The sequence below is a fragment of the Pinus tabuliformis genome, chromosome J (assembly GCF_031772625.1).
Source record: "Pinus tabuliformis cultivar Carrire ecotype Pingquan chromosome J, CPIR1, whole genome shotgun sequence".
NCBI lineage: Eukaryota > Viridiplantae > Streptophyta > Pinopsida > Pinales > Pinaceae > Pinus > Pinus tabuliformis.
Window position 1 is genome coordinate 1,365,123,135 of NC_142295.1, and position 144,179 is coordinate 1,365,267,313.

A 144,179-nucleotide genomic window follows, 5' to 3' on the forward strand; every position below is an offset into this window, starting at 1 on the left:
TTTTAATTTCATAATTAATGTATTTATTATTTTATTGAAATATATATGGTTGGTTAAATGGTGTAGGAAGTTATGGTATATGCATTTTTTTAATATTTAATTAATAAATTGAGACTTAAGGGGAGGAGACTTGGGGAGATATTGATTTTGATGTTAAATTGGGAATCAAATTTTCACTTATAGTCCATCCTTCATCCCTATTTAAGATTTTAGGGTGTTTATTAATCTCTACGGCCTCTCTATATTTGTTGTGAAAGTAGTGATCAATTTAGCTAGGATGCTAGTTTTTTCAATGTAAATTTGATGTTTTTTATTATTGGAATGTTCAACTAGTGTAGAAATTTTAGAATGATTATGTTTTATGTCAGCTCAATGTTCTTAGATTTTAGTATGGATAGAATGAACTGTTTCACCAACATATGTAATTCCACAAGAATAAGGAATTAAATAGACACCTTTCTGGCATTTATGGTAAATGGTATCTTTCACTAACTTGAGAGAACTACGAATGGTATTTAAAGGTTTGAAGGTGGTCATAATGTTATTCCTTTTTAGGATGTGGTCAATTTTTTCAATGGTCCCAAGAATGTATGGAAGGTTTACTTTTCCAACAAAGTTATCCATATTTCTATTTCTAGGTCCTTTGTTGGAAGTATGGAGAGATTTGAGAGCTTGATGTTTTTTGTACCCATTTTTTAAGAAAAATGTTATAAGAAGTGTTTTATCCATAGCTAAGTGTTCTATATTTGAGATTGTCACAACTATAGTTGCCAAAGTGTTTAGAATCCCAATTTTTTGGGTAGGATGAGGGTGAGAAGTGGCCTAAAGGTATTGTTCAGTATGGATCTTTTTTCGGTATATCTGGTTTGAAAAAGAACCATCTTGGTTTCTAGTGATGAGGATGTCAAGAAAAGTGACACTGACATTAACCTCTACTTCCATGATCAATTTTCTGGATGAAGAGAGACTATTTATGTTTTTCTTTAAAGTTTCTAATGATTCACGTCGATGATGCGATATTATAAAGGTGTCATCTACAAATATTTTCCATAATTTGGGCTTTAAAGGCGATTATTTTAGGGCTTTAGATTCAAAATATTCCATGAATAAATTTGCAACAATGGGGCATAGACAAAAGCCCATAGATACACCATAGGCTTTTTTCATACAAGTGACCCATGAAATTAGGGAATGTAGATTTGAGGCATATTTGAATTAGTTTAGATGTGTCTGGATCAGTTTTTCTACAAACTACCTCTATGGCTCCTTCAATAGGGATATTGGTGTATAATGAAGTTATGTCTAAACTTACGTGAAGGGATATTCTGCAAGATGTTATGTAGGTCCACCAACAATGTTAACTATAGGTCTAATCGGAATCCCATCTTTGTGTATCTTAGGAGCACCATAAATAGTAGGGCTGTGTTGGTTGCTTTCAATCATCTTCTTTTTTTCACATATATTGTTGGCTTTGATTGAGCTGCACACTTCTTTAGTGATTTTCTTTAAAGGATTATCGTTTAATTTTTTGTAGCATCCACTATTGTTGATATGATCTATCAATTTTTCATTTTAGTCATTTCTATTCATTATGAAGGTAGCTCCTCCTTTGTCTTCTTTTAGTACTATAATTTTAGGGTTGGAGTTTAAAGATTTTAGATCAAGGTAGTCATCCTTGCTAATATTTATTTTGGGGCATTTATATTTCCTAAGAATGATGGAACAATATTGTCTAATTTGTTCTTTAATGTTGTTAGGAATGTCTTTAATTCCATATTATTGCTATGAAGGATGTCTTCAATCAAATTTTTTTTCGCAATAGTTGAAACTTTTTACCCCTTTATTCAAAAGATTGAGGATGTGTTCATTTAATCGGAGGTTGGATAAATAGATAACTAAATAATTTGAAGGGTCAATGTTATTTGAATGGGAGAGTTTATGAATGTTCTTAACAATTTTTGAGGAGGATGGGGATTTGATAATTTTTCTAAAAGATTAGAAGGTGTAATGTGAGTTTTTGAGATTAAGTAAAGGAGCCCGAATTAAATTATGGTTCTTAACCAACTCAAGATAATGAGGAGTCTGGTTATGGTCATTCGAGATGTGATGTTGGTCGATGTTTGTAGTGAGGGATTAGGGAGTTAGATTTATGGTTTGATGGTTGTCTCTTAGAGTGTGAGATTGGGACTTCAAATCAATGGGATGATGATTAATGGGAGAGTGTGTGACTTGGGTATGGAAGGATACTGACAAGATGATAGGAGGCATGACTTTTATAGATGAATTTCCAGAAAAATGCATGGATGATGGAGCAATGTTATGACCGATTTTAGCATTAATGTGATGATGGTTAACATGAGAGTATGTGATGGGATGATGGGAGGATATTGATAGGGAGAAGTTAGGGTTATGTCAGCGGGAGACGTAGCTTAATTTCTAGAAAATTACATAAATGATGGAACTTTATTATGTAAAGTCTTAGTGCTAATGCGGTGATGGTTAATGGGAGAGCACATGATATGGGAATGGGATGACACTAAGAGGGAGAATCTAGGTTTTACGATGTTAGAAGGCATAATTTTTACAATTGAATTTCTAGGAAAAAATGTTGGAGCGATGTCATGGAATAACTAAGCATTCTTATTTGAGTTGAACAAACAACCGATGTTATTAATTGTTGCATGTTCAATGTTTGTGGAATTCAAATTTAATTTTAAGTTAGGAGAATTTTCTAGAATAGTTCCAGGAAGATTAATTTGATTATTCAAGATTAAATTCTCGTTAATAATGGAATTTAAATATGTTATTGAGGAGGAAACAATTTTAGACATGGAAATATTATCATTTCTTAGTGAATTTTGGAGTGCATTTAAAGAGTTCAAAGGGAGGTTAGAGTATTTATCATTGTAAAATAATTTAAAAAAAATATATCTTATTTTTGTAGTTGAATTTTTCATTTCTGAAGGCTTTTAGGGGAGAGGCAACATCATTTTTTTTTTACCATAATAAAGGATAAATTTGGTTTGCTAATGCAGTGTGTAATTTAAATGCATTTAGGGACAACATATCCAATTCAAATCTACTTCTTTTGATTTCATTGTGGAGAAGTGCAATGCTTTCTTTTGTAAAAATATGGTAAATCGTATGATTTTTGAGGGTGTGATTGATTGTAGCAAAGGTAGGGATGATAGAAGAGTCTATGCAGCATTTTAAGAAGGTGAGATCGATTTTCCTTTTAGCTATAAGTGCTCTAAATAATTCTAATTTTCGTACTTCTTTTATTTTGTCCGTTGATGATTTTAGATTTTAGTTTTCTGTGATTGTTATCTTGCAGCAAATTGTTTTCTAAATCCATTGCATTTAAGGAAAATTGTTTATCAACGTTTCAAACCTACAACTGTGGTTCATCTTTAGGATAAAGAAATGTGGAAAACTAAAACCGAGGGTTATAATAAATAGGGGATAGTAAGTAAGAAAATAGCTAACAGTGAAAACATTAAAAGGATGTAGAGAATTTTGATTCACTTGTTGATATGGATGTTTCTTATTATTGTGAACTAAATTTGCCTAGATATTTTGAACCAAATTCCTTCAAAGAAACTACTTCTCACGATGAACAGAAAGAAGTGATGCAGAAAGAATATGATGCTTTGCTAAATAATGACACCTAGAAGTTGGTTGATCCTCCATTGGGAGCCAAACCAATAGGCTGCAAGTGAGTATTCAAAAATAAGTATAAAGAAGATGGCTCACTTGACAAGCATAAATTGAGGCTTGTGGGAAAACATTTTTCAGAGAAGGAAGGGGTCGATTATGAGGATACCTTCTCCCCCACAACAAAATGGGCTACCATCCATACAATCTTTGACTTGTCATCTTAGAACGGTTGGAAAGTCTAGCAAATGGATGTAAAAGCCGCTTTCTTGAATGAAGATCTGAAAGAGAATTTTTTTATGTCCCACCTAGAACGCGTTATTATGAAGGGCCAGGAACACAAATTATGCAAGATTTTAAAATCCTTGTATAGCTTCAAACATGCACTACGAGCCTGGTGTAATAAATTGATTGAGCATATTCTGAAACTCAATTTCAAACATTATGATATTGGTGATGCAACTTTGTTCGTCAAGAAAGTTAGGAAAACAATTGTATATATTGTGGTGTACGTAGATGATATTCTTATGGTAGGGAAATATGAGAACTACATTACATCCATAAATAAATAAGTGAGGAAATTTTTTGAATCACTGATTTGGGCTATGTTCACTACTATCTTGGTATTGAAGTAACCCAACATCGAAGTTTATATTCCTCTCTCAAAATAAGCACATTTGAGATCTTTTGAACAAGTTTGGCATAGATAAGTGTAATCCTTTTACTACTCAAATGGAAAAAAAACTTAAATCTCGCTTCCACTGAAGGAAAATAATTTAAGGATGAAAGAAAGTACATATAGCTCGTAGGAAGTCTCAAATACCTGACTACTACCAGACCATACATTTCATTTTCTATTAGAATCCTCTCCAAGATTACGCAAAAGCCTTGTGAGGGCCATTGGTCTACTACAAAAAATGTTCTAAATTACTTGAAGGGAAATCAAGACTTTGGATTCAAGTATACACAGGTGTGTAAATTCACCTTGATTGGATACTCTTATTCATATTTTGATGGAGATAATGAAACTAGACTATCTACTTCATGTTATGTTATGAGTCTTGGATTAGTAGTTGTCTCCAAGATGTCAGGCAAAGATTCAGTTCTAACAGATTTCAAAATTGAGGCAGAATATGTGGTAGTAGCTGAAGCAAACAAAGAAATTGTGGGGCTCACGAAAATTCTGGAATATTTGTAGGGGAAATAAGTGCATTCAAATCCTCTATTGATTAACAACACTTCTACAATAAATTTGGTAAAGAATCCAAAATTGGATGATCGAACGAATCACATTAATACAAAATACCATCTAATTTGACATCATGTTTAGGCAAAAACAATCCACCTATTGGATTGTTCCACAAATGAGCACATTACATAGATATTGACCAAATCATTTAGAAGGGAAAGGTTTGAAAGTTTCATAATGATGCTTGCACTCCCCAACATACCTTAATATTAGGGGGGGAATTTTGACACCTAATATTTAGGATTGGGAAATCCTATGTAAATATTGTAAATAGAGAAATACATGAAGCTGGAACATTAAGAGACATTGGAAGATGAAATCCAATAGTCTCCCTCTCCTTGTGTATATATATATATATATTCTATCTTAATGTAAATGCAACAATTTATTCGTGAAATTACTCCTAGTTTGACAAAGATGTATTATTTAGAGAAGTCAAAGATGTTATCAAATAGGAAGTCATATCATGGGAGAAAGAACCAAATATTATGGAGCTTGAACTAAAAAATGATTAATGAAAATTTGTAAAAAAATAGGATTAGAAGACGAGGAACTACTACTTTAGTATTGAGGATATTAGTTCAAGAAATAAGGCAACTAGAATGGAATACTCCACCTAATTTTCATTCCAGTTTTGCTTTGTTTATTACTAATGATGGTCATAGGATTATTAGGGAGGAAGTGCAACAATATGACATAAAATTATGGAAAAGGCCATGGTTGAAGAAATGGATTTCTTAGACATAAATGGGGCTTGGGATCTAGCGAATTTTCTAGTTGGAAGAAATGATGTTGGTAGAAAATAGGAATTTAAGAGGAATCTGAATGCAGAAAGTTGAGAGGAGAAATAAAAAGCTCAGTTAGTATAAAAATGTTACTTCTATGTAGAGGGAATTAAATTTAGTGATATTTTTTCTTTTATTTCCAAGTTAAATCCTTTTACATTTGTTTTATCTATTGTTTCTAATTCTTATTTTGAGGTAGAAAAAATGGATATGATGAAAATGTTCCTACAAGGGAATGTGGAAAAAGAAAAGAACATGAAGCATCAAGAAGGTTTTGTTGTTAAAGGAAGGAAAGTGTAACAATCCTCTACATACCATAATAATTTTTATTTTTATTTTTTTTAAACTATACTTATATAAACAAGATTTACACTTCCCTTATAATGTTTGTTCAAAACCTACCATCTATCCCCTTCTTGATTTCTATTTCATGGTTCATTGAATCACTTTCTTAGTTTTTATAGTAATACCTTATGGCCTACCTTGGTTGGTTATATATAATAATGGTGTGGATAATATTTAAGTCATATCACCTATTGTGTGATATCATAAACATGGGTTTAGGAGAGATATAGACTATAGGACATGCCATCTCCTTTATGATGTGAACAATAGGCCCTATTTTCTTATATTGAGTTCTATGACCTTGTCATACAATGTGATATATGAACATTAACATGGGTTCCTATTTTCGAATGATGCTTGAGGTTGTTTTAATCTTGGTATTTTAATTTTGAAACTGCTAGAGCACATGGTCATGGTTAAACTAAGTTTAAAATTTAGTTTTCATTACGTGTGATGGATGTATGACCCAATTTATATGGCTCTTTAATACTTATTAATTTATGTCGTCTACCTAACTAGTTACTGCCACATTTAAATATTGACTTTTTGGCTATAGCGCCTAAATGACCTTGCCCTATTATACCTTTGATTCATCTATAATTTTATTTTCTTGGTATTCTATGTTGGCATTTTGGCACAGGTATGGCACTATGGTACAGGTGTTGTCCTTGATGGCAACTCACTTTGGTGACAGATCTCAGATCAAAGGAAATCGTGTATACACAGGTACACCTTGCGGAAGACGCGTATACACGCGGTTTATACGTTCCGAAGTCGCGTATGCGTATACACACACTTTTATGCACATAAAAGCGCGTACATGATCGGAAACTTATTTTTGGTCCATGGTTGTTAGTCCTTGGAATTTGAACCCATGGTTGTGGACCATTGTATGTTGTCAGAAGTGTTGACCCCAGGTTTTTAGGCCCTTGGTTTTGTTTATTATGGTTTTGGCCCGTGGTATTGTGCAAGGCCTATAACTATAAAAGAGGAAGGAGATCATGTGGCAAGGCATCATCTGAATTATTGAATATCTGATATGGTGCTAGATCTGGAATAGGTGTGATCGGGTTATGGTGCAGATCTAGATCTGAAAAGGAGGAACCTAAGCGCAAGAAGGATAAGGTCTATTGATGGATCAAAATCTCAAGGCTTGAACATTGGTATCTCTGTATGATTTTGATCTGTTATATGTGGCGCACTCTTGATCTATAAATCTGGGCTAACAAATGTCTGAATGCTTAAAAGAATAAATTATCCTTTATAGATCTGTACGCAGGTTCAGTGAATTCAAGGTGCGTATACACGCTTTTTCTGTGAATGAAAGTAGCGTATACGCAGGTTGATTGTGGTACAGAGGCGTATACTCGCAGGTTGATGATCAGTAAAGTAGCGTATATATCTTGATTTGTGTTCTAGCTGCTTCTGTTTTATTGATGCAGTGTTCTGGGTTCAGAATTGGTGTTTGATTACAGTTACTGCGTTCTGGGTACAGTGGTCAGAGAAGTGCTTATTTGTTTCAGCTTTTGATTGGTGAAAAGGAGTTTGGGTTATGCAGAAATTTTTGATGTTTGATTGATGTTACTTGTGGATCCAGTCTGAAAATTAATGAAACGAGGTCCCTAAAAGCAAAGAGAAGGTTGCAGCCTTCTGCAGGTAGGATCTTGCGTACTAGTATCTCAAGCTAGTACAAGAACTAAGGGGGTTGGAGCTCCCTTCCAGGAATGCTGGAAAACGAGAGAGAGTTGTAGCTCTCTGCAGGTTGCAGCCTGCGTACTGGTAAAGTCTGCTCTAGTACAAGACATTGTAAAGAGAAGTTTCTAATTAAAAAGAAGATAGAGACGAATTGCAGCAGGGGGTTTTCACCCACATTGGGTTTCCTCCTTATATCATGTGTTCTTGTGTGTGACTATCTTCTGCTCTGTTTCATTGTTTCTGGTACTGTTTATGTGCATCTGAATCACAGGTTAATAATTGACATCTGAAAGATTATTCAAATTATAAGTCTGATTTATATACGCAGGTTTCTTTATCTGTAGTTGCATATATACGCGGGTTTTATTAACTGAAGTAGCGTATATCATCTGGAATTTAAAAAGGAAATTGTTGGCTTGATAATACTGATTCACCCCCCCTCTCAGTATTATTTCCAACATTCTATCTAAAGGAGGTCATGGTTTCTCATGTCTTACCCTAGGTTTGGGGTGGGTAATTCACTGCATTCATGAAGTTTCCAGTCTTACCTATGCATATCAAGCTCCTATAATACCACTGTGAAAAAAGAGATAAATATAATAGCTAGGGTTTCCTTTTGATTTGTGGTGGTATCCACTAGGATTCTATTGCACCCACGTCACATTAATATAGGTAAGTCGTTTGACCTTCGCTAGCTTTAAGAAATCCCTTCTAATGGACCGATTTGCTCTATGTTGAGATTCTCATTAGAGTTTCTGTTGTCTATGCCTAGACAAGGTACCACATAGAGTTTCTCTTTCAACTTGAATTTTAAGCAGGTTTTTTATGCCTTCATTTCTTATTTTCCTCCCAACGAAGCCCTTAATTTTTAGTTTATCTTCTTGCAATATTTCTTGTAATGATTTTTAAAGTTTCTATTTTTCTTTAGGAAACAAATTAGAATCGATTGTCCTCTTGAGTTTCGACAATTCTGACCCTATTTTCACAATGTAGAGAATCCATGTTACTCCTGGAGAAAGCTTCCTCATATTGGCTCAGCATGACATCACTACTTTGTCTCTGTTTAGTTTATTCAACTAATTTCAGATATGCATTTCTGGGTATTATAGAGTAGTTATCATGAAATAGTAATATTTAATTTTTATGTTTCACCTTCAGATAGGACAAGCGGGTTTTAAGAGAATTCCTTACAGTACGTAGATTAAAATCATTTGGAAGGTTCCATTATCCCACTTAATTTTGTTAGTTTATTTCCCACCCAACAGGATTCTCAGTAATTTTAGTATTTCCCTTTTGCAGGTTACTCCAACACCTGTAGGATTCAGGGGTTTTCCTGTAAATTCTAGCGATGATTAAAATTTTTCCTTCCACTTGATTATCCTCTCTTACTGGTGCCCAGGTCACTTGTCCTGTATCTCTAATTCTCGAAAGAGTGGTTCCTGTATAAAGAATAGTGAGGTTCATTTTTTGTTTGGTGTAATTTCTCCTTTCTTGGGGTCCGTGGAGGTTTCCCCTTTTTTTCTTATGTTCCTTCCATCCCGACCATAGGCTTAGGTGATGAAAACATGTATTTTTATGGAGCTTGGTTTTATATATGCAATGTGGACATGTATTTATGAGGATTTTATTTCTCCAAACAGTACTTGATGTAGGTCTTCCCACTTAAAAGACTTAGTAGATTTATTTTCTTCTACGGTATGTATATTTGGAGTTATTTTCCTCGCAATGGTCACATGGATAATTTCACTAAATCCAAGCATTATGAATTATTTAATTATGTGTAATGTTTATCATGCATTGGAAATTTTTGTTCTTTTATAGTTCTGTTTAAATAATTGATTATAGTAGTGGCTTGTCGATGAAATTCTTGTAGATTTTGAATTCATTCTAGAAATCGTTTGTTTGTTGTTTCTATATTGAAATTTACACTTTTATTCTTATATATGGACATAGGTAATGAATAGTATAACTCACAAACCCCTTTTTCTATACTAAATATTGATTGTGCACAGTCTTGTCCCGAGCCTTTTATAATTGGTCGAGGTGGTATATTTTCTTATTTATGTATCTACTATGGACATTCCCTATCTAAGCAGTTTTTTATCAATTTTTGTTTTCTTTTTCATTTTTTCAGTAATGTCTTACTTTGTTTTGAACCTACATTTCATCCATCTATACCTTCATTTGATATTGTTTCCAACTCTGGTATAGAGATAATCTCTCTACCTAGCGCATACCCATATGGCAATCCTAGAAATTTTATTTCCTAACATTTCATTCAGATTCCTGAGGAAAACACATTTGCACATCAAATCACTTATATCTACCTTATCAAAAAGATAACTCTGTAATCACTATTTCATTTTCCTTTCTAGTCGAATTTTATTCCATGGTTTAGTACTTTTTATGGTAAGCTATTTATTTTTTCAAAATCCCTCTTATTGTACATTCCTAGTTTGTTTTGGTTGAGTATACGAACACCAAAACCATGCTACTAGGACTAACCTACGGAATCTACAAGCCCAAAAATTTCCCAAAATTCCAGAGTCTATTGTCACTCAGTAACGTGAAGTCATAAATCAATTTTTCCCCAGTATCGTTCTTTGTGAGGTTTGTTTTTAACTCCCTTTTGCTGACTCTAGACATTAATTTTATCATTCGGGTACAGGAAAATACCTTCAGAAATACTTAAGTCACAAATGGTAGTTTAACTACATCATTTTATAATCTTGGTTAAAAATTCATCATTAATGAAAATGAAAGATTCTTCCCCTTGTTCAGCATATCCTTATCAGCAATGGAAAATTATGTATATCAAACTATGCAACATTTCGATTTATGCACACATACATATTTAGAAGCCATTTGGATTTATGCACGCAAACGAAGATATGAGATTTCGATACTAGTAAAATGTACTTTTGTACGTTGGTTCATCTACTCCAATTTCATTAGATTAAAAAAAAAACACACTCATATATGCATTCATATGTAAGTAAATTTCCCCTATATTTATACTTCACGAATTCTCTTTCTATTCACATGAAAATTCCACTTAAAGTATACAACCACTTCCCTTTTTACATGCACAGTCATTCCAGTAACGTACATGATATAAAAATAAAGATCTTCTAGAACTGATGATGAATACTACCAACCCTACTACCATGACTATAAAATAAACAACATGCTCAAAATTATTTTTATACAACCAAAATTTAAAAATTCTCCAAACTGTTTCAAACCAGATTTATAAACTGGAACTACACTTGGGCGATCCACTTTACTCCCAACCTTGAACTGAGTCCTCGAGTTCCCCCGAGATGAGATGTGCTTGCCAAAGAATCAACAACATCATGTGATTATAAGTAATGTTTTTTATACATTGCTTCTAGGGCAGAGTTTTCCTTAGAGGTATCTCATTTTTCATGGGTCTATCATCCCATTGTTCTAGGATTTCTTTCTTTTTCTTCTTCCTTTTTCGTAAAAGGTATTTTTTTTTCCTTTTTTCTTTAAAGTCGGCTTTTCTCTCCTATGACACTTTATTCACCTTTACTTAGTGTTTTTCTACAACTAAGGGATTTAATAGATTTTCTCTTGCATCATATCAAATATTGTTAATCAACCCCTAAGGAATTTTAGCACAGATTTAAGGGAAGATTTTCTTGATCTTATCCACCAATATTGGTTTCCATAATTCAGATGATTTTTTCCCAAGTAATTTCTAGTTTTCCTTTTCATTAATAAAGTTTATTTATTACATCATCATACTTTATTGCTCATTTTAAGTCAAGTCCACCAAGGCTTTCTAGCCATCACAACTAAAAATAGTTCAGTCTAAAAACAAAAAGATATTCACATAGTAACAGAGGGGTAATACATCTTCCCCCTCTTTTTAAATTAACATTGTCCTCGATGTTTATTGTTTGTTTGCTTCATTCTTGAACAATGATGTGTACAAGCTTCTCTCATTTTATCCTCCCTCTCCAAATTAGCCTGCTTAGGTGTAATGTGCCTCCACTACACTTTAACTCGAGCGACGAATCAATTTTTGAGAAAGATCTCTTTCCATTCTATGATGCAGAGTGACTCTGGTAAGAAATCTCTTTCAGGTTCCACCGATATCAAATTCCAATAAATCACGTGAGAATTATCATGGACATATTTCTTTAACAAAGACACATGAAATACATTATGAACTTTAATATGGCTGGACAAAGTGAGATGATATGCTACTGGACTAACTCAGTCCAAGGTTTCAAAAGGCCCACTGAATCATTTTTCCAATATTACAGTTATTCTGGTTTTTAAGGTACTCTTCCTTAGTTTTAATCTTAAGTAAACATGGTCTCTAATTTTAAATTCTTGACGACTTCTTTTCTTTTTAGCATAACTTTTCTTCCTATCTTGTGTAATTTTGATGTTCTTTCTAATCTTCCATACCACTTGTTCCATTTCCGATAAAGAATTTGGTCCTGAGATCAATCGATCTTCTGGTTGACTCCAACTAAGTGGTGTATGACATTTTCTGCCATATAAAGCTTAAAAAGACTCATTTTTATTGAATTCTTTTAGCTATTGTTATATGTAAGTTCTACTAAATGTAGAAAAACCTCCCATTTGGTACGCCTATCTATGACGTGCATTCACAACATGCCCTCCAAGATTTGATTTTCCATTTTTGTCTATCCATCTATTTGAGGATGATATGTAGTGCTAAAATTTAATTGAGTTCCCATGCCCCAAAACAAGGATTTCCAAAATTTGGAGGTAAACATAACATCTTTGTCCGACACTACCATATTTGATACCTCATGAAGTCGAAAAATTTCATTCATAAAAATATTGGAAACTTGTGTTGTTCCATAAGTAGAATGAACTATTTAGTGATGTTTTAATCAATCCTAATTGACCGAGACTAGAACATTTAATTATAAACCCAGGTTAGGTCTTGTTGTTACAATGGATTTTGTAGTTTTTTTGCTCATACACTACAACCAAGAATGAAAAATAGAAATAAAATTAAAAGATGTCGCTGAATAAAATTGCAAAAATCAAATCATTCATGTAGAAATAAAAAAACTCCATAGAATTGAAATCACACTTTGCAAGTAGCATAGTAAGGGTGCGCCACATAGTAACTAATGACTACATTAGCTGGTCACTATCACCACAAGAGTTCCTATCTCCCAAGAGAGTTGGAGGAAACACTTACTCCTTATTCCGAGGGATTTCCTTTAAAGAAAGGAATTCGGGGAAAAGGAGGGGGTTGGTGTTTTTTTCCGAAAAATCAAGAATAGAGAAATGGGTTGAGGCTATGTGTTTCCCAAGAGCTAAGTTCCTAATCTGGTAAAGACAAGTGGAAGACTCGAACTCTATGATCAATATGCAAGCTGGGTCAAGGGAGACTCTGATTGCCTTGAGAAAGCTTTAAAGGAAAGCTCTTGATTTCCTTCAGAAAGATTTAAAGGAAGGCTCTTTACTATAACTATTGTCTGGGAATTGGGAGAGCTGGGGGGAGAATTGAGATGAAACAATTCCCATTGGAAGGGAGGTGTGGTCATAGCGAAGGAGTTTTCCTCGTCAAAATGCAGATAAGTATTCTAAATATATAAAGTATTCTAAATATATAATTACAATCTATATATAATTAAATGAAGAAATGAGGAAAAATAAGTTATGTAGAATGCGTTCAAATAATTTCCATTAGAGTTAAGGGGTAAATTAGTTCTAGATTTGCGAGTTTATGGTGGTAGTGATACTTTACTGAGAATAGAATATGAGCAGGTTTATTTACAAACATTGTGGAACCTTTTCGTCCTACGGCTCGTAAAATATTGATTTTATTTCATGAAAACAAAATGAATAAGTAAGAAAATTTCTTTGTTGTAATGACTATATGTAGGGAACTGAATTCATACTCAAAAAGCAACAGATTACTGGTTACAAATTAGATTTTACATAAGAATTACACTAAGAGTAAAAGAGTGACTTTAACTGAAAAAAAAAATGTAAAGGACTCCTACTAATTAATTGCAGTGCTCCTATTGATTTTATGGGAAACGTAAAAGTAATTCACTTCACATATTGTCTATAATAAGGGCGTGTTGTTGTGAGGGACACTCTGAAAATGCATCTTCATGTTGAATATTCTAAAGAAAAAAAAAAACTCAACAAAATTTGCAAAGAAACCTTGCCAACAATACTGGTATACATCAAAATGGAAAGCCTATAAGCTAGAAATTCAACAGCCTAGTCGGCCAGTTTTGTTGTAGACACGGGCATGCCTGCTCAACCAATAATGAATGTGAGACTGAGGAAGCTAGTACATAAATCATTCTATTCAATTTTCGTACAGTAGAAAAATAAACCCCATGATTTTAAATGGGAAGCTTAGTCAAATCATAGATATTTAGTTAATGAAGAGTCATAGCACAAGGCACAATCATAAAAATAATTCTCAATGTAGGAAACTGTAAATTACAAATTAGGGCAACCAATTCCTTCTTCGACAAGCCACTGAGGGTTGGCATATCATTCTCACAGTAATTAAAGAAAGGAGAAACACATCAAAATTACTTGAGCATGTAAACCTTCTATCAACACTAAATGTTAACCAAAATAATATCTTTGTCTTTGAGCAGTTAGGAAGCAGAAAGAAACAGGTAGTCAACAAAAATAGAACCTATCTTTCAATCAGCTTGGAAACCTCTGCCAAAACTATTTTATGTTTGTAGAAGTATGTGATGCCAAGATACATTCACATTAAACCATGAAGGCTTACAAAATAAGTGATTAAGAGAAATGCAAATAGTTTATACAAATAGTAGTTTCATGGATAATGTCGTTTCCAAATGGATTCGGGTAAAACACCTTAAGGGTTTTAAGGCAAACAAAACTCACTAAAAGATCATGCAATCCTTCCTAGTAACTAGAGTAGATTGGCCAACTTGTATAGTAGGGTAAGAACATTGGATGGTATCCCGGGAATTGATTTCCTGAGAGCCACACTAGAACCCTACTCTTCCCTTCCATGATAACCACAAACTCAATTAGGTTTATGAACAAATGAAGCAAATTAGTAAAATAGAATTATGAACACAATTGAAATATCTATACATGAGCCTGCTGCCTTGGAAGGGGGTTCTCTTGTTGGGCCGAAACACTCCAGAAGAATACCATGAAATAGGAGGGCTGACAAGACCCTAAGAACTACCAAATTTGGCAAAGGAGGAGACTTGGTACGAGTGTGAGATTCTTTTGGAAGAAGGAAATAGAAGATGCGACGGCCATTTATAGTTCTACATTAGTGAGACCAGTCTATCAAAAATTGATGTTGCACAGTAGAAGGAATCACCATACACCCACAAATTGTCATGATCTGTGACAATACAAAGAACCCAAGTTACCTAAGGGGGCTTGGCAATGGCCCAGTAAGAACTACGACCAAGGGATGGGAGAAGCTACCTTCTCTACAGAGGTGTCGAACCAAATGAATGCAAACCCTAACTACCCGGTGGGTAGTTACCATTATCCCATGCAAACTAATCTGAACTATCGAATACATCTCCCTCAGATCAACGACGACAATGATCACATGTGGATAGCAGAAATCATGTACAACTCGAGGATGGTTCCTCAGGGTCGAGAACCATCCAAAGCCATAGTGAGGGTTAGAGTAAATATTTAATGAAATATAAATCAATACATTTAATATCCACTACACCTGAATGGTAATCGGAACCAAAAAAATTGATTTGTGTAAATTGTTCATCAATTATATTTATGGCGAATGCAAGGTCATGTACACATGTATTTATGTAAGAAAATTGTATCAAGATATTTTTTTACGACTATTTTGGGTTGTGAGCTGATGTGTTACCAATGGTATCAGAGCCTAGGATTCAACAATGTGGCCTTAAGAAAAATACAGTTAACAAAATATTTTTGTTTCACAAAGTGGAGTAGAGTATATGCAGAGGAGCGTCATCTACACCATCACGAATCGTGGCCACTGGAACAAAATTCACACCACATATGGGAATTAATCTAGAAGTGTGGGTATAGTTGGGAGAAGGCACTCGGAGTAATATAGAGCAATGCTACTAGAAACTGCGAAACAACTCCGAGCTGAGATGAAAAATTTGAGGGAAGATAATGAAATATTAAGACTCGAATAAGAAATAATATTGAAGAGTCTTTTTGACAAACAGAATCAAAGGAATTAAACTCCTAGTTGGGAGGAGGAGAATAGGAACAAGGAAAACCAACAACGAGTGGAAAATTTTAGGTTAGCGAATGAATAAGGGTTAGAAAATGTATCAGGTGGTAAAGGTAACAAGAGGCAAAAGACTGGATTATTGGGAGAATTTAAAAAGATTAAACCCCTGATGTGCGATGGAGAAAAATAAGACAATGTTGAGGCCTAGTTAATCAGCATGAATAAGTACTTTCAGATCTATGAATATGAAGATAATCTAAAGGCCAAAGTCGCCATTTTTAAGGTGCAAGGAAAAGCTACCTTGTGGTGGGAGGAAGTCAAAACAATACAAGGGGTTGATGAACAAGAAGTTACATGGGATAAATTTCAAAAAAAATTTAAGGACAGATACCTCAATGAATGACTTTATGACGAAAAAGCCAAAGAATTCCATGATCTTAGATTGGTGCAACAAACGATGGATGAGTTGGTGACAAAATTCATGTCATTATTAAGGTATGTATCTTATATACGTGAGGCAAAATCTAAGCTGCAGTGATTTGTTAGTAGTTTACCAGCTTTTATGAAGGAGAGAATAAAGCTTGATAGTCCAAAAACCATGGACGAAACTATACGAAAGGCCAGAATCTGCTATCAACAAATGAAGAAAAATGGATGAGGTAGTAAAGGTTGGATAGCTAAAAAAGGATAGAAGAATGCATTCAGTCCTAAAAATGCAAAATTTGGAAATCTCAGAAATATGTTTAGGAAACCACAGAATGGAGTTCTGGGGAAAAATCGGACGAAGCTAATGCAACCAATTGACAGTTGAGGTACAGAAGCCTCTAGGAAACTTAAGGGCAGTCAATAGCAGAAGCCACTGTTGTAATTCTAGGGTTATGGAGAAACCCATTATTGAAAAAATGCCCCCACCATACTACAGTTGGGCAAGTGGAAAATGTTTAGGAAGCTTCTACAGTGGGAGATTTATCCAGATGCATTCCCCGGATAAACGTGATCTTGTAGGACAACCAAGCTGAGTATCAGCTTTCCATGGCAGACTTTGAAGGTAAGACTACTAATCAGCATGTATCCACTCTAATTGACCTAGGAGCAAGTTTTAGCTATGTTAGCCCTAAGATAGTTGAACTATGTCACTCAAATTCTGCCATGTTTAAAATCCCTTGGCTGATATAGCTAGCCAATAGGGCCAAGCGTAGGGTCTCAGCTAAGGTAGAAAATTGCCTATTAGAAATAGTTGGGCAGTGAGTAAGGATAAACTTAAACATGTTACCTTTAGGGCCCTATGAACTGTAAAGATAAGTCTATAAAATACCTATTCAAGGAAGGAGTTAGACAAGAGATTCATGGAATTTGAAAACATTTTTTCCTAGGAAATAACAAGAATATTGCCAGAAAGGGATATCAACTTCACCATAGAATTGATACTAGGGGTTGCATCGGTGTCAAAATCTCCTTATCGTATGAGTATACCTGAGTTAATCGAATTGAAGATGAAACTGCAAGAATTGTTGGATAAGGGGTACATTCACCCAAGCGTGTCACCCTTGAGGGTCCCTCTGTTATTTGTAAGGAAAAAGGACGACACTTTACAACTGTGTATTAATTATCGTCAACACAATAAGTTGACTATCAAAAACAAGTACCCACTGCCAAGGATAGATGCTTTGTTTGACCAAGTTAAAGGAGCCACTATTTTCTCCAAGATAGACCTGTGGTCAGGTTATCATCAAATTAGAGTAAATGCAAAACAACATTTAGAACGTGTTTTTGGAAATAATACTGAGAGGGGAGGGGGTGAATCAGTATTAGAAATTTAACACTTTTTTCATTTCCATAAACAAATTGATATATGCTACTTCTGCATTAATGTCAACCTGCCATAATACTGCCACTGTGTTTAAGAGAAATAAACGAATGTATCATCTTGTAGTTTTAGCTTAATTTAGTTAGCTGATCTTAATTTGTGCATCAGAACCATAAAACAGTAATCAAGTGTAGTAAACAGTACAGGAAATCACACACATGAACACAATATATAAGGTGGAAACCTAATGTGGGTAAAAACCACCTGCTATAATTTGTCTCTATCTTCTTTTAATAAGAAACTTCTTTTCACAATATTTATGTACTGGTGCAGTCTTATACTAGTACGAAGGCTTCTACCTACAGAAGGCTACAACCTTCTCTTTTCTTTCAGGGACCACGTTTCATAAATTTTCAAACTGGATCCATCAATAACATCAATCAAACATCAAATATATCTGCATCAACCAATCTCCTTTACACCAACAAAAAAACTGAATCAAACAATCACTTCTCTGAATGCTGTAACCGGAACATAGTAACAGTAACCAAAAACCAATTGTGAACCCAGAACACTGCATCAATAAGAAGAAGTATCTGAAATATATTTTATGAGACGTATGCTACTTCAATATGTAGAACCTACGTGTATACGCTTCTATATTAAGGCAAACCTATGTATATGTTGTTATGAATTACTGAACCAATGTGTATATGCGTCGTTGCTATGTTGAACCTATGTACAGATCTATAAAAGATAATTTACCCTTTTCAACTACTTAGACATTAGTTATAACCAGATCATCAAATTTACAGATCAAGTCATGCGCCAAATATAAAAGATCAAAATCACACAAAGATACTTCTCTTCAAGCCTTAAGATCTTGACCCATCAATGGAACTTCTTCTGGTGCTCAGGTTCCTCCTTGACTCAGATCAAGCTATGCACCATAACCCAATGACCAGTATTCTAGATCTTCCTCTTCATAAGATATTCAATCCTTGAGTGCCTTTGCCTAATGATCTCCTTTCCCTTCTATAGTCTTAGGCCTTACTCAATACCATGGTCCAAAACCACTTAGAACCAATACCTGGGTCCAAATACATAGGTTCAACACTTTGAACAAGATACCATGGTACAAAACCATAGGTCCAAATACCAAGGGCCAAAAACCAAGTTTTCCAAACTGTACACGATTTTCTGTGCATGAAATTGTTTGTATAGGCATACACGCCTTTTGGTTTGTGAATCCACATGTATAAGCTGCTTGGTCAGCGGGAACTTGCATATACCTCCTTTTCCTTTATTCTGTGAGCCTGAGCTATCATCTGAGTGATTTTCCGAGTGAGTTGCCATTAAGAACAATACATGTGCTATAGTGGCAAGCTTGTATCATAATGCCAACAATCTCCCCCTTTGGACTTGATGACAACTCCAAGTCACTCTCCCCCTTTGTCATCAAGAGCAAAGGGTTATGCTCCCCCTATGTACATGTTAAAATCTCTGCTCTGTTGTGTTTTCCATGCTCCCCTTCACTGTAGGCAAAGTCTGTAAAAAGATGTTCTACAAGAAGAACATGACTCTATACATCATAAATTACCTTCATATTACCACAGACTCATGCATACATCCATCTACCAACTAAATGGGGATATACCATAATGGAATTATTCACCCAACCATGTGCGGATATACCAAAAATTTATACATGATAAGCAAGAATATTACATCATCCATCCCAGGGATAGTAGGGAAATAAAATAGGTCATTACACAACCTTGATAATAAAATAAATACATGACATAGAGACCAATTATCTAAGATAAGACTATGATAGTCATCAACAACTATCATCAACAAAATCTGTCAATCACCATTCGGACCATCAACCATGATCTCCCTCTCCACCTGAATCAAAAACAACTGTGAAGTTGTACCAAGATCTTCTAAGATAATGCCAAAAATGCATTATTACAAGTATATGCTCCCCCTGAACCTATGCTAGATGGTCTCTGCCAGACCCATATCAGACTCTTTTCATCCTAATTCTAGCCCACTGTTTTTCTTCAAACCAACATATACACAACTGTATCCACAGAAACCGGTGTATGTATGTGGATGATTTTCATGAAACTCACGTACAACCACTTTTCTCTGAAATAGATAAGTGTCAATAGTAAGATGATTCATCAACTACTCCCAAATTCTATCTAAGGTATTCAAATGTCTCCCTGGGCAATGGTTTGATGAATATATTAGCAACCTGTTCCTTGGAGGGAACATACTCCAATTTCACCTTTTGTTCAAGCACTTGTTCCCGGAGAAAATGATATTTGATAGGTATGTGCTTGGTATTTGAATGCATGACTGTATTCTTTGAAATATTGATTGTACTTGTATTATCACATAAAATGGAGATAGGTGGAGTACAAGTGATTTGAATTTCTTGCAATGTTTTCATCATCCAAAGAAGTTGTGTGCAGCAAGATGTAGCAGCCACATATTCTGCTTCAACTATAGATAATGCAATTGAACTTTATTTCTTGTTGAACCAAGATACTAATTTGGAACCCATAAAGAATGTACCACCACTAGTGCTTCTTCTGTCATCCACGCTTCCTACCTAATCTGCATCTGTATATACATGAAGTGTGAGATCTATATTTCTAGGATACCATAAGCCATAGTTTTGTGTTCCTTGAAGATATTTGAAAATCCTTTTAATTGCCTGAATGTTTTCTTCTTTTGGATTGGCCTCGAATCTTCCAACTATTCCCACTGCATGTATGATGTTTGGTCAAGTACCTGTCAGATAGAGCAGACTACCAATCATGGATCTATAGGTTGGTTCTTGTACTACTACTGATTCATCATTTGCGTTGAGGCTGCGTCCTGTTACCATAAGGGTACATATTGGTTTCAAATCTTCCATGCCATATTTCTTCAAGATCTACTTGACGTACTTGGTTTGTGATAGAAAGATACCATCTTTGTTTTGTTGGACTTGTAGACCAAGAAAGTATGTGAGCTCACCAAGCAGGGACATTTCAAATTATTTTTGCATCACCAAAGCAAAGTTTTGACTCATTGCTTCTTCATTGCTACCAAAGATGATATCATCAACATACACAACAAGTATTAGCAATTTATCATTGTCAATTTTTATATATAGATTGTTATCTACTGATCCTTTTGAAAAACCTTGTTGATGGAGGTATTTGTCCAGATGATATTACCAATCCCTTAGAGCCGGTTTAAGACCATAGAGAGCCTTTCAAAGTCTGCATACAAGTTTTGGATCATTTCCAAGGATAAATCCATCTAGTTGCTCAATATACACTTCTTGTTCTAAGTCTCCATTTGGAAAGGCAGATTTCACATCCATTCAATATACTTTGAACTTCTGAAAGCTATAAAGAGTAAGGAACATTCTTATGGCTTCAAGTCTAGCAACCGATGCAAAAGTTTCTTCAAAGTCTATACTTTCTTGTTGAGCATACCCTTTACAAACAAGTCTAGCCTTGTTTCTAATAACATCTCCATTTTCATTTAGCCTGTTTTTGAATATCCATTTGGTCCCTATGACATTCTTATCATTAGTTGTAAGAACCAATTCCCAAGTTTTATTCTTTTCAATCTTCTCAAGTTCTTCATTTATGGCCTTGACCCAACATTCATCTTTGCATGCTTCACTTATATTTCGTGGTTTGATGGAGGAGAGCAATGTTAGATAGCTTAAAGCTTCTGTAATAATTCTTCTTATTTGTACACCTGCCTCTTTCTGGCCCAACATTTGAGTCTCTGGATGGTTCTTCTGGACGTGCCTAGATGGAGTCTTTTCTTCTATCCTTATCTGTTCTTTTGGTGCCTCATAAGTTTCTTCTTCAACATTAGTCTGATTTGACGTTGAAGGATAGTCCTCATCATCTTCAAAATCTTCGGTTTTTATCTGCTTTGGATTGTTTCCTGCTTCATCAACCACCACATCAATACTTTCAACAATTTTAATAAGTCTTTTATTGTAACACTTATTTCCTTGACTTCAGGAAGAGTAAACAAGGAGAATGCCTTCATCTGCTCTAGGTTCAAACTTGCCAAGCTTTTCATCAGTCCTTTTGATGTAACATTTGCTTCCAGAAACTTTGAAGTATTTTACAGTAGGAGTCTTACCATACCAAAGTTCATGAGAAGTTTTAGTGCTGTTTATCTCAACGCTATTTTGTTGAGAATAGTAACAATAGAAAATGTAGCTTCACCCCAAAAGGTTCCACGAGTTCCAGACTCATCAAGCATAGCACAAGTGATTTGTTGAACCGTTCTGTTCATCCTTTCTACTACTCCATTTTGCTAAGGAGTCCTTGCAGTAGAGAATTCGCTTCTTATTCCATGTTCTTCAAAAAAGTCGAAAAACTCATCTGAGGTAAATTCCCCTCCTCGATCATACCTGAGGCATTTGATTTTGTGATCTGATTCATCTTCAACCAAGGCTTTGAAAGCTTTCAACTTTTTGAAAGCTTCATCTTTATGCTTCAGAAGTCCTATCCAACACATCCTCGAAAAGTCGTCAATGAACAATATAAAGTATTCTTCTCCATGAGGTGACTTTTTCATTGATGGACCACATAAATCAATATGGAGAAGTTCAAGTGGCTTACTAGCTGATCCTTCCTTCTGAGGAAAATGTTTTCTGGTTTGCTTACCAAATTGACATGATTTGCATATTGTATTGTCTGGAATTTTGATCTTAGGAAGATTGCGAACAGCCTGATATTTGCATGATTTCCTTATCTAAGGGAAGCCTAGAGGCCCCAATCTTTTGTGCCATAGCCAGTGTTCATCATTTTTGCTTAGATAACATTATTGATGTCCTCCCTTAAGTATGTATAAATTATTTGGAGTTCTTATGCCTTTGATCACTATTTCTCCTATGTCAAGCTCACGAACAATACATCCATTTGACCGAAATACTACCTCATTTCCTTGATCACACATTTGACTAACACTCAATAGATTATGCTTTAAGGCATCAACATACATAACATTTCTAGCTTTGACCTTTTGTTTTAAAAGAATAGAGCCTTTACCTTTTATGAGTGCAGGGGTGTCATTTCCAAATGAGACCTTCATTTCCTTTTCTAAGGCACTATATGACTGAAGTTTTTCATTATCACTTGTCATATGTTTTGAGAATCCACTTTCGATGTACCACTGATTTTCCTATCCTTCTGCATATAAGGCTATATCACATCTTTCTATTTGCAGTTTTTTGTTTCTCCATGTTTTGGGACCCAATGAAGCTTGCTCCTTCTGAGATGTTTGCCGAAACTTACTCCTGCATTTAGAATCTTCCTAACCAAAGTTGTCACAAATAGTGCATTCTATTTCATTTTCAAGAGCAGAAAAGTTATTGTAGGTCCTCTTCATGATCCCAGTCACACTCCTTTGATTTCGTGCTTCCCTAGTCATGATGGTCTTGTAGGCAAGACAATGAGCAGCTTTGTGTCCAAAGTTATGACATGAGAAACATTCGCCATTAATGAAATTCCTGCGATTACCAAATCTACTGACCAGGTGATTGTAGTTTCCACTGACGTTCATTCTTGAGGCAAATTGGGAATGATTTACCTGCGGTTGGTTGTAGCCTTTGTTCATCCTTGAAGTAGATTGACCCCAATTGACATAGTGATACGCTTTATGCCTTTGCTGACGATTGTCAACCTATTCACTTCTCCTTGCTGCATCAAGAAAACTTTTCTACGTGGATGGCTTCTATGCTTGAGATGCTTCTTCAATATATCCAAGACTTGTCTTGATTAGAGGAGAATGTGGCACTTTGATAATCTCATCTAAAGTTTCAAATCCTTTAGAAAATCTAAGATTAATAGCTTTTGTTTTCTCAATATCTTTTCTAAGTCCCACAATTTCGCATTCTAACTTTTCATTGTGTTTTTCCCTTTCAGCAAGTTGGAATGTCAGAGTATCTACAATCATACTCTTTTCTTCTAAACAAATTTTAATTTTAGAAATTTCTCCATAGAGACCATCTTCATCTATAGCATCCAAGAAATCATCATTTTCAAAAGCCATCAAAGGTCTATCATCATTACCATGTTCATCTTCATCACTATTTGAAAATCCATCACTGTTTTCATGTGTATAATAGCTCTTCTTACTTACGTTTTGTTTTATGTTCCATTTAACTGGTTCCTTACCTTTATGAAGCTTATCTTTATGAGGACATTTGGCTGCATACTGACTAACTCTTCAACAAGCAAAGCATTTGAAAGGTAGCTTACCTTTGAATCTTCCAAAACCCCATTGAAGGTTCTTGACAAAGTTTGATTCTTCCTCTCCTTTTGATGTATGTCCCGACTCATTGTATTTTCCTTTTCTTGAAGCTTTGAATGTGGCTTCTCTCATGTCTGATGGACCCCCTTTTCTCATTTCGAAAGTAGTTAGGATTTTGTGCAGCTGTGACATGGTAATACTCTAAAGATTTTGCTTTTCTTCTATGGCAGAAACTTTTGATTTAAGCTTAGAAGACAAAGATATTAGAACCTTTTCAACTAAAGTAACTTATTTTATCTCTTCACCCAAGTTTTTCATGTGATTAACAATCTCATGTATATGTAAGAAATAATTAGCCACAATCTCATCATTGTGCATTCTAAGAGTTTCATATTGAATTCTGATAGGTTTTAGTTTTGCACATTTTACCTGATCGTCTCCTTCATAGCTTAGAGTGATCTTCTCCCATATTTCTTTGGCAGTTTTGAGCTGCATAACCTTGACAAATTCTGATTGAGATAGACTCCCCAATAGAGTATTGACAACCTTTGCATTTGTTTCATACTACTTTTTACTAACCATATCTGTAGGAGTTGCTGATGGAAATGTGTATCCTCCTTCCATGATATCCCAAACTTTTGTGCCAAGAGATTGAAGATAGGATGTGGTTCTTACCTTCCAATAGATGAAGTTGCTCCCATCAAAGATTGGTGCCCTGATGGATGCCTCTTTTTCGTAGTTGCTCATGGTGATAGATCTTCCTTTAAGCGATGAAGCTTCTCTTGAAGGACCTGCTTTGATACCAATTTTTGGAAATAATACTGAGAGGGGAGGGCGTGAATCAGTATTAACAATTTAACAATTTTTCATTTTCATAAACAAATTGATATATGCTACTTCTGTTAATTCAACCTGCGTATATATGCAACTGCATTTAGATAAAAACCATGTATATCTTGTAGACTTCTAATTTAGTTAGTTGATCTTAATCGTTGTATCAGAACCATAAAACAGTAATCAAGTGCAGTAAACAGTACAGGCAATCACACACATGAACACGATATATAAGGTGGAAACCCAATGTGGGTGAAAACAACCTACGGCAATTCGTCTCTATCTTCTTTTAATAAGAAACTTCTTTTTACAATATTTATGTACTGGTGCAGTCTTATACCAATACACAGGCTTCTACCTGCAGAAGGCTACAACCTTCTCTTTTCTTCCAGGAACCACATTTCATAAATTTTTAGACTGGATCCATCAATAACATCAATCAAACATCAAATATATCTACATCAACCAATATCCTTTGCACCAACACAAAAACTGAATCAAACAATCACTTCTCTCAATGCTATAACCAAAATACAGTAACAGTAACCAGAAACCAATCCTGAACCCAGAACACTGCATCAATAAGTAGAAGTAGCTAAAACATATTTTATGAGATGTAAACTACTTCAATATGTAGAGCCTACGTGCATACGCTTCTATATTAAGGCAAACCTACGTATACGTTGTTATGAATTACCGAACTAGAGTGTATACGCGCCCTTGCTATGCTGAACCTGCATACAAATCTGTAAAAGATAATTTACCCTTTTCAACTATTCATACATCACTTATACCCAGATCATCAGATTTACAGATCAAGTCATGTGCCAAATATAAAAGATCAAAATCACACAAAGATACTTCTCTTCAAGCCTTAAGATCTCGACCCATCAATAAAACTTCTTATAGTGCTTAGGTTCCTCCTTGATTCAGATCTAGCTATGCACTATAACCTAGTGACCAGTACTCTACATCTTGCTCTTCATAAGATATTCAATCCTTGAGTGCCTGCTCCTAATGATCTCCTTCCCCTTTTATAGTCTTAGGCCTTACTCAATACCATGCTCCAAAACCACTTAGAACGAATACCTAGGTCCAAATATCTAGGTTCAACACTTCGGACAAGATACCATGGTCCAAAACCATAGGTCCAAATACCATGGACCAAAAAACAAGTTTTCCTAACTATACATGCTTTTCTGTGCATGAAAGTGCGTGTATATGCATATGCGCCTTTCAGTCTGTGAATCTGCGTGTATACACGGCTTGGTCAATGGGAACCTGCATATACATCCTTTTCCTTTATTATGTGAGCCTGAACTGTCATCTGAGTGATTTTCCGAGTGAGTTGCCATCAGGGACAATACCTGTGCCATAGTGCCAAGCCTGTGTCATAATGCCAACACGTGTTATGGGCATTACAAATTTATTGTATTGCATTTCAGACTCACCAATGCACCAAAAAAAATTATGAGTCTTATGAATGACATATTCCATCCTTATTTGGATAAATTTGTCTTAATATTTATCAATGATATATTGATTTATTCTAAAAAATTGGAAAAACACCAAGAACACTTTTGTATGGTACTTCAAGTCCTACTGGAAAGCCAGCTTTATGCCAAATACAGCGAATGTGATTTTTATAAAAATAAGATCCAATAATTAGGACACATTATATCCTCAAAGGGCATAGTAGTAGACCTTGAGAAGATGAGGACCATCATGAATTGGACAGTCCCTTAAAATGTAATCGATATCAGATCTTTCATGGTCTTGGCTAGTTACTACTGACGGTTCATAAAGGAGTTTTGAAAAATTGCGTGCCCTATCACTTCTCTACAAAAAAAGGGAGGCTCTTTTCGCTTGACAAAGGAATGCCGACGCAGTTTTGAACTACTGAAATAGTTACTAACCACAACCCATGTACTAGGAATAGGGAATCCAAATAAGGAATTAACTTTATGCACAGATGGTTGTAAAGAAGGGGTTGTGGGTGTGTTAATGCAGGAAGGGAGAGTGATAGGTTATGAATCTCGAAAGCTTAATGATCATGAACAAAGATATTTAGCTTACGACTTAGAACTGACAGTTGTGGTCCAAACCTTGAAAATGTGGTGAAATTACCTGTTGGGAAAGAAATTCCTTCTAATGACATATCACAGTAGTTTGACCAGTTTCGTCAAGAAACCAAACTTAAATGCATGGTAGGCAAGATGGACAACCTTCGTACATGAATCTGATTTTGATATTAAACACTTGGAGGGAAAGGAGAATCGAGCAGTGGATACCTTAAGCAGAAAATTGCATCACATGTATGAAATCTCGTTCAAAAAGGTGGAGAATAAGCTTTTAAGTCAAATTAAAGAAGATGCGATGAAGGACCCTGCATATAAATTTGTTTGGTAACAAGCTAAACAAATAATAGATTTATGAAAAAAAGGTGACTATGGTATAAACTGTGATCAAGTGTTGACCTTCAGAGGAAGAATCTTTGTGACAAATCAAAAAATATATCAAGCAATACATGTTGGATGAATTTCATAGAATTCTATATGTGGCACATCCAGGCTATCAAAAGTTGTTTTTAGAAATAAAAAAGAAATAGTTTTTGCCATGGATGCGAAAAGATATTATAGACTACCTAGCTAAATGCTTCAAGTGTCATAAGGTTAAAGTAGAACACCAACATCCGATTGGTTTACTTCACCCACTTACTATTCCCAAATGGAAATGGGATATAATTACATTGGATTTCATAATTGGACTGCCTAGATCCAAATGGAAAAATGATTCCATTATGGTGGTGGTGGGACAAATTAAGTGAAATAGCTCATTTTATTCCTATTAAATATACTTATAAAACTATTGAAATTACTGACATATTCATGAAATATATTTTTAGATTGCATGGGTTTCCTAAAGTGGTAATATCCAACATAGATTTTAAGTTCACCTCTGCCTCCTGGAGAGATTTGTTTTGAGGTTTGGGAACCCAGATTCTGTTGGCATTTTGGCACAGGTGTGGCGCTATGATACAGGTGTTGTCCTTGATGGCAACTCTCTTTGATGACAGATCTCCGTTCAGATTACAGAATGAAGAAAAATCTCATATACGCAGGTTAATTAAGTCGAAGTTGCGTATACACGCAAGTGATCTGCATACAAAGTCGCGTATACGCAGGAGAGTAATATACTAAGAAGTGTATACACGCTTATGCATGAACAGAAAAGGGCGTATATGTCGGGAAGCTTCCCTTTGGTCCGTGGTAGTTAGTCCTCGGTACTTGAGCCTATGTATTTGGACCAAAGTATCTCGACAGACGTGTTGATCCCTAGTTTCTAAGTTGATGGTATTGGTTTTCCATGGTTTGGCCCTTGGTATTGAGCAAGGCCTAAGGCTATATAAGGAGAAGAAGATCATTAGGCAAATACATCTTTTGGAAAGGCTTGAATATCTGAAAAAGAAAGAGATCTGGTATGCAGGTTCTGGGTTGCTTGATCTAAGCTAAAGAGAGATCACTTCGGTTGATGGAAGACTAGATCTAAGGATAGATCGGGATCTAATGATTTGAAATGCACTATTATGATATGGTTGATTATGCGTATTTCTAGATCTGCATACTGACGCAATGTTATGTTTTGGGTCTAACTGATGTCTGGTACAGCTGCAAGTTGAGAGAATTTATTTTTAGATCTGTACGCAGGTTGGCTTCGGTAAAAGAGCGTGTATACGCGGGTTTCTCTCATTGAAGTAGCGTATATCTTTTGGAGCTTGATTTTTGGGTTACAGTTGGGTCTGACTGTTATTGCAGAGTTCTGTGTCTGCTCTGTGTTCTGGTGACTGTTGTTAACAGGGTTTCAGTGATTCAGAGTTTGATGATTGTTTTGAGCCTCAATGATAGTTATGGGTCCAGTATGAAAATTGGATGAAAAGTGGCCTTTCAGATTATGTGTTGTGCTTCAGTGTATCCAGTGTGAAAATTGATGAAAAGTGGTACCTGAAAGAAAGAAGATTGTAGGCCAGCACCTATGTACTAGTATCTTGGCTAGTACAAGAGCAAAGGGGGTTGGAGCTCCCTTCCAAGGAAGTTTGGAGAACGAGAGAAGGTTGTAGCCTTCTGCAGGTTGTAGCCTGCGTACTGGTATAAGGCTGCACCAGTACAAAAGGATTGTAAACTGAAGTTTCATATTAAAGAAAGATAGAGACGACTTGCAGCAGGTGGTTTTCACCCACATTGGGTTTCCACCTTATATCATGGTGTTCATGTGTGTGGTTTTTGTGTGATCTATTCTACTGCATCTGTTTAATCTTAATATGGTGAATAATGTCCTTATGCACTTAACTGAAGATAAACTGACTGAATTATAAGATTTCTGGTTATACGCTGTTTTCCTTAGACACAGTTGCGTGTACACGCTGGTTCACATAACTAAAGTAGCGTATATGTTTCTGAGCATTGAAAAAGTTTTATAGTTCTGATAATACTGATTCACCCCCCCTCTCAGTATTATTTCCAACAATTGGTATCAGAGCAGGTCCTTCAGAGAAGCTTGACCGCTTGAAGGTAGATCGTTCATCATGAGCAACTACGAGAAAGAAGCATCAATCAGGCCACCGGTTTTTGATGGAACAAACTTCAATTATTGGAAGGTAAGAGTTACTGCATATCTTCAATCTCTTGGTACAGAAGTTTGGAACATCGTAGAGACAGGCTACACTTTTCCTTCAGCTACTCCTACAGATCCAGCCGAGAAAAAGAAATATGAAACAAATGCGAAAGCAGTGAATACTCTATTGGGATGCATCTCTCAATCAGAATTCATGAAGGTAATGCACTATAAATCTGCAAAAGAAATATGGGATAAAATGGTCGCGAGCTATGAAGGAGACGATCAGGTAAAGCGTGCTAAACTTCAAACTCTCAGGATTAAGTATGAGACTCTCAGAATGTATAATGATGAAAGTGTGGCTAACTACTTCCTTAGGGTAGATGAGATTGTCAATTGCATGCAAAACTTGGGTGAAGAAATAAAAGAGGCTATTGTGGTTGAAAAGATTCTAAGATCTTTGTCCCCCAAGTTTGAATCTAAAGTGTCTGCCATAGAAGAAAAGGAAAATTTGCAAATTCTTACTATGTCTCAGCTTCACGGAATTCTAACCGCTTATGAAATGAGAAAGGGAGGTCCATCAGACAGAAGAGAAGCTACCTTCAAGGCTTCAGGCAAAGAAGATTATTATGAAGCAAGTCACCTGCCAGAAGATGAAGAAGAGGAATCAAATTTCGTCAGAAATCTTCAAAGGGGTTCTGGAAGGTTCAGAGGTAAGTTACCTTTTAAATGCTTTGCTTGTGGAAGAGTAGGTCATTATGCTGCCAAATGTCCTCACAAAGATAAGAATGACAAGGGAAAGGAACCTGTTAAATGGAACAAGAAACAATATGAAAAGAAGAAAAGCTACTACACTCATGAAGATAGTGATGGATTTTCAAATAGTGATGAAGATGAACAAGGTAATAGATATAAACTTTTAATGGCTTTTGAAGATGATGACTACATGGATGCTATAGATGTAGAAGGCTTTTATGAAGAAATGAAAGATCTTAAAGTTCGTTTAGAAGAGAAGAGTGCTATTATTGATTCTCTACAATGTCAACTAGCTGAAAAGGAAGAACATCTTGAAAAATTGGAATGTGAGATTGTTTGTCTTAGAAAAGAGATTGAGAAAACCAAAGCAATTAATCTTAAGTTTGTTAAAGGATCTGAAACCTTGGATGAGATTATCAATGTGCAGCGATCTCCTCTGATCAAGACAGGTCTTGGATATAATGGAGAAACATCTCAAGCCTCTACCTCTAAAAGTTATCTTGATGCAGCAAGGAGAAGCGAGCAAAGGCCAAATAAAAGTCATCAGGTGAATCAGGGACAGTTTACCTCAAGAACAAATAAAGACCATCAAGAAATTCGGGGACAAACTGCCTTAAGGACAAACAGAAGCTACAATCAGCCACAGGTAAAATCTTCCCAATTTGCTCCAAGAATGAATAGAAGCTACAATCGGTTGGATGATAGATCTGATTATCGCAGAAGTTTCTTTAATGGCCAATGCTTTTCTTGCCATAACTTCGGTCACAAAGCAGCTCAGTGTGTTGCCTACAAAACAATCATGACTAGAGAAGCTCAAAAGCAAGGGAGAATGACTGGAACCATGAAAAGGACTTATAACAACTTTTCGGTTCTTGAAAATGAAGTTGAATGCTCTATTTGTAATAACTTTGGTCATGAAGACTCTGAATGCAGGAGCAGGTTCCGGAAGACAACTCAGAAGGAACAAACCTCAAATATTAGAACATGGAGAATAAAAGAATCACAACCAGAAAGATGTGGGATAGCCTTTTATGCAGAAGGTCAAGAAAGTCTATGGTACATTGACAGCGGATGTTCGAAGCATATGACAGGGGACAAAGAAAAGCTTGAGTCATATACCGCATTAGAAAAGGGGAAGAAAGTTTCTTTTGGGAACGATATCTCTGCAGCCATAAAAGGAAAAGGTATTGCTCCGTTGAAAGAGGAGGTCAAAGCAGGAAATGTTTTATATGTTGATGGATTGAAGCATAATCTTCTGAGTGTCAGTCAGATGTGCGATCAAGGAACTGAGGTAATATTTAGATCAAATGGATGTTGTGTTCGCGATCTTGATACAGGTAAAACAGTGATCAAAGGAAGAAAGACTCCAAATAATCTATATATCTTTGAGGAAAGACAACAATGCTACTTAAGCAAGGATGATGAACATTGGCTATGGCATCGGAGGTTGGGGCATCTAAGCTTTTCACAAATAAGGAAAGCATGCAAATATCAGGCAGTTCGTGGTCTTCCAGATATCAAAATTCCAGACAATACCATATGCAAATCTTGTCAGTTTGGAAAGCAAACCAGAACTAACTTTCCAGAGAAGGAAGCATCAGCTAGCATGCCTCTCGAGCTAGTCCATACAGATGTATGTGGTCCATTTAGGAAGAGGACACCTCGAGGAGAAGAATATCTGATATTATTCATTGATGATTTCTCCAGATTTGTTTGGTTAGGGCTCATGAAGCACAAAGATGAAGCATTCGAAAAATTCAAATCCTTCAAAGCCTTGGCTGAAAATGAATCAGGACACAAAATTAAGTGCCTCAGATCTGACAGAGGTGGGGAGTTTACCTCAAACGAATTTTTCGATTTCTGTGAAGAACATGGGATAAGAAGAGAATTCTCTACAGCTAGAACTCCTCAGCAAAATGGGGTTGTGGAAAGAATGAACAGAACAATCCAACAAATGGCTCGTGCTATGCTTGATGAATCAGGTACTCCCGCAACCTTCTGGGGTGAAGCTGCACATGCTGCGGTTATTATTCTTAACAAAACAAATGTCCGAGTAAACAACACTCAAACACCTCATGAGCTCTGGAGTGGTAAGACTCCTTCGGTGAAGCACTTCAAAATCTTTGGGAGCAAATGTTATATTAAGAATACTGATGAGCAACTTGGCAAACTTGAACCAAGAGCAGATGAGGGCATTCTTCTTGGTTATTCTCCACATAGCAAAGCATACAAGTGCTACAATAAAAGACTTGGCAAAATTGTTGACAGCATTGATGTAGTGGTTGATGAGAAGGGATATATTCCTAGGCAAGTTCATCATGAAGACATTGAAGAAGATGAAGGCTACCCTCAAAGACGGAATGATGAAGAAGAAGAACCTCAAGAAGAACCAGAGGAGCAGACAAGAATAGAAGAGAAGACTCCATCCAGATATGTTCAAAAGAATCATCCGGAATCTCAAATTGTGGGGCAGAAAGAAGCAGGAGTACAAACAAGAAGGACACTTGCAGAAGCTTCAAGCTATTTGGCATTACTCTCCTCCACTGAACCACAAAATGTGAAAGAGGCATGCAAAGATGAATGTTGGGTCAAAGCAATGGATGAAGAACTTGAGCAGATTGAAAAGAACAACACTTGGGAATTAGTTCCTAGACCAAAAGATAAGAATGTAATAGGAACAAAATGGGTCTTCAAGAATAAATTGAATGAAAATGGAGAAGTAATTAGGAACAAGGCCAGACTTGTTTGTAAAGGGTATGCACAGCAAGAAGGAATAGATTTTGAAGAGACCTTTGCTCCTGTGGCAAGACTTGAGGCTATCCGAATGTTCCTTGCTCTCTCAAGCTTTCAAAACTTCAAGGTATTTCAAATGGATGTGAAATCAGCCTTTCTGAATGGAGACTTAGAAGAAGAAGTATATATTGAGCAGCCAGATGGTTTCATTCTTGGGAATGATCCAAACCTTGTATGCAGATTGAAAAAGGCTCTCTATGGACTCAAACAAGCTCCAAGGGCTTGGTACTATCGGTTGGACAAATATCTTCACCAACAAGGCTTCAAAAGGATCAGCAGATAGCAATCTCTATATAAAAGTTGAAAATAACAAATTGCTAATTCTTGTTGTTTATGTAGATGATATTATCTTTGGCAGCAATGAAGAGACTATGAGTCAAAACTTTGCCTCGGTTATGCAGAAAGAATTCGAAATGTCACTACTTGGAGAATTGACATATTTTCTTGGATTGCAAATCCAACAAAATGAAGGAGGTATCTTCTTGTCTCAAACCAAATACCTCAAGCAGATCTTGAAGAAGTATGGCATGGAAGAGTCAAAGCCAGTATGTACACCCATGGTTACAGGATGCAGCCTCAGTGCAAATGATGAATCAGCAGCAGTTCACCAACCCACTTATAGATCCATGATTGGGAGTTTGCTTTATTTGACAGGCACCCGACCAGATATTACACATGCAGTAGGAATTGTTGGAAGATTTCAAGCCAACCCAAAGGAAACTCATCTTCATGCAGTCAAAAGAATCTTCAAGTATCTTCAAGGGACCCAAAACTATGGCTTATGGTATCCTAGAAATACAGATCTCACTCTTCATGCTTACACAGATGCAGATTGGGCTGGAAGTGTGGATGATAAGAAAAGCACAAGTGGTGGTGCTTTCTTCATGGGTTCCAGATTAGTATCTTGGTTCAGCAAGAAACAGAGTTCGATTGCCTTATCTACAGCTGAAGCAGAATATGTGGCTGCGGCATCTTGTTGCACACAACTTCTTTGGATGATGCAGACCTTGCAGGACTTTCAAATCACTTGCACTCCACCAGTCTCTATCTTATGTGATAATACAAGTGCAATCAGCATTTCAAAGAATCCAGTCATGCACTCAAAGACCAAGCACATACCAATCAAGTACCATTTTCTTCGGGAACAAGTGCTTGAGCAGAAGGTCAAGTTGGAGTATGTTCCTTCTAAGGAACAAGTTGCTGATATTCTCACAAAACCACTGCCCAGGGAAACTTTTGAATATCTCAGACAAAAGCTGGGAGTATTTGATGCTTCATCCTGCTGTTAAAGCTTGTCTGTTCTACAGAAAAGTTGGTATACGCAAGTTACGTAAGGGATATCCGCGTATATACGCTGATATGTGCGGGGTAAGTCGCGTGTATGTTGTACGCATGTTGCAGAAAGTATATCCGCGTACATACGCAGGTTTATGCAGGATAAATCGCGTATATGGTGTTCTGAACAGCAAGGACAAGCTCTGGTTTGAAAAGGTCTGATATGGGTATGTCAGAATTCATCAGACTCAGTTTCAGGAGGTGCAGCAGGCACAGGTTCAGGGGGAGCAGCTTAAAAGTCTCATAAAGCATTGTTGGCATTTAGATGTTTTGGTTGTTGGTTTCAGGAGAAGGAGCTCAGAAAGAAATCGTGGTTGCTAATCTAAAAGATGTTTATCAGATGCTGCTGGTGACTTTCATAAGTCTTGGTCTAGATCTGTTATCTCTCTATCATGTATCTCTTTTATGATATCTCTTTTATAGTGTCAAGGTCATGTAACGGCCTATGTTGGTTTCCCCACTATGCCTGGGATGAATGATGTAATATAATTGGTTGTTTCTGATGTATCCCCTCTTGGTAGGGAGTATGGATGTATGTATTAAGTCTTTTGGTGATAGGAAGGTCCCTTATGGTGTATAAGTCTTGGTTCTTGTTGAAGAACATCTTTTGCAGATCTGGCCTACAGTCAGGGGGAGCATGATTCAGCACAGCCAAGTAGAGGTATCAGCATGTACTCAGGGGGAGCACAACCCTTTGCCCTTGATGACAAAGGGGGAGAATGATTCTAAGGATCTTGAGGTTGCCATCAAGTCCAAAGGGGGAGATTGTTGGCATTTTGGCACAGGTGTGGCGCTATGATACAGGTGTTGTCCTTGATGGCAACTCTCTTTGATGACAGATCTCCGTTCAGATTACAGAATGAAGAAAAATCTCATATACGCAGATTAATTAAGTCGAAGTTGCGTATACACGCAAGTGATCTGCATACAAAGTCGCGTATACGCAGGAGAGTAATATACTAAGAAGCGTATACACGCTTATGCATGAACAGAAAAGGGCGTATATGTCGGGAAGCTTCCCTTTGGTCCGTGGTAGTTAGTCCTCAGTACTTAAGCCTATGTATTTGGACCAAAGTATCTCGATAGACGTGTTGATCCCTAGTTTCTAAGTTGATGGTATTGGTTTTCTATGGTTTGGCCCTTGGTATTGAGCAAGGCCTAAGGCTATATAAGGAGAAGAAGATCATTAGGCAAATACATCTTTTGGAAAGGCTTGAATATCTGAAAAAGAAAGAGATATGGTATGCAGGTTTTGGGTTGCTTGATCTAAGCTAAGGAGAGATCACTTCGGTTGATGGAAGACTAGATCTAAGGATAGATCGGGATCTAATGATTTGAAATGCACTATTATGATATGGTTGATTATGCGTATTTCTAGATCTGCATACTGACGCAATGTTATGTTCTGGGTCTAACTGATGTCTGGTACAGCTGCAAGTTGAGAGAATTTATTTTTAGATCTGTACGCAGGTTGGCTTCGGCAAAAGAGCGTGTATACGCGGGTTTCTCTCATTGAAGTAGCGTATATCTTTTGGAGCTTGATTTTTGGGTTACAGTTGGGTCTGACTGTTATTGCAGAGTTCTGTGTCTGCTCTGTGTTCTGGTGACTGTTGTTAACAGGGTTTCAGTGATTCAGAGTTTGATGATTGTTTTGAGCCTCAATGATAGTTATGGGTCCAGTATGAAAATTGGATGAAAAGTGGCCTTTCAGATTATGTGTTGTGCTTCAGTGTATCCAGTCTGAAAATTGATGAAAAGTGGTACCTGAAAGAAAGAAGATTGTAGGCCAGCACCTACGTACTAGTATCTTGGCTAGTAAAAGAGCAAAGGGGGTTGGAGCTCCCTTCCAAGGAAGTTTGGAGAACGAGAGAAGGTTGTAGCCTTCTGCAGGTTGTAGCCTGCGTACTGGTATAAGGTTGCACCAGTACAAAAGGATTGTAAACTGAAGTTTCATATTAAAGAAAGATAGAGACGACTTGCAGCAGGTGGTTTTCACCCACATTGGGTTTCCACCTTATATCATGGTGTTCATGTGTGTGGATTTTTTGTGATCTATTCTACTGCATCTGTTTACTCTTAATATGGTGAATAATGTCCTTATGCACTTAACTGAAGATAAACTGACTGAATTATAAGATTTCTGGTTATACGTTGTTTTCCTTAGACACAGTTGCGTGTACACGCTGGTTCACTTAACTAAAGTAGCGTATATATTTCTGAGCATTGAAAAAGTTTTATAGTTCTGATAATACTGATTCACCCCCCCTCTCAGTATTATTTCCAACAGATTCCGTTCAATACTTCCTAGCATCCACAGACATATGGGTATACTGAATGAATGAATCCATAAAAATGAGTCCCTTTGAAAGATTGCATGGGAAGAGTTGTGGAACACCAAAAAACTGGAGTAGTCCTGGAGATAAATTAATTTTAGGACCTGACATGATGATAGAAATGGAATAGACAGTCAAGAAGGTGCATCAAAATTTAAAAACTGCCCAAGATAGGTAGACAGCTTGCGCTAACAGAAGGAGAACCTATAGGGATTTTGGAGTGGGTGATCATGTATAGGTAAGAATAAAGCCTAGGAAAAGTTCTTTTAAATTGGGGGGATGTGCGAAGCTAGCCCCTCACTAATGTGGATCTTTCAATATTTTGGAAAGGGTTTGGCATGTAGCTTACCAGCTTGCTCTGCCGGGCTACCTATGAATTCATAATGTGTTTCATGTATCAATACTTTATATATATACAAACATATATATATATATATATATATATATATATATATATATATGACCCCAGGCATGTCATTAATTGGTAGGACGTGCAAGTAAAGGAAGAAATGACAATATTTTTTTATTTTTTTATTTTTTATTCTCCTCTCTTTCATCTTACTATTATTATTACTCCTCCAACTATTGTAGTTAAATTATTAGTAATAAATTTATGATGAATGCTGGTAAAACCAGACGAAGAATTCCTAGTCGAACCCTTGCGTATTTTAGAACATAGAGAAATAATTCTCCAGAAGTGAGCTATCATCCAAGCTAAAGTGAAATGGAAGCACTATAGCCCAGATGGAGCTAGTTGGGAACATTAAGGCTTTATGCCACATGATTATCCTTCTTTGCTTCAATATTGGGAGAACACCAAGGATGGTGTGGTACTGTTAGGCCCCTATACTACTAGTGTAACCCCTTATTGTTATTAGTACAACCCACTTACAATATTGATGTACCCATGTAGTGCCCATATTGTTAGTATTGTGCCCCATAGAAGCCCACTATTGTTATTATTGCACCCTTACATTATTATTGTTATGTCGACTCTTATTATGTTATGACCCCTTAGACTCCTATCTATAGAAAGGAGGTCTTTTCATTTGTATCATCCAAGAATTGTTCATTTGTGTAATGTAAAGGGGGTTGCCCTCTCGAAGAGGCTGAATTTTAAGGTGTTGATATATCTTTTCTATCTTTTCTTGAGCTGGTTTCATAACATTTGGTATCAGAACTTTGGATTCTAGGGGTTCGCTGCTCCAAATAGGTCATCGTGGAATTTTTGCTATAACATTTTTTCTGTGATGTTTCGGAAGCTTAAAAAAAAACCCATTTGAGAAGAAATCACGCTGAACCTCGGGTCTGAATTTCAGAACTTTTCGCACTATATTTGTAGAGATATGATATGAGGAAGTTGGTCTTTTTGTAGACTCCTGAATTACATTCTAAACAGGTGACCTGGGGAAAATCATCATAACTTTCTATCTAAGCATCGGATTGAAGTTTTGTAATAAGGTACAGAAAGAGGACGGACTGTAGTTTCTTGTAGATATTTTTCAGTGCCATTGGTTGAAACAATGACATGTGGCATTTCATAGAAGTTCAATCTTCTAGAGAGGTCTATAATTAGGTCACTGTGGGAGATTTGGCATAACTCTTCCTTGGAGAATCCAATTTGGATCAGACTAGTGGCATTGGAAAGAGGACACAGAGGGCTATTGTAGGTCGTAATTTCAAAACCTAAAGATCTGAAAGTACAGAGTTACAGTCATTTCAAGATCGAGATCCTACTATCAAGAAAAAGCAAGATGAGGAAGTTTGATGGCAATGATCCGGTAAATTGGATACTTCAGATGGAACAATATTTTGATCTACATGGTGTACCACTATTACAAAAGGTATGTATTGCATCTTCATATTTAGAACCGAATCAATTTTTATGGTATGAAGGGCTTTTTTCTCGTAAGCAACTTATTACGTGGTCAATTTTCACGGAGGAAATGATAGCACATTATGAGGATACAAAGAGCGACACCTTCTTTAGAGCAACACCACAACAATTGGAAAGAGTAAAAAGGCTTTGTGACGTAGTGGAAAGAAAAATTATGGAAACCAGGAAGCATACCCCTCACAACTATAAAGATGGAAGTGTTGTTTCTCCCAGCCTTCCACAACCTACAAGGGTTACACCACAACAATTGGAAGGAAAAAGAGAAAAAGGGCTTTGTTACAATTGTGATAGCAAATGCACTAAAGGTCATAAGTGTGCTGAGAAGAAATTATTTTACATAGAATATGAAGAGGAGGAAGAAAAGGATCAAGAAATATCAAAAGAAGAGGATATACGCCAGGACCTCACCCCAGAGAAAGAATAAATGAATCAAACCATATCTTGTAAAGCATTGGCAAGAATTACCACTCCTCAAACTATCAAGATAGAAGGACATATCAAGAAGAAAAATGTTCAAGAAGTGAAAGATCACATCGAGCATCAAGAAATGAATCCGACCATATCTTGTAAAGGATTGGAAGAAATTACCACTTCTCAAACTCTAGAGATAGAAGGACATATCAAGAAGAAAAAGGTTCAAGCAGAGAGAGATCACATCGATCATCAACAACAAGTTCTCCAACTTTTAAAGGATAACGCCACTTCGGTGCAAAATCAAACGAAACAACAGGTAGATCAACATCATAGTGAAAAATGTTTTGATGTAGGTGATTGGGTATTTTTACTGCTACATCTCAAGCAAGCTATTTATGAGAGGGAAATGTTGGCAATACTACATGCACTTAAAAAATGGTGACCTTACCAAATGGGAAGACTCTTCAAGGATGAGGATGTGGAAGCATTGTTTTGTGCTATTTCTATTATCCAACCAGATTGGATAAACAAAGCAAGGGATGAATGGAAGAAGAACGAAGAAGTATGGCCACTTATTCAAAAGTTGCAAAAGATCCCAATTCAAACAATATTGCCAGAAATTGAAGAGGAAGGAAAAATCATATTGGAACCTGGAGCAGTCACAGAAGCAAGAACCCGACAGCTACGAAATCGATCAATTTCAGAGTATCTCATCAAGTGGAAGAACTTACCCGCTGAAGATTCCACATGGAAGGACAAGAATTTTATACAGAAGCATCAAGAACTACTCAAGCATTGAGGACAACGCATTTTGAAGGAGAGGGGCATGTTAAGCCCCTATAGTACTAGTGTAACCACTTATTGTTATTAGTACAACCCACCTATTATATTGATGTACCCATGTAGTGCCCATATTGTTAGTATTGTGCCCCATAGAAGCCCACTGTTGTTATTATTGCGCCCTTACATTATTATTGTTATATCGGCTCTTATTATGTTATGACCCCTTAGACTCCTATATATAGAAAGGAGGTCTTTTCATTTGTATCATCCAAGAATTGTTCATTTATGTAATGTAAAGGAGGTTGCCCCCTCGAAGAGGCTGACTTCTAAGGGATGGATTTATGTTTTCTATCTTTTCTTGAGCTGGTTTCATAATAGGCACACAAGGGGGGGTGATTTAAGACCCTAAGTTACCTTGGTTTTATTTTTGTCTTTTAAAAACATGTTTCATTGTTAAGAAATTACCTCTTATGGAGGTTGACAAGTTGTTTTGTTAGTTAAAGAGCTATTTGAGTTAGGAAATACTTTTAATTCTTATTTAAAATAAATGATTAAGATTTACCATAATATGTGTTATTTGAGAAAAGTAAAACTAAGGACCACAAGAGTTCCTAACTCCCAAGACAATTGGAGGAAACTCCTTATTCCAAGGGTTTTCCTCTAAAGAAAGGAATCTGAGGAAAAGGAGAGGGTTGGTGTTTTTTTTCAAAAAAAAAAAAAAAAGAGAAATGGGTTGAGGTTGTGTGTTGCTCAAGAGCTATGTTCCTGATCTGGTAAAGACCATTTGAAGGCTCAAACTCTATTATCAATATATAGTCTAGATCAAGGGCGACTATGATTACCTTGAGGAAGCTAACGGAAAGCTCTTTACTATAACTCTTGTCTAGGAGTTAGGAGAGCTCAGGGGGAGAACTCGGATCAAACCATTTTCATTGGAAGGAATGTGTGGTCGTAGCCAAGGAGTTTTCCTCGTCTAAATGAAGATAAGTATTCTAAATATATAAAGTATTCAAAATATATAATTACATTCTGTTGATTGATAATTTTTAGAAAAGTAAATGAAAAAATGAGAAAAAACCAATTTTGTAGAATGCGTTTAAATAATTTCCTGTAGAGTTAAGGGGTAAATTAGTTCTAGTTTTACTAGTTTATGGTGGTAGAGATACTTGATTGAGAATAGAGTATGAGGAGGTTTCTTTACAAATAGTGTGGAACCTTTTCTTCCTACGGCTCATACATTATTGATTTTCTTTTATGAAAACAAAATGAATAAGTAAGAAAATTTCTCTAATTGTAATGACTATATGAAGGGAACTCAATTCATCTTCTAGAGAAGGCTAATGAATTACAGTAAGATCATTTTTATATACTTATCAAGCAACGGATTTTCGATTACAAAGTATATTTTACATGAGCATTAGTATATTTTACATGAGCATTACAGTAAGAGTAAAAGAGTGAATTTAACCCCAAAAAAAAAAAAAAATGTAAATGAATCACTCTATTAATTTTAATGCTCCTATTGATTTTATGAGAAACGTAAAAGTAATTCACATTAAATATTGTCTATTCTCTATAATAGGGTCGTCTTGCTGTGAGGGACACTGTGAAAATGCATCTTTGTGTTGAATATTCTGAAGAAAACAAAAAAGAATCCCTCAAGAAAATCCTTAAAAAAACCTTTACAATGATACGGGTATACATCAAAATGGAAAGGCTATAAACTAGAAACTGGACAACCGAGTCAGCGAGTTCTGTTGTAGACACAAGCATGCCCGCTTAACCAATAACGAATGTGAGACTGAGGAAGCTAGTACAAAAATAATTCCGTTCAAATTTCATAGAGTAGAAAAATAAACCCTGTGATTTTAAATGGGAAACTTAGTCAAATCATAGATATTTAGTTAATGAAAAGTCATATCACAAGGCACTATCATAAAAATAATTCTCAATCATTCTCAATCTAGGAAACCGTAAATTTCAAATTAAGGCAACTAATTCCTTCTTCGACAAACCATTGAGGGTCATCCTATCATGCTCACAGTAATTAAAGGAAGGTGAAAACACTTTAAATTTACTTGAGCATGTAAATTCATTGTCAAGACTAAATGTTAACCAAAATAACAGCTTTGTCACTGAGCAGTTAGGAACCAGAAAGAAGCAGGCAATCAAGAAGATAGAACCTATCTTTCAAAATGCTTGGAAACCTCTGCGAAAATTATTTTCCGTTTAAATTAGTAGAAGTATACGATGCCAAGATACATTCACATTAAAATCTGAGGGATTACAAAATAAGTGATTAAGATAAACGCAAATAGTTTATACAAACACTAGTTCTATGGAAAACGTCGTATCCAAACGGATAGCGGTAAAATATTTTAAGGGTTTTGACACAAACAAAACTCATTAAAAGATTATGGAACCCTTCTCGGTTACTAGAGGAGCTTAGACAACCTGTACAGTAGGGTAAGAATGTTGGATGGTATCCTGGGAATTGATTTCTTGAGAGCCGCACTCGAACCCTGCACTTCCCTGCATGAGAACCACAAACTCAGTTAGATTTATGAACAAACAAAGCAAATTAACAAACCAGAAATATGAATGCAACGGAAATGTCTATACCTGACCCTGCCGCCTTGGAAGGGGGTTCTCTTGCTCGGCTGAAATACTCCAAAAGAATACCATGAAACAGGAGTGATGACAAGACCCTGAGAACTACCAAATTTGGAAAGGAGGAGACTTGGTACCGGTGTGAGCTGCTTCTAGAAAAAGGAAAGAGAAGAGTTGGCGACCATTTACAATTTTGTAGTAGTGAGACCAGTCTATCAAAAATTGATACCACACAATAGAAGAAATCGTCATACATCCAAAAATTCTCGTGGTCTAGGACAACAGGAAGAACCCAAGTTACCTGAGGGGGCTTGGGAATAGCTTGGTAAGAATTGCGACCAAGGGATGAGCGGAGCTAGCCTCTCCGCAGAGGCGTCGAACCAAATGACTACAAACCCTGACTACTTGGTGGGTAGTTACCCTTATCTGGTGCAAACTAATGCGAACCGTCGAATAACTCTCCCTCAGATCGACAGCGATGATGATCACATGTGGATAGCAGAAATCGTGTACATCTATAGGATGGTGCCTCGGGGTCGAGAACAATCCAAAGCTATACTAAGGGTTAGAGTAAATATCTAATGAAACATAAATCAATACATTTAATATCCACCATGCCTAAAAGGTAATGGGAACCCAACAATTGATTTGTGTAAATAGTTCATCAATGATATTTATGGTGAATGTAAGGTCGGGTACACATGTATTTATCTAAAAAAATGTATCAAAATAATTCTTTTTTCTTATGACTATTTTGGGTTCCGAGTTGATGTGTTACAACTATACCTTTAATTGAATTATAAATTTAAGAATATTTATAAAATTTGATTAAGAATGACAAAGTAGAACTATAAATTCTAAAATATTTAGAAAATTTGATCGACAATGACAAAGTTAAAATATCTTGGTCCAGAATAAAGTAGTGGGATTTCCAAAATATTTGAAGTCTTCTCCCATAGTCCTGGTTATGTTCTATCCTCTGGATGGGGCCACTGGCACATTCAAAATAAGAAACGTGATATCTTACTATTGAATACTTTAATCATCAATGATGAATATGAAAATTGCACAGATAACTCATACCTGTCAATCAGTTCATTCATTGAAATAGCATGCATAAAAAAATCCCACATTTTGAAATTATTCAGCACAAATACAGTGAGAGGTATCACAATTCAAGAGTCAGATTTCGTCGGTATCTCTCGGCATGTATGTTCCAACATCGTAAAATGGTAACGCATTAATGAACACAAAAATTGCTTAATGTGAATGGTATACAATTGCAAAAGTATTAGACCGTACCAGGCAGAGAAATTAAGAGTGAAGAAAACTAACCAATCCACCATTCTGCATGTCGCCGGAATCACCTGAACATGAAGAAAGAGAGTGCCTCCACTTCTCTACTCCAAATATGTTGTATGGATCATTGCAAGTTTAAGAAGCGGTGGTTCTCTCTCTCTTTTGGTTCAGACTAATATGTGGAAATGGTGAATCTGCCTCATCTATATATAATACTTCAATTCACTGTATGGGATACTCTAGGTGAAAATGGTATCCCCACCTGTTTTCCAAATGAGGGGTTGATTGAAACCTCTGTCCCTACAAATTGGCACCTTCAACCAATTGGTGATTAAATTCAATGTGATATGATTAAATATGTCAAGAACCAATGCCATAAACATAAAGAGCTATTGGGAATGAATGACATACAGCTATTAAGAATGAATGTCGGCCGATATTAATAATTAAAGAGTCCACAAATTGTTTCCGAGTCAGTTTGGATGACCGAAGCTTGCAACAGTACGTGGGTGCTGATTATTCTAGATGGAATGCCGACTAAATAGTGCTCAGGTTTGGCTCACAACTGTTCTCCTCCCAAAGACACATACTGCATTTCTTTATTGCATTATAAATGTAGCTTGATTTCCTATTTTGCATAGAGACCCTTCTAACATGAACAATGTGTTTTCCAGAACTATTATTTAACCCTTTAAATACTAGTCATGTTTTGAACTAGACAAATATGGGAAGGCAGATTTGGATTAGTTGGTGCATATATTTTATATATGAAACTAAGGTTCTAGTTTAGATTAGTTTCCTTTTTATTTATAAAAATTGTATATTTTATGTTGGACTGGTTCACCATCTTGAACAAGTTGATGTGATGAGGCTTTACTATGGTAGGATCATTCTTTGGGTTTTTCTGTCGATTGGTGGATATGTTGTTGACAAAGATATGCCTACACTTAAGGGCCATCTACATTGGTTTCTTTGGTCGATTTTCATTATACCAGAAATTACATACAGGAGAGAGGAGGAAACACTAAAGCTAGTCAATTTTTCCTTTATGCATTATGCCAACAATTACATACATGACAGAGGAGCAGACGCTAAAGCAATTTAACATTAGAGAAACACTCTTATTAAAAGAAAAAATAAATACATTGAAATATATATATGAATGAAGAGAATGAAATACATATAAAATGACAGTGTAATGAACTCAAAATGCAGACTAGAAAAGATATAAGGTTAAATATTTTAAGATTAGGAAGGCTTGCCGTTTCTATTCAAGTTTGGCATATACATTGTCATTCAGTCACCAATAATGTTCAAAGGAAAATGAAGGCTACAAGCGAAGATCATACAAAGATGTAACTTTGATAATATCCTATAAATGTAACATATTTGATGATCATTGCTTAGTGTCTCTCATATGCTTTAGCAATGCATTCTTTTTGACTTATTATTGCTAAGCCACGATATATTCAAAGGGAAACCTATCTCAGACATAAATTTTTATTGGGGGATGGGAATGGGATTTGGATTAACAATATTTCTACCAAGGGAATTTTTAAAGATGGAAATTTACCTTAAAGTTTAGAAACTTGGGGAATCTTACTAGTACTTAATATGCAAATTATAAAATCTTTGATAATTTTTTTGTAGAAATATTGAAATTTCTAGTCCTTTTAGATACTACTTATAAAATGGAAATTAGGGAATATATTTTATGGAAAAACCATGGAAAATTATCCCACGTGCAAATATGAGCCCATAAAATTTTCCTTGATTTCAAGGTGGGCCTTCGAAGTTAAAGATGACATACAATTCTAATGGTTTGGATTAGGGTTGTAGAAAATGGAATTGATTTTCCCAATTTCTCCATTAGCAAGGCCTAATGAAACCCACAAGTTGCTTATGATTATTTGTTGTTCATTGCACAATAGTACTTTTTAGTCACATTGACTTCTATCATGACATATCATTGTCATTTCCTTTTTTTGCATAACAGCAAATGCCTAGCATGCCTAGAATTTTTACTATATGCTTATCATGCAAGAAGATGCAAGTGTTAGTTTAGTATAAATACATACAATGGTAAAGTAGTTTTTACTCTCCATGTTATACTAAGAAATATGTGGTAGACATGAGAAGCTTCTAGTCCCCTGGTGTAGGTGTTGCATTGCCAAAATTGGAAAGAAGGTTTTTAAAAGTGACCTAGGAATGGTCACATCCTTGCTACTAAGTAATTATTATTGTGATGCTTCCATTATTTGCACACAATACTCAATCCATATCATATTTATTCACACACTTTGAGACATCACCTGATTCAGCTGGAATGGAATACACAACAAGGCATATGCTATAATTATTTCTTTCATTGTGAGTCACTATTCTCTCTATGGTTATGAGTCTACCACAAATCTAACAAAAGATACAAAAGGTGCATAAATCATTGTTCCAATTGGCATACTCACAAGTCTAGGAATTATACGAGTTTTTGGATGTGCCTACATCTTAGCTATTATTTTTAGCATCTAGGACTTCAAAGATTTATATGATACAAAAAGTGAAATAACTAGTCAATTTGTAACTGCACAAATTCTATATGATGCATTTCATGGGCAGTATCATAGTTCCAGCAGCGCAATAATTCTTCTCTTTGATGAGGCACTTTCAATAACAACCACTACTACACGAGTGGTTTATGTATTGTCTCAAGATGGAGGCATTCCCTTTTCAAGGATTTCGTGTAATGTACATATAGAATACAAGGTTCCTACAAATGTGGTATCAATGTGTGCAATTATTTGCATCTTGAAAGTACAAGTACTATTCACAACTATGACTTCAGTCTGTACCATAAGATGGGTGTTAGGTATTGTAATTTTCGCCACCAAATTAGTTATTCAAGGATGTAATGAGAGGCACAACCCCATGCCCAAATGGAAATGTAGGATCATGTTCATCATCCACATATGATTTCACTGGATTTTCTTTTTCTTAAGGTATCATTGGATACAATGTGTGTGGGAAGCGTGCCTCAAAATAATCAACAATCATAGTGGAGCGAGCTTCATATTATATGGTTGAGATGGATTTCCTAGAAAAGGAGTTATGCTTAAGCATGATAAACCATCTTGATTTATTGATATATTTATGCTATTGGTCCTATGAGAATCTACAAAGATAATCCATGAGATCTATACTAGATAGATCAAAAAGCAATATTGAGGTTCATTACAGGGTATCTCTATCCTTGAGCCCTCAGTCATCATGGTTATGGGTGAACCATACAAAACCCTTTTCCAACGAAGTCCATTTTCTTGGCCATACATTGTCCATGTCATAGTTGGCCCACCAGCATTACACGGTATCTCTATCCTCGACTCTTTGTTCATTATGGTTATGGGTTAACAACACAAAACACTTCCCATAAAAATCCATTTTCTTGGTCATACGCTATCAATACCACAGTTGAATCACAAGAATTACAAGGTATTTTTATCCTCAAATCTTCATCCATCATGGTCATAGGCATCCACAAAAATTATGTTATGGGTCAACCATATGAAACCATTGTCTTCAACAACACTTGTTCATCAATAATTCATCTTCAAAAAAGGATTCTACGAAGGGAAGTTCACGCAATAGGTACCATTTTTTTCTAAGGGTGGAGAAATGATCCGAATAGAAATTTACCCATGGTATTATAACTAAAGGACAAAAATAATTGATGCATGGTATTAACCACCCATGGTAATATAACTGAAAAGGGCTATAAATAACCAACCTTTCTTTGTAATAAGACACATTGTCCAACACAATGTAGTTGCAATCATCAATATAATATAATAAAAAAATTAGTTTTCTGATTATTATTTTTTTCGATATACTATGTGGGTTTCTTCTCTTGCTTCTTCGTGTAGAAATTACTCAGATATTGGTCACCCTAAAGATATGGATCAAGTTTCATGTGTGAAAATTGTGTCATTTCTATGCCAAAGGTTGGTGGCACAAGATGCTCCTCCATCTATATGATTTATTTTAAGGGAGGGAATTGTTTGAGATCCCCAATAAGAAAAAAATAGTGGCTTTCAAATGGGATGTTTTAGTTGACAAAGAATGTATAACATCGACGACCATAAATGTAAGAAAGACTTTTAAGGCCCATGAAGCTTATCTCATCAATGAGAATGTAATGAGCATGCTAGTATTATTCCTACATAGGTTATATAAATTTCCTCTATAGAATATACATTTCTTTTATAAGTATTCAAACATGTATTGTAAGTGCACTTGTATTAAATGTTGTCATATTAGTTGGGAAAAGTAGTGGAAAGGTAGTCATTTTTCATTCAATGGTAATAGGAGAACATGGTTAAAATATAGGGTTAACTATGGAATTTACTGTTAGTTGAAATAGCTTGGATGATCATTTTTGGTGAGGGATAGGATTGCATTTTAGCTAAGTAAGTTAGAACAACATTGGAATCTATGGTTTGGGTGGAGGACAAGGAGGAAAATGAAAAAGGAATGGAAGAGGGGATGTGTTTAAATTTCCTAGTCATGTGACTGAAGTGGATGGACTATATGGCTATCCCTTGCAAATATAATAGGAGGAGACTAGGCATATAGTGGTAGGTTTTGTCAAATTCGTGATGGAAAAACATATCAAGACCTCTCAATTAAATGTATTTAGCAAGCTGGATTTGAGAAAGGATTTTCCATTCATCCAATTTATGGGGTTATGGGAATCTATTGACTAGTGGAAATATATTTAGAATCAATATTTGGAGGATATATTAAATGTTAAAGGAAACCAAGAAACATATATATCTATATGTATATATATATATATATATATATATATATATATATATATATATATATATATATATATATATATATATATATATATATATATATATATATATATATATATATATGAATGAGTAGGAAATTATTTCTTTTTGAATGAAACCAATGTACTTAAAGATCTTTCATAAAAGGTTATAGAGGAAGATCTTCCTCTAGTACAAATCCATATAGCAATAATAATGCATAAAAAAAAATTTAAGTATCAAGGAAACTATAAAAATTATGGTTGGGTTTTCTTTCTTCCACTTTTCATTTTTGGTGCAAGAAGAGATGAACAAACATATTGCAACCTATTGATGATGCTAGAAATCCATCAACCAAGGGGATCTCCTAGATATGAAGTCGTAATCAAACCCCAAACCATTTGGTGTAGGAATCCCATCGAGTACAAAGGCCCAGTTGCCAAATCTTTAAAGAATTTCCTTAGCTCTAGTTGTAAGCACAAGAGAGTGACACAACGGTATCTTTGAAAACAAGGTGAGTGTGCCTCGTGATTTTGTAGTGCAAGTATGTCTAGGTTCTCTTACAACCAAAGCAGAGAGAAAAAGTGAGCCTCTAAATTAGAGGTAATAGTACCACCCAGGAAGAGATAGACATGAACCAGAAGGACATGTCTAACTTCCATGAGAATAGTCCATGTCAGATGTGATAGTCATTACAACCAATAAACAAGGGAAGATCCATCTAACATCCAACAAAATAGTCCACAATGGATGTGACAGTCGCTATAACTGATATGAAAGGAAAGGTCTCTCTAGTATCCCACAAAATATTCCACAAGGATGAGACAACAATAAAAACCATTATAGCACATTCTCAACAAGATAAGCACTAAAATAAATGAAACAATTCAACTATCTTAGTACATCTGAAAGAAAACATGAAATACAGACATCAACATAATAGTCTTACAAAAATTCATAACTCATGCATGAAGAATATGTTGGCCTTAAGAGGCTTCTGTTATTAAGAAAAAACTCTAAGAGACATATCTAGAATGTACATCACTAGCCCCAATAGTGGGACATTGGAGCCACTCCTTACTCCTCAAAGAACTAATTGATCTCTCTAATGACTTATGGGAGGAGCCAAGGTGAAAATTCCTTTGCTCATACAATCAGGGGGTATATATAACTAAGGGGTGATGCTTCCCCTTTGTGACTCTTTGACTACCGTAATGAGTGTTCAACTTCCTATGAATTTTCAACATACTTGACTCTCCATATTCATGTCTGTCCTTTGGACATCCACTTTTCAATACATTTGAATATAATATACATTGTCCACAATGATGATGTGGCATATGACAACTTATGGCAAGACATGACATGGAATTGTTGATGTAAACTCCTTAGATGTTGTGGTAGTGTCAGGCCACTGCTATTGTTGTGAGTGATTTCTTCTTGAGCATACTCTTGTCTTCCACCTCATCATGGCTTGGTGATATGAATCTTCAGTGATATCAAGTCTCGAGTTGTGATCATGAGTTAGTGTCCCTTTTATTTTCCTTGATGGATCAACTTGCATGCTTAGCTACGAGAATTTCCTTTGCATGTATTCCACCATCATCTCATTCTTCATCAACTCACTAGCTTCTTGTATCTACAATTTACTCATGATGGGATGACATCAGCCCGAAAACCTCCTAGAGTAAGATGGTGCATTCAACTTCAAAGACTGAGCCGGAATCAAGTTGCAGGTCAAAGGGGGAGGCTCAAGGATAGTGCGTTGGGTAGTCCCAGCATATAGAGTTGAGGCTTTAGGCTTCTAACTACATAATGCACATTCCAAGCTAGGTTGAGGGATAATCACTACATAGTTTGGAGAGACATTGAATCCAACTAAAAGAGGGGTCATTATGGAAAATTTATGTGTAGTGCTAGAGAGGAAGGATGAATGAATTTTGTGTAGTTTTCGGAGATAGTGTGTCAAGCTGAGGGGAATAATACTGAAGGTCGATTCTATGTAGTTTTAGAAAGGAAGGTTGACTAAAAGGACTACACAATTCGGGAAGGGAAGGCTAGATCTTGAGCTAAAAAATTGTGTAGTGCAACAACCTTGAGGGATAGGAACTGCACATTGCGTAGATCCAAGGGTCACAGTTAGATCTTCCTAAATGGAACTGCGCATTGCATAGTCCAGGTAGGCTAGGTGAAGCTAAGTTGAAGGGTAGGGGAGTTTCTTTGGAAAAGGCCAAGTGCTGGACCAATGAGACCGAAAGGTGAAGTGATGAAGCTTAGAATATGCACTAACACTTAGAATACTTGCTCATTCAACAAAATTGACCACCCTTAACACATGAACAAAAAAATTTCTTATGTGTGACTACTTCATGACCATCTATGATAAGTACGACATCTAAGATAGACTTTATGATGATCGTGACGACTCATGTGTGACAACACTCAAAAATTTGTCAATCAGTGTGGCAGGTGTTTACATGGTTAGGAAAACTCATAAACACAAAGATGTACCCTTTCAAACACCAGAATGAGCTTATGCATAAAGTGTGACAACCGAAATGCAAAAAGACGACATCTTTCCTATCTTGCGAAAGGGAGTGGAATACTTGGAAAAAACACATGGAATGAATTTTATTGTTTGCAAACATACATGTCATTGAAGAAATAATGATATGACACTGGTAAGTTGTTTTTCATACTATACTAGGAGGTGAATTTCAACTTCATGTAAGATGTGGTTTGTTTTTCATAGGACCCTCCGAAGGGTTGTAAATAAGATGGAGTCTTCATGTGGTCTTGATCTCTGATCTTCTATCATACCCCAGGGTTCCTTGGTTATTCTTATCTGATGATTATCTCTTCTCCTCAGCTCCTTAAGTGTCATATAGCATATCCTCCTTCTTTATCTCCTTGTTCATCATCTAACCATATTGTAAGAGAATGCCTGCATTTGGAACTCACTCATGACGAGATGACATTAGTCTAAAAACTCCTAGCCTTAGATAGAGCACTTATATTGATGAATTGGGTTAGGACTGAGTGACAGGTCAGGGGAGAAGGCCCAGTGACTATGCAATTGCATGGTTCAAGCAACCAAGGGTCAAGCTTGATCACTGAGACTCTTTAGGGCACAACTCTAGCTGGAATGAGGGACATTTTGGCACAATCCTCATTTAGGGAAACATTTGCATAGTTCCCACTAAGTGAAAAATTACACAGTTCAAGAAAGAAGTGGCTACTACGAGATGGTGCCTTGGGAGGAAAAACTGTGTGGTTTTAGGAGGCAAGGGGGGACTGGGCAGCTGACAGGATTAAAAGATAGAATGCGCATTTTCTGAAGGCAATGAGCTGTGACTATGGGAAGGACACTGGAGGGAGAATATGCGCTGTTTTGGAGCAACATGGAGGTTGGGATTTCTATGCATTGCATAGTTCCAACAGGAAAGGAAAAATACGAAGGTTTGTAGATGTGAACTACGTAATTTTGGAAGGCTGGATGAGGCTAGGTTGCTATGAATCCTCCGGAATTTGGCTTGGTGTGGGATCAGTGGAACCAAGATGAACATTGATAGAACTTCATTGTGACCACATAGTTGAATACTTGGTGATACAACTTAGATCATTTACAACATACTAAAACATTCTTTCCTTAATGTGACAACCTTTGTGGTAACGTATGAGAAGCGCGGCCTCGTCGATGGGCTTTTTGAGGATAATGGTGACACTTGTGCAATGGTGTGTGAAACATTGGAAATGAGTGTGAAACATGTCTATATGACGAGAACAACTAATTTTCACAAATATTTCCTCTTGATGCAAACCAAAACTCCCCTTTGCACAACAAGTGATAATTCCATGCCCAAGGATGACACTTTCTATATAAAGATAAAAGTGTTAATGATACTTGATATCCAAGAAGGGGGCTTGAAATCATCAACTGACCACTAAATGACTAATGAAAGATCAATCAGAAGATCCACAATAGGCTCCAAAATTTGAGTGTACGCCAAAATTTTGGTGGGTGTTGGGGGCCCTACAACATAACCTAAATACGAAGTAATGTCACTGGAAAATGAAGCCTTTTCATATATTCATTATTGAAGGTTTTTTTGAAAGTGTGTTAAGCAAACCATGTGTAGCCTATTTTAAAATATGTTAATTGACATTTGAGGAAAGTAAGGAAAAAATATGTATTGTTAGGGGATTTTTTTGGAGCATACAACATGTCACATGTGCTCCTGTGTCTCGTTCAAGGGAAAACTCTATAGAAGACTGTTGTTGAATGTGTGTTGGGAACACGATGCATAACCTGTCTGAAAATATTTCAGTTGAGATTCAAAGAAATGAATGAATAGATACATGTTGTTAGGGGATCTTTTTGGAGCATATGGTGTGTCGTATGTGCTTGTATGTCACATTTCATGGGAACTCCTATAGAAAATATTTGAATTGCAGTTAAGGTATGGTTATGAAAATTAATTGCTTCAAAGATCCTAAAAAAAATATTGTTCTAGGTCCTTGATTTGGACATCACCTTAAATGCATGATTTTAAATGAACTTTATGATAACGAGATAAGAAAAAATTTCTCACCTGATTGACTTCATTACATAATTATGTATGCTCAACTTATCATCATTATGGGTATGATTGTAACTTGTGTGATCCCGTGGATGTCAATAGTAGTAGACAAGGTTGTAATAATTTATGTTAAATCCATGAATATTCATGGAATTTGTGTAGTTTTGAATGTATTTAATGAGTCACTCATACTCATCTAGTGGATCATATGTGAAAATTTATATTATTTAAAGGAGGCATGGATTATGCAAATGTAATATTTGGATTGTTTCTTTCCTTTTGTAACACCCTTATCAGTATATTTTGTAATGTTTTGACAACTACCTCATAAGTTTTCTATTTCATTATATTTGTATGAATAATATAACCATCAGATTAAGAAATATGTTCATTTTCAGTGTAATAGCTCCTAAATAGAGGGATGGGAGCAAGGAAGCAATACGAGGAAAAGTAGGGACACTTGAGTTGTTATTTTTTATTATTAATTTTGAAGGTCCTTATACCAAGCTGTCTGTCTCTTTTGTATGTACCTTAAGTATTTCTATTTGAAGGACTTTGGGAGATTCATGTGGTTCTCAACAAATCTATAGTTCTTATAACCGTGGGAGAAGATTCATCTCAATTATTTTGGGGATAAAATTATCATTGATGAAATTATTCTCTAAATTAATATGTCAGTGGTGCAAACCATGTTGTTTCTATAGTATGGTTTCCCTTTAGATCTAGCCCTGAAATTTTGCAATACATTATTATGCCCATGTGTTATTTATTGAGTCAAGAGAACTTGATTTATAGCATAGTTTTTTCCTATATCCTAGCATTAGTGATTTTTTGGATACCTATTCCAGAGAGCTAGAGAGAAGTGGGATATCCTAAGGGAATATTTAGAAGTGAAGGGAATATCATTCCTTGTGTTTTGAAATGATTAGGAGGGAAGGAATATTGGAAGTGGGATTAATATAGAAATAGTGGGGTAAGTGGTAGAGTCCATACTAATAATAATTATATATTGGGATTGATGAGGAAAACCATAGCCTTAGCTAGTAAATTGACCTTATTGTTTGTTATTTTACTTGTACTTCTCACCTACACGGGATAATCCTTATTTATGGCATGAAAAATTCTATCATGTAGTTATTTCCACTTGTGCCAATCTTATAAGAGGATTAATTTTATATTTCTTGTAATGTATGGATGATTGATGTTTTTAAGGTGTCATTGTGAATGAGAAATATGTTTTTATTTGGCAAAGTTTTTAAGGTTAGAAATTAAAATTCGCTCAATTGATGTAAATGTCCTTGTGGGTATCCTATAAGGGTCATAATCATGAAATAATGTAAGTAACCTTTGGTAGATCTCTTGTCCTAGGTTTTCATGTTGGATATGTTCTCGGTGATTATTAATTTCTAGTGTAGCTTTTTCAACTAGATTCTTGTATTTTATACGTTATGCTTTAAACACTATTTCATATAATCACCTATATTTTTAATCTTACATATTCTTTTATGCTGCCTCCTAGTTCTGATGCATGTAGTAAAGTATAGTCTAAATCTTGACATCTAAAGTCACTATAAGGTCAAATCCATGTTGGTTCATAAACCTTCCCCATTTGTTGTTTTTACTACTCCAACTTAAGATATTTATGATGATGGGATTGCTTAGTGTAGCATAGTTTTCTCATATATAACCCAACCCATTATTTTATAGTAGTGTTGTGATCCATTTTAGTTTTAGATTGAATTATGAATCTCATTCATCTTTCCCATCTAGTCCTCACCATTCCCATGGATGGTATCACTTTATATTTATTTTCATTTTCCATTTATTGTGCTTGAAGTTGCTTGTTTGCTTCTTCTTCATGCTTCATAAGTGTTTTCTTCATTATACCCTATACCATTTCGTTCACTTCCATTTCTACAACTTTCGCATTATATATCCTTCATTTCAAAGTTGATACATATATGTGATACACTAATGAGTTTCAGTATATTGTATTTTGTCTTATCCTTCTTTTTCTGTATGATTATTATTTGCACATGAAATATAGTTTTTCACTTTAATAAATTCATATTCTCCATGATATTATATCATTATTGTATTTTCATAAATATTATAATCTAAAAATTTAAGAAAATCCTATATTTCTGAAAAAGAGAAATGGTGTTAAAGAAATGAGGTCTTTATTCTTCATTTCTCTATGTGGTCATAGATATTGTATGTAATCTTAAAAATAAGGTTCTCAGTTTGACTCATCTCTTCATAATTGGATTGTAGTATTTCCTTAGAAAACATGTCATGATTTGTTATTTTTACTCCTCTAATTGGTTACTCTTCCATTTCTTATGGATAATGCTGAAGTGCATCTCAAATTGATTGTTTATATCATTTGTCACTTTTGGACTAGCTCACTACACATGTATTTAATATATTGTTCTAATACTCCTATAATTGGTCACTCTTCCGTGTTTTTATGGAGAGTGCTTAAGTGCCAATCAAATTCATTATTTATATCATATGTCTCTTTTGGTCTAGCTCACTACACATGTCCTTAAGATATTGTTCTCATCCTCAAGGGAGGGCCATATACAGTGTACTCTTTTGCATTTTTTTCTTTATTTTTGTATAAATTATTTGCATGGATGTTATAATATCTTCAACACTTTCATATTGTATCAATGTTGTTAGCCCATAATACTCTATGCAATCACATAGGTATCTTGCAAATTCCTCAAAGGATTTGAAAATTCACTCCATGTATACATCATTATCAATTATTGATTCCTCCATATACTTGCTTATTATCTATCAATATCATATTTTGTATCCTAGATTCTTCCATTATTTCATTCTATTTATTCATCTTGTTTATCAACCCATAGTTCATTAAATTGATAAGCTATAGATAACATTGTATCCCCTCTATGTGTATATAGATATAAGACATATATCTCCTCGTCTATTGATTCAATTATCTATTTGTCCATTGTTTTAAGTATAATATTCCCAACTTTGGAAACAATTAATTCCTTACTATTAATGAAAACACACAACCATTCACTCATACTTTTAGGATCATTTTTTTTTCATGCATTTATAGATTTCCCTTTGTATTTTGATTATCTATAAGTTACCATATAGTTTTTCATGTATACAATTGTAATTTGTTGATTAATTTCTACATTCATGATGTATTCAATAGAATATTTAACTCTTTTTTTGTGTTCCCAAACAATTTCTCGAACTCTTCTTTTCTTCTATGTAAATGAAAAAATTTGTTCATATCTTTTACTCAAAATTTCTATAATTGCACATCTTCTTCAATCCTTAGTTACATAAGGCTATTCTTCATCTATGATAACATACATTTTCCCATGCACACTATACTTATTTTATTGTAACATTTCTTCAACAATATTGTGTGTAGGAGTTATAAGAAGTCTTCTTTCCTCTTCCCAAACCTTTAAGCCAACTAGTTTTCTTGGGCGACATTCTTGCTCCAATATGGAACATTGACTACTTTCATCTATAGAACTCCTCTTCCTTCACGAATCTGCACAAAAAAACAAACATATTTCCAAAAATATTTTTTCCCTCACTCTATAGAGGAGCCTCCTGTTATTGATCATATTAACATATTCTTCTACCTCCTTTATACATTCAATATCTGATTTTTTTTTTATTAAAATGTAAAATTGTACTAAGTTTAACACCTATATTCTCCTTAATTATTACAAAAACATCCTCTCGATCCTTATTAAATTGTTGTGTAGATGACATAATGGTTTTTCATTCTCTTCATTTTGTTTATAACCTAGTTCACACTACCCTATCTTGGAAAACTTTCCTTTGTCTTTCCTTTTCTTGAAACTTTGTCTAAATTCTAAAATATTATCTTTTCTTTCCTCTTTGACTTTCCTTATCTGCATGCTTCCATTCATTTTATATGAATTTTCTCTTAATAAATATATCCTTATTTTTCTTTCTGAAGGCTCTCTTTTGTCTTCCTCCTCTAAATTCACCAGTTTGTTTCTAGCATTTCCAACTATACCAATATTGTTGGAATTTTTTTGATGCTATGTGTCTACAACTATTGTGTGAAGTTCTTCATCTCTAGGCTTTTCTATCATATATTCCATAAATTTCAATTATTTCTCTAAATATATCTTCTCTTTCAATAAAGAATCTTTTATGTCATGCCGTATATTCCAAATTATTATTCGATAGCTCAATAGGATATCATGCTCTTTTTCTCCAAATTTTTTTTCTCTCTATGAATCTCTCTTGTTATTTTCCTCTTCTATGATCTCAGAAGAGAATTCTTCATCTTCTGTTAGGTCCCTATACTACTAGTGTAACCCCTTATTGTTATTAGTACAACCCCTTATTATTTTGTTCTGCCCATGCAGTCCCCATATTGTTATTATTGTGCCCCATAGAAGCCCACGATTGTTATTATACCACGCTTAAATTATTATTGTTATGTCAGCTCTGATTATATTATGACCCCTTATACTCTTACATATGGAAAGGAGGCCCTGTCATTTGTATGACCCAAAAATTGTTCATTTGTGTAATGTAAAGGAGGTTTCCCCCTCGAAGAGGTTGATTTCTAAGGCGTTCATATATCTTTTCTATGTTTCTGTGAGTTGGTTTCATAACATTTGGTATCAGAGCATTGGATTCTAGGATTTCGCTGCTCCAAACAGGTCATCATGGAATTTTCTCTATAATGTTTTTGCTAAAAATATTCATAAGCTAAAAAAAACCCCATTTGATTTGAGATCATTCCGAACCTTAGATCTGAATGTGAGATCTTTTCTCACTATATTGTCAGAGATATGAGCTGAGGAACATAGAGATTTTGCAAGATCCAGAATTCCATGTCAAATAGGGCATCGTGGCATTTTCGCTGTACCATTTTTTATGTGACGTTTCAGAAGCTAAAAATAAAACCCATTTGATAGGAATTCGTTCTAAACCTTAGTTCCAAATTTAATATATTGTGTCATTATAACTTCAGATATATGATCTGAGGAAGTTAGGGTTTTTGTAGACTCCTAAATTACATTCCAAACATGTGACCTTAGGAAATGCATCATAAATTTCTCTCTGAGAGTCAGATTGCAATTTCATAAGAAGTTTCAGAAATAGGACAGACTGTAGTTTTCTGTGCATATTGTTTAGATTTTATGGTCAAAAGAGTGACACGTGGCACTTCGTACAATTTCACTCTACTGAACCATTCTATAATTAGGTCACCATGGGAGATTGGGCATAATGCTTTCTTCAGGAATCCAATTGTGATGAGACTTGTGGAGTTAGAAAGTGGAATCAGAGGGTTATAACAAGCCTAAATTGTAGAACCTAAAGTTCTGAAATTACAGAGTTACAGTCGTTTCAAGATTGAGCTCCTAAAATAAAGAAAAAGCGATATGAGGAAGTTTGATAGAAAGGATTCATAAATTGGATACTACATATGGAGCAATATTTTGATCTACATGAGGTGAAACTATTACAGAAGGTACATATTGCATCTTTATATTTAGAACTGAATCAATTTTTGTGGTATAAAGGGCTTTGTTCTCGTAAAGCACTTGTCACTGGGTCAATTTTCAGGGAAGAAATGATAGCACATTATGAGGATACAAAGAGTAACACCTTCTTTAGCTAATTGATAAATCTCAAACAAAAGGGTTCAATGATAGAGCACATTGAGGACTTCCAGAAATTGAATATAAGGGTAAATGGTATTCTAGAGAAGCAAAGGATTGATGTCTTCATAGGGACATTAAAGGATAACATTCAACATGAGGTTCATCTTGAGGAACCTGATTCATTGGAGAAGGCATTCAAGTTGGCAAGAAAAATTGAAAGCGAAATTATGGAAACAAGGAATCCCACCACACATGACTATAATTATAGAAGTGTTTTTTCTCCTAGCATTCCACAACCTACAAGGTTTACACCACAATAATTGGAGGAAAAAAGAGAAAAGGGGCTTTGATACAATTGTGATAGAAAATATATAAAATTTCTTAACTGTGCTGAGAAGAACGTATTTTACATAGATTATGAATAGGAGGAAGAAAAGGATCAAGAAACATCAAAAAAAGAGGATATACACCAGGAACCAACCCCAGAGAAGGAAGAAATGAATCTGACCATATCTTGTAAAGCATTGTCAGGAATTACCACTCCCCAAACTCTCAACATAGAACGACATATCAAGAAGAAAAGAGTTCAAGAAGTGAAAGATCACATTGAGAAAGATGAAATGAATCCCACCATATCTTGTAATTCATTGGCTAGAATTACCATTCCTCAAACAATCAAGGTAGAATGACATCTTGAGAAGAAAAATGTTCAAGAAGTAAAAGATCACATCGAGCATCAAGTAATGAGTACGACCATATCTTGCAATGCATTGGAAGAAATTACCACTTCTCAAACTCTCAAGATACAAGGACATATCAAGAAGAATAATATTCAAGCATTGAAAGATCACATCCAGCATTAACAACAAGTACTCCAACTTTTAAAGGATAATGCCACTTTGGTGCAGAATCGAATGAAACAATAGGCAGATCAACATCACAATGAAAGAATCTTTGATATAGGTGATTGTGTATTTTTATGGCTACATCTCAAGCAAGCTACTTATGATAAATAAATGTTGGCAATACTACATGCACTTAAGAAATGGCGACCTTACCTAATGGGAAGACACTTCAAGGTAAAAATGGATCATGATAGTCCTAAATACATTTTAGAATAAAGATTATCTTTAGAAGAATAGAAAAAATGGGTCACAAATATGTTGCTTTATGACTTTGACATCATTTACAAAAAAGGGAAGCAAAATGTTGTTGCAGATGCACTCTCAAGAAAGGATTAGGATGTGGAAGCATTTTTTTATGCTATTTCTATTATCCAACCAGATTGGATAAATGAAGCAAGGGATGAATGGAAGAAGGACAAAGAAGTGTGGCCACTCATCCAAAAGTTGCAGAAGACCCCAGTTCAAACAATATTTCCAGAACTTGACAAGGAAGGAAACATCATATAGGAACCTAGAGTAGTCACAGAAACAAGAACCTGACAACTACGAAATTGATCAATTTCAGAGTACCTCATTAGGTGGAAGAACTTACCCATTGAAGATTCCACATGCGAGGACAAGAATTTTATACCGAAGCATTAAGAACTACTCAAGCGTTGAGGACAATACGTTTTTAAGGAGAGGAGCATGTTAGGTCCCTACACTACTAGTGTAACCCCTTATTGTTATTGTTACAACCCCCTTATTATATTGTTGTGCCCATGTAGTCCACATATTGTTATTATTGTGTCCTTACATTATTATTTTTATGACGGCTCTGATTATATTATGACCCCTTAGACTCCTATATATAGAAAGGAGGTCTTGTCATTCATATCAACCAATAATTGTTCATTTGTGTAATGTAAAGGAGGTTTCCCCCTCAAACAGGCTAATTTCATAACATCTTATTTTGTGAGAAATTATTAAGATTATCTATCATTATACCATGCACACATACAAGGAAATTTAGTTTGAACAACATGATAGTCTTTTCTATCTATTGATGCCTCTAGTATCCTCCTTTGACACTTGATGAAAGTCACCAAGTACTCTTAAAGCCTCTTGTCTTTTACCTCCTCTCCCTGACTCTCTTAAAGTGTTGTTTCCTATTCTAATTCACGAAAAAAATAACTATTTGTATTACTTCAAATTACTATTTTATATACTAAACTTTTCTCAACTTCAACTGCAAAATAGGCCACTTGACTTTTTGCTTCAACCCCATTTCAAATATCTTATTTTCTGCAATTCTCTCTCAAATAATCATGATCATGACATAAAATTGTTCCCTTTACTCCACAATCTCTTTGTCCAAATTCTTATCACTCATCTTTTTTCTCGTAATTTATTTAGTATATTTTATGATCTTGTTATGGATTTCTTATGATGCATTACCTACCTATTTATACTCATATCCATATATTTTTTCTATGAGTTTCTACATGATCAAATATCAACTACAAATAGGCCTCTACAATAACGTGTCTTTTCCACTTTTTCACCTCTATAGAAGTGCATGTTTTATTATAGCCAAATAGAATTTGTATACAACTACAGTTATCATGATATATTAATCATGAATGTATTTTCATGTATTTTGCATCGTTGACTATATGAGGCTTGTCTATGTTAGTTGGTAGAGTGGATTATGTTATTGATGATTATGTGATGTTTTGTGAGTGGAGAGTGTGTCAATATGACGTTATTGATGTGTTGAACAAATTTGTTATGACAAAGAGTGATTTTATTGTAAGAAAGACATTGCAGAAATTTATGTTGATGATTTTGTTTGGGCCTTGTCTAAAAATACATTAAATGGTGGTCCAAAGTATTTTTGGAAGTTGGGGCCTTCAGCAAGCGGTTGCTTGAAAAAATAAAGAGTGAGGGCTTCCTAGTTGGTAGAGGCCATCATGTTGACATCGAGGGAGTTGGGCTTCAAGTTGGTAAGGGCCAACAAATTGATATAGAGGGAGTTGGGACTTCCTAGTTGGTGCAGGCTAGCTAACTGACATAAAAGAGATTGAAGAATAATAAAAGAAGAGAGAAGCGACGTAGCAGGCTTGTTTTTCTCCCCTTAAGGATTTCAACTAGAAAGACTTATGTGCTATGTTGATGACTATCGTGATACTTATGTGTTGATTATTATGTTGTGCTTTAATTTTTTTCAAATATTCATATTTGTTGATAGTATTATTTCTACTTATTTTTTAATGAATTAAAAAAATATATTAAAATTGTATAAAATCCCTCAGTACTCATTCATACCCCCCTCTCAGTGGTGATCTGGTTATCGACAGTTGTTCCTAGAAAACTTATGTATCACCTGAGGATGATGGTTTGGGGCTTAATGAAAAATCATCTGAATTCCTTCATTATTATGGTAAATTAGCTATTATCTATTAATATTAAAATTCCAAATGAATATAAGTGTGTATTCTTTTTATTTTCATTACCAAACTCAATGTTTAGTTTGGTTGATTCAACAGGTAATAATTCAACTACCTTAAGGTTTCAAAACATAGTCTCACCCTTATTATCAGAGTAAGAAAGACACAAAATATGGAAAAAAAAAAATCATAGATGTATTGTCTATAATAGGATGATCCCATAATATAAATTAAAATAAATCCTTGAGTGGGAATTCTAAATCTAGATGAAGATAGAAATCTCTAGGAAAATCCATAAAGGTAGGTTGGAGACATGGAAAAGAAGGGTATTACAAGAAATAATGTAAATAAAAAATTTCTTAAAAGGGGAAGGGATATGATTCAATGCTACTTCTAAATAAATGAAAGCCTCCCTAGATGATACAGGTGATGTGTATTGAGATTCATCAAGTGCACGTGTACATAATGAGGCAAGGATGGTTGACTCAGATAGTTCCTTTAATATGACTTCTCATAGGGAGTATTTGTATTAGTATAGATGATAGGAATGTGGTGATGTTTTCTTAGGAGCTGACATAATATCCAGAATCATAGGATGTGGAAATTAGCATTGAATCACATAGGTGGAAGGACTAGAACACTCCTTGTTGTTCTAGAAATTCCAATGTTCATTAGAGGAAATATCATCCTAAAAGTGTCCATGAAATTTTCATGTAATTTCCATGTCATAATATGTAAACCAAACAAAATTATTTAAATTTAGCAAGAGATACATGTAAATATTTTTGAGCGAAAAGAAGAAAAATATTTTTTTAATTGTTTTTTTGGCTTATGTCCTTATAGATTTACACAAATTTCAAGTGTAGACACTCATTGGATGCATAATTAAATTCCACACCCAATGAGACCCATAATCCATACTTCTGAGAAGACCCACCTTTCTTAATGTATCTTCAATTTTTATCAATGTGGCTCTTCCTATAAGTATACATAATGGATATTCATTGGATATAAAAGTTAGTTCCACACCAAACAAGTGTATACACTTGAAATTTGAGTAAACCTATAAGGATGTAAGCCAAAAATACAATAAAAATTTAGTTTTCTTCTTTTCCCTCTAAAATTCATAGCTTTGATTTTATTATTTTAACTATTATTTTATTATTTTCCTTTAGGAGGCAACATTTATGATGAAATTCCCTCTAATGGGCATGAATTTTGATTTCTATAAGCAAGATTAATGACTCGAGTGTAGAAATAGTATTTAAAAAGGATGGTTCAAGGAGGCAATGGTATTTTTAAATAGAGTTAATATTGGAACTCTATAGAAGCTATTGGGAATAACTATTAGTGATGGGTGCAAGAGGTCGATTGATCTTGAGGCTAGAGTAGAAGAAGGAAAAAATGATACACCCTCTTGAGAAAAGACTATGTTGTGGCATCAACGATTGAGGCATATAAGATAGAATATCCTATGAGTATTACATGGTACTAGTATGGTAGAGGGTATGCCTAATTTCTCTATGTGTTTTTATTTCTATGAATATTGTTTATATGGGAAGTAGGATCACGTATGATTCTCCTATGGTTATATGATGTCGACGAGAATATTTTTGTTGGTGCATAGATTTTCTTGGACCTCTATCACTATGTAAATCTATGTGATATGTCTCACTTTTAGATTAGCTATCAATTAATATATGCATTTATTTCCTCAAGAAGAATTATGAAGTTTTAAACAAATTCAAAATGTTTAATTTTGTTGTGGAGATTATATAGAAATGAAAATTAAAGTGCCTAGGACAGATGATAATGGAGAATTTTGTTGGAGTGAATCCAATGAATTATGTTAGAAGTGAGGTATAGAGAAAAAATATTGATCTGTACACACCCCTACAGAGTGGAGTTGCAGGAAGAGTGAGTATGACCCTAATGGAGAAAGAAAATAACATGTTGAGTGGTGTTAGGTTTGGATATGAATTCTGAGAAGAGGCATTGGGCATTGTATGTTACTTGGTGGATAAATTACTCCCTTTAGTGTTTGATGAAAAGAGTCCACATGAGATATGGACTAGTAAGAAAGGTTCTCCCAAAAATCTCATGGTATTTGGTTGTGGTGCTTTTGTAAATGTTCCAAAGGAGAATAGAGGTAAGTTAGATAAGAAGACTAGAAATTATACCTTTGTTGGAAGTAAATATGGTATGAAAGATTATAAGCATGGGAAGCTAAAAACTAGGAAGGTAGTATATAGTTGAGATGGTTGACACCTAATATTTGGAATTAGGAAATCTTATGTAAATATGGTAAATAGATAAATGAAGGAATATAGAAGAAAAAGAGAGATTGGGAGAAGAAACCTAATTGTCTCCCTCTACTTATATATATATCTATTTTCTATCTTAATGGAAATACAATAATTTATTTGTGCATTTACTGTTGGCCTGACATGGTATCAGATCCAACTCACAGAATTAGTTTTTCTACTCCTATAACTCCTATTCTCCTACCATTATACTCTATCCTATGTGTTCGATCTGTCTGTGCGTTAATTCCAAACCGTGCATTAACTAGTGGTTCAAATTGGTAACTTTCATGCATTTGGACGGCCTATGTTGGAATCATAAACATACTACATAAATTTGTTGAAGAATGAAAGTGGGAGACTATGCATGTAACGACGTATGGAGCTATGTTTCTTCATTCAAGACATATGCGTTGAGTACCGTAAGCCATGAGCATTGAATATATGTGAACAAGTGTTTTAGTCGTTGTTGGAAATGGCCACCTTCTATACATTGGCGTGAATGCTAGTCGAAACTTGGACCAGACCCCTCATCTACATATAGAATGGTATGAGAATATTGGTTTATGGCCGTGGTTCATTCTGTGTGTGGAATATTTCATATGGCATTTGGTGCATGGTTGTGCATTGATTACACTCTGTGAAGTCCGTAAAAAGCGTGAGTCAAATATGTACATTGGCTTGAGTTTGCCTTGTGTATGGTCATGTATACATTGGGTTGAATTGTCTGGAAGATTGAACCCTACATTGAGTTGAAGAGCCTTTATGTACGTTTATTGTGGTGTATATATATGCTCCTTATATATGATGAGTTCCTTTAAAGGTTGAGGTTTTGTGTGGAGTTAGTTTTGAAGACCATATTTGGAGTAATTTTTTAATACTGTAATTTATATCCTAAAGTGGCACGTTGAATTCACCTGTTATGAAGTGCATATGTATGAATATATTATGAACTGCATATGATGATATTGCATATATTATGAAATATGGTCTGAATGCCATGGATTAAAATTATGCTTTGTTTAATATATGGTGTGAGTTGTAGTAAGAGTTGGACAATATTTTTTTACCTTTGAGGTGAAGTTTTTTTTTGGTACATAATGCACTCCTTGTTTCTATTATGGGATTAATTCTCACTGGTAAAGAGAACTACCATGAGTGGTCTAGGAAAATAAATAACACCTTAATTTTTTAAAGAGTTTTGGAAAAGGGTTTGTGAAGGAGGAGATAATGCACCTGAAAAAACTACTTCAGGAAACGAGCTTTCCATTTTGGAGAATAATAATATCAAGGCATATGATTTGATTGCAGCATTAGTAAATGAAGAGGTGATTCGACATATTTTTCCATTTTCAAATGGCTTTGAAGCCTTAAATAATTTTAAGGAATTCTATGACTCACACTCTGAATCTGAACTTGTTCAATTGATGATTAAGTTGTTCAATCTTGAGTTGAAAAATGATGAGCCTCTTACGTTAGCATTAGAAATAAGATCCATTATGCATGACATAAATTCCACTAGTGTTGAAATATATGTTCATGTGAAGGCACTATATCCTACCTATTCACATTAACTTGAGTCATTAGAATCAAGTGGAAAACTTAAGTAGATTTCCTTTGACTCCCTTAAGAAGAAGTTTGCAGAAAGAGAGAAGGATTTTGGGAAGAATAAAACTCCTCAATATTTTGAAGAAGTTATGTCCCTTACATAGAAAGAGAAGATTCATGCACAAGATTTTTCTAAAGTAAGAGTTGGTCGAAGAGGAAGAGGAAGAGGAGGGAAGAATTCTAGAGGTAAGAGGGCAGAAATTTCCATGAAGAAAAGTCTAATCTTCACTACAGACAATGTAGTAGAAATGGACAGGATGCTTCCACCTTATAAGCTAACTTAGGACTAATTTAGAAGGAAACAAATGAAGAAAAAGGTAAAACACATGGTAAAGGGAAAGGGAAAGCACCTTAATCTATTCCATTTAATTATTCAAGGAGCTATTGCTCCACAATCTCATACCCGATTGAGATCACTAGAGAGAAAAGGATATTGGATAAGAAAATATAATAGCAATCCCCAATCCAGATGGACATGCATGAAGTTTCGATGCAATTTCTAATGCTACAAAGTATAAGCAAGTACCTTGCCTCCTCGCATTTTGGTGAAGGGATTTGGGCCTGAGCTAGAATCCTTGTGCTTCAATCAAGTGATCTCTTTCATCCACTCCCAACACAAATCCTGCACACAAACACAACCAAGCAAAGATGACAAGTGATATTCCAAAGAATATTGACAACCCAAAACATCTAGAAATCACACATATAGGTTACTACAGAACTGATATAAGGGGAAGAAAGATAGATTTTTGTTAACCATATAAGCGGAAGTACATCAATATACCTTCCCACAAAGGATATCCTCTCCTGAATCTTGTAGTATGGTCTCCTCTCCTAATACAGTAGAGCTCTAGCACTATAGTGTGGATCCGTGACCTAACCCCGTTTCCTCTTGGTGAGAATATATAGGCTCACTCTATCCTCCAGGATAATGTATATAGACACCTTGGGGCTTCTGAAATTAGGAAATTATACAATAATGGGCCCCTAGCCAACTCATACATAGGTGGGTCAAGTTGATATCCTTGGGAATGGAAAACTTTAGAAACCTTTTTCACAATTATCTCAATTTTGAAATAATTATTATCTCATAATTATAATATTTTGGAAAAATAATTATGAGAAATTTCTCAATTATGTAATTTCACCCTTTTATCATGTGATAAATATCACATAAGTAAATGAAAAGTTGAAAGGGATGCACCTCATCCAAACAAATGAGGTAAGTTGACATCATGTTTATATCACTATAACAGAGTGACAAATAGGATTATAGCATAGTCTGCTCATAATGTTGTGGCACATTGCAACATTGAAGTAATTGAAGACTTACTCAGTGCTTCACTTGCTTCATGGAAAGGTGTGGTTGCTTGATTTAGGAGAAACTTGCCACATGAATTTTGGGAGATATTTCTTTGAAGAATTCACTGATAATGTTGATGGAGCCATACACTTTGTAGGTAAGTCAAAATGAAATCCATTAGATCTTGGCACCATTAGGCGCAAAATGCCTAGACTTCCATACTTTCCTCTACATGATGTTCTATGCATCCCGGAGTTGAGGAGAAACTTGCTTTCTTTGGTCCACATCTGCTAGCAAGGATACTCGATTCACATATTTGAAAGCAAGGTTGAGGTAAAAAAGAACCAGATCACTCACTTGTCACGACTGGGATAAAAGAAAAATATTTTTTAAGCTACAAGGAACCTCTGCTCATGCAGAAAACATTTCATACAATTCTCACTATGATGAAGGTACACCTCCATTAAGTATTTTATGCATGCTATATTTGGACACTTGAACTATGACAACCTTTATTTGTTGAAGAAAAATGGTGTTACCAGTTTGCCTACAATTCCTAGGAAGCTTAAGCAATGTGATGCTTGTATCTTAGGAAAGAAAAACAAATAGTATTTTCATGATTCTCATTCCAAAGAAAATAGAAAACTTGAACTCATTCCTTTTTATTTATTTCGCCCAATTCCTACATCTACAAATGGTAATAAATATATAATCAAATTTATTGATGACTACAACAGAATGTGTTGGGTTTATTTATTGAAGAATAAATATGAAGCTTTTGAAAAAATCAAGAACTTGCATGCATTTATTGAAAATGATGCACAATCTCATATTGGCTCTATTCATTCTGGAAAAACATCAAATAACCATGGCTTATAATCCCCAATAGAATGGAGTAACTAAAATAATGAATACAAAAATCTTAAGTATGGTATGTTTCATGATGTTTTTCAAGAATGTTAAGTTGATGTTTTTGATTGATACAATTAGATGAGTTGTGTATATAAAGAATAGGATTCCATATCATGCTATAAAAAACAAGTCTCCCTATGAAATGTGGTATGGACACATTCCTTTGGTCATGCATATCATGGATTTTGGTTCCACATGTTATGCCCTTATACCTAAGAATATAGAAGGAAACTCAGTGCAATGTGTCAGAAACTTATTTTCTTGGGGTACTCAAGTACCTCCAAAGCATATCGTCTCTATGATGAAGTCAATTAGAAGTTTATAATATTTAGAGATGTGATATTTCTTGAATCTTCCAAGATTGATAATGCTGCTGAGTGGCAGCTTGATCCCTTGGATAGATTCAGATATAAAAAGTCTTTTCGAGAGTTTGAGAATGAGATTCCACATCTTGAAGGAGGAATCCCTATGCTGGAACAATCTGTGGAACCTTCTTCTGAAGCATTCTTCCCCTGCATCGAGCTCCAACCAATTATCAAGATGAAACTTTTAGTGATGTGATTGACAAAATTGTGAGGAAAAATCCCAATTTAGCCCCATTTCATTCAACTGAGGATCCTAGGCCATCTTAGAAAGTTCCTCAAAAATGTCTCACAAAGACACTTGACAGAGTTTGTCCTCAGGAGGTTGGAAACATAGAAACAAGAAGCCCAACCGAAATAAATGGAGGTGTTGCAAGTTGTTTCTAGATCCATCACATTTAATGAAAAGTTTTTATCGAATTTTAAAACCTACAACTGTGGTTCATCTTTAAGATAAAGAAATGTGGAAAATTGATCAAACCAAGGGCTATAATAAATATGGGATAGTAGGTAAGAAAATAGTCTACAATGAAAACATTAAAGGGTAAAAAAGATAAGTTAAATTTCAAGCTATCATTTTTAATATTGTTTGCTATGATATTGATAATTTTTTTTCTTTTTTAGTACTATAAAATAAGATATAAATTTTTAATCATGATATTTTTAAAGTAATAATTGATTATGATGTTTTTAGTGCTAATAGTGATATTTTTAAAGTAATAGTTAATTATGATTATTTTAATTTCATAATTAATGTATTTATTATTATATTGAAATATATAGGGTTCGCTAAATGGTGTAGGAAGTTATGTTATATGCATTTTTTAATATTTAATTAATAAATTGAGACTTAAGGGGAGGAGACTTGGGGAGATATTGATTTTGATGTTAAATTGGGAATCCAATTTTCACTTATAGTCCATCCTTCATCCCTATTTAATATTTTAGGGTGTTTATTAATCTCTATGGCCTCTCTATATTTGTTGTGAAAGTAGTGTTCAATTTAGCTAGAATGCTAGTCTTTTCAATGCAAGTTTCATGTTTTTTATTATTGGAATGTTAAACTAATGTAGAAATTTTAGAATGGTTATGTTTTATGCCAGCTCAGTGTTCTTAGATTTTAGTATGGATAGAATGAACTATTTCACCAACGTATGGAATTCCACAAGAACAAGGAATTAAATAGACATGTTTCTGGCATTTGTGGTGAATGGTATCTTTCACTAACTTGAGAGAACTACGAATGGTGTTTAAAGGTTTGAAGGTTGTTATTTATTTTATGATGTGGTCAATTTTGTCAATGTTCCCAAGAATGTATGGAAGGTTTACTTTTCCAACAAAGTTATCCATATTTCTATTTCTAGGTCCTTTGTTGGAAGTACGGAGACATTTGAGAGCTTGATGTTTTTTGTACCCATTTTTTAAGAAAAATGTTATAAGATGTGTTTTATCCATAGCTAAGTGTTCTTTATTTGAGATTCTCACAACTATAGTTGCCAAAGTGTTTAGAATCCCAACTTTTCGGGTAGGATGAGGGCGAGAAGTGGCCTAAAGGTATTGTTCAGTATGGATCTTTTTTTGGTATACTTGGTTTGAAAATGAACCATCTTGGTTTCTAGTGATGGGGATGTCAAGAAAAGTGACACTAACATTAACCTCTACTTCCATGATCAATTTTATGGATGAAGATAGACTATATAGGTTTTTCTTTAAATTTTCTAATGATCCACGTCCATGAGACCATATTATAAAGGTGTCATCTACAAATATTTTCCATAATTTGGGATTTAAGGGCGATTATTTTAGGGATTTGGATTCAAAATATTCCATGAATAAATTTGCAACAATGGGGGATAGACAAAAGCCCATAGATACACCATAGGTTTTTCTCATACACATGACCCATGAAATTAGCGAAAGTAGATTTGAGGCATATTTGAATTAGTTTAGATGTTTCTGGATCAGTTATTCTACAAACTACCTCTATGGCTCCTTCAATAGGGATATTGGTGTAAAATGAAGTTACGTCAAAGATTACTAAAATACCATTTTTACCAAGCTTAATATTCTTAATTTCATTGATGAAATATGTGGAATATTTAACAAATGAATGAGTGTTACCAACTAAGGGGTTTATTTTTTTGGCAAGGTATTATGCAAGATGTTATGTAGGTCCACCAATAGTGTTAACTATAGGTCTAATAGGAATCCTGTCTTTGTGTATCTTGGGAGCACCATAAATAGTAGGGATGTGTTGGTTGCTTTCAATCAGGTTCTTTTTTTCACATATATTGTTGGCTTTGATTGAGCTGCAAACTTCTTTAGTGATTTGCTTTAAAGGATTATTGTTTAATTTTTTGTAGCACCCATTATTGTTGATATGATCTATCATTTTTTCATTGTAGTCATTTCTATTCAGTATGAAGGTAGCTCCTCCTTTGTCTTCTTTTAGTACTATAATTTTAGGGTTGGAGTTTAAAGATATTAGATCAAGGTAGTAATCCTTGCTAATATTTCTTTTGGGGGATTTATATTTCCTAAGAATGATGGAACAATATTGTCTAATTTGTTCTTTAATGTTGTTAGGAATGTCTTTAATTCCATATTATTGTTACAAAGGATGTATTCAATCAAAATGTTTTAAGCAATAATTGAAACTTTTTACCTCTTTATTCGAAAGATTGAGGATGTGTTAATTTAATTGGAGGTTGGATAAATTGATAACTAAATAATTTGAAGGGTCAATGTTATCTGAATGGGAGAGTTTATGAATGTTGTTACGAAGTTTCAAGGAGGATGGGGATTTGATAATTTTTCTAAAGGATTAGAAGGTGTAATATGAGTTTTGAGATTAAGTAAAGGAGCCCGAATTAAATTATGGTTCTTAACTAACTCAATATTATGAGGAGTCTGGTTATGGTCGTTCAAGATGTGATGTTGGTCAATGTTTGTAGTGAGGGATTAGGGAGTCAAAATTATGGTTTGATGGTTGTCTCTTAGAGTGTGAGATTGGGACTTCAAATCAATGCAATGATGATTAATGGGACAGTGTGTGACCTGGGTATGGGAGGATACCGACAAGCTAATAGGAGGCATGACTTTTACAAATGAATTTCTAGAAAAATGCATGGATGATGGGGCAATGTTATGACTGATTCTAGCATTGAGGTGATGATGGTTAACATGAGAGTATGTGATGGGACGATGGCAGGATACCAATAGGGAGAAGTTAGGGTTATGTCAGCGGGAGACGTAGCTTAATTTCTAGAAAATTACATATACGATGGAGCTTTATTATGTAAAGTCTCAGTGCTAATGCGGTGATGGTTAATGGGAGAGCACATGATATGGGAATGGGATGATACTAAGAGGGAGAATCTAGGTTTTACGATGTTAGGAGGTGTAATTTTTACAATTGAATTTCTAGAGAAAAAATTTTTTAGAGTGATGTCATGGAATAACTAAGCATTCTTATTTGATTTGACCAAACAACCGATGTTATTAATTGTTGCACGTTCAATGTTTGTGGAATTCGAATTTAATTTTAAGTTAGGAGAATTTTCTGAAATAGTTCTAGGAAGATTAATTTGATTATTCAAGATCAAATTCACGTTAATAATGGAATTTAAATATGTTATTGAGGAGGAACCAATTTTAGACTTGGAAATATTATCATTTCTCAGTGAATTTTGGAGTGCATTTAAAGAGTTCAAAGGGAGGTGAGAGTATTTATCATTGTAAAATAATTTAAAAAAAATTGATCTTATTTTTGTACTTGAATTCTTCATTTCTGAAGGCTTTTAGGGGAGAGGAAACATCAGTTTTTTACCAGAATAAAGGATAAATTTGGTTGGCTAATGTAGTGTATAATTTAAATGCATTTGGGGACAGCATATCCAATTCAAATCTACTTATTTCAATTTCATTGTGGAGAAGTGCCATGCTTGCTTTATTAAAAATATGGTAATTCTTATGATTTTTGAGGGTGTGATTGATTGTAGCAAAGGTAGGGATGATAGAAGAGTCTATGCAGCATTTTAAGAAGGTGAGATCGATTTTCCTTTTAGATATAAGTTCTCTAAATCATTCTAATTTTCGTACTTCTTTTATTTTGTCCCTTCTGTGTAGGTTGATGATTTTATATTTTAGTTTTCTTTGATTGTTATCTTGCTGGAAATTGTTTTCTAGATCCATTCCATTTAAGGAAAATTGTTTATCGACGTTTCAAACCTACAAATGTGGTTCATCTTTAGGATAAAGAAATGTGGAAAACTAAAACCAAGGGTTATAATAAATAGGGGATAGTAAGTAAGAAAATAGCTAATGGTGAAAACATTAAAGGAATGTAGAGAATTCTGATTCACCTATTGATATGGATGTTTCTTATTATTGTGAACCAAATTTGCCTAGATATTTTGAGCCAAATTCCTTCAAAGAAACTACTTCTCATGATGAACGGAAAGAAGTGATGCAGAAAGAATATGATGCTTTGATAAATAATGACACCTAGAAGTTGGTTGATCCTCCATTAGGAGCCAAACCAGTAGGATGCAAGTGAGTATTCAAAAATAAGTATAAAGAAGATGGCTCACTTGACAAGCATAAATCGACGCTTGTGGAAAAACATTTTTCACAGAAGGAAGGGGTCGATTATGAGGATACCTTTTCCCCCACAACAAAATGGGTTACCATCCATACACTCGTTTCCTTGTCATCTTAGAACGGTTGGAAAGTCCACCAAATGGATGTAAAAACCTCTTTCTTGAATGAAGATCTGAAAGAGAATTTTTTCATGTCCCACCTAGAAGGATTTATTGTGAAGGGCCAGGAACACGAAGTATGCAAGATTTTAAAATCCTTGTATAGCTTCAAACAAGGACTATGAGCCTGGTGCAATAAATTGATTGAGCATCTTCTGAAGCTCAATTTTAAACATTATGATCATGGTGATTCAACTGTTTTCATCAAGAAAGTTGGGAAAACAATTGTATATATTTTGGTGTATGTAGATGCTATTCTTATTGTAGGGAAATATGAGAACTATAGTACATCCATAAATAAATAAGTGAGGAAAGTTTTTGAATGATTGATTTGGGATATGTTGAATACTATCTTGGTATTGAAGTAACCCAACATAAAAGTTTGTATTTCTCTCTCAGAAGAAGTACATTTGAGATCTATTGAACAAGTTTGGCATATATGAGTGTAATCCTTTTACTACTCAAATGGAAAAAAAAAATTAAATCTCACTTCCACCAAAGGAAAATAATTTGAGGATGAAACAAAGTACATATAGCTCGTAGGAAGTCTCAAATACCTGACTACTACCAGACCATACATTTCATTTTCTATTAGAATCCTCTGTAGGATTATGCAAAAGCCTTGTGAGGTTCATCGGTCTAGTACAAAAAAGTTCTAAATTACTTCAATGGAACTCAAGACTTTGGATTCAAGTATACACAGGTGTGTGAATTCACCTTGATTGGATACTCTTATTCATATTTTGATGGAGATAAGGAAACTAGAGTATCTACTTCATGTTATGTTATGAGTCTTGGATTAGTAGTTGTCTCCAAGAGGTCATGCAAAGATTCAGTTCTAGCATATTTCAAAATTGAGGCAGAATATGTGGTAGTAGCTGAAGCAACCAAAGAAATTGTGGGGCTTAGGAAAATTATGGAATATTTGCAGGAGAAATAAGTGCATTCAAATCCTCTATTGATTAACAACACTTCTACAATAAATTTGGTAAATAATAAAAAAATCGATGATCGAATGAATTGAATTAATACAAAATACCATCTAATTCGACATCATGTTTAGACCAAAACAATCTACCTATTTCATTGTTCCACAAATGAGCAGATTACATAGATATCGAACAAAGCACTTGGAAGGGAAAAGTTTGAAAGGTTCGTAATGATGCTTGCACTGACCAACATCCCTTCATATTAAGGGGGGGAATTTTGACACCTAATCTTTAGGATTAGGAAATACTATGTAAATATTGTAAATAGAGAAAAACATGAAGTTGGAACATGAATAGACATTGGAAGATGAAATCCAATAGTCTCCCTCTCCTTATGTATATATATATTCTATCTTAATGTAAATACAACAATTTGTTCGTGCAGTTACTCCTAGTTTGACAAAGATGTATTATTTAGAGAAGTCGAAGATGCTATCAAATAGGAAGTCAAACCATGGGAGAAAGAACCAAAGATTATGGAGCTTGAACTAAAAAATGATTAATGAAAATTTGTAAAAAAATAGGATTAGAAGACGAGGAACTACTACTTTAGTATTAAGGATATTATTTCAAGAAATAAGGCGACTAGAATGGAATACTCCACCTAATTTTCATTCTAGTTTTGCTTTGTTTATTACTAATGATGGTCCTAGGACTATTAGGGAGGAAGTGCAAAAATAGGACATAAAATTATAGAAAAGGTCATGGTCGAAGAAATGGATGTCTTAGACATAAATGGGGCTTGGGATCTAGCGAATTTTCTAGTTGGAAGAAATGATGTTGGTAGAAAATACGAATTTAAGAGGAATTTGGATGCAGAAAGTTGAGAGGAGAAATAAAAAGCTCAATTAGAATAAAAAGGTTACTTCTATGTAGAGGGAATCGAATTTAGTGACATTTTTTCTTTTATTTCCAAGTTAAATTCTTTTACATTTGTTTTATCTATTGTTTCTAATTCTTATTTTGAGGTAGAAAAAATGGATATGATGAAAATGTTCCTACAAGGGAATGTGGGAAAACAAAAGAGCATGAAGCATCAAGAAGGTTTTGTTGTTAAAGGAACAAAAGTGTAACCATCCTCTACATACCTTAATAATTTTCATTTTTAATTTTTTTATACTATACTTATATAAACAAGATTTACACTTCCCTTATAATGTTTGCTCAAAACATACCATTTGTCCCCTTCTTGATTTCTATTTCATGGTTCATTGAATCGCTTTCTTAGTTTTTATAGTAATACCTTATGGCCTACCTTGGTTGGTTATATATAATAATGGTGTGAATAATATTTAAGTCATATCACCTATTGTGTGATATCCTAAACATGGGTTTAGGAGATATATAGACCATAGGACATACCATCTCCTTTATGATGTGAACAATAGGCCCTATTTTCTTATGTTAAGTTCTATGACCTTGTCATACAATGTGATATATGAACATTAACATGGGCTCCTATTTCCTGATAATGCTTGAGGTTGTTTTAATCTTGGTATTTTAATTTTGAAACTGTCAGAGCACATGGTCATGGTTACAATAAGTTTAAAATTTAGTTTTCATTACGTGTGATGGATGTATGACCCGATTTATATGGCTCTTTCATACTTATTAATTTATTCCCTCTACCTAACTAGTTGCTGCCACATTTAAATATTGACTTTTTGGCTATAGCCCTTGAATGACCTTGCGACACATAAGCCAGGCCCATGTGAATTTCACATGGCCTATTATACCTTTGATTCATCTATGATTGTATTTTCTTGGTATTCTATCTAAAGGAGGTAGGGAAAATTTTAAGAACCACCCTAAATTTATATGTATAATAAATGGATGAATCCCAATGAGGAAAAATGGGAGGCGATTTTATCACTAATATAATATGTGTGTGTCTATATATATATATATATATATATATATATATATATATATATATATATATATATATATATTTGCAAATCTCTCACCAGATTATATTATCTTGTAAAGTCATGGCGAATCTTTCACTGAATTATAAAATCTTGTAAGATCTTGGAAAATCTTTCATTGAATAATAAAACATTGTGAAGTCTTGGTGAATGTTTTGTTAAATTATGAAACCATATATGATAATAATAAAACATATTCATTAAACTGTAATATACTAACATACATGTTTGGAAAAAGGAAACATAATTTTCACTTCCTACAAACAATGTTGCAAGTTTTAGTGGCCATGTTTGTCATGGTAGGAGAGATTAATGTTTTCTCTACCACTTCTGTAAAGCTGCCACTTTTTCTAAGCTATCAAATTTCCTTCTTATTCCATAGACTCCAACTACGAGATAAAAAAAAAACCACATCAAGTTTGTTTACCCCAACACGCCAACAAGTGGCAAGCCCCAACTATATAATATAATGAAGTAGTAGGTATCCCAAAGGCCTGAAGGGGATCTAATGGAAAGAAGTGACCATTGTCATAAACCTTCCAATAAATATATAAATATATAAATGTAGATTTATTATTATTTTAATTGGAAATATTCAATTAAATAATAAAATTTAATTACGTCTCTCCCAATCTAAATTTCTTATTAGCATAATTCACTACCTTCATACCGTTTTTAACAACGTTGTAACACGTGGATTAATTTCCTTTTTGGTGGAAAATCTCCACCTTTTAGGACAATATGGTGCAGTGACCCAACCCCTATAGATAATTACAACAAACTAAGAATAGAAGAGAAGATGAAAGGTTGTACAAACTAGCATATTTTTCAAATAACTAATCCAAGATTACTACGCTAACTTTTTCATGAAGATATCATATTGAGAATGTTTGAAAAATGGTGGGAAATATGGGCAGTGACTGTTTCTCTTCTGCTAGGGTGATGTGGAAAGAGTTAAGATTTCATTGTTTTGAATTTTTTTTTTGTTAAATAAGAAAAACCAATATTAATGGAGATATCAGTATTTTTTACTAAATTTTGAGAAGTGACTAAATGTAGGTTTAACCGTTCACCTTAAGATTTTTTTTACAATATAATTTCGTAAGTCTATTTAATATCTTCATTATCATAAAATCCAACCTATATCCATCTTAACTCCACATCTACCACTCTTAGAGGGATGAAATCTATTTATCCCTCCCAGTACTTGGTAGACCCGGAATTAAAATGGATCTAAGCTGATAGAATTTCCCCTTTAAGTAGTCTATGCTCTCATGAATACCATGGTATTACCATGGGCCAATACCATGCATTATCATAGACCTGGAGCTTAAAAACTACTATTAGTAATTTATAAAAATTAATAAAATTAATAATTGATTTTTTTTTTTAACCAAGTTAAAACGTTTAAGTGACATTAAATTACAAGATCCATTTTTACTCTTGATATACCAAGCCCCGAGAAAGATCAAACATTTTTTCACTCTATGTTAGTTTGCATATCACGATATTTGATCCAGAGTAAAAATGGATCTATGCTAGTTTAATTCCCCACTTTAAATAGGGGGCATTCCATGTGAATACCATGGGTCAAGACCATGTGCCATCTTTATTTTTATTAATACTAATATTAGGGTTATTAATGTTTTTTTGCATGGTATTAATAATAATTTGCCCCATGGTATTTGGCCCATAGGCTTCACCTAAATATAACACATTTTTTGAGTGTTCATAAATATAAGGTGGGTTATGGAGTAAATCTAATAAATGTTTTATTTATTTACCATACCTCTCGTTTATTTATATTTTTATTAATTTACCATACCTTTTTTATAAATATGGTATTTGGCCCATAGGATTCAATTAAATAAAACCTCTTTTTTGGGCCTTATTAAATAGAAAGAGGGTTATGGTCTAAATATAGAAAGAGGTTTTATTTATTTACCATACCTCCGCTTTAATAATATTTTTATTTATTTACACGTTTGTGTGTTCATAAATATAATGTGACATATGGAGTAAATATAAAAGAATGTTTTATTTATTTACCATACATCTAGTTTTTTGTATTTTTTTTAATTTGCTATACCTTTGGAGTAAGTATAAAAAGATGTTTTATTTATTTACCATACCTGCATTGTATTTATATTTTTATTTATAACTATCATAAACAAATTTTCTTGAAAATGAGGGCGAATGGAAGATTGTAACTCCTAATTTCAAGGGCTAAATTTACTTGTTTTACCCTCTCCCTTAAAATAAGGAGGGCTAACCTCCATACCTAATTTTCTTATAAAATAAATTTGAGGCGATTTGTAACAATGTACTATGATATAAAATATTCGCCCAATAAAAATATAAAACCCCTTAATTTAGCCCAAAGGAAAAAATTCGCCGCTAAAATTTTCCATGAAAGGAGGTCATGCTTTCTCATGTATTACCCTAGGTTTGGGGTGGGTAATTCGCTGCTCTCATGAAGTTTCCACTCTTACCTATGCATGTCAAGCTCCTATAAGACCATCGTGAAAAAAAAGATAAATCTAATAGCTGGGGTTTCCTTTTGATTTGTGGTGGCATCCACTAGGATTCTATTGCACCCACCTCACATTAATATAGGTAAGTGATTTGACCTTTGCTAGCTTTAAAAAAACCTTTTTAATGGACTGGTTTGCTCTATGTTGAGATTCTCACTAGAGTTTCTGATGTCTATGCCTAGACAAGGTACCAGATAGAGTTTCTATTTCAACTTGAAGTTTAGCCAGGTTTTTTTTGCCTTCGTTTCTTGTTTTCCTCCCAAAAAAGCCCTTAATTTTTAGTTTATCTTCTTGCAATATTTCTTATAATGATTTTTAAAGTTTTTTTCCTTTGCGAAACAAATTAGAATCGGTTTTCCTCTTGAGTTTCGACAATTCTAACCATGTTTTCACTATGTAGAGAATCAGTGTTACTCATGGAGAAAGCTTTCTCATATTGGCTCAGCGTGACATGACTACTTTCTCTCTGTTTAGTCTATTCATCTAATTTCAAATATGCATTTCTGGGTATTATAGAGTAGTTATCATAAAATAGTAATATTTAATTTTTATGTTTCACCTTCAGAGAAGACAAGCAGGTTTTAAGAGAATTCCTTATAGTAGGTAGCTTAAAATCATTTGCAAGGTTCCATTATCCCACTTAATTTTGTTATTTTACTTCCCACCCAATAGGATTCTCAGTAATTTCAGTATTTCCCTTCTGCAGTTAACTCCAACACCTGTAGGATTCAGGGGTTTTCCTGTAAATTCTAGCGATGATTAAAAATTTTCCTTACACTTGATTATCCTCTCTTGCTAGTGCCCAGGTCTATTGTCCTGTATCTCTGATTCTCGAAGGAGTGGTTCATGCATAAGGAATAGTGAGGTTCATTTTTGTTTGGTGTAATTCCTCCTCTCTTGGGGTCTTTAGAGGTTCCCCCCTTATTTTCTTATGTTCATTCCATCCTCACCACAGGCTTAGGAGATGAAAATATGTATTTTTATGCATCTCGATTTTATATATAGTAGTGTGGACATGTATTTATGAGGATTTTATTTCTCCTAATATTACTTGTTGTAGGTCTTCCCACTAAAAAGACTCAGTAGAGTTATTTTCTTCTATGCTATGTATATTTGGAGTTATTTTCCCTGAAATGGTCATATGGATAATTTCACTAAATCCAGGCGTTATGAATTATTTAATTATGTGTAATGTTTATCATGCATTGGAAAATTTCATTCTTTTATAGTTCTGTTTAAATAATTGATTATAGTAGTGGTTTGTGGATGAAATTCTTGTAGATTTTGAATTCGTTCTAGAAATCGTTTGTTTGTTGTTCCTATACTAAAATTTACACTTTAATTCTTATATATGGACATATTTAATGAATAGTATAACTCACAAACCCCTTTTTCTATGGTGAATATTGATTATGCACAGTCTTGTCCCTAGCCTTTTATAATTAGTCAAGGTGTTATATTTTTTATTTATGTATCCACTATGGAGATTCTTTATCTAAGCATTTTTTGTATCAATTTATGTTTTCTTTTTTATCTTTTCAATAATGACTCACTTTTTTTTGAACCTACATTTCATCCATCTATACCTTCATTTGATACTGGTTCCAACTCTGGTAGACAGATAATCTCTCTACCTAGCGCATACCCATATGGAAATCCTAGAAATTTTATTTGCTAAGATTTCAGTCAAATACTTGAGGAAAACACATTCACACTTCAAATCACTTATATCTACGTTATCAAAAATATAACTCTGTAATCACTATTGCATTTTCCTTTCTAGTCGAATTTTATTCCATGGTTTAGTACTTTTTATGGTAAGCTATTTAGTTTTTCAAAATCCCTCTTACTCTACATTCCTAGTTTTTTTGGTTGAGTATACCAACACCGACAATTTAATATATGTTTTAATAAATCTATTTTTCTCCAATGAGCATCTAAAACCATGCCACTAGGACTAACCTACGGAATCTACAAGCCCAACAATTTCCCAAAATTACAGAGCCTATTGTCACTCAATAACACAAAGTCAGAAATCAATTTTCCCCAGTATCGTTCTTTGTGAGGTTTTTTTTTAACTCCCTTTTGGTGACTCTAGACATTAATTTTATCAGTCGAGTATAGGAAAATACCTTCAAAAATACTTAAGTCACAAATGGTACTTTAACTACTTCTTTTTATAATCTTGGTTAAAAATTCATCATTAATGAAAATTAAAGATTCTTCCCCTTGTTCAGCATATCCTGCTCGGCAATGGAAAGTTATGTATATCAAACTATATAACATTTCAATTTATACACACATATATATTTAGAAGCCATTTGGATTTATGCACGCAAACCAAGATATGAGATTTTGGTACTAGTAAAATGTACTTTCGTATGTTGGTTCATCTACTCCAATTTCATTAGATTAAAAAAAACACACTCATATATGCATTCATAAGCAAGTAAATTTCCCATAGATTTATACTTCATGAATTCTCTTTCTATTCACATGAAAATTCCACTTAAAGTATACAGCCGCTTCCCTGTTTACATGCACAATCATTGCAATAACCTACACGATATAAAAATACATATCTGCTAGAATTGATGACGAATACTACCAACCATACTACCATGACTATAAAATAAAAAACATGCTCAAAATTACTTTTATACAACCAAAATTTAAAAATTCTCCAAATTGCTTCAAACCATATTTATAAACTGGAACTACACTTGGGTGATCCACTTTCCTCCCAAACTTGAACTGAGTCCTCTAGTTCCCACGAGATGAGACATGCTTGCCAAAGAATTAACAACATCATGTGATTATCATTAATGTATTTTATACATTGCTTCCCTAGTAGAGTTTTCCTTAGAGGTATCTCATTTTTCATGGGTTTTTCATCCCACTGTTCTAGGATTTCTTTCTTTTTCTTTTTTCATAAAAGGAATTTTTTTTCCTTTTTTCTTTAAAGCCCGCTTTTCTCTCCTATGATGCTTTATTCACATTTACTTAGTGTTTTTCTACAACTGAGGGATTTAATAGATTTTCTCTTGCATCATATTAAATATTGTTAATCAGCCCCTAAGGAATTTTAGGACTAATTGAAGGGAATATTTTCTTGATCTTATCCACCAATATTGGTTTCCATAACTCAGATGTTTTTTTCCCGAGTAATTTCTAGTTTTCCTTTTCATTAATAAAGTTTATTTATTACATCATCATACTTTATTTTTCATTTTAAGTCAAGTCCACCAAGGCTTTCTAGCCGTCACAACTAAAAATAGTTCAATCTAAAAACAAAAAAATATTCGCATAGTAACAGAGGGGTAATACGTCTTCCCCTCTTTTTAAATTAACATCGTTCTCAATGTTTATTGTTTGTTTGCTTCATTCTTGAACAATGATGTGTAAGCTTCTCTCATTTTATCCTCCCTCTCCAAATTAGCCTCCTTAGGTGTAATGTGCCTCCACTACACTTTAACTCGAGTGATGACTTGATTTTTGAGCAAGATCTCTTTTCATTCTAGGATACAGAGTGACTCTGGTAAGAAATATCTTTCAGGTTCTACCTGTATCAAATTCCAATAAATCACGTGGGAATTATCATGGACATATTTCTTTAACAAAGACACATGCAAAACATTGTGAACTTTAATATGGTTGGACAAAGTGAGATGATATGCTACTAGACCAACTCAGTCCAAGGTTTCAAAAGGCCCACTGAATTGTTGTGCCAATTTTGCAGACATTCTGGTTCTTAAGGTACTCTTCCTCAGTTTTACTCTTAAGTAACATGGTCTCTAATCTTAAATTCTTTACGACTTATTTTCTTTTGAGCATAACTTTTCCTCCTGTCTTGTGTAATTTTGTTGTTTTGTCTAATCTTCCATCCCACTTGTTCCATTCCCGATAAAGCATTTGATCCTGAGATCAATCGATCTTCTGGTTGACTCCAACTAAGTGGTGTATGAAATTTTCTGCCATATAAAGCTGAAAAGGACTCATTTTTATTGAATTCTTCTAGCTATTGTTATATGTAAATTCCGCTAAATGCAGAAAAACCTCCCATTTGGTAGGCCTATCTATGACGTACATTCACAACATACCTTCCAAGATTTGATTTTCCATTTTTTTCTATCCATCTATTTGAGGATGATATGTAGTGTTAAAATTTAATTGAGTTCCCATGCCCCAAAACAAGGATTTCCAAAATTTGGAGGTAAACTTAACATCTTTGTCTGACACTACCATATTTGATACCTCATGAAGTCGGAAAATTTCCTTCATACAAATATTGGAAACTTGTGTTGTTCTTGGGCCTTAGTTTTGTCTCATTTTTCACTTGAACACTCTCATGCTATTGTTTCATTAAATGATTATTGTTGCAAGTATTTGTTACTTCTTTTGTTTTAACGGGATTAAAATACCATTAATGGAAGTTTACTAAAGGTTTGTATGTTGCAGGTTAAAGATGATTTGATCATGTTTTGAACCAACACTTACCTGCCTACACTGTGCAACAAATTCCTGTACCAATTCAGTTCTGACAGCGTGCCTACACCAACACAAGTTTTATAGCGTGCCTGCACCAGTGCAAGTTTCACAGCGTGTCTCCACCAATTTAGGGCTTTCATACATTAACACATTTAAGGGAGAATCTGAAAGAGGTTTATGATCAAAATGTCATTTGAACACTTCTACATAAGCCAAGGCACACCCAAGTCATACAGATTTATATTTAGAGAATAATTAATGCTACAACCCCAAATTTGCAACAGTTTCCAAACTGCCAACTTCTGCCTCATTTTCCATGCACGTGAAGGTGAATGAAGATATTCTAGAACATGGGTTTTGGTCCCAGTATAGCAAATTGGCAAAGACTCAAATGGATTTCTAAAATTCGTAATGGTCCAAAATTTATATAATGGTCTTTGAAGTATCTTTCCAAAAATAAACGGTTTTTCCGGAATTTTAGCATCTCATATTTCAAACAGTCACTTTCAGGCACAATTTCTGAGGCAATGGATCTAAACCAGAAAATTCTGAGAAAGGTTATAGTTGAAAATATAACAAGCTAGACTGCCTCCAAATAGTTTTCCAAAATTCATAACGGTAAAGGAGATATGAAGGGGGCTTTAGAGGAAGTTTGTTAAAAATACCAACTTTTCCAGAATTCTAGAAAATGCCCTGATTTGGGAAATTCATGGTAAATCTTCATTATTTCAGTAGGGAAATGGTTGTAATAATATTCTATTAATGATAATTAGTTTGGATTCAATCCCCATGATGTTTGCAAAGGATTGGCTTTTTTTAATGCCACTTTTGGAATGTAAAAAGATTAATAAAGAAGAGCTATGGCTCCAAGCCTAGCTAATCAATTTTAGTCAATCAACTAAGCAGAGGGCAGAGTCACACATAGGCACAGGGCAGAAGGGAGGAGAAGTTTTTTTCAATGTAGCAGCACATGGATTTCAGTGTGGAATGCTTCACCTACTTGTTGGGATTAGCCGATGTCTGCATTATGTAAAAGACTGTGTTTTTTAATTAATTGAAGAAATTTTAATTCATGCTTTGCATATTCATCCATTGCATCTTAATGAGTCTAATTGTTGTGTGAACCAGGTTAATAGAGGGTGTGAGCTGGCTGGGTTAGCCGAAAAGCCAGCTCGATATCCGCTCTCATCTTTTAGATCCAATAGCATTTAGATTATTAATTGCTATGTGTATTTTATAGTTTATTTCTACCTTTAATTTCTAGTTCTAGAATTAATTTGATTTGCTGCAAATTGTTCCTTTATAAACTATTTCATTTGCTGCATCACTAATCACATTTGCACCTGAAATATTTTAAACAAACATCGTGTCCTTCCAGAATCCACAAGATCGGCTCTACCTTTATGAGCTCTAACTTGAATTCTATAAATTAATCTAGATCTATTAATTTATATCTAAAGATGTGATTTTTACATTTGCTGAGCCGATATTCGTAAATAAGGAAACTACACTATGTTTGAATCGATAAATTCTTAATTAATATTATGGTTTCCTTAAACTTCTGGATTGTTCTTACACATAATTAAGTGCAAGCAGAATGTTACATAGAATTAATGCATGCAGATTGTTACAAAAAATTAGTGCAAGCAGAATTAGTACAGGTAGAATTAGTGCAAGAAAAATAGTTTGAATTTCTTTTGAATTTATTCCAACATTTACAATCTTTTCGTTATTGTGCCGACACCACTTGATTTCTAGTTCTAATTTCCCTTCTGTTTACTCGCAATTAGAATTTCCTTTCGCATTGATTGCTTTTACTTTCCCGCATGCTTTTTATTGTTTGGATTGGTGTTCTCGAACTAGTGCAGGATTGGTATTTCTCGAACTAGTGCAGGATTACATTTATGTTCGAGATTAATCGCAATACTATAATTTGTTTTGTAGGTTACCAGTGACTCTCTCTGGCATTTCCAATGCCACGTCTTGAAGTTCATGAACTCTCTGGATTAACAAATTAAAGGTTGGTACATTTATAAACCCTATACTGCACCCAACAGTTGTTCCATAAGTAGAATGAACTATTTAGTGATGTTTTAATCAATCCTAATTGACCGAGACTAAAACATTTAATTATCAACCCAGGTTACGTCTTGTTGTTACAATGGATTTCACATTGTTTGTGCTGATACACTACAACCAAGAATGAAAAATAGAAATAAAAGTAAAAGATGTCGCTGAATCAAATTGCAAAAATCAAATCATTCATGTAGAAATAAAAACACTCCACAAAATTGAAATCACACTTCGTAAGTACCATAGCAAGGGCGCACCACAGAGTAACTAGTGACTCCACCAGCTGGTCACTATCATTCTTTTTAATTAAACCAGTGTAAAAGCACAATATAGTCTGTAACAGAAGTGGATATAATTCACAATTTGTATAGCAACAACAGAAAATTGTATGACAATAAATGAAACAAGGATGTACACTAACTCTACCACTACAGTTCCTGCTAAGGAGGATGGTCCTTCCTCCCTAGCAGGGGTGCAGGAATAACATGAGATTAATTAATGAATTAGATGAAGAGCAGTAACAACATCACCGTAGTGATTTAATATTAAAAATAATTTATATTTACAGAAACAGAGTAAATGTTATTTTCTATATGTCGTGCTTGTACATAGGAAATCGAGTTTCTTTTATAGATATTACATGCCCGAAATTAGGAATAGATCAGTCATGAGAATCTCACAATTCTCATGTTGATAAAAAATAAAAGTAGTTACAACCTATTTATAAATACAAATACTTCTCAAATATATTTGTTAGGATTGGAACCACTTGGGTCTGTTGCTTCTAAAATAAACAATTCCTAATGCTTGACAGTTGTTATGTGGAATAGTACCCACAACTTGCCAGCTCCGGTGCAACAACATCCTATGAATGAATAGTGGTCCAGGATGTAATGACAATCACTCGAGACAACACCCTTGGTGTAACAACAGTCCTCTGTATCAGCACATAGTGTAACAACAACCTATAACATCATTCCATGTGTAACAACAACCTGTAACAGCATACAAGGTGTAACAGTGAACTGCTCTACCCTGCTCTGAAATTGATGAATGTTTCCTGTTTACACCATAGCCTTGATCCCATGAGCAACATCTGAAAAACAGAAGAAATTCCAAAACACACCTCCAATGCTCACCCCAAATAGCCACAAAAAGGAATAAAGTATCATGTTATTAAACAAAATATGGAAAAATAACATGACAATGGAATAGGTTGTAAAAGTAAGAAAAAGTGTGATTAATCATGTAAAGTTTCATCTGCCTGGAGGATAAGAGGATCAAAACTAGGGAAAGAAGGTGTAGAAAATAAGTAAAAAGTCACAACCAACATCTCCCCAAAACTAAAGCAACTTCATGTGCCCATGTAGAATCTCAGCTTCTCCTGTTATAGCCTCGATGCAAGTCTGTAAAATTGTAAGCAACTAGTAGTGTCTTCACTCGGAGCTCTGTACGCTTGAATGGCCATCAACTGATGTGGCCAGGATTCTTATTCATAATCACATAGGTGGTAGTTTGGTTGATACTCTTCTACTGGTAACCAAATCAAAGAAAATTTAAATCTGAGCGCGATCTAGAATGCCCCCAATGTCTACACGATCCGAGCATACTCAGGCACCCATGTAATAGCAACCACAAAATTTCTATATTCAAATGGATGCCCTTCTTTCAACTTAACGCTGCAGGCTTTGGTGCATTTAAGATGCATTTCTAGTGCTCGACTTTTCATCTGTGCATGCAAATTGAGGTAAATCCTCACAATCCTTTTCCTATAGATAGCTAGTTGTTCCCTGATCTCTGGAGTTCTCAGGAACAACTTAAAATCACCCCTGAGTTCATAAACCATCCTTGCTTCTGTGCTGACCCATAATGTTGTCCTTTTCTCATTATTTTTTGCTGATTTCATGGCCAGATGCCATTCAATATGGTTTCTCATAAACGAAAGAAAGGCCTGCAACTACAAATATCCCATATAGGAAAAGACACTTGCTACCATTTTCGTGCTAACATACTCAAACATGATGTTATGCAAAAATATCTTGCAAAGCAAGCTATGTTCATCAAAATCATCAGTGCGAAAAGTATCAAGAAATGTTTGGGTAGAAGAACAAATATAAGACCTACTCTCAAAAACTACTTTCAACTGAAATAAATAATATCATTCCCAAAGGAACAGTGGATACGATCGGGATGGCCACCTGCATGCTAGCAGGCTCAGGGCAAGGTCAACGAGCTTTGTCTTGTCATTCGTTAGGTCTGAGACTTGTTGTTCTAACAGATGCAACTATTCATCTTTTTTCTTCATGGCTTCCTTCTACCTCCATGCTTCCCATTATCTCTCCCATTCTCCCTTTAACCACTTTTCCCTAAGGGAATCCATCATCCTTTTGTGTTCCTTGAGCGAGATCACCCCCTCTTATAGAGAGATCTCCTACTGCTTCCATTTTTGTAGCTCTGGTAACAACAACATATTTTCAAAACACCATCCTTTTAATTTCATAGTCAATTTGGGTCGTTCATTAGGCGGAGATCTGACAGTAGAAGTTATGTTTAATTTAGGGATTTTTTCCCTCGAAGACAAACCCTTGCTATATATGAGGGAATTGCATTGCGTCTATGTAGATCTATATTCTGAGTGAGGAATAGAGAAGAGATTGAGAGCGAAGAGGGAATTACAATGGATTTGTTGTAGGTTATATCTCTTCAGTTTGTTGGATAATATAAAATGAAGGACTGGTTGTTTCTCTGTGGAAGGACTGGTTGTTCCATTGCTCTATAATATATAATTTTCTAACAAGTTCTGGAATTTTTCCTAATGAATTCCTCCCAACTCCTGCCCTGGCAGCTTATGGCATCCAGCACAATGATCTTGATGAGGCCATGATGGGCGACACATGTTTCTAGATGCGCATCTATTTTCATGGCGACGTGTTTCCCACCAAGAAGTAGGGAAGATTTATCAGTTGTTGATTTCGAAGGTGGTTTAGCAATGGAAAGTGGTAAATGAACACAATTTTTTCCCTTCCCTCATAGGTGATGTACTTGATGAGGTAAAGGGAAACTTCATCCCATGGCTAGGCAAGTGAAAACCTATCAATCCCCCTCCCTTTCTTCATCAGCTGCTCCTCCTCTTGGAGGAAGTCCCCTTTCAAGGACGGGTCATTAAATTTCCTATCAAACCACCTCTTTCCTTCCACTGGTAATGTCGTCACTCGGGAAATCACCTCCTCTGTAACCTCCAACTTCAACCCCCTAACCTTCGTCTGATTTCTCTCTAAATTCTTCCCAAATTCGATTGAAACTCCCCCGTCTGATCCCTCCAACCTCTTGAAGAAATCAAACCAACCTGTGTCCTTAAAGATCTTGCATGCTTTGGGGAAATTCTTGAAAGCCTCTGTCGACCTTAACTCATGCCGAATTGCTTCTCCACCCATCGCTACACAAATTTAGTGTTTTTTTCCTTCTTTTTCTCTTCCTTTAGAAGTTCATAGCAATCGGTACACTACTTAGTTGTTTCAGCCTGCAACTATTCTTTTCCACTTCTCTGAGCACCCTGAATGGGGATGCAATGCTCCAGTAGGGGTAAGTGGTAGGGTGGCATAGGTTGGAATTTCAAATTAAGATTTGCAATCATGGTTTGTATTGCACAATAATGTTGCCTTATTAATGCTAGGTTATGGGAGGTCTAGTCAAAGGTACACTTCCCTTTTTTGGTATGATCGGTCATTAAGTGACAATGATTAACAGATCACCATGCTTTATTTGCAGTTTTTTTAAATAATCATAGGTCATGTCGCAATATGAAATGTGACAGTTGACCTCTGCCGTCAAAAGGGATATCGTGTTAAGTTTCCATAATTACTGAATAAAGGCGGATAACAATATTACCTTTGTATGAAGTACCTAGGTGATGTGGGGAGAAGTTGTTGGTGGCAAGACGCGTCAACTTTAACTCTAGTGATGATAACCACAATGATGCCTGTTGTCTATTGCAATAAATATCTTATTTGAATTATTTCTAGAATTCTTCGGTTGTTACTGGTGTAACAACCAAGACAACTATTATGTATTATAATTTTTACAAAAACACAAAGAAAAAAATGTCGTCTAACAACATTATCTTAAAGTATGCTTTGAAATAAAAAAATCTTGTTACAGAGTCTATAACAGCCGCCACAAAGTGGTTTTCAACTGCTACAAAAAATTGTCTGTCTACGCCTGGAAAAGGTTTTCACGGCCAGATTGTTTTACTATGTTTTTATTTTTATTTTTTTTAGAGTTGAAGGTTTAACAACCACCAATAGTGTTTGATTTTCAACTATTACACTTATTGGAAAAATTAGAATTTTTGCAGCACAGGGGGGCCTTCCCCTGTTCCTGTAATCTAAAGATCCGAATTTGTGACAATGTTGATGAGTGAATCGCTTGAAGCAAGTTTGTGATATAAATAAAGATGGTGCCCATTTGCAAGCAGTGGTGTCCTTGCACTATCAATGGTTACCAAATTTATAGTTCCATTACCAAAAACTGCATCTACCTCATAGGGACCTAGCCATTTGGTGCAGAGCTTACCCTTGAAGTCTTTGAATCTTGAGTCATATAAGACAGCCTAATCTCCTTTCTAGAACTTCATCTTCTTGATGAATCTGTCATGCCACTTAGCTCTCTATTGCTAAATAATCTTTGTTTGCTAGATAGAAGCTAACCATTTCTCCTCCAATTCATTCAGTTAGTTCAACCTATGCTTTTGTGTTGTAGCCATATCCAAATTTACTGCAATGTTGTTTTCAGTGTCTTGATTTCGAACTCAATAGGGAATAAGGGATTTTTTCGATACACAAGTTCATATGGTCAGAATCTCGTGGTATTCTTCCATGTAGTCTTGTATGCCCACAACACTTCTAGAAGTTTGTCGGCCCAACTCCTTTGGTGACTGGCCACAGTCTTGGAAAGGATCCCCTCAATGAATTTGTCAGTGCTTTCCACCTGGCCATTTTCTTGTCGATGATAAGGTGTTGTGATTTTGTGATGGATTTTATATTTTTCAACCAACTTCTAAATCATATGGGATGTAAATTGTGGCCCTTTATCTGTGACTATCTCCCTAGGTATACCAAATCAGACAAAGATGTCTTCAAACAGAAAGTTTGAAATAGCCTGCTTCGTGGCTCTTGTTAGTGGCTTTGCCTCAACCCATTTCATGACATAGTCACTACAAACCAGGATGTAATATTTCTTTCTAGATGAAGGATTAATTGGTCCCACAAAATCTAGGGCCCATTTCTCAAAAGGTTATAAGAAAATTTGGGGCTGTAACGGCATCTCATCTAATTATACTGGTTGGCCCATCCTTTCACAACTATCACATCCTTTCACAAACTTCTTAGCATCTTGAAATATTGTTGGCCAATAATACCCTATCGAAAGGACTTTGTACCATGTCTGATTGTCTGTGAAGTGCCCTCCACAAGGTTCCTCGTGACAAGATTTAAGGATGTCAAATATCTCAACTTCTCTAACACAATGTCTGATCTCAAAATCTGGTCCAGTGTGATAGAGATTCCCATATATCCACATATAGGTAGCACTTTGTTGTATAATCTTTCTTTTCTCCTTGGAGAACAAATATTGTGGAAACTTCCCTGTAGCAAGATAATTGGATATATCTACATAACAAGTGGAGTAAGTTGAAATAGCAGAGAGATATTTATCAGGCAGTGAATCCTCAGTAGAAATGCAGTTGCCATTAATAGTTAACCTAGGAAGGAAAACATCTACTACATTATCTTTTCCAGGTTTATCAATAATTGTGATATCAAATTCTTGTAACAACAATAAGCAGCATATAATTCTACCATTGGTAATTGGCTTATTCATTAAAAAACAAATGGTAGAGTGGTCAGTGTGTACAAATACTCGATACCTGGTGATATAATATTGGAATCTATTGATGGCGTACACGACTGCTAAGAATTCCTTGTTGGTCACTATATAGTTGAGCTCAGCTGGAGTTAGATTTTTGCTTATGTAGTAAATAGCATAAGGTTTCCTATCCTCCAATTGGCCCAAAACAACACCTACAACAATATCAAATGCATATGTAGTTATCTGAAATGACAGTTCCCAATTAGGTCCTCATAAGACCGGAGTTGTTGATACACAACATTTCAGCTTCAAAAAGGCCTACTCACACTTTCTTGTCCACAAAAAGTCGACATCCTTCATGAGCAAAGAGAATAATGGTGATGGAATTTCTGAAAATTTTTCTATAAACCTCCTGAAATACCTTGCATGCCCCATGAGACTACTTAGCTCTTTTTGCATCTTGGGTGTTCAAAATTTCAGAATTACCTCTATTTTTGTGGGGTCTGCCTTGATCCATTCAGCAAAAATGTAGTGTCATAGCATGATCCCTTTAGTCATCATCATGTGACATTTTTTAGTGCTCCTAGCAACATTAGTCTGTACACATTGTTCTAACACTTTTTCCAGATTAGCTAATGTTGTTTCAAAAGCATCTCCATAAGGTGTAAAATTTCCCAGGAATATTTCAAGATAGTCATTGAACAAATAAAAAAAAATCTACAATATTTCCCTCTGAAATGTTGCTGGTGCATTAAAGAGTCCAAAAGGGAGTACTATGTATGTGAAACTTCAGCATGGGCAAGTAAAGGTTTTTTTATCTTGATCTTCTGGGGAAATATGTATCTGATTGTAGCCACTAAACCGTCTAAAAATCAAAGTAATTTTTTTCTGGAGAGGGTATCAAGGACCTGATCTATAAATGGTAAAGAAAATGGCCCTTCTCAATGACCTTATTGAGTTCTCTGTAATCCACACAGACTCTCCACTTGCCATTATTTTTAGGAACGATGACAAGCAGAGACACCCACTAACTGTCAGATATCAGATAACTAGAATTAGCAGTCAGGAGATTTTTTAATTCTTCCTTCACCACCTACCTTAGTGCAAGGTTCATGCAGTGTTCAGGTTGTTTGAATGGTTTGCAGCCATCCTTGAAATAAAAACGGTGAGTGCACAGGTTATGGTGGATCACTTTCATATTCATATAGTCCCATGAAAACGCCTTTTCATATTTCTGTAAGAGCAATGGTTTTTCTCAGTAGTCGGGTTGGGGTTGATGTTTAGAAACATTCCTGGTTCCATTTCAATTGGACTTCTGTCACTATTCAAAGTGGTTCTCATTTGTTAAAAATCCATATCTTCTACCTCCTCCTCCTTATTCAAATTTTTAATGGAAAGCACAGAAAGCGAGTTACTAATAAAACCATTAATGATATAATCTTTTGTCTCATCCTTGAAATACTAGGGTTTGGCCAGAGTGAGGAGTGGTAGGGAGAGATTTGATTCGGACTCAAACTCATCCAGCCAAGGGTTGTATAAATCCACTTTTGGTTTGGGGGGATAATGATTAAGGTTCTTTGTCACCTCACAATCCGAGATCATGATAGATCTAGATCTGCAGCCTCTAAATGCATCTATAGTGGCTAGCCAAGGTCTCCCTAAGATCAAACGATGTCTCCCCAAATTGGATTTGGGTTGTAATATAAGAAGTTCAGTCAAATATCTCTAGGATGTTATTGTAATTACTATATCCTCTAACACCCGCTGAGGTTTAAGATGTGATATGTCCGCTAATTCAAGTACAGTAGGAGTATGTCTAAGCCCCTGTAGACCTAGGGTGGCAAAGACTTCCTCTGTCATTACATTAATGGTAGCCCCAAGATCAATTAGTGTGTTAGTTATGGGCTAATCATTAATGTAGATAGTAACTGTAGGATTTCCTGGATCATTATACCTAGTTAGAAGAGGATGAGCAAACATTAATTCAAATAATTTCCCCATCACATGTATGGTAGCAGGGTCTTTACACTTCCTCGCAAGTTTCTTGATGCACAAATATCAAACTTTTTTGGCATAAATAGGTACTTCTTTAAGGGCTTGCAGCAAAGTAATTCGTACACACAAATTTTGCAACTCCCTAAGAAAATCAGATTCAGGTTATGAAGTCATTCTATCCTCAGTCAATCTCTGAGGATATGAAGGGTTCTAAGTTACAGCAGTCGAGTTAGCTATTACAGGTGTATCACCATTTCCCGTGTTGGTTGCTATAACAGTAATAGTCCTTTGTTGGTTGGTTGTTACAGATGTGAAAACTTCCTCTGTATTTGTTTTTATAGGTACAACAACCGCGTCAGACCCTATGGTATCTCTTCTAGAAGGTTAACATTCCTCCATTGTAATGATAGGGGAGTGACTTGGTTTAATTATTTTACTTGATCGCAATTGAATTTCATTAAGCCCCATGGGGGTAATGAGGTACGTTTGGAAGGTAGGCTGAGCCTCTATGCCCTGACCTACTTTATTGTTCAGGTTTGGGTTAGGTTGCACAAGTAATTGGGGTCACATAGGCGGTGTAGGAGAAGGAGTTTGAAAAGGAGCTAACTGTAGTTTTTGCTGCATTGGTAATCTAGGTAAAGTTGTATTCTAGGCATTTCATCTCTGGTTCCGGTTCCAAGGGTATGGTTGAGACTAAGGATATTGGATAGTGGGAGATGGAGGCCACTAGTTCCAGGATGAAGGAAACTATGCTGAAGAAGGAGTAGGATATTGCCATGGATCTTACTGAGTATTATATTCATTGTTCCACGAATTGAAGGAGGAAAAATATGGAAACATACCTAGAGGTCATGGTTTCCATGGCCTCCTTGGTGCGATGAAATAAGAGAACTGCACCTCGTCTCTTGACTCTCTAAGTATTGCCTTAAGTCTAGGAAGCTCTACACATTGATCTGTCAAATGTTCCAACTCACAAATATTGCACAAGCTGATGTTGTTCAATTCGCATTCCCTCAAGGTATGCTTCTTCTAGCCATTTGCACAAAACATGGCCAGAGGTGTATCAACTTCTACTTGTGTCTTCTTGATATGTGCTATCATTATCTAGGAAGATAGAGTACTAAGGATGCCAGTCTTGAAATTTTCGAACAAATTCTCGATCTCTGCTCTAGTTACTTCTCCTGCTACGGATTTTTCTTTTCAGACAAGGGCATCTCAAATTGTGCTTCTCCCCTTGGATGATCCTCTACAGCATCTTAGACAGAGCTTTACGATTGCAGCGAAAGGTTCCTGTGATATATACCATTTCCCTAGTAGGTTCGGGGTGTCAAGGTCATCGTCCCTCATTCCTCTGATAAATATGGTCTTCAATATTTCATGGCCTAAATCGCTGTGTTTAGACCTCTGCAAATTATAGTGGAACCACTCTGCATAGTCTTCTAGGCTCTCATCCTCCTTCTACATCATTTTGAATACTTCCTCCCTTACATCCCTGGTCCTACAATAATCTTAGTACTTTGATAAGAATGTCCCTTTCATATCACTCCATGTTTGAATAGAAGCAGAGCCCAATCCAATCAACCATCTCAAGGTTGCCCTTTTTAAATCTGTAGGAAATAATTTCAGTTTCTAAGCATCTGAGATATAGTCATAACTTCATCATAAGACATTAAATTCAAATAAAAAGGTGTCTGGGTCTTCCACAGTCATCCCTTGGAAGGATGGTAAGGATGATAGAGGAATATTTTTCTTAGGAATTTCGCCTCTGATATCCCTAATTGGGAACTCAAAGGTTGTAATAATAGCATCTATTTTAGGATTTTTGTCATTGTTTCCCCCAATGGATAAGTCCTCTAACCCTTGTTGTAACATACATTCTTCAAACTATTCTTGTGATGCTCTTGCAGGTGTGATTGATGGCTTAGGTATCCCAAGGGTTGGTTGTTTAACTGCACTACCTTAATTTGTATATTGATAAACCAATAGGTGCTCTCCTGTCTGAGGTGTTTGATGTTCCCCCTCAGTTTACCCTTATCCCTCGGTCCTAAAGTTATGGCTACTAGCTTCTCCCTATTGCTTATGGATTGGATTCTTGATCTTGGGAGTGTGGGTGCTAGCTTTAGAATGATATGGCCCTGAGATAGATGAATCATAGGTTTCTGCCATTTTCATGGGAGTGACAATGTTTTGTGGCCCTGTTTTCCTTACATCCATTTGAGAGCTTGATTGTTCTTTTTCAGACTTAGAGATTAGTTCCTGGATAAATGTTTTCCTTCCCAAATCTACACACTTCCTTTTCTTTTATGACCGATTTTTCCTGTGACTAATTAAAGTAGGGGTACTTTTGGTATTTCTATAGTTCCTACAGTTGCACACATGGATGCTATGTGTATTGATTCACATGTTAAGTGTCTTAGTCTTTGATAGTGGTGAGCCTGCCTAGGTATGTTAGAGAAATGCACAGGTTCTTACCTCTTGTCTTACCACCAGTGACTGAAGAGATGAAGACACGCTAAACAAAACACCAAAATACCATGCCCTAAGTTCCCTAGTGATCACAATAGTGAGCCTACCTAGATATGTTAGAGTGATGCACAGGTTCTTACCTCTCATCTTACCGCCCAGCGATTGTGGACTAGGAACACTCTATCATTAAACAAACAACTTGGCTGATTGTATTGTCAACTGTCATCGCCAGCAATGGTGCCAAAATGTAGTGCTGTTTTAATTAGTCATAATTGACCGAGACTACAACATTTAATTGTCAACCTAGGGTAGGTCTTATTCTTTCAATGGAGTTTGTACTACTTCTGCTGATACACTACAACCAAGAATGAGAAATAGAAAGAAGAGTAAAATATGTTGCTGAATCAAATTGCAAAAATCTAATCATTCATGTAGAAATAAAAACACTACACAGAATTGAAATCACACTTCGCAACTACCAGAGTAAGGGTGCGCCACACAGTAACTAATGACTACACCGGCTGGTCACTATCATTCAATTTAATTAAACCGGTGTAATAACACAATATAATCTGGAACAAAAGCAGATATAATTCACAATTTGTACAGCAAAAACAAAAAACCGTATGACAATAAACGAAACAAGGTTGTACACTACCTCTACCACTGCAGTCCCTATTAAAGAGAAGGGCCCTTCCTCGCTACCAGGGGCGCAGGAATAACAGGAGATTAATTAACGAATCAGATGAAGAGCAGTAACAACATCATCGTAGTTATTTAATAGTAAAAATAATTCAGAGTTACAGAAGCAGAGTAACAATGCTTTTCTATATGTCGTGCTTGTACGTAGGAAATTGAGTTTCTTTTACAATTATTGCATGCCTGAAATTACGAATAGACCAGTGATGAGAATCTCATGATTCTCATGCTGATAAAATATAAAAGTAGTTACAACCTATTTCTAAATACAAAGACTTCTCAAATATATTGGTTAGGATTGCAACCACTTGGGTCTGTTGCTTCTAAAATAAACAATTCCTAATGCCCAACAACTGTTATGTGGAATAGTACGCACAACTTGCCAGCTCCGGTGCAACAATATCCTACGAGTGAATAGTAGTTCGAGATGTAATGAAAATCACTGGAAAAAACAACCTTGGTGTAACAATGGTCCTCTGTATCATCGCGTAGTGTAAAACTAGCCTGTAACAACATTCAATGTGTAACAACAACTTGTAACTACATATAGGGTGTAACAATGAACTTCTCTACCCAGCTCTGAAATTGATAAGTGCTACATTTTTACTCCATAGCCTTGTTCCCGTGAACAACACCTAAAAAGGAGAAGAACTTCCAAAACACTCCTCCAATGCTCACTCCAATTAGAGACAAAAAGGAATAAAGTATCATATTATTCAGCAAAATATGGCACAATAACATGACAGTGGAATAGGTTGTAAAAGTAAGAAAAAGGGTTATTAATCATTAAAGTTTCATAGGCCTGGAGGATAAGAGGATCAGAAATGGGGAAAGAAGGTGCAAAAAATATGTAAAAAATCAGACCCAACACACTCCTATATAATGTTCTTCTTTACTCAAGGTGTCTACCACCACCAAAATCGAATCATGTTGTCATTTTGTCTTTGGTAATCATGTAATAAAATCCAATGAAATCACTTCCCATTTTAATTCGGGAATGGGAATTGGGTTCAACAGTCCTGCAAGGTGCTGATGTTCCACCTTTACTTGTTGTCATTCTAGACATTTTTCTAAATATTTCGCCATCTCTTTCTTCATGCCTGACCAAAACAAAAAATTTTAAATGTTGCTAACATAGTTTGGTATCCAGGATGGCCTGCATATGTTTTCTTGTGATATTCATCCAGAATAATTTGTTTTAAAATACTCACATTGGTAATATACAATCTATTTCGATAAGTTAGCAATTTTTCAAAATTTTGAGCATACCCTGGAACTTTCATTTGTTGTAATTTCTATTGAATCTCCAAATATTTATGATCTTGTTGTATTGAATTTTTAATTTGTTGCACAAAATTTGTACTAATATTGCTAACACATAATCGCATCACAGCACGTGCATACCTACTTAAAGCATTTTCTACTTTGTTTTCTTTACCTTTTATGTGTTTAATATTAAACTCAAACTCACTAAGGAAAGCTAGCTACCATCTTTGGTTAGCATTTAGATCAGGTTACTTTAAGATATATTTCAAGATGATGTGATCTATCAGTAAAGTAATTTTTTTTTCTAACAAATAGTGTCTCCACATATTTAAAGAACGTATCACTGTTGCCAGCTCTAAATCATATACAACATAATTATTTTCATATGGTTTCAATTTCCTAGACTCATAGGTTACTATTGGATTCTCCTGCATCAAAACTCCACCAACGCCTTCATAACAAGCATCAATACAAACAATGAATTCCTTGTTTGGGTTTGTAATTTTTAGTATAGGAGGTCCTGTCACTTATTGTTTCATTTGTCAAAGTTTTCCTGAAATTTGGCTATCCACTCACTTTGTTCCCTTTTTATGTAAGGAAGTAATGGGGTAAGTCAATTTTGAGAAGTGCTATATAAATATTTGATAATATCCTATGATTCCCATAAATGAGAAGACTACTGACACATCCTTAGGTATGGGCCTATTTTCAATAGCCCTAACCTTTTCAAGATCAACATATAGTCCCTCCTTCGAAATTACATGACCCAAATATTGTATTCTCCTTTTGTAAAACTCACATTTTCTTAGTTTTTCTTATAGTTGATGTTCTCTTAAAGTTTGTAGCACCAATTTTAGATGTTCTTTATGCTCTTCTTCATTTTTGGAATACCATAAAATGTTATCTATGAATACGAGCACAAACCTATCATTGTATTTATGGAGTACATTATTCATTAAACACATAAAAGATGTTGGTGAATTAGTGAGACCAAAGGGTAAAACTACAAACTCATTATCGCCATATCTAGTTCTATAAGTTGTCTTATGAATATCTTCATCTTTTATCCACAGTTGGTGATAGCTAGTCCTTAAATCAATTTTAAAGATACAATTTCTCCCCTCACTTGATCAAATAGATCATCAATTTGGGGTAGTAGGTATTTATTTTTGACAGTTAGCTTATTCGATTGGCGAGAATTGACGCACATTATAAATGTGCCATCCTCTTTCTTGGAAAATAGTACAACCCCTCCCATAGTAAGACACTAGGTCTAATTTAAGCTTTTTCTAAGAGTTCATGTAACTACATTTTTAGGTCTACTAACTTCAGTGTACTCATTCGGTAAGGACCTCTAGACAGTGGGGTGGCACCTAGTACTAAATCGATGGAGAGACTTGTCTCTATTGGGAGGTAAACCTGTGGTTTCCTTTGGAACCTCTTGGAATTCACTGATGATTGGCAAAGTCTCTAAACTTTCCTCTTCTATTTGTTGTTTATTGTTTTCCACCTACACCATGTATATCAAACATCCTCTTGTTGCACTCTTTTTTAGCTGCAAAGCTGAAATTTGTCAACCTAATATTGTTTTTTTTTACCTCTAATTTACTGAGTTTACCCATCTTGACTCACATAACTCACTATTTTCTCCAAGTAGTTTACAGTAGCCCCTTGTTATCGAACCAGTCCATGCCTATCAATGTATCATAGGATCCAAAAGGAAGAATGTTTAAATCTATTTTTGTGGGATAACCATTTAATTCAATGAAACACTGTCTTATTTGACTGGTTACCTTTCTTTTGGTACCAGTTGCTAACAGTACCAACCATGCATTCTTGATTTTTTCAGATTTTAATTTACATTTTTCCACAATTTGGGGATTAATGTAACCTAATCTAGCCCCTAGATCAATTTAAAATGAAACAGAATGGTTTAAAATGGTACCTTTAATCTCAATCATGGTAGAATGATGCTAAGCATATCTCTCCTCTACTACCACATTAATCCTATGAATATTTCTGGCAACATCATTCACAATTGTTGCTTTCTAGACAACTTGAATATTCCAAATAAATTGTGTATTATGCAGACAATCACTTAATAAGTGTGGTTCACAACAACCCCAACACTTTAGTAGTTCTCTTTCCTTGACCCCACTACACATTTTGCTGCTCAGTTCCATGGGTTTTTGACCTAATGTGAGACTATGTAGCTTGATTTACATTTCCATTATCAAATTTGTTCCTCTAATTATCCTTTCCAAAATTCTTAAGATATGGAGGATTCTATATTTTTGTCCTCACTGCAGACTTGGTTCTATCCTTATTTTGCCATGGTTTCAACCCTTCACTTCTATTCTTGAATTGTTGGTAGCACTATCTAGCTTTCCTTATCACCTCATCCAATTACTTAAGATTAGCGAACTCAATCCTTTCTTTGTAAGGGGTTGGTAAATAGTTCAAAAATTGTTGTACCTTGGGTTTCTAATCTTTAATATAGGGAACATACCATAATAGTTTTGTAAAATATTATACAAACTCATCCAAGGTTAGCTATCCCAACCTTAACTCATGGAACTCCTTGGCACAATCATCATAGTATCTCTCACTCAGGTATCACGACTTAAATTGTTTCTGGAATTCCACCCAAGAAATTGTCTTTTCTTCCAACAGGTGTACACTTTTGGCTTCTTCCCACCAGAGAGTAGCTTTCCCCGGCAGCTGGTAAATATCTAGACAGGCCTCCAAGTTACTCTCGTACTCATACACCGACAAATATTTTATCATGCTAAGAAGCCATGCTTCCAGACCTTCTTTATTTTCCCTATTGAAAGTATGGGGTTTGATTTTCCTAAACTCTCCTTGTAACTCCATTTTCTTATTTTCTTTCTGTCATTTTGAATACGTCCTATCTTATTCAAATTGTAACAACCCTGGTTAAAAATCCATGTAAGAAAATATAAGACCACAGTCATGGGACACATATTCCAACTTGAATGGTATGAAAAACATCATAGTTGTTGTGTTCATTTAAGTTATTATGGCTAAGGAAATTGTTAAATACAATGGCAAAGGATTTGGGAAGGCAAAAGGCATTAACTGCAATTTTATTTATGAAAATAACGGAAATTAGGAAAAAAGGGAGGTCAATGGTCATAGGTTGCATGTGAGGAGGAAAATGAAGAAAATATAGGCCTCATTAATAACAAGGCTTCTAAGGATTATTTGGCAATCTCTTGCTCAAACTTTTCTCAATTGAGTGTTTGAGCTCTCTCTCTCTCTCTCTCTCTCTCTCTCTCACTCTTGGACACTTAGAGTTTTCATGGAGCACTCTAGTATTTGATCAATAACAAAAAATAAGGCAAAGGGAAGCAAAGATCAAGAAACAAAAATCAAGATCAAGTAGCTATAGCGAGATTATTTGCGGGTATCAATTTTCATGTATGAATTCCTTGCTAGTTTTGGAAAACATTGATCGAGGCAGATGTTGGTGGCCAACCTCCTATCCCACTTGGGCTCCCACAACTGTTTCTTTCAGTTTTTGAGTTTCCTTATTTGTAGCACAATTTACTATTTTTGGCATTTTTTCGGGCCCTTAACTTTTGGAGTTGTTTTGAGGCCCTAAATGACATTTTTTGAGAAACCTTAGAGCAACATGAATCCCCAGACCAATGTTTCTCATCTCAAAGTTGTACTCCTCAGATAGATCTTTCTAAAAAGGTATTGTGCATGTGAAACAGAGATCGTATGCCAAAGTTACGACCCCGGGAAGATGATGTACCAATTTACCCAAAACGGGGCCCATAGTTTGGAGCTTCATCTCCTAGGGTTAGGTTTTTTAAGGTTTAGGGTTTTCCAATGTTTCTCAATAATAAATAGGCCTTCGAGCCTCATTGTAAGATAGTTTAGAGGCATTTAGTTGCCACATCTCTTCTCAGAGATAAGCTACCATCGCCCTAGATGGTTTATTTCCATTTTTGTTTGTAAGCATATTTCAGTATTTTACATTAATGAAATGAAGCATTATTTGTGATGCAGCTCTGTATTTATGGTTATTTATGTAATTTATTGTGCTTTTGCTTAAATCCAGATCAATGGTATCAGAGCGGTCTTCTCTTTATCTGTTTTTCATTGCATGTCCTCAATGAGGTCGGGATATAAAAAGTTAGGGCTTGAACTGGTCGAACCCTTTCAAGACGAGCCTTGCAAATCTCAAAGGCCTCCCATGGTGGATGAAAAGAAAGATGAGAGGGTAGGAGATCCTATCAAAATCTTGCTCGAAGAAGCCCTCGAGTGAAAGGAACATGATGATGGAAAACTTTGGCTAGATCCTTCAGTGGCTACCCAACGACGACACATCTATTTCCAACGGGTACTCTGGAAATGCCACACCCTTTATGGTACAAGTTAACTTTGAAATCCCCATATTCAAGGGTCAGATAGATGCAAATGTCATAGATAAATGGTTAAATCTCCTAGAAGGTTATTTTTCTATTCATGATTTTTTGAGCCAGGAAAATATCACTTTTTCACTTCTCAAAGCAGCCCCCCATGTCAAAGACTAGTGAGAAACCTACTATGAGCAGAAGGATGAAAGTATGAACTCATTTTTTTCAGCCACTCCCACATGGAATTCATTTTGGGATGCCATCAAGGAGCAATACTACCTGGTCAAAAGCTATGAGGATAAATACATAAAGTGGACCACACTGTGGTAGGGAAGGGACCAAGACATGCTAGAGTTCACCAATATTTTTCATACCCTTCATAGAAAGTTGAGTATCAAGGATTATGAGATACATTTGGTACTCAAATACTCCGAATACCTACATAGGTACAACTAAGACAAGATGGAGTTCCTAGACATCTTCTCACTTGGCACGACATACCAAAACATTGTCAAGACTGAGCAGAAGTTTAAACAAAAGAAGCGAGACTTTGGATTTATGAATCTGAAGAACAGAGGACAAAGCCAAGGCGGGGTTACCCAAGACAACCCATCGAAGCCATAAGAAAAATAAAACACCACTAATTCAAAGAAGGACACAGGAAAATGGTGTGAGTTCCATAAGAGCCCCACTCATAACACAAGCGAGTGTTAGACCAAGTAGTCGCTGGTGGCTGAGTTGAAGGCTTCAAAATTAGATGCATGTTCCGACCCTAAGTCAGAACTCAACAAGGGGAATGACAAAGGGAAGCAAATCATTAATGCAGAGCCCAATGCCATTGTTGCCACCACTAAGGTCGAGAAGACTAAGCTCGAAGATCCAGAGGAAGGAGAGCATCTTTACCACTCACATATGTGGGTGAAAGGTTCACCACTACAATACATTGTTGATAGTGGGAGCCAAAAGAACTTCATTTCAGCAAAGGTCGTGAACTGGCTGGGACTACCAACCATACCACACCCACAAATGGATAGCATCAAGTGGCTTCACCAAGGATGAAATCTCTGAGTCCGCTAGTAGTGCTACCTTCCCTACAACATCAAGCCCTTCACAGATGAGGTATTGTGTGATGTTGCACTGCTTAATGTTTGTGATGTATTATTAGGCTAGCCATACTTGTGGAAGTGACATTTTGTGTATGAGTCAAGGCCTCACACTGTTATTATTTCTTTGTGTAATACATTATACCAGATACTCGAAGTAGCCCCACCTACTGCCACTACTTTGATCTCTGCTAAGAAAGGTAGTATGATCATCTCCCAGACTAGGAAATTTATTTTGTCTGGTTCACTATCAAAGTAAGGGGAAGATCGTAGCCACATCCATGGCCCCGAGGAAGGGTTCCTCCACACGGAAAAAGGAAGTGGATACGATCATGAAAGAAGACAGGGACATCTTCTCCTCAACCACAGGGGTAATGTTGCACTGTCAAGTCAAGCATTCGTCTGATATGCTTTCGGAGCACCTATACCCAATGGGCCAATATATCGCCACTCCTTTATGGAAAAAGTCAAGTACAAGTAGTGACATGATTAGCATTAGGTACCACAGAAGTTTCAAGCAAGCGACAAAGTCTGGTTGCATCTGTAGAAAGAACACCTTATAAGAGCCCATCAGAAGCTCAGACCACTCCGATATGGTCCTTACACCATTACCAACACTGTGGGAAAAAATGCTTTGGAGCATAACATTCCCCCATTCCTTTGCTTGCACTAAGTTTCCAATGTGGACCACCCTCGACCATGCTTCCCACCATTACTAGACCTATCAGAGGTTGCAGAACAACCTACCAGGGACCAAGTTCAGCAAAAGTTTCCTCATCTCATGGAGGAACTCATTGAAATTGGGACCATTGCTTCCTAAGGGGGGAGCAATGATCCAGGTGGATGTTGGTGGACACCATCCTATCCCACTTGGACCCCCACTACTATTTCTTTCAGTTTTTCAGTTTCCTTATTTGTAGCATAATTTACTATTTTCGGCAGCTTTTCGGCTCCTAAACTTCCGGAGCTGTTTTGAGCCCCTAAACAACAATATTTTAGAAACATGGGAGCAACATGGGGCCATGGATTAATGTTTGTCAACCCAAAATTGTAGCCCTTGGATAATTCTTTGTAATGAGGTACTGTGTGTGTCAAACGGGGACCGTATGCCAAAGTTACGACCCCGAGAAGTTGATGTACCAATTTACCCAAAACGAGGTTCATAGTTTGGCGCTTCATCTCCTAGGGTTAGGCTTTTGGATGTTTAGGGTTTTCCATTGTTTCTCAACAATTAAGAGGAATTCAAGCCTCATTGTAACACATTTTAGAGGGATGTAGCCACCACATCTCTTCTCAGAGATAAGCTACCATCGCCCTATCTCGTTTATTTCCATTTCTGTTTGTAAGCATATTTTAGTATTTTACATTAATGAAATGAAGTATTATTTTTGTTGCTTCTCTGTATTTATGGTTATTTCTATAATTTGTTACATTCCTATTTAAATTCAGATCAAGCATGATTGTGCATGTGTGTTCCTGGTTCTCATGTTTTCATGGCAATGGGTTTTTCTAGGTGTGATAATTTTCTTCATCCTTGCCTTTCCATTTCCAGATAGCCATGGTGCTATTAGGTTCTCATGATTTCGTTGAGCTAGATTACCAGATTGATTCGAAGCTGAGTGAGCTAGATATATAAATGAAACAACACATGACATAGTGATCCCTAGATCAAAATCTAGATTGCGGTAAATCCTAGGGACTAGGAGATGGGAAAATTCCTCACGATGTAGTTAGAGAAATCTGGTGGTATCCAAGCTTGTTTATGGATTTGTGATCTGGTAAGAATTATGGTAAAGCCATATCCTATTAATGAGGGTGAGGTTGTTTAGCCTCAGGAAGCCTTGGATGGTTATTTTAGTTTGAGTCCCACATTCATGCTTCGGATATTGCATGGGGGTAATTGGCTAAAGAGAGACGTGGCTCAACCAATCTGCGATCAAGTGGAATGTGGTAGTCCCATACTAGGTTGGTTTTTGCATTCGTTAATAGGAGTTCCTTTCTGTGGAATTTTATGAGAAAATGTATTGGTTCATATGTGGCATTTATGATTATTGTTTCCTCATTATTTCTTTTTTTTTACATGTTGGTTATGAATTTGTCTCATGACAGTGAAAATGTATGATTCTCATGATGTTTTGATTTGTAAATGTTTGAGCAATGAATGCATGACCTAATAGATGATAATGTAGCTAATGTGATAAGGCATCAATTATCCTTAGAGATTTAAACATAAGTATAATACCCCTATGCTCAGATATGTTATTAGGACTTGTAGAATGCATATTTTTGACATGTTTGATGAAGTGCATATCATGGCTAGTAGGGGACCAGTTAATTCTTTGTTCATGAATTTTGTATTGGCATCATCGTCTCTATGTTTCTTTTCATCTCTGTAAATTTCATAAAGTTATGGAAAGTGATTGGGTCCTAGCCCTTGAAATTTAGCCTTAAATCGCACAGTCACTGCATAGTAGTAACAGAAAAAGGCCACAGTCGCACTCAGGGAGGCTCATAGGAGTAAATGAGACCCTTAGTCACTTGGAGGGCTTGGAAAGTGGGTGACTAGGTCTCTAGGTCATTGACATTCGCACAGTCACTGCATAGTAATAACAGAAAAAGGCTCTGGCTGCACTCAGGGAGGCTCATAGGAGTAAATGGGACCCTTAGTCACTTGGAGGGCCTAGAAAGGGGGTGACTGGGTCTCTAGGTCCTTGAGATGATGATTTTTCTCAGGGGTTGGTCACCTGGAAAGGTGGGGTAGCTCTTGGAGGTTGTGTAGGATGTGTGGATGGTCAGTTTGGTTGTGTTTTGTTGCTTCCGCTTCCTTAAGGTGACCTAGGAGGGTGAATCAGATCATAGTAACCTCTCATCACATGTTTGCCTTCGTTGGCTAGTTAATTGGGTAGAAGTGGAAGGAGGGTCTTATAGAGCTGTATCAGAGCGAGTTTTATTCTCTTTGGGTGGTGGCTAGTTTTTTTCTACTTGTGTGATATTTGATACCACAGAGTGGTACCAGAGCATGGTTCAATAGTTGGACTAGATGGTTGGAATGTGTTTTTCATGCACGCATGTAGGTTGTATATGTGCTTGTTATTTATGCATGGTAGTGGTTATTGTTATAGTTTTGTTGTCATGTAGAGGTTGATGATGTGTATATTGGGACGAGCTTGTCATGAATGCATGTTGGTTGTATATGCATTTGTTACGAATTTAAATGTTTATATGTTGTTATGCATGCATTGTCATGGTTATGGTTATGCATGTATAGTAGGCCAGACATGCATTATGAGGTCATTGTATGCAATCACTTCATCATGATGTTATCATTTATTATGATGCTAACGTGTTAGCTGAGTTAGAGCAGTTCATGTAAATCATCAAAGCAAGGTTACGGCACTAGACTTTAGGGTAAGAGAGAATCATCATACAAATATTGTATGTCTGGCATGCAAGTATGTTATTTAATGGATTTTTATATGCATTATGGTTATACACATGTTTGTGATTTTATTGTTGTTGTGGTTACATGCATGGTAGATGCTAGTGAATCAGTGTGGTCATATGCATGTGTGTAAATTGTCATAAATGATAGAAAATTGTTGTTATATGCACTTTTGTTGTTGTTTTATGTTAGTTAACTTGATGATTGTTATATGATAGATGACTTGATTATTTTATATGTTGTTGATGAGCATGGTATATGTTAACTTGTTTCTTTAATATGTTAGTCAACTTGATGATTAGGGTTATTACAATCAATATCTTGATGTTATTATGTTTTGTGCTAAGTTGGATTAACCTATGCAGATGATTATGGTTATGACAGTCAGGTATGAGTCGACCTATTTGTGATAGTGTGTTGTGCTAATCTAGATTGACGCTCCATATGTGATTGTTATACGTGAATGATAATTACTTATGAGCTTATGATGTGAACATGTTAGCTAGTTATTGTTATTGATATCATGACCTTGTTTATGTTTGAGTTGATATGTTGTGAAGTTATGTCGTGCTAATCTATATTTATTATGCAGACATGATAGCCTCAACTTAGATACATTAAGGTATGAGTTTTATTATGTTGTTTATCTAGTGTTTGAGTATTTGGTGGCTATTATGTCATCTATCGAATGTTTGAATGTTTGATTAATTTCATGATATGAGTATGTGTCTATAAGATTGCATGAAGAAATGATCTTATTTTAAGATGGTTGTACTAATACATATATGTTGAGACAACTGATATGTACTCGAGTGTAAGTAGGTGATAGTTGTAGCATTATTTATTATGAATGATGAAAGTGAGTTGATTATTGATTATGACATTGTTGGTAGACTTGGTAAAGGTTGATTTGAAATCGAGAAATATGTTGTCTTGATTTTGGAACATGTGATCGACATGTGTGAGCAGTTGCAGGGAAATATGATTGGTATTAGCATGACAATGTAATATTTTATTTTCTTATATAACTAACAATTGGGTGATGTGATACTGCATGATAAAGACTCACTTCCATCAAGGTAAATGGTAAAATAAAGGGATTGGGTAAGAATTCATTTAGCTATGTTTGGAAACTGTAATTTCAAACAAATGAATGCCTTGAATACAGGAAGTCTTATTAACCCTAATCTTCTCTGAAATTATATGTATATGTGCTATATTCATGGACATGTATTTAACAGGTATGACATTTGGTGTCTATTTATATCTAGATTTGTCATGGTAATTGGAGTCCCTTGGCAAATGGCACAAATGTGTTCAGCTACAAGGAAACATGCTTGGAATATGAAGCTAAGATAGCTAGTATATTGTTATATTTATTTATTTGTTGACAGTTATGTGTTTATGGAAGTATGATGTGGGGGATTGTGTGGTAAAAGAGATTGCTATGAAATATTGAAGAAGGCTTAGGTTGAATTTCCCTTGGAGGCATTGCAAACCCATGGGGTTAAGTCATGGTGTTTGTTTCTAGTTTTGTGGCTTTGATATTTTGTGATTTTTTTTAGCATGATCTATGGGTTTTGATTGCGTCTAGTGTAAGGCCTTACCACTTTGTTTGTGGTTTCATTTTGCTATTGGTGTTTCATGGTTTTTTTCTTGTTTGTTTCTTGTTCTTTCCTTCCATGTTTTTAGAGTCTTGGGAATTTCTTAGGAAAAAATAAATTTAATGGAGCTCGGGAAGAGCTAAATGAAACCCGACAGGTGATGTAGGGATCCGATGAAGCTTGGTGCGTGTATAAGGGTAGTTGAAGGCAATAATATGACAGTCAGTTGGACTGGTTGGGTCCATTGTGGTAAATGGATGCTGGAAGTACCAACATGAGAAAAGTAACCAGGAAAGGTAAAATAAATGTATTTGGGGCATCATATGCCTTGGTTATGTTGGAAGTCATTGTTCTCAATGTTGTGCATGTTGTGAATAGATAAAAAAGTTCTCTTAACCTTGACCTTATGGTGTCTAGTAATTATTTTGAGACCATGATTATAATTATGTCTTTATATGTATACATGTATGTCTGTATTTATGTATGTCATGTCTGACAGGGTCATTAGGCATCATGATTGTTTTATGTTTATATATCTTTATATATATATATATATATATATATATATATATATATATATATATATATATATATATATATATATATATATATGCATGTCTATATTCCGTTGTCTCACACGGTCATCAAGAATCATTCTTGTGGAAGAATGGTTTCTTATCCAAGTGAATGGCATGACGAGGTTCCTGGCTTGTGAAGAATCAAGTCGGAAAAAGTAGCCTTGACAAATGTATGAGGTCAATCTCATGTGGATATGATTTGATATTATGTTTTTATACTATTCCTATGTTTACGTTATGGAAAGGTAATGTTGAGGGATACATCAGAATAATGAAAACAATGTGATCTGTAACATGCTACGATAAGCATAGATGGCGAAAAGATGCTAGAAGCAAGGTTGCTTGGTAGATACAGTGCAGTTTTGGATGTGCAATGCTACTATTGTGTATATGTTGTACATATTGTATTGTGCACATGACAAACTTATGGTGTTGTTTGCATGTTGCATATGCCATTTGGGGTATTGATGGTGCTATGTACATGTTGGATATGCGTTGCTGTGTAAATATGGTGCTACGCACACGTAGCATATCCATCGCTATGTACATATGTTGTTATGCACATGTTGTACATGTGGTGCTATATATATATGGTTTCGTGTGCATGATTCTACTTGTGGTGTTGTGTGCATGTGGTATTGTGTACATGTTGGAAATGTGGTGCTATGTACGAGTGGTGTTGTATACATGTCGTGCATTGGGTGTTGTGTACATGTGGATTTGTATACAGGTCACGCATGTGATTTTATGTACATGTTGTATTGTGTACATATTGTACAAGTGGTGCGGTGTACATGTGGCATTATGTACACATTGTGCAGGTGGTGCCATGTACATGTGATGTTGTGCACACATTGTGTAGGTGGTGTTGTGTAGAGGTGGTATTGTGTACATGTTATACATATGGTACTGTTGTACATGTGGTATTGTGTGCATGTCGTACATGATGTGTTGCGGGCTATGTATGTGTATTGTGTAGTTGTGGTATCATTACATGTGTATTCATTATGTTTTACTCAGTGTAGTACATGCATTATGTTGTTTTATATGCCAGGTGTAGGTACATGTATTGCGTGGTGTTGTACATTGGGTATAGATGTATGTGTTGTGTTGTAAATCAGGGTGTAGGTGTATGTATCGTGTTTTACACTGAGTGTAGGTGTATGTGTTGTGATGTACATTATGTATGTGTATGTGATTGAGGAAAAGAAAATGGAATGGGTGTTGCTGCATGTGGAAAATGATCTGGTGTGCACACAGAATAAGGACAAAGGTAAAAGCTAAGGACCGATTAAAGGATAAGTATCGGTATTTTATTTACCTTTTATTATGCATGTGACCTATGGTTCAGATTAATGATGGATACATGTGCTCTATGATTACGGTTTATGATGATTGCATGTGATTCATGATTTTGATCTATGATGGATTTGTTTCAATCTAACCGAATGTGATATGTTCATATATAATTATTTGATCAAAGATGTTAGTTTTACTTGTTTTGATAGGAAGTAAACAAAATTGCAAGTGCACCTTGTTAGCAAGCTACCAATGAGGTATGATGTGAATTTATTTCAATTGATATTCAATCTAATGGGATTTATGTACTTCGTACAAGAAAACATTGAAATTATTGTTGGGTGGTTGAAATTTACTTCAAGAAATAGCAGTGTTAGTGAAAGAAATTGGAACATGCAATAGTATGTTGGTAAAGCACTTTAGGAGCTTGGCCATTATGGGGCATTGGTACCCAATAGTATCCACTGAATTCCATGAGCATTCTTAGAATGTTATGATGGTTTTGAGTTAGGTATATGCCTTCATTGTTAACCTTCTGATGCGAGGAAGCCTTTCCAAGGGATGGATCACCTGAGATATGGGATGGTGGGGAACTTGGAAGGTGAGTGACTGCACAGAAGGGGGTGACCGGATTTATCAAGGGACTATGTAGCAGAGAAGGAAAGGTCAAGAATGGATTTGTTCTTGTCATTAGAATTTCCAAATGAAATCATATGTATATTGGGAGTGTGACTTGGATCAATGAGATGATAACTATTTAAGGAGAAGACAATAATGCAAGATTATAGCATAGGAAATTTGAGGCATCTTCGGATTTAGCAGTGGATTCTAAACTTCTTGGGAAGGAGGTGAATCCTGGTACTACTTTTGTGGGTTGAGGTGTAAGCCTTGAATTCTCTTATTGCTGATACGAGAATCGTATCCTTCAATTTTGTGGTTGAGAAAATTTGCATATTTGTCTATTTGTATATTATAAATATTGTATCGAATTGGATCTATAAATAACTATAGATAGTATGGTTGTATATATGGTTGTTATTGTAAATATTGTAATGAGTTGTGTTACAAAGCTCCTGTACATAGTATGTATGTCATGTTTCATTATTGGTCATTGTAAATACTGCAATGAGTTGCATTATAAAGCTCGATACGAAGTATGTTTTCCTTTTCAAAAGTCTTGATGGCTGTAGGTGTCATTGAACACCGAGGATGGTGTTGCCCCAAGGGGGAGGGTTTTGTAGCGTCCCTGGTTAAAATTTCATGCAAAAAAAAAACACCACAGTCATGGGACACGTATTTCAAGGTGAATGGTGGGAAAACAATTCTAGTGCGGGTGTTCATTTTGGTTATTATGGCTAAGGAAATTCGTAAAGGCAATGTTAAAGGATTTGGAAAGGCAAGAGGAATTAATTGCCATTTTACTTATGAAAGTAATGGAAATTAAGAGAAAAGGAGGGTGAAAGGTCACAGGTTACATGTGAAGATGAAAATGAAGGAAAATAATGGAAGATGAAGAAAATAGAGGCCTCATTAGTAAAAAGGCTTATGAGGATCACTTGGCAAGCTTTTACTCATAATTTTTTCAATTGATTTTTGAAGCTCTCTCTCTCTCACTCTTGGACACTTAGAGTTTTCTTTGAGCACTCTAGTATTGGATCAAGAAGAGTAAAGAAGGCAAAGAGAAGAAAATATAAAGTAAGGAAAAGTAGGATCAAGCATCTACAACAAGATTATTTGCATGTATCGATTTGCATGTATGAATTCCTTACTAGCTTTGGCATGCATGGTTATGCATGTGCGTTCTTAGTTCTCTTGTTTTCATGGGCATGGGTTTTTCTAGGTGTGACAATTTTCTTCAACGTTACCTTGCCATTTATGGATAGCCATGGTGTGATGGGGTTCTCGTGTTTTAGTGGAGATGGATTTCCGAATGGATTCGAGCTTAATGAAAGAACAAATGGAGTAGTGATCCTTGAACAAGATTGTGGATCATGGTAAAGCCATTATCCTAGTGAACCTTGAACTAGATTGTTGGTTGTGGTAAATCTAGGTATTGTGGGCCTACGAATCCTCGACCAGTGAATGGTGGGATATACGGTAAATCCTAGAGGTCGTTGCTCTTGATCATGCCTAGGAATCCTTTCCGGTGAATGGCAAGATATATGGTAAAGCTTGGGGGGTGGTGTCTTGATTATGGCCTAGTGATCCTTGGATTAAACTGTGGATTGTGGTAAAACCTAGAGACTAGGAGACAAGAAAATTTGTCACGACATAGGTGGAGAAATCTAGTGGCATCCATGGTTGTTTATGGCCTAGTGATCTCGTGAGGGTTGCATTAAAGCCTAATCCTATTGATGAGGATGAGGTGGTTTAGCCTCATGAAGCCCTAGTTGGTTATTTTGATTTGAGTCCCACATTCATGCTTGGAATATGGGATGAGGGATATTAGTTGAAGAGAGACTTGGCTCAACCAATCTATGGTTGGGTGGAACATGGTAGTTCCATATCGGGTTGGCTTTTGCATTCATTATTAAGAGTTACTACCCTTGGTATTTTATGAGAAAATGTGTTGGTTCATATGTGGGATTTATGGTTGTTATATCTTAATTATTTATTTTGTTTATACGATGGTTATGAATATGTCTTATGAGAGTGAAAATGTATCATTCTCATCATGTTTTGATTTGTAAAATATTGAGAAATGAATATATGACCTAATAAATGATAATGTAGCTTATGTGATAAGGAATCAATGATTCTTAGCAATTTTGAGATAGGCATAAGAACATTGTGCTCAGATAGGTTATTAGGAATTGTGGAATACATATTTTTGACATGTTTGATGAAATTCTTGTCATGGCTAGTAAGGCTCCGATCAAGTCTTTATTCAAAAATTTGTATTAGCATCATTGTCTCTATGTTTATTTTCATCTCTATAAATTCCATGAAGTTTTGAGAAATGATTGGGTCCTAGCCCCTAGAATTTAGGCTTGAATCTCACAGTCATTGGTATAGCACTGACAAAAGAAGGCTATAGCCACACTCAAGTAGGCTCATAGGAGCAACTGGGACCCTCAGCCACTTGCAGGGCTTGGAAAGGGAGCGACTTGCATTTTAAGTCCTTGAGCTATTGAGTTTTCTTAGGTGTTGGTCACCAAAAAAGTTGGGGTAGCTCTTGGAGGTTTTGTAGGATTCATGGATTGTCAGTTTTCTAGTTCCACTTCCTTACGGTGACCTAGGAGGTTGAATCAGATCATCGTTACATCTAGTCACAGTTTTACCCCAATTGGCTGGTTACTTGGGTAGACATGTTAGGAGGGTGTTATAAACCTCCACTTGTATACTTATCTGATTCTTTTTCCACCTTTTTCGTCTTCAACCTTTCAGGTTTTATGTTTCTATGGCTAAGCCTTTCAGTGAACTTTCTTATCATCCTCTCTTGTTCCTTACTAGCCTTTGCCAAGCATTCATTGTTGTTTCTGAGATAATTTAACACTTGTTGTAGGTTTTTGATAACCTCCATAAACTAAGAGGTTGGTGGAGTACTTTCATTCCCTAGCTCAATGTATAACTCTTCTCCAATTGTAATGGTTGGTGATGGGTTCTTCACAATTTTGTTATGGTCTACTTCACTTTTGTACCTTATTAACAATAAAATTTGTTATTAGTATTCATAATAACCTTCTACCCATATTACATTTAGATATTATTTGGCCCTTCGAAGCCCAACATTGAACTGAGGGCTCTGATACCATTTTGTCACAATCCTCTACATACCATAACAATTTTTTTTTTCTTTCCACTTCCCTTATAATATTTATTCAAAACCTACCATTTATCCACTTATTGATTTCTATTTCATGGTTTATTAAATGAATTTCTAAGTTTTTAGAGTAACACCTACTTTGGTTGTTTATATATAACAATGGTATGGATAATATTTAAGTCATATTACCTATTGTGTGATATCCTAAACATGGGGTTAGGATAGATATAAACTATAGGACATGTCATATCCATTATGATGTGAATGATAGGCCCTATTTTCTTATATTAATTTCTACGATGTTGCCATACAAAGTGACATGTGAACATTAACACCATTTCCTATGTTCATATAGTGCATAAGGTTGGTTTAATCTTCGTATTTTAATTTTGAAGTTGTCAGAGCACATGGTCATAGTTACATTAATCTTTGAATGAGATTTTCCTTATGTGTTGTGGATGTATAACTCCGTTTATATCATTATCTCATACTTATCAATTTATTCCCTCTACCTAACTAGTTTACTAGCGGATTTAAACATTGGCTTTTGGGCTATAACGCCTGAATTACCTTGCACCATATAAGCTAGGCCCATGTGAGTTTCACATGGGTTGTTGTATCTTACATTCATCTACAGTCAGATTTGATTGGTATTCTATCCAACAATAGTCATTTTTATCCTGTCTTACCCTCGGGTTGGGGTGGGTAATTCGCTGCATTCGTGAAGTTTCCACTCTAACCTCTGCATGTCGAGCTCCTGTAAGACCATCATGATAGAAGAGAGATATCTAATAGTTGGGGTTTCCTTTCAAGTTATAGTGGCATCTTTCAGGCTTCTGCTACACCCGCCTCACATTAAAATAAGTAAGTAGTTTGACATTCACTATCTTTCAAAACTTTTTTTTCATGGACTGGTTTGTTCTATGTTGAGATTTGTTTAGATGGGGTCCATGGGGTCAATCTTGTTGAATTTTGAGTCATTTTTGCAATATCTTTTTGTAGCAAAGTTAAAGTTTCCACGAAATGTGGAAAGCAGAGTGTGAAGCTAAGTAGAGTTAAAGGGGCTTTAGTCCCTTACGTGGGTAGGTAATATAGCTGTTTTGAGACCTACCAATGGTCCGCAGACCATGGTATTGTAAAGAAGAGGCTATATAAAATTGATTCATAGCGAGTCTTAAAAAGATAACTTTAAGTGAAGAATCATTAAAAGGGAAAGGTGCTAATATAGGAAAGGTATGTTTCCTATACTTAGGCGAAAGGGGAAGGCTCTCGCAGCTGAGTGCACGAAGACCTTGGTAAGTTTGCAAGCTAAGTGCAAGGGCCCCTGCAACTAAGTGTCCAAGGACAAAAAGTCTATATTTGAATGTTTACATCTAATAAAGATTGTTTTAGGCCGAATTGATTCATCTATGATCTTCTATTTACCTCTAAAAGGTTTATGTATCTTCACTTTGTAATCTATTTTATATGAATGAATGCTTATTTACTGCGTGGAACTTGCAGATCTGTAATCCATATACATGATAAGTATAATTGACCACCTTCGCGAAGATTTGAAAGTCATTTAGCTAGAGTTGCAGCAGTTTTTTGTGAGAAGGACTAGATCTATACGAAGGCTTTAGGTGTAAGAACTTCAGGAAACCATCACACAGGCCTCTAGATGCAAAAACTTGGTTCTAGCATCTCCCAATACTTCTTCGAGTGAGATTGCAACCTGCGCTACGCAGGTTGTTGCTAAAATGGTGAGTAGTTAGGATTTTGTTGGTTGTCACAGTTAAAGTTGAACCTCGATCAAACCCCATCAAGCCAACAAGATTCTCACTAGAGTGTCTATTATGTCTACACCCACACAACGTACCAAATGGAGTTTCTCTTTCCACTTGCATTTTAGCCAGGGTTTTCTTACCTCCACTTCTTGTTTTGCTCTCGTTAAAGCCCTTAATTTTTAGTGGATTTGCTTTCAAGAATTCTTATAGCTATTTTTTATTTTTAGTTTCTTCACGAAAATAATTAGAATTAGCTTCCCTCATGAGTTTTGACAATTCTAACCATTTTTTCGCTACGTAGAGAATGAGTGCTACTCCTGGAGCGTGCTTGCTCGTATTGGATCGACATCACACATGTACTTGTATCTGGTTAGTCTATTGAGATAATTCCATATATGTATTTCTGGGCATTATAGAGAAGCTATCATCGAATAGTAATATTTCATTTTGATGTTGCACCTTGAGAGAGGACAACATGGTTTCAAAAGAATGCCTTAAAATAGGTAACTTAAAAAGATTTGGAGGGCTCCTTTCTCCTACTTAATTTAGGTAGTTTATTTTACCCCTAACATGATTATCACTAATTTTAGGGTTTCCCTTCTGCAGGTAACTCCAACACCTATAGGATTCAGGGGATTTCCTATAAATTCCAGCGATGATTAAAATTTTTCCTTCCACTGAATATCCGCTCCTACTCGCACCCAGGTCAGTTGTCATGTATCACCACTACTTCTCGAAGGATTGGTTTACATTTAAAGAATAATTATGTTGATTTTCTCTTTGGTGTAATTCCTCCATGCTAGGGGCATTACTTGTTTTCCCTTTTTTTTTGTATGTTCCTTCAAGCTTGACCACAGGCTTAGGAACCGAAACTATGTATTTGTATGGATACTGTTTTTATGTATGTTATGTGTACATGTATTTATGAGGAGTTTATTCCTCCACCAGAACTTTACGCAGGTCTTCCCACTGGAAAGACTTAGCAAAAATAATTTCTTCCTGTTGACACCTAATCCGCAACGGATGGGTGAACTGGAACGCGAACAGTCATCAAGAAGATGAACTGATCCGTCCCATTTATGTATATAAATGATAGTTAGCTAATGAATTATGCAATCAGTTTTCTTCTGCTTATTCTGAAGTTACCCTGGCCTGACATGGTATCAGAGCACAGGTCCCAGGTTCTAAAATTAGTTGTAACTCCTGAGCGCTCCTTTGTCTTGAGCGCTCCTCTATCCTGAGCTACCTCTGTCCTGCGTCTCTGCCACACATGTGCTGCCCATTCTGAGAGCGTTAGGTGAGAGAACGTTAGGTTAGGGCTCACCGTTCTGAGAGACTCCATACGCAGCTGGACTGTTGAACACTGCCTGACAAAGAGTGTGGTATCATCGTTCTGAATGCACAGTGCATTAAAACTGGTAGCGGGTTTGTATATGCATTGTTTACACGCTGTTTATGCCTTGGACGCTGTCGGTTCAGTTTATAAAACGCTGCTTATATTGAATTCATAATGTATACAATGCTGAGAATTGTTGTGGTGTTTTATGTCTGCCACCCGTTGCCATGAAAACAAAATTTAATCCATGCTGCTGTTTGGTGAAAGGACGTGTTGTTTGGTGCTCGTCAAGAGAATGCTACTGTTTGGTGAAAGGATGTGTTGTTTGGTGCTCGTCAAGAGAATTTTGCTGTCATGTTATATTTTTTGTGTTGCAGTGCGGAGGCTGTATTTCTGAATTTTGAATATGCATTTGTCATTAATCGAAAGAAGTTTTGTTGCAAGTACTCGGCAATGTAATCCATAGGTCGCATACAGAAGAAGTTTGTGTAAAAGGCGCACTCGATTTTATATTAATCGAATACCATTTTACATCGGAGGCCCGCATAAGATATTGTTGTGGCTCTATACTTGGAGCGGAAAGGATCCCGAGGGTCTTTTTCATGCATTCATTGAACACGAAGCTGTTTGAATATTTTAAGGAGGATATGGTATGGTAACTGAATGACATCCTGTTTTTCAAAAGAGACTTTAAAATTCGCGCAAATACCATTTGTTATTTGAAAACAAAAAGGTGTAGCATCAAAATACTTCAGTAGTAAAGAAGTTCATAGAAATGAGATTTCCTCGTTTCGTTCTCTATTTCAAAGTTTTTCAATAGTGCTCTTCATCTATTTCAAGTGAAATTTTTTTAGAGCCTTTGATGTATGAAGGAAAATGGAACACCATTGAATCTGTTCTCAAGTAAAAGACTGTTTTTAAACAGACAATTACATCACTGATGCATTGTTACATACAGAGGTTACATACAGAGGATCAGTCAGAGTGTTTATATCAAAGCATTTGTAGTATTGCATGATATATTTTAATATATTGAAGTGATATATTAATATAATGAAGTGATCCATTGCGCATTTTTCAAAACATAGTAATATTGCAGTGATATAAGAAATGCTGATGCAAACGTTAGAAGAAAATAAAGTGCATAAGGCTGTGGCATAAGGATTTTTTCAGCAGAAGTTTTTTTTTTATCAACAAAAGTTTTTTTTTAGCAGAGATATTCTTTTACAGAATGCATTCAATCATTTCTATGGTAGGAATAGTTCTCACTGGCAAGGAGAACTATTCAAAATGGTCTCGGATGGTAAAACACACCCTCATCTACAATGAGTTGTGGAAAGGAGTGTGTGTCAGAGAAGAAGACAAAGACCCTGTGTAGCCTACATCAGATAAAGAACTTCTCATTTGGGAAAACAAGAACAACAAAGCCTATGCATTGATCGCAACATCTGTAAATGAAGAAGTAAGTCGTCATATTTCATCCTATTCCACTGCCTTTGAAGCTTTACAAAAGCTAAAAGAACTCTATGATACACATTCCTCACTTGAAGTTGTTCAGCTCATGATTAAACTCTTCACTCTTGAACTGAAAAATAATGATCCTCTTGCTCTTGCATCTGAAATAAAGTCTATAATGCATGATATTAAATCCACTAAGGTTGAGCTGGATATCTCTCTTATTGCCTTTCTCAAAGCACTCTATCCTACCTACTCCAATTATCTTGAGTCATTACAAGCAAATGGAAATCTTAAAGATATAACCTTTGACTCTCTTGTGAAAAAGTTTGCTGAAAGAGAGAAAGCCTTTGGAAAGAAGACAGTCCCTGAATCTTCTGAAGAGACTGTTTGCCTTGCTCATAAAGAAAAGCATCCTGCTCAAGATTCTACAAGAGGAAGAGGTGGACGAAGAGGAAGAGGAAGATACTTCAGAGGCAGGGGGGCAGACATTCTCAAGGAGAAAAGGCAGATCTGCATTGCATTCACTGCAAACGAAATGGATCACATCATGCTTCTACATGCAAGCTACCATGGGACAAAATTGAGCAGAGAAGAAACCAGTAGAAAGGTAAAACTGATGACACAGACAAAGGTAAAGCACTTGAATCCGCTCACTATATTGAGGCACAATGTAACATTGGAGTAAATGAAGATTTGTTTAATGCTTCACTTGCTTCTTCGAAAAATGATTGGTTGCTTGATTCAGGAGCAACCTGTCATATGACTCATAGGAAAGATTTTTTTGAAGATTTCACTGACAATGTTGATGGAGCAGTGTACTTTGCAGATCAGTCAAAAATCAAGCCATCAGGGCTTGGCACAATCAGGCTTAAACTGCCTGGACTTCCAGACTTTGTTCTGGATCATGTTCTATATCTCCCACAACTCAAGAGAAACTTGCTGTCCCTGGTCCACATCCGCCAGCAAGGTCACTCCATTCATATGTTTGATGGAAAGCTTGAGGTAAGAAAGGCATCTGACCACTCACTTGTCATGAGGGGTATAGAAGAAGAAACACTTCTTAAACTGCAAGGAACCTCTGCTCATGCACAACATTTCTCATATATTTCTCATCATGAAGAAGGTACACTTCCGTCAAGTTTATTATGGCATGCTAGATTTGGACATTTAAACTATGATAGTCTCTGCTTGTTGAAGAAAAATGGTGTTGCTGGTTTGCCTACAATTCCTAGAAAACATAAGCAATGTGATGCTTGCATTCTAGGAAAGCATAGCAAACAGTCTTTTCATGATTCACATTCAAGAGCACATAGGAAGCTTGAACTTATTCATTCAGATTTATGTGGTCCAATTCCTGTCCCTTCTGCAAATGGAAATAAATATATCATGACATTTATTGATGATTACACCAGAATGTGTTGGGTTTATTTATTGAAGAACAAATCTGATGCTTTTCAAACATTCAAGAATTTTCATAAATGGATTGAAAATGATGCACAATCTCATATTGGGTCTATTCGCACTGATAATGGAAAAGAATATACATCAAATGAATTTGAACACTATCTTCGGCAACATGGGATTAAACATCAAACAACTGTGCCTTATAATCCTCAATAGAATGGTGTAGCTGAAAGAATGAATAGAACAATCTTGAATATGGTACGATCCATGCTTTTCTTCAAAAATGTTAAGATAATGTTTTGGGCTGATGATGTTCTATGTGCTGCATATATAAAGAATAGATGTCCATCTAGTGCTATAAGAAACAAGACTCCTTATGAATTGTGGTATGGACATGTTCCTTCGGTAAAACATCTCAGGATCTTTGGTTCCACCTGTTATGCTTTAATACCAAAGGTACATACAAACAAACTTGGTGCTAGAAGTCGTAAGTGTATCTTCCTGGGGTATTCAAACACATCTAAAGCATACCGTCTCTATGATGAAGTAAATAAAAAGTTTGTTGTATCTAGAGATGTCATTTTTCTTGAATCATCCAAATCTGACAGTGTTGTTGAGCGGCAACTTGATCGCTTGGATAGATTCACAAAACCAAAATCATTTCAAGAGTTTGATAATCAGATTCCACATCTTGAAGGGGGGATTCATATACTAGAACAACATGTGGAATCTTCTTCTGAAGAACAATCTCCCCTGCATGAAACTCCAACAACGGATGATGCTTTAAGTGATGTAATTGATAGAATTGGGAGACTCAATCTTGATTCAGTCCCAACTCAATCAACAGAGCAGCCTGGACCATCTCAGAAAGGTCCCCCAAAGTGGCTAACAAAGACACTTGAAAGTGTTCATCCTGATGAAATTGGAAAAACAGGAACCAGAAATACAAACTGACAAGATGGAGGTGATGTAGATAACTCTAATTCACCTGTTGATATGGATGTTACTTATGACTGTGAATTGAACTTGTCTAAAGATTTTGAACCAACTTCCTTCAAAGAAGTTGCTTCTCATGATGAATGGAAAGAAGCGATGCAGAAGGAGTATGATGCCCTCATAAAGAATGGCACTTGGAAGCTGGTTGATCCTCCATTTGGAACCAAACCAATTGGCTGCAAGTGGGTCTACAAGAACAAGTACGAAGCTGATGGCGCACTTGACAAGCACAAAGCTAGGCTTGTGGCAAAAGGTTTTGCACAGAAAGAAGGGGTCGATTATGAGGAAACTTTTGTCCCCACAGCAGAATGGGCCACCATCCGGACACTCTTTGCACTAGCTGCTCAGAACGGTTGGAAAGTCCATCAAATGGATGTAAAAACTGTATTCTTGAATGGAGATCTAAAAGAGAATGTTTTTATGTCCCAGCCTGAAGGATTTACTGTGGAAGGACATGAACACAAAGTATGCAAACTTGTGAAGTCCCTGTATGGCCTCAAACAAGCACCACGAGCCTGGTATGAAAAACTAACTGAGCATCTTCTGAAACTCAACTTCAAACATTTTGATCTTGATGATGCAACTTTATTTGTCAAGAAAGTTGGCAAAACAGTTGTATATCTTGTGGTATATGTAGATGATCTTTTAATGACAGGGAACAATGAAAGCTATATTGCATCCATAAAGAAAGAATTAGGAAAAAGTTTTGAAATGACTGATTTGGGCTATGTTCATTACTATCTTGGCATTGAAGTAACCCAACATCCAAAATCCATATTTCTTTCTCAAAAGAAATACATTGGAGATTTGTTAAACAGATTTGGCATGACAGAGTGCAATCCTCTTTCTACTCCAATGGAACAAAACTTGAAGCTCACATCTATTGAAGGAAAGGAATTTGAGGATGCAACAAAGTATAGACAGCTTGTAGGAAGTCTCATCTACCTCACTACTACCAGACCAGACATTTCATTTGCTGTTGGAATCCTCTCTAGGTTTATGCAAAAGCCTTGTGAGGGACATTGGTCTGCTGCAAAAAGAGTTCTAAGGTCCTTGAAGGGAACTCAAGACCTTGGAATCAAGTATACACAGGTGGACGACTTCAACTTGATTGGATACTCTGATTCAGACTTCGATGGAGACAAAGAAACTGGGGTATCTACTTCAGGATATGCTATGAGTCTTGGATCAGGAGCTGTCTCCTGGAGATCACGCAAACAATCAGTACCAGCAGATTCCACAACAGAAGCAGAATATGTGGCAGCAGCTGAAGCAACAAAAGAAATTATGTGGCTCAGGAAAATTCTTGAAGATTTGCAGGTAAAACAAATACAATCAACTCCACTCATGATTGATAACACCTCTGCAATAAAGTTGGTCAAGAATCCAAAGTTCCATGATCGTACTAAGCACATCAATACTAAATATCATCTGATCCGACATCATGTTGAGGCCAAAACAATCCATCTCCGTCATTGTTCCACAAACGAGCAAATTGCAGACATCTTCACCAAAGCGCTTGGAAGAGAAAAGCTTGAAAGATTTAGAACGATCCTTGGACTCACCAACATCCCTTCAGATTAAGGGGGGGAATGTTGACACCTAATCCGCAACGGATGGGTGAACTGGAACGCGAACAGTCATCAAGAAGATGAACTGATCCGTCCCATTTATGTATATAAATGATAGTTAGCTAATGAATTATGCAATCAGTTTTCTTCTGCTTATTCTGGAGTTACCCTGGCCTGACACTTCCACGCTATGTATCTTTGGATTTATTCTCCTTACAATGGCTACATGGATACTTTCATTAAATCTCGGTGTTATGAACTATTTAATTTTGTGTAATGTTTATCATGTAATCGAAAATTTCCTTCTTTTCCAGTTCTGTTTAAATAATTGATTACTATAGTGGCCTGTGGATGAAATTCTTGTAGATTTTGGATTTGTTTTGGAATTGGTTTTCTTGTTGTTGCTATCATGCAATTTACACTTTCTTCCTAGACATGTACACACGTAATGAATAGTAGAACTCACAGACCCATTTTTCTATTGTGAATATTGACTGTGTATAGTGTTGTCCCCAACCTTTTATAGTTAGTCGAGGAGTTATATTTTATTTATGAATGTATCTACTATGGAAAATTTTCTAAGTAAGAATTTTTGTGTATCGATGTTTGTTTTATCTTTTTGTTCAGTAACGTCTCACTTTGTTTAGAACCTATGTTTCGCTCATCTATACCTTTATTTATTGTTTGTGCCAACTCTAGTAGTGATATAATATCTCTTCCTAGCGTAAACCATTATCGAAAAGTAACTCTGTAACCACTATTGCATATTCCTTTCTGCTTGAATTTTATTCCAGGGTTTAGTACTTGTTATGATAGGCTATTTAGTTTTTCAAAATCCCTCTTACTGTATATTTCTAGTTTGTTTTGGTTTAGTATACCAACAACCATAATTTAATATATATGTTAACAAATATATTTTTCTTTTGCGAGTAAATAAAACAATGTTGTTGGCAGTAACCTACAGAATGCATAGGCCCAATAATTTCCCAAAATTGCATGGGTTACTGTCACTCAGTAACTCGAAGTCGGAAAATGATACTCTATATCTTTGTGATGTTCATTTTTAACTCGCTTTTGGTGACTCTGTACATTAAATGTATCAGTCGGGTATGTGAAAATACCTTCAAAAATACTTAAGTAACAAATGGTAGTTTAATTACGTTATTTTATAATCCTGGTTAAATATTCATCATTAATAAAAATGAAAGATTCATCAGTTTTTTCAACGTATCTTGCTCATTCAAAGGAAAATTATGTATACAAAACTATACATCATTTAGGTTCATGCACACATACATTTTCAGAAACCATTATAATTAAAATTTGTTCTCCACATGCACAAACTAATATATGAGCTTTCGATACTAGTATAATGTGCTCTCATATTCTGGTTCATCTACTCCAATTTCATTAGATTAAAAAATAACACGCTCATATATTCACTCATAAACAAGTAAATTTTCCATAGATTTATATTGCACGAATTATCTTTCTATTCACATGCAAATTCCGCTTAAAGTATACAACCATTTCCTTTTTACATGCACACTCATTTCAGTAACCCACATTATATAAAAATATAGATCCACTAGCACATATGATGAATACTACCAACACTACTACCATGACTAGAAAATAAACATCACACTCATAATTCTTTTCATATAACCAGCATTTGAAAATTCTCATTTTTTTTCTAACCGTATTTATAAACTGGAACTACACTTGGGCTAGAAAATAAACATCACACTCATAATTCTTTTCATATAACCAGCATTTGAAAATTCTCATTTTTTTTCTAACCGTATTTATAAACTGGAACTACACTTGGGCGATCCACTTTACTCCCAACCTTCAACCAATTCCTCCAGTTGCCCCTAAACCAAGATATGCTTTCCAAAGAATCAACAAGCTCATGTGATCCGAAGTAATGTATTGTTTACATTGCTTCCCTAATAGAGTTTTATTTAGTGGTGTTGATCTTTTCAAGGGTTTATGTATCGGTTAAAACAAACACCAACCACTCTTCCCAATGAAATAATTGGAAGAAGAAGGGAAAGAGTAAGTAAAAGGTAAATGAGGGGTGGGGTCACCCTAAATAGAAAAAAATGTAGGGTAGGCGAAACACCCAAAACCATAATCAACCATCAAAACAAGGCAATAGTAATACACAAAAGGAGGAAAATGAAAACAAGGCAATAGTAATACACAAAAGGAGGAAAATGAAAGAATCTCTAGACCAATTTCCTTTTCGCATTGTGTGGAGAATTTTGTCACTACACTCACCATTTCCGTCAAGTAATTGAGCTCAAGTGTATGTAGGAATCTATATTGGAAATCATGGCCTTAGTGGCCAATAAGGAGCCATGCAACACCTGAAATTATTACACAATCGATTTCCACACTAGGGAGAAGTGGCTACAAAAAAGCACACTTAAAAATGTCACCTGCTAGAAAGTTTATTCATGGACGAACACCAACCATGTCAATTATGGAGCATCCCATCGATTCACAGTGCCATAATGGTCATTGAACCTTCACGATTAAAAGAAATTAGCATTACATGTTCATGCTATCACATCTAATTAGGATTGACGTAATCTCACACAAATTCTTACCACTTCTCCATTTTAATTACGGGTTATTATTGTTTTTCATTTTGTTTGATGGTCTACCAATATCCAATCTATTACAAGGCCATTTTTCCGTTCATAGAGCTAATAAGAAAGTGATTATCAAGATGAACACATAAAAAAAGGACAAATGTAACAATATCTATCAAAGGACAATATGTTGGAAAATATAAGAAATGAATAGAAGAGGTAACGAAGAAAAATTTATCTTTATTTCCTTATGAAAAAAGGTCAGAAATTATCCCAAAGGCACTGAAAGGAGTTTATAAGAAAAGTGGCTCTTTGACTTGCCTAAAGGAAATGCATTTTTCCCTCAGTGATCTCTCTTCAAATAAGTCCTATGGGAGCTCTCAATGAAGAGCTTTTCTAACATAGAGGAATGCTGATTGACTTGGAAATTTTGGCAACATAACATTGAATTGGATTCTCCCTTGTTATGGTCCCAATTCCATTGTTATTTATAGGTTTGAGGTCTTGATTTGGCTCCCTGGGCTTGTTTATGAGAATTGATTTAGTGGGAGACAAGGGGAGTCCTTTCGAGGCTCCTTAATCCCAATTCAAGAGTGAAAGGGATCGTGATTAAGCTGGTTAGGCTTATCCTCCCTCTAGATGGATGATCATTTAATGTGAAATGTTCTATGGTTTGCTGAGTTCTCACTTTCATGAATCTGGATGACTATCCAAGAAATAGCCATGGTGATTCATGTAAAACTACTTAAGTAGCTTTACATTGTTTGATTTTTTAAATGATAACATTCTGAATTTTTTTCAAACTTATGATGTTGTTGAATAGAATTTTGAAATAACATTTATAATGGATTTTGTAGTTTATCTAAAATTTCAGGTGGACACTCTACCACCAACGGGGAGTAGAAATAAAAGTGATATCAAATGAGTGTCGAGTAGCCTTAAATAGAAGATAATTCAAAGTAGCCATCAAGGGTTAAATATTAAATTAATTAGAACTTGATGTGTTAGATCAAACGATGGAAAATAATTCAAAGGAGTAGTTGAAGTTATAATATTAAAATAATTTAATCAAAGAAAAAGTTATTGAAGAAAAAAATTAACTAAGGCTACTATAATAATAATAATAATAATTATAGTTGATTGTTTGATCTAAGAGAATGACTTATATCGAGTTAAGGTATAAATCAAGTTGGAAGGGGCCTCGGATTTTAGTCCATAAGAGGACAAAATTGTATTGATTTTCATGGAAAACAACTAATAGGAATTTGCTAATACCAAAATACAACCTCGTTTAAGTGTAGAGGATCATGTGATCTATCACATACTAGGAAAGAGGAATTCTTGTGATATGTATACAACTTTGAAAAATTTGTATTGAAGTGGTAACCGAAAATGGAAGATGGTGTTGAGAAAAAAGTCCATAAACACCAAGATGAATAGATCAAACATAGTGTCCTCACACCTCCTTAGTATTCAATCAATTTGAGATCATACTATAGCTATTGGTGAATTTATTCTAGAGGATGAAATTCTTAAGATAAACTTGAGAGGTTTTCAAAACAATGGGCTACCTCTCGGATAGTGATCCTAGCATGTGAAAAGCTTCATGATCGAAACAAACTCGTGGATGAGTTCACTCAAAAGGAAATTTGGGAGAAGTTGTAGGAGTCTTTTGCTAGTGGACAATATAGGAGTGGGACACAGAGAACAAGAGAGCCTAGTATCCATCATTCCATTTGGAACCTTACTATTGGACTAGAATAGTATATTCTAATGAATCCTAATAAATTTACAATGTAGCAGTGGGACAAGGAGAACAAGAGAGCCTAGTATCCACCATGCCATTTGGCACCTTATTATTGGACTATAATAGTATATTTTAATGAATCTTAACAAATTTCGTCAAGGTCATTGGTGCTATCAAACTTATGTTGTAGTTCAATATTATAGCTAACTATTTTTTCATTTTTCACTTTTGAATTTCAATAATTTTTTAAATTTAATTTATCAATATTACAAAATAACACATATATTTTTGTTACTCTTAATACAAACATGTTAATGATCAAAAACCCAAAATTATAGTATTTGGCAAGGGTAAAAGCATACCCCTTATGAAGCAATAGTTAAGTATTGCATGGTGTAAGGTTTTTCTACCATTAATTAGTGAGTCGAGAGGAGAGGCTCAATGAGGCAAGAAGCTCATTCTACAACCCAAGATGAGGGGATGTGTGCTCCCATTTAAATAAAAATAAAAGTTTAAAATTATGTTCTAAATAGAAAAATAATGTCAACTATGATAAATAAAAAATGGATATGTTGTAAAGTAATAAGTAAAAAAAAATGTGAATAAGATGTTTAAATCTTATAATTTGGTTATTGATAAAATATTTTAATATGAATTAATATTGACATATAATTAAAAATATGTTAATAATAAAAAATCATTTTTTAATTTTCATCAAAAAATGTCAAGATGTACATGTTATGTAAAATATTTTAATGCCAGTTGCGTATATATTATATATCATTTAAAAAAATTATGTATATGTCATGAAAAGTAAGTTTTTATGGTTAAAAGATTTGTTTGGTCTTATTGATACTCTATTTAGCATTCAAAAATACAATTTAAACAATGAAAATAAAACATTGTATTTTACAATGTACAAAAGATTGAACTTGAAGAAATTTGATCTCTGTTGACTCATGTTAGACCTGTAATTAACATTGATCTATAATGATTTATTCTAAATAGTGTGATTTTCCTTAAATAACTATGAAGAGTCAACTTACATTGGCAAATAATACCCATAACAACGAGAACTATCCTTAATTGTCAACTTAATTATAATAATTTTGGACATTGTTTAAAATATGAGATTACAATCATTACTACAAAATGACAATCCATTTAATTTAAATTGTTGGTAATTGTCGACATTAAAACATTTATGTCATAACATTGTATTACCAAGGTTTTAGAAAATCATAAAAGTTATGTAAATTATAATTTTATTAATGAATAACAATTATCATTAGTATTATTATTATTTATAAAAAGATTGATGTATGAATTAAACATATATATATTCAAAAAAAATCATGATAAATGAATAAAAATTATTCACTTTTGTGAATGCAATATTCTTTTAATTAAATTGAAAAAGTATAAATTAAGTGCCTAGTCTAACTAATAGATGAAATGACTTTTATGGGGCATTTTTCCTAGTTGGTTTTAACCAAAACTAGACAAAGAATTAAGATGTCTAATCTCTAGAATTTTAGTGCATTTGGCTTTTCCATGGGTGAATCCATTTATCCATTGAAAAAAGAAGGATACTCAAAGCCAAAAGTGGGGGCAAAAAAATTTGAGCAGTATCTAAATCATGTTTTTGATGGTGGAAATGGATTAATCACCATCAAAAACCTCTGAGGCACCCAAAATCTTGAAGTTTCAGAGCTCTGCATTTACAAAAATCTCCGAATTTTATCAAACTCTGATTGGAATTTCTATGATTTTCATGACCAAAAAATAGTCTCTTTAGACTACATCTTTAAGAATGTATTTTAAACCTCAAAAAATCACAATCTTGATAAAAATTGTATTATCTAATTTTAGTGAAAAAATCATTTCAAAATTAAAATGATAAAAAATAATTCCCTACAATCCACTTAATAATATTAATAATAAAATTAAAATTTATTAAAAAAACAACTAATCAAAATATATTTATTACTCTATAATTTGTTTTTGGATAAAACCGACACATTCATAATATATTTATTACTTTAATATAATTTGTTTTTTTTTTTTTTTTTATAAAACTGACACATTCAAAAATCATTGCAGGCAATTATTTACATTAATTCCAATTTGAATTCCTCCCTCATGTCCGGGCACTCAATGATTTAAGTGAACAGCTTGTACTCTGTCGATTACCCAATATTGCCGTTGTTGTACTGTCAACGTCGATGAGGTAACATATAGTTGTATTCTCAAAGGAATTTCAAACCTATACGTCTGCCAAATTGGACAAATTCTTCGAATACATCCCGTCACTCTTCATAACTTCTTCACGAATTTAACTCGGCAAACTTAATTGCATGATCCACAACTTCGCGATGGTCATATCCATATTTAAACTTCACAAAATATTCCTATCCGTTTCACGATCGACGTCCGTCGGAAGAAAGAAAGAGAAAATAAATAAATATAAAATCAGTGTTCTATAAGACATATGCTGTAAGGTCTCCGGGCATGAACGCGGGCGAGTCGGCGTGCACGACGGGCGCGTGACACAACGGAGCTGCGGGAAATGCAGTTGAGTATATACGCGATGGATTGAAGCTTGCAAGCCAACTTGCAAGGAAGTATATTGGGCGCGTTGTAAAAGGTTTTGGGGGTCGGCCATGGGGCTGCGCACCCCATGTAAATCCAAGATGACGTGCGTATAAATAAAAGAGCGTGAGGTTCATTCGAAAAACAACAACTCGCATCTCTTCTACGCACAAGTACACAGGGGTAAACGGTAGTGCGCAGAAACAAGAGGAGCTGCGCATAACTCATGCGCTCCACTTGTAGGCGTGCTCAAGGTTGCTGTGAGTCAGTCGTAGAGTGGGCAAGGCGTGCCCGGGGTACGGTGTGAGTGCAGATTCGTGCAGAACTTAAGGAGGAGTTCTAGGTGTCTCGGGTGAGCACCCTCCTACCGTGTAAGGTTGGCATGAGTATTGTAAAGGCAGTTTAAGCCTATGTTGTAATTATTCTAAGTATAGACTTGGAGTTTTGCCAAGTATACTTGATGATGTATTATTGAAGAAATTGTTATAATATATTGTCGGGCAGACTCACATTACAGGGAGTTGCCCCTCCCTTTTATACTTGTTGCAATTGTTGATGTTCTCGGTTTATTGTACATGGTTAATGATTGAGAATGGTCTTTACTAAAGTATAAAGGATAATGCTTTTACTCGGTTGCAAAAACATAAACTAAGTATGTTCACGTTGGAGTAGGCATAGTCCACAAACGTTAGTATTGTTAAAAAGAAAGCGTTCGGTGGTGCCGCACCTCGCTACAAGCGGTTGGAAGATCACCGCAGGTGTAGAGGCGTGACAGTTGGTATCAGAGCTCAGTTGGAGCTGTTGAGCAAGGTTGCTCATGACAGGTACTTACAGGTGAAGGAAACCGTTTCACACAAGTGGAACAAGGGTTGGTTCAGGTTGCAGGTGACTTGGTGAAGAATCATGAAGGATGTCTATCTTGCAAAAGATGGGTTTTGTAACCTTCGAGGAATTTGAAGGAAGTCTACTTGAAGAATCAAGGGAGGTTGAACAAGGATTTGCAGAATGGCGCAAAAACTTGTCCAAAGCAAAGGATGCTCTTCGTGCCTTGGTCAAGGAAGGGATTTCTGACGGGAATGAGGACGAAGCCTATCGAATTGCGAAGGAAGTGGACTTGTTTGAAGCAGAATTCAAGGAATTGGAGATAAGACAGGAATTGATTCGAAAGAAGCGGGAATGGCTAACTCTTGAGTTGAAGCATTCCATAGCTTTGGCTCGTAAGAGGAAGGCTGAGTCTGATGGAAAGAATGTCGAAAAAGAGCTTCTTCAACTTGGACAGACAATGGAGCAAGGAGAAGTTGTAGATTGTGCAAACAAGGAAGAGGAAGCCGTGATGAGTGAGGATGTTGCAGACATGACCATGATGGAGGATGAACTTGAGGATGACCAAGTTGGACCAGGATCGTGCAGTTTGTCAACATGGATGGATGAGGATACTCATATGGAAGAGCCTCATGATGATGAAGTAAGTATTGATACTTGTGTTTCATTTGGGCATTTGGGAGATGGACCGTGTGCAAGGAAGGGCAAGGCCAGTTTGCCAAGGCAAGAGGACATCTTACCATGGATGACTATGATGGAACCTTGTATGGAGAAGCAAGGATTGTCGATTGTTGCAGGGCTTGTTTGGGTTACTTGTGACCTTATGATGAAAGGTGCAATGACCCGTGACAAGGGTGGAACGTGATGATCGTTGTGGAAGAATGAGTCATGCTTTAGCCACATGAATTGGCTAAGTGCCCGGCATGACTCATGCACAAGTTAAGGAGGGCACACACTTGTGATGTTTTGGGTGGACTTCTCATGGCCGAGACCAAGAGCGAGTCTTAATGGACACTTTGGTGGAGGAGCTATGATGAAGGAACTCATGACATAATGATGAGATGGTTGGGTGACCGAGTCCACTAAACCGAAGATCGAAGACTTGGATGAGATGGCCAGATGTTGTGATGTGTCTACTTGGTTGGACTACATGGGCAACTTAGTCATGGACATCAGGTTGGAGACTTGAAGACATGGAGCATGGCTGACCTATGCAAGGACATTGTGTGGAAGAACTTGTAGAGATGTCAAGGGACATCCAAAGAGGAGTGCTAGGGCAAGAATGTTATGCACGAGGACTTGCTAGTGTGACATGGGGACTTGAGGATGGCACATTGCAGATAATGAAGAGGACTTCATGGACCTGAATGGGGCACATCAAGAGTTGATAAGATTGGAGACTTGAGGATGGCACATTGCAGATGATGAAGAGGACTTCATGGACCTGAATGGGGCACATCAAGAGTTGATAAGATTGGAGACTTGAGGATGACACATTGCAGATGATGAAGAGGACTTCATGGACCTGAATGGGGCACATCAAGAGTTGATTGAAGACTTGGATGGACTTGTGAGTAGCTATGGAGCATTCCTACTACATGGGGATGAGTTATGGAGCTCATGAGGACATGAGATTGTTATGACTTTTAGGGACTTCATGTATGGTGGACTTAAAGATCTAATACATTGAGGAGCTGAGGTCAGGTGACTTTGATGCAGTATGAGATGCATACTTTCAATGTGCATGTATGGGCATGGCTTGGAAGAGTGACTTGATGTAGAGGATCGATAATAGGCACTTTGAGGTGATGAAGTTACAATGATGATGATGATGCTTTGGTGATACACTTGAGCATGGGTTGAGCCGAGACTCAACGACTTTCTATACATGAGAGCTGATTTGATCGAGGATCATGGGCATCACATGGATAGGTGAGACAAGTGGATACTTGTTTCTATGAAGACTTGAGGATGGCACATTGCAGATGATGGAGAGGGCTTCATGGACCTGAATGGGACACATCGAGAGTCGGTTTGATGAGATGATCTCTTCACTTTGGAGGAGACACACACATTGACAACATATTGCAGATGACAGTGTTTCTACATATGTTGCGGTGATGTTTGCCTTATGTGGAGGAGACAGCATCATGGATGATAGTATGTTGTCGAGGACGACAACGATTTTAGGTGGAGGAGAATGTAAGGTCTCCGGGCATGAACGCGGGCGAGTCGGCGTGCACGATGGGCGCGCGACACAACGGAGCTGCGGGAAATGCAGTTGAGTATATACGCGATGGATTGAAGCTTGCAAGCCGACTTGCAAGGAAGTATATTGGGCGCATTGTAAAAGGTTTTGGGGGTCGGCCATGGGGCTGCGAACCCCATGTAAATCTAAAATGACGTGCGTATAAATAAAAGAGCGTGAGGTTCATTCGAAAGACAACAACTCGCATCTCTTCTACGCACAAGTGCACAGGGGTAAATAGAAGTGCGCAGAAACAAGAGGAGTTGTGCATAGCTCATGCGCTCCACTTGTAGGCGTGCTCAAGGTTGTCGTGAGTCAGTCGTAAAGTGGGCAAGGCGTGCCGGGGTACGGTGTGAGTGCAGAATCATGCAGAACTTAAGGAGGAGTTCTAGGTGTCTCGGGTGAGCACCCTCCTACCGTGTAAGGTTGGCATGAGTATTGTAAAAGCAGTTTAAGCCTCTGTTGTAGTTATTCTAAGTATAGACTTGGAGTTTTGCCAAGTATACTTGATGATGTATTATTGAAGAAACCGTTATAATATATTGTCGGGCAGACTCACATTACGGGGAGTTGCCCCTCCCTTTTATACTTGTTGCAATTGTTGATGTTTTCGGTTTATTGTACATGGTTAATGATTGAGAATGGTGTTTACTAAAGTATAAAGGATAATGCTTTTACTCAGTTGCAAAAACATAAACTAAGTATGTTCACGTTGGAGTAGGCGTAGTCCACAAACGTTAGTATTGTTAAAAAGAAAGCGTTCGGTGGTGCCGCACCTTGCTACAAGCGGTTGAAAGATCACCGCAGGTGTAGGGGCGTGACATATGCCTTGCCACGGTAACGACATTTATAAAATTACACATATATTGTTACAAAATTTGCAAGTACACATTTACATTTACAATTTTAATATACTTTTTCAAACAAAACAGTAGTTCATATAAATTATAGTAGAAAAACAGTAGCTTATATAAATTATATTAAAAAAAAGTAGTGCTAAAATGCTTAGTGTTTAATTATCTTAATTTAATCATACATTTTAAGGGTTTTTGGTTTCTGGAATATGGGGAACTTGGTTTCTAGGCTCTCAAACAATTAAAAGTTTCTCCAGAATTTATAGCAAACAGCGATTAATCAGAAACCCTAATATTATATAATAAAAAATATATAAATATATAAATAAAAATTACTTTAATTATATAATTTATATAATAATGAAAATTAATATTGAATTAAAATATTCAAATATTTAAATCAATTTAGATATATAAATAATAAATATATAATTTCTCTTAGAGAGCTTATAAATATATATAGTCCTTTTCTGTGAGTATCTCTTTTATATATATAAAATGTCAAGTTTGTAAAAAGTAACTATAATGTCTCATCATTGCTTTTGAAATTAAAAGAAACTCTAATGTTTAATCATTGACTTCCACATAGAATATGTGCACACAATCTTTTGTGATATACATACATAAACAACAAAATAAATATTGATCAGCATGACATCCCACATATTGCCCTTAAGTCTAGGTGCGCTTCCTTAACCCATCAAGAGATTGCTCCCGTTTCCCAATTAAGGATATCGGTTTTAAGGATGTCTTTGGCATTTCTTTCTAAGGTTTCAACATAGGCTCATGTTTTGTGGGCAACCCAACATAATTTTATACATAATTCTATAGAGGCTTTATATTCCCCAACTAAAAAGAACTCTGTAACTAAAAAAAAGTGTTCAAAGCTCCCAAAACTTTCCCCAAATCCCATTGCAATTCTGCTAAAAATGTAACGTTCCTATTTAATTCTAAAACTCCCAAAAAAGCAAGAACCATTGGAACCTTCCACCTCTCCTAAGCAATGCTTGTGTACAGAGAATTTTAGTATATTTTGAAATTCTGATTAAAATACTTTTCATATATCTAAATTTTATTTTAGATTTTAGAATATTTTGAAATTCTGATCTCAAAATATTTTTAGTGATAAACATAGTGATGTCTTTATGGTTTATCCTCGGCATTGGCTATGAAAAATTTTAGGAATATTATTTCCATGCCAACTAGTTTTTGATGGTTTACTGAAAGAAATATTTTTTTTTTTATGATTTCCTTTTATATTATAGTATCTAAAATGTTAGAAATTTGAATATATATTAAAAAAATGCAATTACCGGTAAGATTCGCCAAAATCATACCAAAGTTTCAAAAAGATAATTTTTGAGCGTTAAAAACGGGTTAAAAATTTGCCGGGGCTGACACATGCAAAGCAAGAAACGTTGTATTTTACTGGTGAATGCTTTAATCATTAACCATCAACATAAGATGAAATTTCAACACAGATAACTCATACTTGTTAATCATTCGTTCATTGAAATAGCATGCACACGAAGATCCCACAATTCAAACAATTATTTGCCAATTCAGAGCTCAGATTTCTTGGGCATCTCTGCTCCAAAATCCGAAAAGGGTAATGAGTTAGTCAACAAAAAAATATACAATTGCAAAATTAGTGAAGCTTACCTGGCAGAGAAATTAAGAGTGAAGCTAACTAAGCAATCCGCCGTCCTGCATATCGCCGGAATCGCCTGAACATGAAGAGAGAGAGCACCTCCACTTCTCCACTCCGAATATGTCACATGGACTATTCCAGGCTTAAGATAAGAGGCGGTGCTCTCTCTCTTCTGGTTCAGACTCTGGAGAGGCCTTCTTCTTCAAATAATTACACGCACGCTATATTGCCTTGCAACACAACGCAACACTAATATGTTGAAATGGTAAATCTGCGCCATCTATATAGAATATCTCAATTCACTGTATGGGATACACTGGTGAAAATGGTATCCCCTCCTGTTCTCCAAATGTGGGGTTGATTAAAAAATTCGGCGCTGCAAATTGGCATCTTCAACCAATTGGGGATTAAATTCAATGTGACATGATTAAAATTTTAAATATCTCGAGACCCAATGCCATGCAGCTAACGAGTTATGGAAAATGAATGACATACAGCTAAAGAGTTAGCGAGAAGTTGATGGATGCCGACAGATTAACAATTAAAAAGCCCACAAATCATTTCCGGGTCACTTTGGATGACGGAAGCGTGCAAGAGTACACAGCTCCAGATTACTCTGGATAGAATGCCGACTAAATAGTGCTCCGGGTGGGCTCACAACTGTTCTCCCCACACCCCCCACCAACAAACACTGAATACGTTTGTGTCAACCAAACCAATTATGATGTATTGCACTATAAATTTAACTTGATTTCCGATTTCAAAAGCTATCATTTAACCCCTTTAACTAGTAGTCATGTTTTGAACTGGACATCTATGGTAAGCCAAGTTGGGATGAGTTGGTGTAAAAGTTTCTTATATGGAACTCAAGTTATAGTTTAGGGTAGTTTTGTTTTCATTTATAAAAATTCCTTATTTTATGTTTGTTTGGCTTTACATTTTGGAGGAAGTTGATGTGATTGAAGCTTCACTGTGGTGGTAAGTGTGAAAATTGTATCAATGTTATAAAGAGCGGCTCTATAATATGTTTTAATGCTTCTCCATAAAACATTGAGCGGTGCTATAATATGTTTTTATGCTTCTCCATATAGGATTGTTTTTTAGAAGAGGTAATGGTTTGAGATCATCAATATGGAGAAATTAGAAAAATTAGTGGCTCTCAAATGGAATGTTTTAATGGAAAATTAATGTTTAACCTAGAGAACTATAAGTGTAGAGAAACCTTGGAAAAAAATTTGGGCTTAAGAAGTTTATATTATCAATGTGATTGTAATAATCATGTTTATATTTTTTATGGAAAGGCAATAGAATTTTTTTCTCTTGAGAATACATTTTCTTTATAGGTTTTCAAACATGTATTGTAAGTACAGCTATATTAAATGTTGCCATGTTAGTTGGAGCATTTAGTAGCAAAGTGCTTTTTGTGCTAGTAGATGGTAATAAGAGAACATGCATAAAATATAATGTTAAGTATAACTTTTATTGTATTTTGAAATATCTTGGATGATCATTTTTGGTCGGCCATATGATTCTTTTTTAATTGAGTGAGTCAGAGCAATGTTGAAAACTATAGTTTTGATGGCTTACATGGATGCATACTACATATGAATGGAAGAGGGGACATGTTGAAATTGATTAGTCAAGTGATTGAAGTTGATGAATTATATCACTATCTCTCGCAAATGTAATGGGAAAAGACTAGGGATATAGTAGTATTTTTTTGCCAAATTTGTGATGCCCAAACTTATCAAGACCATGAAGCTAGATATGGTTACCAATTTGTATTTTGAAAATTAGATTTCCCATTCATCCAATTTCATGTGTTGATTGGCATCTATTGACATAGTGGAAATATATTTAGAAGCAATATTTGGAGGATATATTGGATACCAAATGAAAACATAGAACATATTTTTTTATATAAATAAATAGTAAATGATTTCTTGTTGGATGAGACCAATGCTATTGAAGAACTTTCAGAAAAGGCTATAGACAAAGACCTCAGTCTAATAAAAATCATTATAGCAATTCTACTCCATAGAATGAATGGAAATGTTTCAAAAAAGCATGAAATATCATAGTTAGGTTTTTTGTCTTCCACTTTTCATATTTGAGACAAGAATAAATTGACCAAGATATGGCAACCTCAATAAGCAACAATGTTCTTATAAAATAAGGCCTTTTCATATATACATTTATGGATCTTGTTGTTGAAAGTGTGTAGGGCACACTATGTCTAACCTATTTGCAAATATTTTGACTAGCATTCCATGAATGAATGAATAGATATATATCATTATGGGATGTTTTTGGAGCATATGGAATATCACATTTTCTCATTCAATGGAAATTTTATACAAAATATTTGAATTGAAATTAATGTAAGGCCATGTATATCTATGGCTTCGAAGATCCTAGAAAAAATATGGTTTTAGGTCCTTGATTTTGACCTTACCTTAAATGTATAAATTGAAATGTACTTTACAATATCATGATGAGAGAATATATGCTAGTGGCTAAAATTTTCTCTTTAGATTGACATCATGAAATAATTATGGATGTTCAACTTATCATCATTGTTGGTAGGGTTGTATTTTTTATGGCCACACTCATCAATGACCAATGAAGAGGTAGACTGCAACTTCTATGGAACTCAATAGTAGTAGACAAGGTTGGAGCCTTTGTTATGCAACTATGAATATTCATGGAGTTCATATAGTTTTAAATGTAGTTAATGGGTTTCGTGCAACCATCTTGTGGATGTTATCTAAGTATTTACTTTGTTTGAAGGAGGCATGTATTACGTAGATCTAAGATTTTTTTTTTTTTTTTTTTGCTTTTCAGACACTCTTTTGAGTATATTGCGTAAGTTTATGATAACTATTTGGAAATTATTTTATTTCATTATATTTCAATTAATAAAATAATCAATAAATGAATAAAAATGTACACTTGGCGAGATAACTCCTAAGAAGAGTAATGGGAGGAAGGAACAAACGAGAGGAGATGTAAGGACTCTTGAATTATTAATTACCAAGGGTCTTGATACCAAGCTTTAGTTCCTTGTTTTTTGTGCCTTTAGTATTATTATTTTAAATCTTTTGAGATGGGCATATGGTTCATAGAAAATTTAGAGTGCTTAAAATATTCATCACAATTATTTTGGGGAAAAAATTGTCATGGCCGAAATTATTCTCTAAATTGATATGTTAGTGCAAGAGAGCATGTTATTTCCATAGTTCAATTTCCATAAATATTTAGCCATGAAATTATGCGGAATCCATGACTTTGTCCATGTGTTATTTATTGAGTCAAGAGGAATCGATTTATAGCTAAGCCTTTTCCTAAATCCTATAGTTATTTATTTCTTGGCCAACCTATTTTGGAGAGCTAGAATGAAGTTGGATAGCCTAAGGAACTATTTAGAAGTGAAGGAAATTCCATTCCTTGTATTCTACAAGGATGATGGGAAAGAGCGATTCGAAGTGGGATTGTTATAGAAATAGTGGGATAAGGGGTAAATTATCTACTGGTAATTTACCAGTAGGTACTAATAATTAGAGTATTAGCTATTAAATTTACCTTCTTTCTTTATTATTGTGCATGGGATTGATACCTAAAGAAGATATTCCTTAAAATGCTAGCATGGATTTGGATTTATTTTAGATTGTGCTAATCCTATAATAGATAAGAGATTTGATACTATTGTTATTTATCAATGACCAATTTTGTTAAGGTGTTGTTGTGACTGAGAAATATGTGTTTATGAGCTGAAGTGTTAAGCTTGGAAATTATCATTCTCTCAATTATTTTAAATGGCCTTGTGGGTATCCCATAAAAGATAATAATCATGAAAATCATGTAAGTAACTCTGGGTAGATCTCCTGTCTTTGATTTTCAATTTTGATCAGTTCTTCGTAATGTTTACTTTCTCATGTATCTTTTAAAGTTGGAGTTTTGGTTTCTTAGGGGTTATGCTTTACACATTATTTGATCTAGTCAATTACATATAGTTTCAAGTTACTTCCTAGTTGTGATGCATGGGGTTACATATATTCTAAATCTTGACACCCAAATTAACTATAGGGTCAAATCCATGTAGGTGCATGAACCTTTATTATTTGTAATTTCCACTAATCCAATGGAAAAACTTTCCTAAGATGTGTTCTCCTAGTGTAGCACATTTTTGTGATATAGCACCCACCCCATTATTAGTCCCTGCCACAACACAAAGTATAGAAATCAATTTTCAATCAAACTACTTTGACATTACAAAGAAATTGCTTAATGTTTTCAAATGTTTTTTTGATATTTTTTATTAAAATTATTTTTTTGAAATTTAAATTTATTTTTTAGAATTTTCAAAATCAAGAAAACTATTGTTTGGTTGGATGTAAAGGTTGATTGGATTAATTACCCATTGTTAGATGTGACATTTTCTAAAAAAAAAACTAGTATTAAAATGAAATAAAAAAAGAAAATATACAAATTTAATATTAACATGATTGGATTTGACAATATTAGAAAATAAAAGTTAAAAACAAAAATTAATTAGAAAAACACAAAAAATTCCCAATAACTTTTCAAATATAGTAGAAAATAAATGTAAAAATATCATATCTTTAAAAAAAATAATAATCATATAAATTTACTGTAAAAAAATATGAGTTTATTGTACCAATGCAGAGTCACATCATATACTTCATATAACTACAATTCCTTAATTCCTATGCCTCTGTACCCTGTTTTGTAATATCATTGTAAAATGTTTTTGGTGGATCTCATAAACTCGGCCTATCTTGGAGTTATTACATTTTATATTGCACTTGTAACGTGTTTCATCATTTTAGAGTTCTATTTGCGAGGGTTTTTTTTTGTTTTATCATTTTAGAATTCTATTTACGAGGAATTTATTTGTGTTGTTTTAACATCCTTCGTGTCACGCCCCCAAGCCGGCAGTAGTCTTTCAACCGCTCTTAGCGAGATGCGGCACCACCGAACACTTTCTTTTCAACAATACTTATGTTCATGGACTACGCCTAATTCACTTCCTCTTACTTAGTTTGTGTTTCTCAACCAAGTATTATTATGTTTAGCCTTTATACCAATGAACACCCATACTCATTCATTATCAACAGCAATTATAACAAGAACACAATTGCACAGTATAAAGGGAGGGGCAACTCCCTGAACAATGAGTCTGCCCGAAATATATGTATTAATCAATCTTTCAACAATACAAGCTTTTACAAGTATTCTTGGCAAAATCCAAGTCTATACTTAGCCAATTTACAATCACGGCAAACTGCCTTTATTCACCTTTGTGCACACCTTGCACGATGGGCGGGTGCTCACCCGAGCTACCAAGACACCCTCATCAAGTCTTGACACAAACCGGCACTTCAAACAACCCACAGCACACCTTGCCCAACCTTCGACTTTTCTCCAAGTGCGTGCCAAAACCGTGCACAAGTCCAACCTCAAGCGCATGAGCTATGCGCTCATCTCTTTTCCCTAATGTGCACTTTGACCTGCACCTTATGCGAAGTTTTTGTGATCGAATGATGCCCTTTGAACACTTTCAAATGTTATAATATATACCCATCGCAAATGGGGTGGTGGCTCGCCCAGCCGATCATCAAATCTCGTTCACACACACCCCTTGAATGCCTTGCAAACACGTCGGCCTGCCCTCCATGTGAGTCGGCCCTTTGATCATATCGGCAAACGCTCCACGGGTATAAACTTCCCCATCGCACTTCATTTTATCACTTGTCGCAAACTGTCGCACATATCGTCACACCTAGCGCGCGCTTTCGTCGCATTCTCGTGTGCTTCGACTCGCCGGTCCACCCGCACGCCCCCACCGTGTGCGCCAACTCGTCGGTCACCCGCGCCCACGCCCGGCATGTTCGCCAACTCGTCGGTCACCCGCGCTCACACCCGGTGTGCGCCCCGACTTGCCTCTCGCCCGCATCGCGCCTGGCGTGTGCCCCGACTCGCCTCTCGCCCGCTCGCCCGTCGCACAACCGCGCCCGCGCCCGGTTTTCCCGATGCCCAACTGCATGTGCACCCGAGGACCTTACATCCTCCTCCACCTGAAATTATTGTCGTCCTCGACAACATATCATCATGGTATCCATCCATCAAGATCATTAATATCCATGATGTTAACTCCTCCACATACGGCAACCATCCCTACAACATATGTGGAACTCCATCTCCACCATGTCTCACCTCGGCAACCATCTGTCACCAAGATAACCATACCAAGGTATACACCTCATCAGTATGTCATACATCAGCTATCACCTCAATCCATGATCATTGACCAATCTGCCACAATCTCCACATGTTGCTCTCCATCATGGAAGGTTGGTCCCTCCATCCAAGCTACATGCCCACTGCAACATCTCGTGTCGACCTCATCATGTGTCATCCCTCCATGTAGTCTTTCATCAGATGCTCCACCATGCCAACACATTTGTATCATGTGTCACCATGTCGACCCAACAGCAACATCCCTCTGCACATTGGTACCCCTTATGACTTGAACTAGTCGGGTGATGAGTCCAACCATATGCCCAAATCACAAGAATGCACATCCTTATGCCACCACAAGTCTCTCCCTGACTTTTGCTACATCTCGGACTCATCAAGAATCTGCTCTCAAACCCATGCTCAGGTCCATGGAAACTCCATCTCATCTGCAACATGTTCAAGCCATGGTCTTGTTGCACAAGAGTGTACAACCTCTCCACTAGCTCATACATCTCCATGTCACAACAGCATCTGCACAACATATTTTGCTTCGGCACTCCCCATAGAATGTCCATGAATGACACCTCTACACACACCTTGGAATAATGTCTCTACACAACTGTCATGCTCTATATTTCCAACCTGATGTCCATGACTCTGGTTGTCCATGATGTCCAACCCATGTAGACTCCATCCCAACATCTGGCCATCTGCATCCAAGTCTGCAATCTTGTCATAAAGAAGCCTTCTTCCAAGGCCCCTTGAAAAGTTGGTGTGGTTCCTCCCTACCAAGGCCTCCACACCAACCCTTCCCCAAGGTTGTCTATAGAGAAAGGAGGGCCAGGAAGTTTCCTCCTCAACTCTCATCCACCCATGTATCAGATTGATGTTGCGTCCTCAAGTATCTGTGCACAACCTCAATCTCCTCACATGTACACCCAAGCTCACCTAGCTTGTCCTTTGTCAACTGAAAGTCATATATGCCCATAGCATACCTGCAAAAGTCCACTATGCCAGCAGGATCTCTACCTCCATAATCCTCATCAACTACTATCTCTGAAGTAGTACTCAAACTCCCTTCATTTGTAACTCCATTGTGAAGATCACTAGTAGAAGATGTCCCTGTCAAGTGCCTCCATGTTCGTGAGATTGCCTTCTCACTTCCTTCATCCTTCTTTCCAGCTCTTGCAATGAAGTCAATCAACTTCCTTTCCTTTGTTGTTTGAGTCACACTCCCAAGTCCTCTTTGCTCCACATCCTCATGCTTCACATTCAAATCTTTGGGATACAAAGTCATAGAAGTCATCCTTGGTCTATACCCCAAGCAACTCCTCCTATTCATCAGAACCATCATGTTTTTTCCTTCAGCTGTAATCAAGAGAATGTCTCGGTCCACCATTGGTATGGCTTGTGCAAGCCTCATGAAATATTGCCCTAGCACCATAGAATGATCATCCATGTCCATGATCCTCAAGTCTAACTTTCTAAACCACGATCCCACTTTCACCTGAGTGTTCTCCATTACACCATCAACAGCTTTCATGGTAGAGTTGACTGCTTTGAAAGCACTCCATTCCCTCTCCATCTTTGCTTTCTTCCCAAAAGACTTTGCTGCCTTCCTGCTTAAGAAGCTATGAGTAGCCCATGTATCCACCAAAGCTGCAAATCTCTTGCCCTTCACGGTCACCTGCACAAAACTCAGCTTCAAGGATTCACCTCCTTCTATCGGCTTTATCTTGTGTCTCACATCAGCAACCCTCTTCAAGAATTCAGCCTCAGAAGTGTCAATTGGTTCATGCTCCATCTTGACTTTCCTCCTAAGGTACTTCACCTCCTTGCTTGGCTCTTCTAAGCAACTCGATCCTGGTCCAGCTTGACCTTCTTCAAGCTTGTCCTTCATCGCATCCTGCTCAAGTGCACCAACCAAGTGTCCATTGACTACTTTCATAGAACTAAACTTCTGAATATCCTCTGGATTGTCTCGGTAGTGAGTTCCCAGCCTGTCAATGTAGTCGAGCTCTTCCTGCTCAATCACAATGGTCTTCTTACCAAGAAGCTTCTTCTTTATCTCCTCCTCAACTTGCTTGATTTCGGATTCCACCCTGGCACTTTCCTTCCTCAACCGAGCTCTTTCATCAAAGAGCTCTTGAAGACCAAGGCCACTTTGTCAGATCTCCTCATCAATTTCCTTGAGTTCAGCATTTTTCGTACTTCCAAATTGGCTCTTGAGTTCCTCAAGTTCCCTTCTTAGTTCCGAACAGCTTTCCTGAATCTTCATGTTCTCAGCCTTCATCGAAACCCAGTTAGAACTCCATCGACCGGAAGACTTCAACTGCATCATGGCTAGATTCACCTATCGTAGGCTCATCTACCATCTTTGCCTTTTCAACCTTCTCCATATTCACCAGGTTCCCTGCAACCATGAACCAGCTCTTGTTCCACTCGTATGTGAAATCAGCTTCCTTCACCTGCAAGTACCTGTCACGAGCAACCCTGCTCAACCATCAATTGTCAAGCTTCTTCAACCCTGAACCAGCTTCAATATCTGCACTTCGTCATGAGCAACCTTGCTCTGATACCAACTGTCACGCCCCCAAGCCAGCAGTAGTCTTTCAACTGCTCTTAGCGAGGTGCGGCACCACCGAACGCTTTCTTTTCAACAATACTTATGTTCATGGACTACGCCTAATTCACTTCCTCTTACTTAGTTTGTGTTTCTCAACCAAGTATTATTATGTTTAGCCTTTAAACCAATGAACACTCATACTCATTCATTATCAACAACAATTATAACAAGAACACAATTGCACAGTATAAAGGGAGGGGCAACTCCCTGAACAATGAGTCTGCCCAAAATATATGTATTAATCAATCTTTCAACAATACAAGCTTTTACAAGTATTCTTGGCAAAATCCAAGTCTATACTTAGCCAATTTACAATCACGGCTAACTGCCTTTATTCACCTTTGTGCACACCTTGCACGATGGGCGGGTGCTCACTCGAGCTACCAAGACACCCTCGTCAAGTC

The 144,179-nt window shown here is 35.6% G+C and overlaps 1 long non-coding RNA gene across 1 annotated transcript; it reads right to left on the bottom strand.

Annotated features, from left to right (window-relative positions):
• Window positions 1-41,988: 41,988 nt before the first annotated feature.
• Window positions 41,989-42,983, bottom strand: LOC149232464 (uncharacterized). Its single transcript, XR_016247538.1, has 2 exons — window positions 42,423-42,983; window positions 41,989-42,332 (listed from the first exon to the last, which is right to left on the bottom strand). It is a non-coding gene; the product is annotated as an uncharacterized LOC149232464 (long non-coding RNA).
• Window positions 42,984-144,179: the final 101,196 nt, after the last annotated feature.